Raw genomic sequence first — 144,179 nt, 5'->3', positions numbered from 1 at the left:
CGGACCTTTGTTGGCAAAGTAATGTCTTTGCTTTTGAAAATGCTATCTAGGTTGGTCATAACTTTCCTTCCAAGGAGTAAGCATCTTTTAATTTCATGGCTGCAATCACCATTTGCAGTGATTTTGGAGCCCCCAGAAATAAAGTCTGACACTGTTTCCACTGTTTCCCCATTTATTTGCCATGAAGTGATGGGACCAGATGCCATGATCTTCGTTTTCTGAATGTTGAGCTTTAAGCCAACTTTTTCACTCTCCTCTTTCACTTTCATCAAGAGGCTTTTTAGTTCCTCTTCACTTTCTGCCATAAGGGTGGTGTCATCTGCATATCTGAGGTTATTGATATTTCTCCCGGCAATCTTGATTCCAGCTTGTGCTTCTTCCAGCCCAGCGTTTCTCATGATGTACTCTGCATAGAAGTTAAATAAGCAGGGTGACAGTATACAGCCTTGACGTACTCCTTTTCCTATTTGGAACCAGTCTGTTGTTTCATGTCCAGTTATAACTGTTGCTTCCCTGACCTGCATATAGGTTTCTCAAGAGGCAGGTCAGGTGGTCTCATATTCCCATCTCTTTCAGAATTTTCCACAGTTTATTGTGATCCACACAGTCAAAGGCTTTGGCATAGTCAATAAAGCAGAAATAGATGTTTTTTCTGGAACTCTCTTGCTTTTTCCATGATCCAGAGGATGTTGGCAATTTGATCTCTGGTTCCTCTGCCTTTTCTAAAACCAGCTTGAACATCAGGAAGTTCACAGTTTATGTATTGCTGAAGCCTGGCTTGGAGAATTTTTAGCATTGCTTTACTAGCGTGTGAGATGAGTGTAATTGTGCGGTAGTTTGAGCATTCTTTGGCATTGCCTTTGCTTGGGATTGGAATGAAAACTGACCTTTTCCAGTCCTGTGGTCACTGCTGAGTTTTCCAAATTTGCTGGCATATTGAGTGCAGCACTTTCACAGCATCATCTTTCAGGATTTGAAATAACTCAGCTGGAATACCATCACCTCCACTAGCTTTGTTCATGGTGATGCTTTCTAAAGCCCACTTGACTTCACATTCCAGGATGTCTGGCTCTAGGTCAGTGATCACACCATCGTGATTATCTGGGTCATGAAGATCTTTTTTGTATAGTTCTTCTGTGTATTCTTGCCACCTCTTCTTAATATCTTCTGCTTCTGTTAGGTCCATATCTTTTCTGTCCTTTATTGAGCCCATCTTTGCATGAAATGTTCCCTTGGTATCTCTAATTTTCTTGAAGAGATCTCTAGTCTTTCCCATTCTGTTATTTTCCTCTATTTCTTTGCATTGATCACTGAGGAAGGCTTTCTTAGCTCTCCTTGCTATTCTTTGGAACTCTGCATTCAGATGCCTGTATCTTTCCTTTTCTCCATTGCTTTTTGTTTCTCTTCTTTTCACAGCTATTTGTAAGGCCTCCCCAGACAGCCATTTTGCTTTTTTGCATTTATTTTCCATGGGGATGGTCTTGATCCCTGTCTCCTGTACAATGTCATGAACCTCCGTCCATGGTTCTTCAGGCACTCTATCTATCAGATCAGATCTAGTCCCTTAAATCTATTTCTCACTTCCACTGTATAATCATAAGGGATTTGATTTAGGTCATACCTGAATGGTCTAGTGGTTTTCCCTACTTTCTTCAATCTAAGACCCAACATAGTCAAAAATAAATTAAAAAAAAAAAACAATTATGCTGAATTTTTTAAGATGAGGATGCTGTTGTTGTTAAGTCATGTTTGACTCTTGTGACCCCATGGATTGTAGCCTACCAGGTTCCTTTCTGTCCATGAGATTTCCTAGAGAAGAATATTGGAGTGGGTTGCTATTTCCTTTCCGGGGGATCTTCCCAACCCAGGGTTCAAACTTGCATCTCCTGCATCGGCAGGTGGATTCTTTACCACCAAGCCACCAGGGAAGCAAAAATGAGTATGTCAGAGCACTAGAATCTGCCTCTAGATGTAGGATGTGGTTAGACTAGGGCCTGGATGCCTTGAATAGGCAGTCCCACCATGCAGTGGATACTACTCAGTGACTGAAGGATATGAGCTATGGAAAATAACTGCTGGATGAATCTCAAAGCAATATGCTGTTCTCAACCTGGAGCAACCAAGGCAAGGACTAAGGACTGTTCTGGAGGCAGGCACATGGGTACTGGAGATGCAAAATTTCTTAGCAACTGAATGGACACATTGTTTCCTTTTTATTTTAAATAGGAACTTGTTTTCTAAAACTAACATATTTGAATTAGTAATATACTTAGAGAAGCTGACAAAAAAGTCCGTAGTATATGAATCCATTTACATAAAGTCTAGAAAAGGTCACCACATTGAAAGTGAAAGAAAGCTGATAATGGAGTCTGGGCAGGTGTGTTTAGGGAGAGATGGGATGGTGGATTAAAGAGGTATGAGGAGACTTTGGAGGTGATGGACATCTTGATTGTGGTGATGGTTTCACAGGTGTGTGCATTTGCCATAACTTATCAAGGAGCACAATTTTTATCAGGTACAGTCGATTACAATCTTTCATGTGTACAGCAACGTGATTCAGTTATATATATAATGCATATATTGTTTTTCAGATTCATTTCCATTATAGGTTATTACAAGATATTGAATATAGTTCCCTGTACTGTATAGTAGGTCCTTGTTGATTGTCTCTTTTATATATAGTAGTGTAATGGCACCCCACTCCAGCACTCTTGCCTGGAAAATCCCATGGATGGAGGAGCCTGGTAGGCTGCAGTCCATGGGGTCGCTAGGAGTCGGACATGACTGATCGACTTCATTTTCACTTTTCACTTTCATGCATTGGAGAAGGCAATGGCAACCCACTCCAGTGTTCTTGCCTGGAGAATCCCAGGGATGGGGGAGCCTGGTGGGCTGCCGTGTAGGGGTCGCACAGAGTCGGACACGATTGAAGCGACTTAGCAGCAGCAGCAGCAGTGTATCTTTTAATCTCAAATTCCAAATTTATCCATTCCCCTCTTTCCCCTTTGATAGCCATAGTTTTTTTGTTTTGTTTTGTTTTCTGTCAGTGAGTCTGTTTCTGTTTGTAAATAAGTTCATTTGTATCATTTTTTTTCAATTCCACATATAAGTGATACTACGCAATATTTGTCTTTCTCTGTCTGACGTACTTCGCTTAGTATCTCTAGGTCCATCCAAGTTGCTGCAAATGGCATTATTTTATTCTTTTTTATGGCTGAGTAGTATTCCCCTGTGTGTCTGTGTGTGTGTGTGATATACATCTTTCAAGGAGTACATTTGAAACGTGTGATTTATTCTATGTCAATTACATCTCAGTATAACCACTCCAGTATTCTTGCCTGGAGAATCCCCATGGACAGAGGAGCCTGGTGAGCTACAGTCCATGGGGTCACAAAGAGTCAGACCCAACTGAGCGACTAAGCACAGCACAGCATGTAGCTGTTGAAAAGGAGTGGCTGGAGAAAGATTAACCAATTTATATACCAAGTTATATATGTTTATAACTTAAACCCTGCAGAGAGAAATACCAAGAAAATGAGACAATTTGCCTGTAGATTCCTGAGAGGTTCCAGAAATCCAGAAAGCAAGGTTAAGAGGGGAGGTGGATCAAAGTCCGTACACAGACTGCCTGGATCCCCAGGTCCCTACCCCATTCCATCCACAGTAGTACCTGCTCCTCCAAGACTGAACTCAGGACAAGATGACCCGCACTGAGGTCCCCTAGGGAGTCCAGATTCAGGTATCCTAATTTAAGAAGAAATGAGAATGATCTTTTAAAGCTGACAAAATTAGATTGTCCATCTGTGTAGCCCATCAGAATTTCTTCACCTTTAAGAAGTTTGACAAAAGGAGGCCAATGAAGGACCCCAGTGAAGCCTAATTGAGGGGCCCCATTTTGTGAATAGAGCATCTCTCACTGCCTTTACAGAGGGTGGGGCTCCTCCCTGCCTAGGATTCTGACCTCCTCTTGCCCTCCCCTCTAACATCCACTGTCATTTCCTCTGCCTAGTTGTCAACCTGCTGTTCTAGGTACAGAAGAGAGGGCAGGAGCATGGCTCTAAGTCAGCCTTAGTTCAAGTGCAGGTTCCAGCCTTGACCAAGAGTAAGTGTCTTGGCCTGTGTGCTCTGGAGCCCCGTCTAAAGCAGGGATAACAGTGGGGAGCCACAGGGCAGGGCCGGTGGTGACTGCTTAGAGCCCTGGCTGCTCCTCGAAGGATCCACACTGTCAGCACTTCCGTCTTATTCCAGGGAGGTTTACATGAGATGTCTTTATGCTTCTTTCCCTCTTCACTCTGGTTTAACTGCATGTTCTCTTTTAGGCTTTTAGACAGTGTCTGTCCCCCAGGTGGCCTCTGGCTTCTGAGTTTAAATCTATGCTCACAGCCTCCTGAACTCCATCGAAACAGCTTCCCAAGGAGCTGGCACAGGTCTTCCAGGAAACTCGACTTTCTCACCCCCGCCACCTCGCTCCCCTTCCCCTAATCCCAGGCCAAGGTGTGGGCACCTCTCTGTTCCCACCCACACCTCCCACCACTATGTCCTGGGGTCCTGGGTCCCGAGGCTCCTGTGGGGAAGGAGGACATCCCTGCTGGACATACTTCTCAGCTTCAACCCTTCATCCCATACCCCATCATTAGCATATTCAATAATCGAATTCTATTTTGATTGCTTCCATTTGTCATTTCTGATAGTTGGTTATGATGTTTTCACACACAGGATGTGGTGGTGAGGGGGGTGAATCTTTGTTTTCATGAAACCCAGTATCATCATTAGACACTGTTTGCGTTTTTTTTTATTGAAGTATAGTTGATTTATAACGCACCAATCCCTGCAGTACAGCAAAGTGACTCAGTTATGCACATATAGACATTCTTTTTTCGCAATTTTTTCCATATGGCTTATCACAGGATATGGAATGCAGTTCCCTATGCTATACAGTAAGACCTTGTTGTTTATTCATTCTAAATGTAATAATCTGATGTTAAGGGCAAAATGCTTTGGGGTTTGTTACGTGTAAGAAAAATAAAGCAAATCTTTCCTTGTTAAAAAAAAAAAAAAGGAAAGAAAATGAAACCGGTGCTAACAAAGATCTGACTTTGTGCAAGATTTTACCTGATACGTGAAAGAGGGGCCGGGCCATGGAGCTGGTTAAAAGGCCTGGGACCGCCTTTCATGAAACTGTAAACACCATACATCCATCAAACTACCCAACTCCAGCCAACTCCAACTTCCCTGGGGCGGGAAGGGAGGAGGAGGGGAGACACCTGACAGACTCTAAGCAAACTTTCCCTCAGCGCTCACCCACGGTGATTTCCTCCTTGTTGCGACAACACACATTTATTTGTTTTTTGAATGTGAGAGGGAGTGAAGGTGAGGAGTGAGGTGAGTAGGTGAGGGAGTGAGAAGGTGAAGGGAGTGAGGTGATAGGTGGACGCTGGCAGAATATGGCCTGGGTTTGCATCCTGGTTCTGCTCCTAAACTGCCACCTACTTCAAGCAAGGCGCTTCCCTGGACCTCAGTTTTCTCATCTGTAAAATGGTACCATTAATAGTGCCCTTTTCATAAAATTGTTACAAAAAATGCACCACTTAATTCTAACTCTGTTATATTGGGTGTTATATCTAGTTCAACTATTTCAAATTTACAGACTGAGAGAGAGGAAGATTCAGAGAGGAACTGAAAGAGAGAGATCACTCACCCACAGGTTGAAGGGCTGTCTGTCTATTGTACCCTGGAGACCTAATTCAAACCTCCAGACTCCTAGTTCACAAACTTCCAAGCCCAGCCCTAAACATTCAAATGCAAATGTCCCCCCAAGAGATCTCAATCCAAGTTGTTAGCACCTTAATACTAGGGATGTGAATTGGTCTGGCATCTTTAATTGCACTCTGGTTGGTCAGGGGTACAGGAGGGGGCAGGGGAGGGGCAAACTTTGTGATTTTGGCAGCCCCCCCTCCTACTATAGTTTGCCTCAGGAAAAAACAACAACAACAACAAAAAAAAACAAAAAGGCATCTGTTTCCTCTCCTGCCATCATGGAACAAAGTTGAGACTCAAATCCTAGGGCCTGACAGCCCAGTGAGAGTGCTGCTCCTACACAGCCTGCATCTGGGGGTCTGACCACCTTGGCGAATTGGCGAAGGGCTTCTCCGGTGGTTCAGAGGTAAAGAATCCACCTGCAGTGCAGGAGACAGAATAGACACAGGTGGGATCCCTGGGTCGAGAGGATCCCCTGGAGGAGGAACTGGCAAACCACTCCAGTATTCTTGCCTGGAGAATCCCACGGACAGAGGAGCCTGGCGGGCTACAGTCCACAATGTCAAAAACAGCTGGACATGACTGAGCAACTGAGCACACACTCATTTGGGAGAAGGAAATTCAGAACAACCCCTGATCCCAAACTAGACTCTGACACGGGCCTGGGTGACAATTTGGGCAGGAGAAAGAAGAGGGGACCACTTGGAAAACTCTAGCAGCCTCCCAGGCAAGACAAGGCATGGGCTGACCATTCAGTCCTTCATTCATTTGTTCATCCATCAGCCCGGGTACGAGCGTCTACTCTGAGCTGGAGGTGAGTGACAGTCCCAGACCTCAGGTCAGGGGCGCTCAGGTTGTCACTTATCACTGGCAGCCTCATGGGCTCCTGATGGTGGTGCATGTGTGCGTGTCAAGTCCCTTCAGTCGTGTCCGACTCTTTGTGACCCCATAGCCAACAAGGCTGCTCTGTCCTTGGGATTTTCCAGACAAGAGTACTGAAGTGGGTCGCCATGTCCTCCTCCAGGGGATCTTCCCCTCCCAGGGATCCAACCCACTTCTCCGGCGGCTCCTGCTTTGCAGGTGGATTTGTTATTGCTGAGCCACCAGGAAAGCTCCCCTGATGGTAGGGAGGATGTTTAATCCAGGCCTTGAACCCCTACAACCAGCATTGTTGACCAGACGACTGAGATGCAGCCAGAAAACCCACTGAAAATTGTGCAGCTCCTTCCTTCAAGGAAACAAGGGCTAAATAATGTACTTCCTCCCCTTCCTTGCTTCTTAGAGAGAAAATAAACACCGTAGGTTGTTTTTCTTCTTAATTAAACTCTCTAAGTTTAGAGCTGCTGCTTTGAGCTCCTAATCTAGGGAACAGAGAACTAGAGAAAATATAAGAGAAGTATTCTGTCAAAGAGAGAATGCCATCTTTTTGTTATTCAACTCACACTTTCAAGGCTTTAGTATGTTTTTAAAATAGTCTTCCATTTGATCCTTATAAATTCTATGAAGGCTGAAGATTACAGCATATGTTTGTTTACTCTGCTAAGTCACTTCAGTCGTATCCGACTCTGTGCGACCCCATAGACGGCAGCCCACCAGGCTCCCCCGTCCCTGGGATTCTCCAGGCAAGAACACTGGAGTGGGTTGCCATTTCCTTCTCCAATGCATGAAAGTGAAAAGTGAAAATGAAGTCGCTAAGTCGTGTCCGACTCCTAGCGACCCCATGGACTGCAGCCTACCAGGCTCCTCCATCCATGGGATTTTCCAGGCAAGAGTACTGGAGTGGGTTACCCAAGGCCAATATGAGGGTGGGGGAGGGGCAGAATTGGGATTTGAAGCCAGTCCTGGTTGAGCCTCTGGGCTCAGACTTTTCCCAGGGTGTGACTGCATAAGTCTGTTATCTATCACCCAGCCTCCACCCTCACCCCTCATCCAGACCCTGGGTCCTTAGCTCCTCTCTCTTTAGGTGCATCTTCTCTCTCTCTTTTTATAATTTTATTTATTTATGGATGTGCTGGGTCTTCACTGCTCCTTGGGCTTTTCTCTAGTTGCAGAGAGTGGGGTCTACTCTCTACTTGCTGTGCACTGCTTCTCCTGCTGCTGAGCACAGATTTTAGGGCTCGAAACCAGCAGTAGTTGCAATATGTGGGCTCAGTAACTGCCGCTTCTGGGCTCTGGAGCACAGGCTTAATAGTTGTGACTCATGGACTTAGTTGCTCCACAGCATGTGGGATCTTCCCAGAACAGGGACTGAACCCATGTCTCCTGCTTTGGCAGGTGGATTCTTTACCACTGAGCGCCCAGGGAAGCCCCAGATGCATCTTCTCTTATCTCCATGAGGACACCTGCAACAGTGGTCCCCATCCACCCTTTTTGTTTGTCTTTTCCCAGCCATCCTTTAGAGTTACCAAATCTTCCATTATCCCCACCAAATAGGCTCTCTCTTACTTAAGAGCATTCATCAAACCAAAAGCCACCATGAGTTCCATGATGCTTTTAAATGAATCTATATTTTAATCATCACAACAGTAGCTACGCACTTTGGAAAAACAGTTTTACAGGGAAACATTATTTATTCACACTGACTAAAATATTCCCTGTGCCTCTGAATTAGAAAACCCCTTGAAATAATTTACCTTGAAGTCCTCAGGGGTTTGGACTAGCTAAGGACCCTGATCTCCATCCCATAATCTCTCTTAACCTGCTGAACCAGCAGAGCAATCGGCACTTGCAAGGTATATTTTGCTTTTCTTCTTTTCTTGTTTACTACAAGCTAGAATTGCACCCCCAGCATAGTCAGCACTGCCCAACCTTCTCCTGGTCCTCACACCCAAAGTTATTCTCACCATCTCTTCTTTACTTAGTAAAAAATGATACAACACTAAAAAACAACATTTTTCTAGTATCTGACAGTCTATACAGCATATATATCTGTATTGACTCATTTCATCCTCAGATCTACCCACTGAATATTATTACTGTCATTTTTTTCTCAAAAAACTGAGGCTCAGAGAGATTTAAGCAACTTGCTCAGGTTTCCTTAGCTCTGTGTGTATATGCATGTTCAATCATGTCCGACTCTTTTTGACCCCTTATCTCCAGACTGTAGCCTGCCAGGCTCCTCTGTCCCTGGGATCTCCAGAGAAGAATAGTGGAGTGGGTTGCCATTTCCTCCTCCAGGGGGAAATGGATTGAACCCAGGTCTCTTGCATCTCCTGCATTGACTGGCGAATTCTTTACCACTGCACACCAGGTGGGAAAGAAAGACGCAAAACCCTAGATGTGCCTCATTAGCTCCCCAGAGTGCACCCCCACCCGTGTCCATCACCTCCCTTACAGCCATGGCAATGGGGAATTCCTGGACAGCTCAAAGCAGGTGCCCAGGTTTGGTGGCACAGACTCTCTCCAGCCCTCTGGTTTCTAAGGCCCCATGCCAGCATGAAAGGACAACCCTCTTGGTGGTAGGGACAGTTCTGTCCCAAGAGCCTTCAGGAGACAGAGGATCAGCCTCTGTGCAGAAAAAATAATGGCTTTAGGCAGCAAAACATCACAGCAGCAATCTTGGAGGAAAATGACTGTCAAGGGCTTTCTAACCAACTAAGCCCAAAGTTCAACTCCCAGCACCTCCAGGGCTTTAATCTCAGCCCTAAACTAAGGCTCACAACTTATTTTGGGCTTCCGTGGTGGCTCAGACAGTAGAAAATCTGCCTGCAATACAGGACACCTTTGTTCCTTCCCTTGGTTGGGAAAATCCCCTGGAGAAGGGAATGGCAACCCACTCCAGTATTGTTGCCTGGAGAATTCCATACACAGAAGAGCCTGGTGGGCTACAGTCCATGGGGTCTCAAAAAGTTGAACATGACTGAGCAACTAACAAGCCCAAGAAATTTCTCTTGGACCATTTGCTTTGGAGGAATAGCTCCCCTGAAACCTTGAGCCAGAACAGAGTCTGGAAAAGTGCTTCCTCATTCTCCCTGAGCACTGTCTTCCTCCCCAAAGCATCCCCTCCAAATGGCCCTCCCACCTGCAACAGAAATCTCACTGGGCGGTGTCCAGGCACCCAGCATGGGCCAGCCAGCTTGTAAGGACTCTTCTTTACCCCTACCTCACCCCACTAAGATCTGAACGACAGAGCTAGCTGCTACACTCTGGTGTTAATCCTGAGTGCTCTCCAAACCCCCAGGTTAATTGCCAAACAAACAGCTGCCTAACAATGAGGTGTTTGCCCTTCCCTCCTCAATAGGATGGAGATTGGGATAGAGTTTGCACCTTGAGGCCCAAAGCCTTTGGCCCATCTGGTCCTGCTCCCTCCTCCTTCTACACTAAACAGTTTCAGGCAGGAGATAGCCAGCTGGCCAGAGGCCTCTGGAGACCCCTCCCCCTAGACTCACCAGAGTGAGAACCAGCCCCCATTCAAGGGCTGACAGCAGCCATCTGTGCCTGAGTGCTAGGAATTGAGCAGGCAGTGCCCCCAGTCCCAGGGGCCTCCAAGCTGTGAGGAAATTCTGCCAGGCCCCCGGGTCCCCCCTCCCTAAATCCCCTGACACTGAATATAACCAGCAATTCTCTGCCTTCCCCCACCTGCCTGAACCAGAGAGCCAGTGTCAAGCCAATCTGATTTCCTGCACCTCACCCCAGGGAAATGCATCTGCACTAGGATAAGAAAGGCATCTTTGGCTCCTGATTCTACAGCTCCTGGGGGATTCAGACAGTTCAGGCTGCTGATGCTAAGTCACTTCAGTCATGCCTGACTCTGTGCAACCTCATGGACTGTAGCCTACCAGGCTCCTCTGTCCGTGGGCTTCTCCAGGCAAGAATACTGGAGTGGGTTGCTGTGCCCTCCTCCACGGTATCATTCGGGCCAAGGGATGGGACCCGCTTTGTTTACCACTAACACCACCCGGGAAGCCCCCAGGCTGCTGATAAGAGAGCTGGCAAAAAGGACAAGGAACAGAAACCAAGAGGAAGCCTCCAGTCCCCAACTTGAATGAAAGTGTTACCAGCCCATAGTGAGAGCATAAAGCAAAGAGGAATCCTGCAATTTCATCCACACAGCTTCACCAGCCTTAAAATTCTAGAGCAAAAAATAATAATAGTAATAAGTCACATGCTCCATTGGTCCAAACCTTTTATTTTAAAGGTAAAAAAACCGAACCTCATCAACTCACAGCAGATCCAGAACAAGCAACCATCCTGATTCCCAGGCCTGTGCTTTCCTTCCTCATTTTTTTTTTCTTTTTTTTTTAAACAAATATTTATTTATTTGGCTACACTGGGTCTTAATTGCAGCATGCAGGATCTTTAGTTGCAGGATGAGAGACATGTGGGATCTAGTTCCCTGATCAGGAATTGAACCTGGGTCCCCTACTTTGGGAGTGCAGAGTCTTGGCCACTGGACCACCAGGGAAGTTCCCCTCTCTCATTTTCTGCTGACATTCACTGCCAAACTTGTTCACCCTGAGTTCATTACCCCTGTAGTTCCCGGCCCCAGGTTCTGGGAGCATGAAACATTCTGCTGCAAAGAGGAGAAAGGCAGCTAAGAGGATCAGGGAAGTGTGGGAGGTGGTCCAGAGATGACTGTCTGTGGACTCACCATTTGGGGGAGAGAGAGCAACCATAAAGGTCTGCTCACCTTACTTTGCAACAAGTCAGAGGCCTTGGGTATTTAAGGCAGTGAGGTGCTGTAGGAAGAACACATCAGCAGAGTCCTGGGTTCAAACCTCAGTTCTGCCATTCACCAGCTCTGCAGGCTGGATGTATACCTTTGTCTCCTGATGCCACCTGTAAAATACACATATACAGAAAAATCAACTTCAGCGTCACTGTGAAAGAGTATTACAGATGTCAACTTTAAAAGACTGCCCCGACAGCTATGAGTTGAATTTATTCTTCAGACTATGTTTATAATCTGAGGATGTTAAAAGGTCTCTGTGAGAATCCAAACTTCTGGTCTACCCCAAACTAAGAGGACAGCCTGGAGAGGAATGTAAATGATGTATATGCCTATAGTTTGGCACCATCCTTGGAAGGTAAAATTGCTTTCCTGGTTCTCTTCATGAATAAATATATGTTCATTCTTGACTTAGTGTGTGCTCTACCCCTGAAATGATCTCTCTTCTATCTGTTCAAATGTCTCGATCCTCATCCCTGATGTTTCCATGTTGGCCATGAGGATCCTCTCCCAGATGACTCTAATCCTCATAGATATTCATCTCTAAGTCTCCCTGTGATTCAATAGCTAATTTTCTTTCATCTTATCCTTTAATAAGACTGTAAGTTCTTAGAGGGCAGAAATCCTATCTGTTTGTTTTCATTTTTTATAATTTTATTTATTTATGGCCGTGCTAGATTATTGTTGCTGCACAGGCTTTTCTCTAGTTGCAGCAAGCAGTGGCTACTCTTCATTGCAGCGTGTGGGCTTTTCATTGCTGTGGCTTCTCTTGTTTTGGAGCACAGGCTCTAGAGCATGTGGGCTCAATATTTGTGGTTTCCAGGCTCTAGAGCACAGGCTCAGCAGTTGCGACATATGAGCTTAGTTGCTCCATGGCGTGTGAGATCTTCCCAGCAGGGATCGAACCCATGTCTCCTGCATTGGCAGGTGATTCTTTACCACTTCACCACCAGGGATGCCCCTGGTTTGTTTTTAAATCTTCTCTATGGTGGCCTAGTCCAATGCCAAGTATAAAAACTGAAGGGTCTCATTTTGCACAAGACCACTTTCCTGAACTCTCCCTCACCCTGATTCTCCTGTTAAAGGCAAAATGAACCTGTAGCTCCAAGGAGAACTTATCCATTTGCTTGGAGATCTGAGGCTTTCCATGTTCTTTATCTTTTTGTTCATTAAGGAGAGCTGAGTACTTGTATCTGTGAGCATAGTTCCTGATGGGGGAGCTCTGGCCAGAGATGAGCACAACCCTGGTCCCCCCAGACCTTGAGATGGAACCAACAAGTGCTGTGGAGTGATTTATATCAGTAAAAGAAGGCTCAGTGCTAATAAATTGATGCTTTCAAATTATGGTGCTGGAGAAGACTCCTGAGAGTCCCTTGGACAGCAAGGACATCAAACCAGTCAATCCTAAAGGAAATTAACCTTGAATATTCATTGGAAGGACTGATGCTGAAGCTCCAATACTTTGGCCACCTGATGGGAAGAGCCGACTCATTGGAAAAGACCCTTTTGATGCTGGAAGATAGAGGATAAGAGGATAACATAGTTGGATGGCATCACTGACTCAATGGACATGAGTTTGAGCAAACTGGAGATAGTGAAGGACAGGCAAGCCTGACATATTGCAGTTCATGGAGTCACAAAGAGTCAGACATGACTTGGCGACTGAGCAACAATGAACAACAACAATAATAAGTACTGGATTCTTTCCATGTGTCAGTGATTCTGAGTTTTGCCTGTATTTACCAACATGAACTGTCTTTTGAAGCAGGGGCTGTCATTATGCCCACTTTGTAGATAATAAAACTGAGGCATAGAGGTAAGTCGTTCCCCAAGGTCTCAGGTTAGTAAGCTACAGAGTCAGAAGCCAGGCCATCTGTGTGTTTAAGCATTCTACTCTCTGTACTGCATCTCAGGTCAGAGTCACAGGGTACCTGAGGGTGGAAGGACTGAGGAAAGGGCATGACGTCACTGAGAGACTGCAGAGCCCAGGTGAGGGGGAGTGGTTGAAGAGTGCCAGGCACTTCAATCAGAGCCACCACTCCCACTTCTGGGATCCCTCTCCTTATAAGGACATCCCGACCCCCTCCTTCGAGCTCTCAGAGTCAGCTGATATTGAACTTCTGAGAGGCAGTCTGGTTTTCCTGCCTACCTGAGATTAGCCAGGCTCCCAAAACAGAAAACCCTAACAGCTCCAACCCCGACTCTCCCCACTTTAAGTTTCTGTGCAATTCCACCCTGCTCTGTTGCTATTAAATTCCCAAAGCCACCTCCCTCCTAACCTTCAAATCACCTGGTGACAACCACACAATCTGTCTCCTCTGTCCTGTGAGTAAGTGGTGGAAAAGAAAAGGGGGGAGTCTAGTGAGGATAGGGGAGATCTTCAGAAGGTGCTAGGAAAGGGTGGACCCTCTTAGCATTAATTGTTGAGGAGACTGGGGTTGCAGGAAAAGAACCACCACCCCTCGTAGGGAACCAAGACCCTGGTGGGTCCCCTTCAAGAGGGGGAGGAGGGACTTCCCTGGTGGTCCAGTGGTTAGGAAAGAAAGTCAAAGTGTTAGTTGCTCATTCGTGTCCAACTCTTTGCAACCCCTTGGACTGACCCACCCACCAGCCTCCTCTGTCCATGGAATTTTCCAGGCAAGAATATTAGAATGGGGTGCCATTTCTTTCTCCAGGGGATCTTCCCTACCAAGGGATTGAACCTGGGTATCCTCCATTGCAAGCAGATTCTTTACCATCTGAGCCACCAGGGAAGCCTCCAGGGAAGTGGTTAGGAATCTGCCTTCCAATGCAGGGGATGCAAGTTTGATCCCTGGTTGGGGAACTAAGATTTCACATGCCCTGGAGCAACTAAACCCATGCAACCTTAACTACTGAGTGCCCGTGCTCTGGAGCCTGCGTGCCACAGCTAGACAGTCTACAGGCTGCAGTGAAAAATCCCACATGATGGAATGAAGATCCTGTGTGCTGCAACTAAGACTCAGTGCAGTCAAATAAAAACAAGTATGTTAGAAAGAGAGCGGGAGGTGGAGAGAAACTCAGAGGTCTGTCGAAAGTGCAGCTGGGGTTGTGCCCTGATGCAGAGTGAAGTCACTGCTATCGGTTATGGCTGAGCAGTGAAGCATGAAGTGGACCAAATATGGGGCCCCAGCCAGGTAGAGACTGCTGACACTGCCTAAATGGATTCCCAAAGCATAACTCCTGAGGAAACCTTCACCAGTTGTTGGTTCTGTAGTTACCTGCAGAAAATCAGCTCCCATCTCCTGTTGTCAAAGACAAGGAGAGGCCCAGAGATAGCATAAGCTCAGGTCAGCTTCCTGCCTGATGGTTTGAGATTTGCTGATGGTGTGAAAGAGCAAAAGAAGTGGGACGTTCTGAGGAAGACCTCACACAATGATGGGAATCACCAAAATGCAGATAGGGTCACCCTGGTGCATCGCCTGGGCTATTTTCCTCAAGTGTGCTTTCCTACGGTCCATTAGGATCAACCCCTCCCCCCACCAACCACCACCCCACTACTTCTCTGCCTTTCTCCCGGCACTCAGCCCTGGCTCATTTTGCTTCAGCCCCACCAGCCTCCTACCTGTTCCTTGAACACACAAGCATTCTCCTGCCTCAGGGCCTTTGCACCTGTTTCCACTGTCTAGAATAGACAAGTTATCCAAATAATCCATATACAAGTCACCTTCTTCTCACAGTGGCACTCAGTATACCCTTAGAATGGCTTTAATTTCTTCAGACACTCATGGCTTCCTAGTATGTGTGTGTATGTGAGAGAGAAATCTATCTGATCCTGATAGAACACAAGCTCCCCCAAAATAGACTCATTTTGTTTGTGGCTGTACCCCTGTGCTTGGAACAGTATCTGACCCATAGTAGGGTCAGTATAAGCAAAATACTTATAGAATTGAAGTAAATTCTCCTCCTTAGTCTCTGAATAACTTTCTTCTGAACTAGGTCTAGTGATTTCTTTTTTGTTGTTGATGTTTTTATTTATTTGCTTTCTGAACCCATAAATAAAATGTGCTCCATGAAAAGGTACTCAACATTGCTAATTATTAGAGAAATGCAAATCAGAGCCAAAATGAAGTATCACCTCACACTGGTCAGAATGACCATCATTAAAATCTATAAATAATAAATGCTGGAGAGAATGTGGAGAAAAGGAATCAGTTAGTCAGTTCAGTTTAGTCGCTCAGTTGTGTTTGATCCTTTGTGACCCCATGGAAGGCAACACGCCAGGCTTCCCTGTCCATCACCAACTCCCAGAGCTTACTCAAACTCTTGTCTATTGAGTTGGTGATGCCATCCAACCATCTCTTCCTCTGTCGCCCCATTCTCCTTCTGCCTTCAATCTTTCCCAACAGCATGGTCTTTTCCAATGAGTCAGTTCTTCGCATCAGGTGGCCAAAGTAGAGGGAATACTCCTCACTATTGGTGGGAATCTCAACTGGTGCAGCCACTATGTAAAACAGTATGAAGTTTCCTTAAAAAACTAAAAATTGAATTACCATATAACCCAGCAATCCAGTATGTGAGCATGTACCTAGGAAAGCTGAAAACTCAAATTTGAAAAGAAACCTGTACCCCAGTGTTCATAGCAGCACTATTTGGAATAACTAAGACACGGAAGCAACCTAAGTGTCCATCAATAGATGAATGGACAAACAAGGTGTGATATATATCTGTGTGTATGTATATATATGTACATACACATACACAATTTTTTAAGCCTTAAAAAAAATGACGTATTGCCATTTTCAGTGCCATTTTCATGGATGGACCGAGAGATTATCACGCTGTGTGAAGTCAGATGGAGAAAGACAAATATTATATGCTATCACTTATATGTGGAATCCTAAAAATAATACAGATGAACTTATTTACAAAACAGAAATAGACCCACAGATATAGAAAATAAACTTATGGTTAACAAAGCAGAAAGAGAGAGGGGATAAATTAGGAGTATGAGATTAACAGACACATCAAGACATATAAAATAAACTACAAGGATTTACTGTAAAACATGGGGAACAATATTCAATATTTTGAAATAACCTATAATGGAAAATATCTGAAATACAGATGTATATGTATAACTGAATCAGTTTGCTGTACACCTGAAACTAACATAATATTGTAAGTCAACTATACTTCAATTTAAAAAGAAAGGGGGGAGGGAAAGAGGGAGGGAGGAAAAAAAGAAAGAAAAAGAGAGAAAGAAGGAGAATAAAGGAAGGAAGGAAGGAAAATATGTAAACTGTGTTTTTTCCCCCAAATCATTGCGCGATCAAGGCACTTGAAAGCGCAGTACAGCATTCAGTTGTGTCTGACTGTTTGTGTCCCCATGGACTGTAGCAAACCAGGCTCCTCCATCCATGGAATTTCCCAAGCAAGAATACCGGAGACTTCACCTCTATCCCTGCCACCTTGCATTGTGAACCCTCTGCCCCACAATTATGCAAACTGCATAGTTTTCTGACTCATTCTTGCCTCTGGGGGTCACCCACCCCAGCTGGTGCTGCACTCCTCACCAAACACAATCTCCATTCTGCTGATCTAAATACTACTCAAACTTTCACATTCTCTACTCTGACCTTTCCTCCCTGCCTCTATCCATTCACTGATTTCTCCACTCTGAGTCTTTATGTCTCTTTCACATTGTCCAGCACCAAAAGTTTAAAATGTGCTAGTTTCATCTCCCTAATGGGCTTCCCGGGTGGCTCAGCAGTGAAGAATCCACCTGTGAAGCAGGGGACATGGATTCAATCCCTGAGTAGAGAAGAGACCCTGGAGGAGGGTATGGCAACTCACTCCAGTATTCTTGCCTGGAGAATCCCATGGACAAAGGAGCCTGGTGGGCTACAGTCCGCAGGGTAAGAAAGGGTCAGACATGACTGATTGAGCATGCACACATCTCTCTAATTATTAGCTCTTTGGGGACAGACCACATGTCTCCCACCTCTTCTGCATCCTCCTGGGATGAGCACCATGCAAGGAGACAGTGTTTCTGTGTTGACTGATTTGCCAAAAAAAAAGAAAAAATTTTTTTAATATTACAGGGCTTTGCGGTTCAGCATTTCTCTTTCTTGCTGATGTGACTCCTGCTGCCTGCATGTGGGTATCATTTAGATCACTGAGTGAGATAGTGAAAGCATGAGGAAGGGAAAGTCGATGGCTGAGATCCTGTGCCCATTTGGTCCCTTGTTCAATACGCATTCACTAAGGGTCCAGCACTACATCTGCTGGACTGAAGACAAATTCTAGCATCACAGAACACTGAGCTGGAAGGAACCTTGGAGAGAACTTGATCCAAACCCAGGTGATCTAAGGTTCTACATGCTTTACAGCCAAAACAAAACAAACCATAAAACAGAAGCAATATTGTAACAGATTCAATAAAGACTTTAAAAATGGTCCACATCAAAAAAAGAAAAAAATCCTTTGAAAAAAGGACAATACGGAGACAGTCTGTCTAAGTAATATGTATCTCCCAGGTCTGCACTCAGTTTTTGAGACAGACTGCATTCTGCCTATGGAATGTGTATCTCTCTCAATAAACCAGCTTTCACTTTACTATGGCTTGCTCTTGAATTTTTTCCTGCTCCAAGCCAAGGACCTTTCACTTGGTGGCTCATCTCAGGAACTCGCCCAAGACCTGGAACATCAACATCTTCTGTACGGATGTGAGAATTGTACTCTAAAGAAAGTTGAGTGCTGAAGAATTGATGCTTTTGAACTGTGGTGTTGGAGAAGACTCTTGAGAATACCCTGGACTGCAAGGAGATCAAACCAGTCAGTCCTAAAGAAAATCAGTCCTGAATATTCTTTGGAAGGACTGATCCTGAAGCTGAAACTCCAATACTTTGGCCACCTGATGCAAAGAACTGACTCACTGGAAAAGACCCTGATGCTGGAAGGGACTGGGGGCAGGAGGAGAGTGGGATGACAGAGGATGAGATGATTGGATGGCATCACCGACTCAATGGACATGAGTTTGAGCAATTTCCTGGAGCTGGTGATGGACAGGGAAGCCTGGCATACTACAGTCTATAGGGTTGCAAAGAGTCGGACACGACTGAGAGACTGAACTGACTGATTTTTTTGCAACCTCTTTGAGAAGGATAGTAATAAATCTACTTCTTACCTATCAAAAAATGGGTAGAAACTTCCCTAATGGTTCAGTGGCTAAGACTCTGAGCTCCCAATGCAAAGGCCCATGGTTCAATCCCAGGTCAGAGAACTAGATCCCACAGGCTGCGACTAACCCTATGGACTGTAGTCCACCAGGCTCCCGTGTCTATGGGATTTTTCCAGGCAAGAATACTGGAGTGGGTTGCCGTACCCTCCTCCAGGGGATCTTCCTGACCCAGGGATTGAACCCACGTTCTCTCTCATCTCCTGCACTGGCAGGCAATTTCTTTACCACTAGCGCCACCTGGGAAGACCCAAAGACCCTGCACACTGCAACTAAAAGACCCTGAGTGCTGCAGCTAAGACCTGGTACAGCCTAATAAATAAATACTAAAAACAAGACAAAAAAGACAGAGACTGGGAGAGCTGGAGACCCAGGCCTGGAGCAAAGCCCAACATCCGGATCGGATGAGAAAACCTCGACCACTCCCTGGGCCCAGAACTTCTCAGCTTTCACTGTGGCCGCTGCTGCCAGGTGAAGCAGTCCTGTTTGCGAAACTACTGCTGCCAGGAGGATCCTCCTCTGTCCTCTATTCCTTTGGATCAGACTCTGACCAGTGCACATCTGACCAGGAGAGCCTGGGTCACCAGTCTCCACCCTGGCTGCAGAGGAGGACAGGAAACAAGTACATTTTTACTGTCTTTAGTGAGATGTGGGCTTCCATTCTGACCAAGAGTCTTTGGGTGGGGGATTTCCCAACCAAGGAAGAAATTCAGTGGCAACATCCATCAACCCCCCTGCCCCCCACCCCCCAGCCCCGTTTCACAGCAGAGGCAACTGTGATGCAGACAGATGGAGCACATGCCCAGGTCACACCATCACTTACTAGTAGCTGAGAATTCCATGTCTCATATTCTTCCTGCTTACCTATGTGTGAAAGAAGCAACTAGTAAAACAGAAGCAGAGTAGAGCCAGTCTCCAGGAGCTAATGGTCAATGATCTGTGTCCCTGGCAGCTTTATTAGGTAATAACTGTCTCTTACATTTGATCACCGCTCTATTTTTCAACACTTACTCCTCACAATAGGCTAAGCTCAGACATCTTCTCTGCTATGGAACCTCTCCCGAATCACTGAGCTCTCAGTTCTCTGACTTAACCCTCTGAAACCTCACTATGTTTCAGTATTAACGTATGTGTCTGCCTCCTCAGGTTGGAAGCAACTTGAGGTGCAGTGTTTTTTTTAGTATTTATTTTTATTTATAATACTAAGACTGCCACACTCAGTCTAAGTTGTGGCATGAGCAATCTCCCATCTTTGTTGCGACAAGCAGGTTCTTTTAGTTGCAGCACGTGAACTCTTAGTTGTGGCTTGTGGGATCTATTCCCTGACCAGGGATCGAATCTGGACCCCCTGCAGCAGGAGCTCAGAGTCTTAGCCTGCAATGCATGAGACCCCAGCTCAATTCCTCGGTCGGGAAGATCCCCTGGAGAAGGGATAGGCTACCCACTCCAGTATTCTTGGGCTTCCCTGGTGGCTCAGCTGGTAAAGAATCCGCCTGAAATGCAGGAGACCTGGATTCGATTCCTGGGTTGGGAAGATCCCCTGGAGAAGGGACACGCTACCTACTCCAGTATTCTGGCCTGGAGAATTCCATGGACTGTATAGTCCATGGGGTCACAAAGAGTCAGAGACAACTTAGCAATTTTCACTTTTCATTGTAGATTTATTACAATCCCACCACCACTACAACCAATAGAGGGCTTCCCAGGTAGCTCAGTGGTAAAGAATCCACCTGCCAATGCAGGAGAAACAAGAGATGCGAGTTCGATCCCTGAATTGGGAAGATACCCTGGAATAGGAAATGGCATCCCACTCCAGTATTCTTGCCTGGAAAATTCCATGGACAGAGGAGCCTGGCAGGCTACAGTCCATAGGGTCACAAAGAGTTGGACACAACAGAGCGACTGAGCACACAGGTCCACTAATACTTCTGTGGTCAATACTACACTTATCATTCATCTCTTATTTCCAATGGGGCATAAAATCACCTTCTTCAAGCATCTTGTCAAGGATCCCAGTGACACAGCATAAAGCACAAACCCCAGATGCTGGCACTTGAAGCAGCCTCACAAAGTCTTGGCCTGGTCTCTTCCTGGTGGATGGTAGAAAACCAGAGTTGGCAGAGTTGGCAAAGCAGGTGCATGAGGCCAGGAGCCATAGGCCAAAGCTGGGCCATCCCTGGGGAGACAGAAAGAGCGGGCAGGTGCCTGATGGCAGGTGTTAGCTCTTGGCATCCAAGCCCCTTGGAAACAACAGGAAAAGACCTGCAGAGATGCTGAGTCAGCAAGACAGATGTCCCAGGAATGCAGTCAGGGCTCCCTGGAGCACAAACTGGCCTTCCCATCACCTTGGAATGAAAATATTCTAATATGCATTTGAAAACTTTTTCAAGTCCCTCATAGCACCCATTACTCTTCAAATTCACCCAACTCCCATGCAGACTCATATGTGGCATTTCCATTGACATCTCCAGTCTTCCTCGGGGCTGCTTGAAGTCTTCCTAGGACTTCCCTGGTGGTCCAGTGACTAAGAGTCTGAGCTACCGATGCAAGGAGCCCCGGTTCTATCCCTGGTCGGGGAACTAGATCCCACATGCCGCACCTAAGATTCACATGCCTCAACACAGATCAAAGATCCTGCCTGCCACAACCAAGATCTGGTGCTAAGTCAAATAAATAAAAACATTTATTAAAATATACCTGCTTAATCCCTAGAAGTCAGGTCATAGTTTTTTTAAAAAAGGACTGCTTCTTTATACCCACATTTCTGAATTCTCACATGCTTTAAAACCCAGCTCAGGTGGTCTCTCCTCCAGTGGTCATACCTAACATTTTTTTGCTGACAATTCAGGTTCAGGTACTTGCTTTTACCATCAGCTTGACACATTTTTTTCTGTTATATCTATACTAGATTATTTTCTGAGTGTAGGACATATCTCCTAGGCTAGATTATAAGTCTTCAATTTCCCACTGTGTCCTTTTCCTTCACACCATTTTGCACAATGCTGTGTATATAACAAATGTTATAAACAAAACAACTCATTCAAAGATATCACATTCTGTATTCTACATTATTTATTCGTCTCCATTTAAAATGACCATTTGATTTTTAGTATACTCTTTAAAAGTTAATCTCTTTATCAAAGTAATACATACTAACAGACTTACATATCACATGAAAAATAGTACAAACACCAGAAGTTGGCTTAACCAGACATTCTTGAACAATTGCCTCTTGTCTGTAGTTATGAGGTTGGAGAAGCTAAAACACTCAATTTGCCAGCATCCCTTGATGCTGAGTGCTACCCTGGTAGCTCAGACAGTAAAGAAACTGCCTGCAATTGGAATCTGCCTACAGATTCCTACAGTGCAGGAGACCTGGGTTTGATCCCTGGGTTGGGAAGATCTCCTGGAGAAGGGAACGGCTACCCACTCCAGTATTCTGGCCTAAAGAATTCCATGCACAGAGGAGCCTGGCGGGCTACAATCCATGGGGTGGCAAAGAGTCAGACACAACTGAGCAACTTTCACTTTAAAGCAGAGCTGAGGAGGAGCAGAGGACACACGTTCAAATTCTGGCCAATTAATCTGAAGTGATGATCTATTGTGTAGTCACGTTCCCCTTTTTCTTTCTTTCTAGCTGGAATGCAGGAGTGACCACTGGAGCTTCAGCAGCCATTTTGTGGTTCAGGTGGCAAATGTGAAGAAAAGGTCACAAGAATCTCAAAGATTGTCCTCTCCAGCTGTCAAGAACCTGGACGGGCAGCCATCCATTTCAGCCTTCTAATAAAAGAAAGGAGAATCTACTTAAGTAGGCCATTAAAGTCAGGTGTCTATAATTTATAGGAATCCAAGAATATTCCTAACTGATATACATACATGTACATTGTCAAAGACAGAGAAAAGCACAAAGGTGAAAAATCATCTGTTACCCAACTACTATGATGTTTTGTTGCACATGACAATTTTTTTCTGAATAAAGATAAACTACATTCTTCAATTAAAGAGTGAGATGTTTTATTGTTTTCCATGGTTATTTAATAATATGTTCTATGATCATTTTAAAACCTTGCCATCAAGAAGTACTCCATAGCATAATTTTAGATGATGCCTATCATAACTTATTTTATTAACCTTTTCCACTTGGTTTCCACTATTTTTCACATCAGTTTCTTTCTTTTTAGACTTTTTTTGGGGTTGTGCTGGGTCTTCGTTTGGGACACATGGGCCCTTCTTGTGGCAGAGCACAAGCTCTGGAGCCCATGAGCTCAGTAGTTGCTGCACAAGGGCTTAGTTTTGCACTGAGGTATGTGAGATCTTATTTCCCCAACTAGAGGTGGAACGCAGATTCTTAACCACTGGACTACCAGGGAAGTCCCAGGGTTTTTTCTAATACATTACTTTTTATAAACATTATTATAGAAATATTCTTGTAGATATTTTACTTGCACAACTTCATAATGATTTCATTAAGTTTTTTTCTTAGAAAAGCATATTCTTAAGGTTTGGGATACACTATGCTAATTTTTATCTACAAATTTTATTTCTTTCTAATAGCACAAAGGATAAAACTTCCAACAAAGTATTTCTGAAAGTTTAAGAATAAAAAGGGAAAATAAATGCCTAAAATAACACTGAACTAAGTAACCAAGCTTTACAAGTATGTCAATTAAAAATGTTTGTGTGGGAATTCAAAAATTTATCCCACTATCAGCATCAATACCACCGGCTTCATCTTTTCCTCTATTTTAAGAGCAAGACATGGACAAAATCCAAAGAATTTTCATTCCAAAAATAAAAAGTAGTCAAAAAGAAGATGAAACACACTCCCTAGGGAGTTTTACATAGCAGGATAGAGGGATCAAGTATTTGAAGCACATATTTCTGTAGAACTTGGACAGATCAAGAAAGATGGTTGAAGAAAGCAATATTGTAAAGACAAGAAAGCCTGGAGAGTAAGATTATTTTCTAGGATAGGTGAATTAGAGGCTTCCCAGAATTTCTAAATGCTAGAGAATAGGTGAGGACAGAGGATGTTACATAATAGGAGACTCTACAGACTGTGGGCTTCCCTGGTGGCTCAGCGGTAAAGAATCTACCTGTAATGCAGGAGATGCAGGTTCTATCCCTAGGTCAGGAAGACCCCCTGGAGAAGGAAATGGCAACCCACTCCAGTATTCTTGCCTGGAGAATCCCATGGACAGAGGAGTCTGGCAGAGGCTACAGTCCATGGGGTAACAAAGAGTCAGACACAACTTAGTGACTAAGCGAAACAGACTGTACTTACACTCCTCTGAACAACTGTGGGAGATACCAGTAAGAAGCTGATGTCCTCCTTGTTACTCTTTAAATGTAACATAGCTCCATGACTAGACTAAGTTAAGATTTCTGCAAGGGTTATCCAAAATATAGCTAACGCTTTCTCACTGTTGTCCCCTCTTTCTCCTCTCAATCTGCTTCTTCATGAGGGCAGATATTGTCTTGCCCACACATCAAAGAAATATGCCCGTACTGTCAGTGTCTGTAGGGACGTATTCTTTTTTGCTCCTGATATTAACTGATGTCTTCTTTTTATTTGAGATAAGTCTAAATAGAGATTAATACATTTTATTTGTCTTTTTAAAGAATAAGCTTTTGTTCTGTGCTTTTTAAAAAATCTCCCTTATTTTTGCTGATTACGTATTTCACTTCTTTCTGTTCTTTGTTTTCCCTTCTAGGTACTTAGTTTAGGTTTGATTTGCTCATTTCCCACCCCCCCATATTTTTTAAGTAGAAGTCCAGCTTATTTGACTAAGTTGCTATTGTCATATCTTCAGGTTCACTGATCTTTTCTTTTGCAATCTCTGTTTGGTTGGTGTTCAGTTGCCACGTCATGTCTGACTCTTGGTGACGCCATGGACTGCAACATGCCAGACTTCCCTGTCCCTGAGAATCTAAACTTCTGTCCATTCCATTGAGTGGATCTTTACAGTCGTGTTTTTGTTTTTTATTCCTAGAAATTCCTTTTGTTTCCTTTCTGATAGATTTCTTTCTTTTACTTATGTACTCCTTTGAATTCCTGAACATATTTGTGTTAGTTGTTTGAAAAGTCCTTGTCAGCTAACCCCAATTTTTCCATCATTCCTGTGTCTATTTCTATTGGTTGATTCTTTTCCTGATTATGGGTTACATATTTCTGCGTCTTCACATATCTAGTAATCTCTAACTGGATGCTAGAAATCATGTTTTATATTTTATGTGTTGGATTTTTAAAGGTATTGGGAGTATTGGACTTTATTCTGGCAGTTCACTGTGGGTCAGTTTGATTCTTTCAAAGCTTGTTTTTAAACTTTATTAGAGCAGGTTTAGAAAAACCCTTACATTATCATTAGTTTAGCCTCACTATTAAGGCAGGACATCTCTGGAGTTTCCACAGGAAGCCCTGAGTGCTCAGTGAGGACTCTCCTCTCCACATGGTCAAACTCTAACACCTCCAGACTGTGTTAAGGTCAGCGATTTCCTGAATTATCCTTTGACTAGCCTGTCTTTGTTTCAACCTATGCATGTGTAGTCTAATACTAAGATATAGATTTAAGGGGACTAGTATACAGACTTCTGGGTCTCTTTTGCCAAGCAGCTTACTCATTTCTGGCACATAGTTCCAGAAATTCTGACTTACTTAGCTTTCCCAAATTGTGTTCTCTATTTGCTCCACTCAGAAAGGCTACTGTGTTCCATTTGGAATGATTTCCCTGTGATGACATCCAGAAAGTGCCTTTAGTCAGGAAGCTAGAACAATCTTAGAGCTCACCATTTTTTTTTTTTTTCTTTCTCTTGGACCGCAGTCCTGTACTATCTATTGTGCAATGTAAAAAAACTATGGTCTCAGATTCTTTTTTTCTAGTTTTCTAATTGTCTATAGCCACCAAAACTTCCTTGGTTTGAGCAACAGAGAGCTCCAGAACAGTATCCAAACACCCAGTGTGGCTCTGCCAACAGGGCTACATGTGGGAGACCTCCAAGAAGATTAAATACAGGAGGAACATTCAGAGCTATTTTTATTGTCACCCTATTTCACCTGGAGAGCTTTTCTTGGCTATAACTTCAGAATTCTTTGTACATTGGTTTTCATAGGTCTGAGAAACACTGGATTGCAATCGCCTAAGAGCAAATAAAAGAAGTGAATTGAGGCCTCACTAGTGAGTTCACCCCTAGAGAAGGAAATAGCAACCCACTCCAGTATTCTTGCCTGCAGAATCCCGTGGACTGAGGAGACTGACAGGCTACAGGGCATGGGGTCGAAAAGCATCGGCCACAACTGCAACAACTGAGCTCACACACACCCTGTGAGTTCTAACTTTTATTTTTCTAGATATAAAAATATATATATGCATATTTAAATATGTAGTTAAAGTTATAATAAATGAGTTCCAAATTGGTATTTTTTTCTTGTTTAACACAAGTCCTTTTGACTGTCAGCTGACTTCAGGTTAATGCAAGAAGCCTGTTGGAGGCAAGTCCCTTCTCTAAGAATCTCGTAGATTGGAGGCCATATGACTGATCTTCATTTCTGAAGCATCAAAGAGAATCAACACTGTGCATGGTCCCTTTGGTCTAGTGACACCAGGCAAAGTCTCAAGAGTCTATCTTAGAGCTGTGGCCTTAGCTCTTTCCTATCGTCATGCTCCTGGACTATTGCCATGGGTCATCTCCACTCCAATTCAACCTCCTCATGCTTTCTGGTACTATTTCCTATAAAGTAAGTCCCCATATATGAATCTTCAAGTTGTGAACTTTCAAAATGCAAACATGTGTTCCATCAGTGTCAGGTGTGAGTGAAATTGCAGCTTGCCCTCCATCCCCTATTGCTGACGATCCTTCGCACCACCACCGCCCACGTCCTCTCCCTCCTCCCGTCAGTAACTCTTCCCTGTTCACCTGAGGCCAGCCCCTACATGCTAGCTGTTGTACCGCACTACTGTACTTTTCAACGTACTGTAGTGTAAAATTAAAAATGTTTTATCTTTTGCGTTTGTTTCACATGTATTATTTGTGTGGAAAGTATTATAAACCTATTACAGTAGAGTACTCCATAGCTGATAATGTTAGTTGGGCCAGTTAGTTAGGCTAACTTTGTTGGACTTAACTTGGACTTACAAATTAATGTACTCTCAGAAAGAAATTTGCTGTATGTAGGGAACTTACTGTAATTCAACTTTAATTACAGCATGCTGTCATTGAAAAACCTTTATAATTCCTCATTGCTACAAAGTTCTCCATGATTTGGCTACAATCTTCTCTTATGATGTTTTGCACCATGATTTTCCTTTCCTGTGTTCTATCCAAGACATTTATTTCTGGCTCTTGGGTACAAACTATAATTTCACAGTTTTCTTCTTTCTCTCCCAGCTCATACTTTCTTTCCTGTCTCTGGAATACTTTTCTTATCCAAAATATTTAAATGTAAAATTATTACCTGGGCTTCCCTAGTGGCTCAGATGATAAAGAATCTGCTTGGAATGCAGGAGACCCGGGTATGATCCCTGTGTTGGGAAGATCCTCTGGAGAAGAGAATAGCAACCCACTCCAGTATTCTTGCCTGGAGAATCCCAGGCAAGCCTGGTGGCGGGCTGCAGTCTGTGGGGTCACAAAAAATCAGACACAACTGAGCAACTAACACTTTCACTTTCAGAAGTATTACCTATCTTTAAAAGCCCAATTCTGACACAATCACATTCATGAAAACTTCAGTATTCTTCAAAAAATCCTCCTCTCCTCTCTCAAGTACTTAATCTAAACCTCACTTATCATATACATCACTGTCTACCTTCTATAAACCTTTAGAGCGTAGAGTCCATATATCATTCCTTTTTGTGATCCTTAAGCTTCTAATGGACTGAACTGCATAGAAGGATGCTCAGTGAATGTTTATTGAGAGGATGAATGACTGGGTGCTTTCATACATCCCGTGTTATTCTTTCCAGTTAATTTAAGATATATTAGTTGTAACTATCTGGAATTGCTAGAGATTCAAAAATAGTCACATATCAGCAATTTAATATGATTCAGTCCAATACACTTTCTCCTCCATTTATTTGTGAACTGCTATTTAGCAAAGTGTGTTACACTAGTAAAAATCGTAGATTATCTAAATCAGGGGGAAAAGATTTCATTAATTAAATTAAAATGTCAGAAATAATTGTTTGGGAGAACAGTACTGAGTATAAAACAGACATATATTTGTTAAAGAGCTTGTACTTGCAAGTGAACAGATGTCCACTCAAATCAAACTAGCTTAAGAACAAAAGGGAAGTATTGATAGGATATTGGAGAATCTCATTGTCTGAACACTGTGGCATTGGTAAGGGTAGGAGCCAGGGCAAATATGAAAACCTCAGCTGCAGAAGTCCTTCTAGACTCCTAGTCTGTCTTGGGTTAAATTCTAAATTCCCCAATAGACTGAATCTGAATACCCTGGCCTGGACAAGGGGTCTGCCAATGCATTAGTTAAGTGAAAAATTTGCTTAGAGGCTTCCCTGATGGCTCAGTAGGTAAAGAATCTGCCTGCAGTGCAGGAGACCCCGATTTGATTCCTGGGTTGGCAAGATTTGCTTGCAAAGGGATAGGCTACGCACTCCAGTATTCTTGAGCTTCCCTTGAGGTTCAGCTGGTAAAGAATCCGCCTGCAATGCGAGAGACCTGGGTTCATCTTCTCTGGGTTGGGAAGATCTCCTGGAGAAGGGAAAGGCTGCCCACTCCGGCATTCTGGCCTGGAGAATTCGATAGACTGTATAGTCTATGGGGACTCAAAAGAGTCAGACATGACTAAGTGACTTTCTCTCACTTTGCTTGGAGGCAGGCCTTATAGCCCAGAGGGTGCAGAAAGTCAGCAGGCATAGATACATGATTTTTAAAATAAAAAGCACATCAATTCAAAGAAATGTATATGTACCATTCTTGGGGAGATGTTTATTCTGCTTTGGCTTCAGAAGAAAAATAATGAGAAGCTTCTAGCTAGTTCATCCCTGTGGTGTCTTCATACCTTTAACATCTTATCAGTTATTAAATCTCCATATGCAGTCAAGAACTTTCTTTTTTCTCCTCCAACCTAGCTCATGGTTTCTAAAATTGATCTGTAAGTGGCCAGTCTACTGTCTGCAATGTTTGAAGAGGTGAGAGATTAAGCAAGCAGAAGCACTGGCACAAATTGATAGTGGACCCAGGAGAGCTCATCCCAGCTCTGTTTATACTCCCATTTAATTCATGTTTGTTCAGCATCCACTCTACAACACACTCTGCATGTGTGCTCAGTCACTCAGACTCTGCAACACTATGGACTGTAGTTTGCCAGGCTCCTCTGAGCCTGGGATTCTCCATGTAGTTCTCCAGGCAAGAATGCTGGAATGGGTTGCCATGCCCTCCTCCAAGGGATCTTCCCGGCCCAGGGATCAAACCCACATCTCTTACGTCTCCTGCATTGGCAGGTGGGTTTCTTACCACTCACTTATGCCACCTGGGAAGCCTGCAACATACTCTAGCACTTAACAATATGATGATCATAACATTCAGCATTGCTAGATATTGTGAAATTACAAAGGAACGTAAGGAATAGTCCTCACTGTTAAGAAAGTTATGATCTAATCAGGAAATATCATCTATAGGTGATATTAACCATACCAGGTCAGTGACTAACTACAAACATATCTCTCATCAGATGCAAGTGTTCACGTATATGTTATTTCACTGTAAGACTACATAGACATGGGCCAAGAGAATCGCTTATTGCATGGGATTATTTGTTATAGAAACTTGGCAGTAGCCAGCTCGACAGAACCCTGCATTTCTGAGCCATTTGCCACAATCTGTGTTCTTCAAAACTGACCTTGGCAGGAGATTTAAACTCTTCTCTTTTCTGTTCATCCACCCCCTTAAACCCAGTTAGTTGAGTCTAAGGTTTGAAGGAGAGGCCAGCAAGCATTCCAAGTCTCTGCTCACAGTCTTTGAAGGCGAAATAAGGCACAGACTTCTGGAGCAACCAGCTTGATAAGTTGAAAAGAGTCATGAACTGGGAACCAGAAAATTTTGGTTCTGGTCTTACTACTGACACTAATTTATTGTAATTCTCTGTTGGCACTAGTGGTTTAAAAAAAAAAAAAAAAAAACTTGCCTGCAAGTGCAGGAGATGTAAGAGACGTGGGTTCATCCCTGGGTTAGGAAGATGCCCCGGAGAAGGAAATGGCAACCCACTCCAGTATTCTTGCCTGGAAAATCCCATGGACAGAGGAGCCTGGCAGGCTATGGTCCATAGTGTCACAAAGAGTTGGGCATGATGGAAGCAACTTAGCACTTCATCACATCACAACTTATTGTAGTGTTTTGAGCAAGTCACTTAAATGCTTCTAACTCTAGCTGACAGGCATCTGTAAACCAAAAAGTGTAAGAAAAGGTTTCAATTCAAGAAAAGCTTTCAGTTCAACATTTATTACAAGTCCCCAAGGAAATGGCCCTAAAATGCCTCCATTAAATGCCTGTGGACAAAACTGAAAGCCTAACTTTGAATCATGAACCCCCAGACAATGAGGAACAATTAATGGTGAAGCATCTGTTCCCCTTTCCCAGGTCCTGGCCACATACCTGACTAGACAGAGTGCATAACTCCCTCTCTAATGCAGTGAAATTCTTTGAAAATAAGGTAAAGGAGAAAGTCATCTGAAGGACTTGATCATAGGTCCTGGGCTTCCCAGGTGGTGCTAGTGTTAAAGAACTTGCCAGGCATCACAGGAGATGAAAGAGACATAGGTTCGATCCCTGGGTCATGAAGATCCCCTGGAGAAGAACCCACTCCAGTATTTTTGCATGGAGAATCCCATGGACATAGGAGCCTGGCAGGCTACAGTCCATAGGGTCACAAAGAGTCAGACAAAGCTGAAGCAACTTAGCACAAAACACAATCATGGCTCTGACTGAATTACTGTCAAAAACTGCCCCTTGCAAAGGCATTATGAAGATTTCATGGGATGCTGTGTTCAAAAGCTCACTGGCCAACTGGTCTGGCCTAAAAAGCATTTCTCCTAGAAGTTTATTGTTGAAAGCTGTGGGTTTTGATAGAGCGTTACCCAGGGATGAATCCCCCTGTTCTGAAACCCTCCTCCTCTTCTGCCTCTGTTTATGCTCTCAGTTCTGGTGACTCAGTAGATGAAAAAGAAGGGTCAGCTCTGACTCACAGCAGCACTGTGAATATCCTGACCCCAGTGGGCTGCAGGGCCTGAGATGTTTATTTCATTTCCCTTTCATTCCATACTCAGCTGGGCTCTCAGAGGAGGAAAGGGGAGGAAAGGGAAGGAAAGTAGCCCACGCTAACTAATCAGTCCAGAAATATTTACTGAGCACAGCCCAAGGACTGTGTAGTAGGAGGAAACAAGAAGGAATATCTCAAGTCCAGGGCTTCAGAGCTGCTTGGGGACTTTGCAAGGACCCCATTAGCCCTGGGAAAGAACACTTTTGGCCAAATTGGAGGGTGTGGGGCTGGAGAGAGGCTTGGGATGGGAAGTTGCTTGAAAGTGCCTAGGACCAAAGGGTCTCAGTGCATAAATGCATTTTCTGAAAATATTTATTTATTTGATTGTGCCGGGTCTTAGTTGCCACACTCAGGATCTCCAATCTTCACTGCAGCACGCAAGATCTTTAGTTGTGGCGTGCAAAGTCTTAGTTGTGGAATGGGATCTAGTTCCCTGACCAAGGATTGAACTCAGGCCCCCTCCTTTGGGAGCATAGTCTTAGCCCTGGGCCACCAGAGAAGTCCCTGCATATGCAAACATGTCCTAAGAACAGCTGGCTTTTCTCCAACTTTGAATGATTTGAAGGGTATAGATGAGTGTCCTGAGGCAGGGCAGTGGAAATATGGGGTGACAGCTGTGAGCCCTTTCTGCTCTGTTCCAGCTCTCACCCCAGGAATAACCTAGAAATGCCAAACTTGGGAAAGCATTGTTTTGTATGTGGGGGTTGGGCAAACTGCCTCTCCTTCTCAAAGCACTTGGGGGGTGCTAATTCATAAAGAAAGGGAAGGAAGGGATTTCCCTGGTGGTCCAGTGGTTAAGATTCCAGACTCCCAACACAGGAGGTCTGGGTTTGATCCCTGGTCAGGGACCAAGATCCCACATGCCACAACTAAGAATTCGCATGCTGCAACTAAAGATCCTGTATGCCTCAGCCAAATAAATAAGTATTAAAAGAAAAAGAGAGGGAAGGAAGATCCTCCAAGCCCAGTCCCCTGGGAACAACACAGACAAAGAGGTTCGTGGGGCTGAGCACCCTAGGGTGCCTCCACACCCACTGTCTGGAGTGAGTTTCCGGCCCAAGTCCAAGGCACAAATAATAACAGCTGCTACCAATTTTGGACCGCCTCCCAGGGGCCAGACACTATGCTAAATGCCTTAGTTACATGATCTTACTTAATCATCGCACCATCATCACTCAGTCCCCCTACCCCAGGAAGTTGTAATTATCACTACTTAAGAATAATTAAAATAAAGGCTCAGAGTGGTTAAGTAACTTCACTGAGTTTACACAGATAACAGGAGGAGGGTAGGTGCTGATTAGGGTTTCTCTGACTTCAAATTCTGTGAAGTCATACCTGATTCCACTTGGCAAAAAAGAAGCTGGAAACTCTAGGAAGAGGGTGGAGAAGGGAAGATGATGATGGTGGAAGCAGCCAGAAGAAGGAACTGATGCTCTGGGTTCAACATGGTAAGAGCCTCGGGCTTGGTTTTCTGGAGGTGGTATTAGGGTCAGTGCTCAGTACAAGGAGATAGGGGAATGTCTGTGGATGAGTCTGAGGGCAGAGGTTCTCCAGGAATGGAGGGTCACCAGCAGACCCTGTGAGAGCTCACGCTTCAGGGCTGCATGGAGGGTCCCTCACTTGTCTAGACAGAATTGAGGCACTGATCATGCACCCCAGTACTGTGAATGATAGTGACCAACAGGGTCAGGGCTAGGTCCAATTCAACTGCAATGGACTGTGCAAGAGCCATGGCACACACAGGAGGGGGCCGGCCTTCCAGTGCTTGTTCCTGGTATTTCTGGACCCAGCCTCCCTCAAACTCCTTAATGAAACTCCTAAGAGGAGATTTCCCTGGTGGTCCAGTAGTTAGGACTTCGCCTTCCAATTCTGGAGGATGCAGGTTCGATCCCTGGCCTAGAAGCTAAGATTCCAAATGACTTGGGATCAAAAATCCAGAACAGAAACAACAGAAGCAATATTGTAACAAATTCAATAGACTTTAAAAATGATCCACATCAAAAAAAATATTTATTAAAAAATCTGCAAAAGAAAGATGAGGCTGGGTAGGGAACTCCACTTCGATAAGCAGTCTTCAGAACTGTCATTAAGAAATGAAACCTTTTGGGGGACTTCTCTGGCAGTCCAGTGGTTAAGACTCCCTGCTTCAAGTGCAGGGAACATGGGTTTGATCCCTGGTCAGGGAACTAATATCCTATATGCTGAATGGTAAGGCAGAATATTGCAGGTGTATTACCTGCAATGCAGGAGATGCAGAAGACTGGAGCTCAATCCCTGGGTTTGGAAGATCCCCTGGAGGAGGAAATGACAACCCACTCCAGTATTCTTCCCTGGAAAATCCCATGGACAGAGGAGCCAGGCAGGCTTCAGTCCATGGGGTCACAAAGGGTCAGACATGACTGAAGCAATTGAGCAAGGCCAAGCAAAAAAAAGAAAAAAGAAATGGAATCTTTTCACTGTTTTCAACGCTATCAAGCCTTGTCAGGTGGGAGTGCAACCAAAAGCAAAATCAAGGACGCCCACTCCTTCGTTCATACTCACTGTACAAAGAAGCATGAGCCTCTGCTTTCTTGAAGCACACAAGTTTGCACTTTAACAGCTTTATTGAGATTCACTCCCAGGTGGCTCAATGGGTAAACAATTGGCCTGCAATGTAGGAGACATATGAAATCATATTTCCCTAACCAGGGATCAAACTCTTCTGCAGTGAAGCACAGAGTCTTAACTACTGGACTGCCGGGGAAGTCCCTTGACTGGTTTTCTTAATTGGAGATATAAGCAGAGACATTACTTTGCCAACAAAGGTCTGTCTAGTCAAGGCTATGGTTTTTCCTGTGGTCATGTATGGATGTGAGAGTTGAACTGTGAAGAAGGCTGAGTGCCAAAGAATTGATGCTTTTGAACTGTGGTGTTGGAGAAGACTCTTGAGAGTCCCTTGGACTGCAAGGAGATCCAACCAGTCCATTCTGAAGGAGATCAGCCCTGGGATTTCTTTGGAAGGAATGATGCTGAGGCTGAAACTCCAGTTCTTTGGCCACCTCATGCGAAGAGTTGACTCATTGGAAAAGACTCTGATACTGCGAGGGATTGGGGGCAAGAGGAGAAGGGGACGACAGAGGATGAGATTGCTGGATGGCATCACTGACTCAATGGATGTGAGTCTCAGTGAACTCTGGGAGTTGGTGATGGACAGGGAGGCCTGGCATGCTGTGATTCATGGGGTCGCAAAGAGTCGGACATGACTGAGCGACTGATCTGATCTGATCTGATCTGAAAGACAAAAATATTCAGATTGGTTGTTAAAGAATGGTAAGACAGACTTTGTTTGGAGGAACTTTCACAATAGGTTATAGGAATTACTGCAGTAAGGGAGAGACCGGGCTCAACTCTGAATACAAGAAGAAAAAGTGGTAATTTATAGCCAAAGAGCAGGACTAGGGATAGAGGGTCAGGGTGTCAGTGAATGGAAAATTACTAAAAGGAAACGTCAGGAGGAAGGGGAGATTTTCATTAAATTATTCTAAGAGGATTCTTGCTGAAGGCTGGCTAGGGTGATCATATATTAAGGATGGGGGATTCCGGCTAAACTGACTCAGAAAGATTCATGCTAAAATTGGGCTCTTGAGAACATGGCCAAGGACAGGATTAGTTGAGAAAGAGCTCAGAGGAAACTGATTAAAGTCTGGTCAAGAAGTGAATCTTTGAGGATTTCCCTGGTGGTCCAATGGTTAAGAATCTGTCTTGTGATGTAGGGAACGCTGGTTTGATCCCTGGTTAGGGAACAAACATCCCACATGCCTCATAGCATCTAAGCCTGCATGCAGTAACTGCTGAAACCTATTGGTGATGACACAACAAAGGTCCCACGTGCCACAGCTAAGACCCGAGGCAGTCAAATAAGTAAACAATCAAAAAAAAAAAAAAAAAAAAACAGGAGACAACCTTTGTCAGTGGTGTGGGATACATGGAGCTTCCACTGTGACAACCTATGTGCTTTATTAAGCAAACAAGCTTTTTAAAAGTGAGATTGTTGTGGCTTGGCATTGGATTAATAAAACTCCTGAGGCTCTGAAGGAAATCCACCATCCAGGGAGAGTCCAGGGTGCAGCCGCTGAAGGAATCCTCATTTACACAACCATCCTCTGGCTGAGTCTAGGCAGAGCAAGAGCTAGAAGAGGATGAGTCTAATTTCTGTGAACTGTAACTTATAAAAGCAAGAGAATTTGATTATGGAGATCAGCTTCTTTGAACTTTGACTTGGCGAGGAAATTTAGTTTTTGAACTTTAAATTCTCCCTGGGAATTCGATAAAGAAGGACATTTATATTCAAATCTGAGGCATTCCTAAATTGTTGACATTTTGTTATTGAATTGTCTTTACATAACTTATAATTGGAAGGTCTTAGTGGGTCATGTAATTTTATTAAAGAACCTCTGATATGCTTTGTTAGAAAATATGGTCAGACATAATTTGGGATGGGAAAGGGAGTTGTCTGTCAACCAGAGGTACAGAGGAGTCTTGTGCTTATACAACAAGGGGATTGTTCTGATCCATTTCAGAGCTTTTGAGGATAAATTTTAAACTGCCCAGAAGTTCCAGCAAGGTTCTCAAAGAAGCCATAGCTGGTCCCTGGGAAGTAGAGACTGAAGCGAGGAAGCACCACTGACCTAATTTAGTGCTGATTCCCAGCCTTGGTGGGTAGGACCATATTCTTGGTTGACTCTTGGTTTAATGGTTAAGCACCATGGTTAAATATCTAGGGTTACTGGAGGGAAATACTTTTCCCGATTCTTTTTATTGCAATATAGGGTTCTTCATTTTATTTTCTTTTTACTGGAGTAGATGAACTCCTTATGGCCAAATTCAGACTTAAATTGAAGAAAGTAGGGAAAACCACTAGACCATTCAGGTATGACCTAAATCAAATCCCTTACAATTATACAGTGGAAGTGACAAATAGATTCAAGGGATTAGATCTGACAGACAGAGTGCCTGAAGAACTATGGATGGAGGTTCATGACCTGTACAAGAGACAGGGATCAAGACCATCCCCAAGGAAAAAAAAAAGGCAAAAAGGCAAAATGGTTGTCTGAGGAGGCCTTACAAATAGCTGGGACAAGAAGAGAAGTTAAAGGCAAAGGGGAAAAGGAAAGACATACCTATTTGAATGCAGAGTTCCAAAGAATAGCAAGGAGAGATAAGAAAGCCTTCCTCAGTGATCAGTGCAAAGAAATAGAGGAAAACAATAGAATAGGAAAGACTAAAGAACTCTTCAAGAAAATTAGAGATACCCAGGGAACATTTCATGCAAAGATGGGCTCGATAAAGGACAGAAATGGTGTGAACCTAATAGAAGCAGAAGATATTAAGAAGAGGTAGTAAGAATACACAGAAGAAGTATACAAAAAAGATCTTCATGACCCAGATAACCATGATGGTGTGATCACTCACCTAGACCCAGACATCCTGGAGTGCAAAGTCAAGTGGGCCTTAGGAAGATTCACCATGAACAAAGCTAGTGGAGGTGATGGAATTCCAGTTGAGTTATTTCAAATCCCAAAAGATGATGCTGTGAAAGTGATACACCCAATATGCCAGCAAATTTGGAAAACTCAGCAGTGGCCACAGGACTCAAAAAGGTCAGTTCTCATTTCAATCCCTAAGAAAAGCAATGCCAAAGAATGCTCAAACTACCACACAATTGCACTCATCTTACACGCTAGTAAAGTAATGCTCAAAATTCTCCAAGCCAGGATTCAACAGTATGTGAATTGTGAACTTCCAGATGTTCAAGCTGGATTTAGAAAAGGCAGAGGAACCAGAGATCAAATTGCCAACATCTGCTGGATCATTGAAAAAGCAAGAAAGTTCCAGAAAAACATCTGCTTTATTGACTATGCCAAAGCCTTTGACTGTGTGGACCACAACAAACTGTGGAAAATTCTTAAAGAGATGAGAATACCAGACCACCTGATCTGCCTCTTGAGAAATCTGTATGCAGGTCAGGAAGCAACAGTTAGAAGTGGACATGGAACAACAGACCGGTTCCAAATAGGGAAAGGAGGCTGTATATTGTCACCTTGCTTATTTAACTTACATGCAGAGTACATCATGAGAAACACAGGGTTGGATGAAGCACAAGCTGGAATCAAGATTGCCGGGAGAAATATCAATAACCTTAGATATGCAGATGACACCACCCTTATGGCAGAAAGTGAAGAAGAACTAAAAAGCCTCTGATGAAAGTGAAAGAGGATAGTGAAAAAGTTGGCTTAAAGCTCAACATTCAGAAAACTAAGATCATAGCATCCGGTCCCATCACTTCGTGGCAAATAGATGGAGAAACAGTGGAAACAGTGACAGACTTTATTTTGGGGGCCTCCAAAATCACTGCAGATGGTGACTGCAGCCATGAAATTAAAAGACACTTGCTCCTTGGAAGAAAAGGTATGACCAACCTAGATAGCATATTCAAAAGCAGAGACATTGCCAACAAAGGTCTGTCCAATCAAAGTTATGATTTTTCCAGTACTCATGTATGGATATGAGAGTTGGACTATAAAGAAAGCTGAACACTGAAGAATTGATGCTTTTGAACTGTAGTGTTGGAGAAGACTCTTGAGAGTCCCTTGGACTGCAAGGAGATCCAACCAGTCCATCCTAAAGGAAATCAGTCCTGAATAGTCATTGGAAGGACTGATGCTGAAGCTAAAACTCCAATGTCTGGCCACCTGATGCAAAGAAGTGACTCATTGGAAAAGACCCTGAAGCTGGGAAAGACTGAAGGCAGGAGGAGAATGCGATGACAGAGGATGGTTAGATGGCATAACCAACTTGATGGACATGAGTTTGATTCCAACTCAGGGAGTTGGAGATGGACATGGAGGCCTGGCGTGCTATAGTCCAGGGGTCGAAAAGAGTCAGACATGATAGAGCAACTGAACTGAACTGAACTGATAATTGGCTCAGTGGTTAAGAATTCACCTGCCAATGCAGGAGGCACAGATTTGATCCCTGGGTGGGGAATATCCCGTAGAGAAGGAAATGGCAACCCACTCCAGGATTCTCGCCTAGAGAATTCCATGGACAGAAGAGTCTGGCAAGCTACAGTCAATGCAGTTGCAAAGAGACAGAGTGACTAAACAATAAACAAACAACAAATTGTTTATTTACAATGTTTTGTTAGTTTCTGCTATATAGCAAAGTGAATAAGTTGTTATGTGTATGTATACACACACACACACACACACACACACACACCTACTCTTTTTTAGATTATTTTCCCATATGGGTTATTACAGAGTATTGAATAGAGTTTCCTGTGCTATACAGAAGGTCCTTCAAATCAGATCAGATCAGATCAGTCGCTCAGTCATGTTCGACTCTTTGCAACCCCATGAATCACAGCATGCCAGGCCTCCCTGTCCATCACCAACTCCCAGAGTTCACTGAGACTCACGTCCGAGTCGTTGATGCCATCCAGCCATCTCATCCTCTGTCATCCCCTTCTCCTCCTGCCCCCAATCCCTCGCAGTATCAGAGTCTTTTCCAATGAGTCAACTCTTCGCATGAGGTGGCCAAAGTACTGGAGTTTCAGCTTTAGCATCATTCCTTCCAAAGAAATCCCAGGGCTGATCTCATTCAGAATGGGCTGGTTGGATCTCCTTGCAGTCCAAGAGACTCTCAAGAGTCTTCTCCAACACCACAGTTCAAAAGCATCAATTCTTCGGCGCTCAGCCTTCTTCACAGTCCAACTCTCACATCCATACATGACCACAGGAAAAACCATAGCCTTGACTAGACGAACCTCTGTTGGCAAAGTAATGTCTCTGCTTTTGAATATGCTACTTAGGTTGGTCATAACTTTCCTTCCAAGGAGTAAGCGTCTTTTAATTTCATGGTTGCAGTCACCATCTGCAGTGATTTTGGAGCCCAGAAAAATAAAATCTGACACTGTTTCCACTGTTTCCCCATCTATTTCCCATGAAGTGATGTCACCAGATGCCATGATCTTCATTTTCTGAATGTTGAACTTTAAGCCAACTTTTTCACTCTCCACTTTCACTTTCATCAAGAGGCTTTTTAGTTCCTCTTCACTTTCTGCCATAAGGTTGGTGTCATCTGCATATCTGAGGTTATTGATATTTCTCCCGGCAATCTTGATTCCAGCTTGTGCTTCTTCCAGCCCAGCGTTTCTCATGATGTACTCTGCATAGAAGTTAAATAAACACTGTGACAATATACAGCCTTGACGTACTCCTTTTCCTATTTGGAACCAGTCTGTTGTTCCATGTCCAGTTCGAACTGTTGCTTCCTGACCTGCATACAAGTTTCTCAAGAGGCAGATCAGGTGGTTGGTATTCCCATCTCTTTCAGAATTTTCCACAGTTTATTGTGATCCACACAGTCAAAGGCTTTGCCATAGTCAATAAAGCAGAAATAGATGTTTTTCTGGAACTCTCTTGCTTTTTCCATGATCCAGCAGATGTTGGCAATTTGATCTCTGGTTCCTCTGCCTTTTCTAAAACCAGCTTGAACATCAGGAAGTTCACGGTTCACATACTGCTGAAGCCTGGCTTGGAGAATTTTGAGCATTATTTTATTAGCGTGTGAGATGACTGCAATTGTGCGGTAGTTTGAGCATTCTTTGGCATTGCCTTTCTTTGGGATTGGAATGCAAACTGACCTTTTCCAGTCCTGTGGCCACTGCTGAGTTTTCCAAATATGCTGGCATATTGAGTGAAGCACTTTCACAGCATCATCTTTCAGGATTTGGAATAGCTCAACTGGAATTCCATCACCTCCACTAGCTTTGTTCATAGTGATGCTTTCTAAGGCCCACTTGACTTCACATTCCAGGATGTCTGGCTCCAGGTCAGTGAACACACCATTGTGATTATCTGGGTGGTGAAGATCTTTTTTGTACAGTTCTTCTGTGTATTCTTGCCATCTCTTCTTAATATCTTCTGCTTCTGTTAGGTCCCTACCATTTCTGTCCTTTATCGAGCCCATCTTTGCATGAAATGTTCCCTTGGTATCTCTGATTTTCTTGAAGAGATCTCTAGTCTTTCCCATTCTGTTGTTTTCCTCTATTTCTTTGCATCGATCACTGAAGAAGGCTTTCTTATCTCTTCTTGCTGTTCCTTGGAACTCTGCATTCAGATGTTTATATCTTTCCTTTTCTCCTTTGCTTTTCGCTTCTCTTCTTTTCACAGCTATTTGTAAGGCCTCCCCAGACAGCCATTTTGCTTTTTTGCATTTCCTTTCCATGGGGATGGTCTTGATCCCTGTCTCCTGTACAATGTCACAAACCTCATTCCATAGTTCATCAGGCACTCTATCTATCATATCTAGGCCCTTAAATCTATTTCTCACTTCTACTGTATAATCATAAGGGATTTGATTTAGGTCATACCTGAATCGTCGAGTGGTTTTCCCTACTTTCTTCAATTTACATCTGAATTTGGCAATAAGGAGTTCATGGTCTGAGCCACAGTCAGCTCCTGGTCTTGTTTTTGCTGACTGTATAGAGCTTCTCCATCTTTGGCTGCAAAGAATATAATCAATCTGATTTCGGTGTTGACCATCTGGTGACGTCCATGTAGAGAGTCTTCTCTTGTGTTGTTGGAAGAGGGTGTTTGTTATGACCAATGCATTTTCTTGGCAAAACTCTATTAGTCTTTGCCCTGCTTCATTCCGTATTCCAAGGCCAAATTTGCCTGTTACTCCAGGTGTTTCTTGACTTCCTACTTTTGCATTCCAGTCCCCTATAATGAAAAGGACATCTTTTTTGGGTGTTAGTTCTAAAAGGTCTTGTAGGTCTTCATAGAACCATTCAACTTCAGCTTCTTCAGCATTACTGGTTGGGACATAGACTTGGATTACTGTGATATTGAATGGTTTGCCTTGGAAACGAACAGAGATCGTTCTGTCGTTTTTAAGACTGCATCCAAGTACTGCATTTCGGACTCTTTTGTTGACCATGATGGCTACTCCATTTCTTCTGAGGGATTCCTGCCCACAGTAGTAGATATAATGGTCATCTGAGTTAAAGTCACCCATTCCAGTCCATTTCAGTTCGCTGATTCCTAGGTCCTTATTAGTTCTCTATTGTATATATAGTAGTGCAGGGGTTAATAGTCAGCCACTTGCTCTGGCTAAGCCATGAGAAAATCACCATGAGAAAAGAATAAAAACAAAATATAGCAATACAGCATAACCCAAATAAAAGTACATCAGGTTTCTCAGTTGGGGTTGTCATGCCCTGCTAAGCTAAGGAAAAACATAGTGTGGACACCAGGTAAGTGCCAGTGCAGAACACTGCTTGTGCACACACTAAGATGTTTTCCCAAAGCATATGCAGGTCTATGATCTCCAGCTAGGTGATAGCCCTTGTGCAAGAAAATAAGAAAGATAGTTTAAAGTAATCAATAAAATGGGAGATGTGACCAGGGACACAGGAGGCTGACTTCATCATAACACAACAGATACTTTCTGCTTGCCAAAACACTAAATAAAATGATGGGACTCCGAGGAACAAGGTTCTTGACCCAAGAGGTCTTGAGTCCCCTGGTCCCATCTTTAAAACTTTAATTCTGTCTCTAGTTTCTTTTTCCCAAACTGTGTGTCGACCACTTTCGATCCCTACCTGCTGTGCTGGCCGCAGCCTAGTAGTATGCATATGTAATCCCAGTCTCAACAGTTGATCCTTCCCTATTTGTCCCCATTCTTGATACTTCCTTAAACGTGAAGTGTTCTATCTCTACATAGGAATGTTTCCTGGTATATTAAGAGGTTCTTTGCCCACTGACTCAATCATCATTTTCCAATCTATTATTTGTTAGGCATAAAGGTAGTACGTCGATTTCTCAACCACATTCACTTTCTTTTTGTCCCATTAACTGGTTGTAAGTGTGAAGTAAAAAAGAATGATGCTTTTCAAATCCCCAAAAGAACATCATCTTCAAATTGCATAGCAGTTTACAAGGCTTATTTCATATTTGTATTCACACACACACATGTGTGTACTATACAATATGAATTTTATAAATATTATCAATAAAATATATTTTATATTTTTCCATATGGTTCCATACATTATGCAAAATAATTTCATAAAATGTGAAAGTAAATATTGGCATACAGGAAACATACATAAGAAATACATATGATGTACTCAGCTGCTAAGTCGTGCTCGATTCTTTGGGACCCCATGGAGTGCAGCTCGCTAGGCTGTCCATGAGATTTCCCATGCAAGAATACTGGCGTAGATTGACATTTCCTTCTCCAACATATGATACATATAAATATAATATGTAACATATTTTAAATATATATATACACTATAATATACACACACACACATACAGCTTCATTATTCACCATTATAAATGTTTAGAATGTCCATCTATTTTGATTCTTACCTTGGTTAGTATTATTTGCAAAAGTAAAAATGACTCCAGTTCTCAGACTGAAAGCAGTGGTTCTCATACTTGAATGTGAATCAAAACCACTTGTTAAACACAAATTAGTGGCCTCCACCCCCAGAGTTTCTGATCCAATAGAAGAGGGTGGTGCCTAATAATCTGCATCTTGAATGAGGTCCCACACTTAGAAAATGACAGGACAAAAGATGAGCATATTGATCCCACAGATACATCTATCCTTGGATAACACTTTGATTTCATACTTTAAGGACCTCTCTCACCTTATCAATCTTTAACATATATTATAAAGTCTTATTGGAGAAGGCAATGGCAACCCACTCCAGTACTCTTGCCTGGAAAATCCCAGGGATGGGGGAGCCTGGTGGGCTGCCGTCTATGGGGTCGCACAGAGTTGGACACGACTGAAGCGACTTAGCAGCAGCAGCAGCAGCCGCCACTGGTATACTTCACCTTCATTCAACTGAAGGAGGAATCATATCCCATGTTTGAGGTAGGCAACAGCCAATGAATACTTGGCCAGGTATCATTTTGAATGGCAGCTTCAAGTTCTACAGACAGTGTTAGGCCACAGATGCATTCATCCCTTCAGAAAATCAGCCTCTGAGTCTCATTTCCCTGTTGGCCTTCAAAGGCTGGATGTAATGACAAGAAGAGAAATGGAATGGCTGCCAATTCCACCGCAGATTTGGATAATATCTTTGTTGATGCCAATGGCACCCCACTCCAGTACTCTTGCCTGGAGAATCCCATGGACGGAGGAGCCTGGTGGGCTGCAGTCCTTGGGGTCGCTGGAAGTCGGACACGACTGAGCGACTTCCCTTTCACTTTTCACTTTCATGCACTGGAGAAGGAAATGGCAACCCATTCCAGTGTTCTTGCCTGGAGAATCCCAGGGACGGGGGAGCCTGGTGGGCTGCCATTTATGGGGTCGCACAGAGTCAGACACGACTGAAGTGACTTAGCTTAGCATAGCATATTTTACTATGACTATTTTTCATGAATATTTGAACATAACTGAGATAAGCATTTGGAGAAAGCAGTGGCACCCCACTCCAGTACTCTTGCCTGGAGAATCACATGGACGGGGGAGCCTGGTGGGCTGCGGTCCACGTGGTCACGGAGGGTCAGACACGACTGAGGGACTTCACTTTCACTTCAAGACATTTCTGTTATAACAGGCATCATTTAGAAGAAAAAAAAAAATCTCTTGTTCAATTGACAAATGGTTGGGATATATTTTATTTGTATTTTTTTATTTGGCTATGCCAGATCTTAGTTGCCACACACAGGATCTTTGATCATAGCTGCAGCACGTGAACTCTTAGTTGCAGCATGTGGGATCTAGTTCCCTGACCAAGGATTGAACCCAGGCCCCTTGCAATGCAAACTCAGAATCTTAGCCACTAGACCACCAGGGAAGTCCCTGAAAGTATTCATTTTGTAAAGAGGTACCAGGTCTGAAACTGAGACACGAGTTGATGAAGCTCAAAAAACAGGAATCCTTATGCAGGTGAGGAGACAATTATGAAGCACTCAGTCACTTTTAGGGTCTTTAAGAATCTGTGCTCTGGAGCTGGAGCATCCACACACCTCTTCTGAGATATTCCTTATGTGCAGGCAAGTGTACTTGCTCCCACAGAAGGCCACAGTCCTGCCCATAGCTGATTAGATCAGGAGGACTGCCTGATCCAAATAGCCAGGCCCATGTGGGCACTTGATTCTGGAGAGATGGGGCTGATTTATCTTCTGGATGTTCAAAGGCAGCCAGTGCAGCTGACAGAACAGTGTAGAAGTAGAAAGGCACAGAGAAAAGGCAACAAGAAAAAAACAAACAAGAATGAAAAGAAACTACAGGCAGATATAGGAAAAGAATAGGAAGTAGAGAAGGAAGAAGAGGTGGAGGAGTGAGGATGCATAAGTGGCCGGCGGGCCCCAGGGTTGTTCACCTTATGCAGCTGCTGTGGCCCCTCCCTCTCCTCCTCCGAGAACCCTGACTGAGGTCTGGAGAAGCTTTTCTTGTCTTTACAGTAAGCTCCCATAAGTTGACATAACCTGAGCAGGTTTCTAGTTTTTTCAAAGATATCTTTGTTAACAGAAACAGAGTCAAGAAGAAATTGTTACAGACTAGAATCTTGGGCCCAAACCAAAAATATGTGGGAAAACTGTAAATGGTTTAATTTCCATTTAAAAATTAATCAAGTCTGGGGACTTCCCTGTTGGTCCAGTGGCTAAGACTCTGTGCTCCCAACGCAAGGGGCCAGGGTTTGATCCTTGGTCAAGGACCTGATCCCACATGCTGCAACTGAAAAAATAGGTAAATAAAATAAAAAATAAAAATATATCAGTTCTGATAAGTGGTTAATATCTATCACATACAAACAGCTCATATAATTCAACAATCAAAAAAAGACCCAATTTAAAAATGGGCAGGAAAACTGAATGGACATTTTTTCAAAGAGAGAATGCAGATAGCTAATAAGTACATGAAAAGATGCTCAACATCACTAATCATCAGGAAAATGCAAATCAAAACCACAGTAAGGTATCATTTCACACCTGTCAGAATGGCTATCATCAAAAAAAAACATAAGTAAGAAGTGTTGGCAAGGATGTGGAGAAAAGGGAACACTTGTACACTGTTGGTGGAAATGTAAATTGGTACAACCACTGTGGAAAACAGTATGGAGGTTTCTCAAAAAACTAAAACTCGAACTACCATAAAACCCAGCAATTTCATTCCTGGGTATATATCTGAAAAAATAAAACAAAATACAAAAACACTAATATGCACCAGAATGTTCACAGCAGCATTACTTACAATTACCAAAATATGGAAGCAACCTAAGTGTCCATCAACAGATGAATGGATAAAGAAGATGTGCTACATATACAAAATGGATTATTACTCGGTGATTAAAAGGAGCAATATTGGGTCATTTGTAGAGACATGAATGGACCTAGAGTCTGTCACAGTAGAGTATTTACACAGTAAAGTAATTCAGAAAGAGTAAAACAAATACCGTATATTAACACATATATGTGTAACGTAGAAAAATGGCACCAATGAACCTATTTGCAGGGCAGGAATAGAGTCACAGACATATAGAACAGATATGTGGTCACGGAGATGGGGGGGAAATTGGAAAATTGGGATTGATGTATGTGTCCTGCCATATGTATGAGAACCTACTGTATAGCACAGGGAGCTCAGCTCAGGGCTCTGCAATGACCTAGATGGGTGGGATGGGAAGAGGGTGGGAGGGAGATCCAAGAGGGAGGGCATATATGTGTGCATACAGCTGATTCACTTCGTTGTATAGCAGAAACTAGCACAACATTGTAGAGCAATTATACTCCAATAAAAAAATATTTGAATTAATGTGACCTCTTCAGGGCCTCACACTTCATGGTGACCCTAATTAGATAGGTGTGACACACAGATATAAGGAAGATTAGTGATGGCATAGATTAGGCAGCCTCCTCAACATAGTTCCTGGATTCCCTGTACCTCCTACAGCATCACATTTACTGCACCCTCTTTTACTTACTCAATGACCATATTCCCTACCAAAACTGTAAGTTTCATGAAGACAAGGACGTATCTGTCTTGTTCACTGCCCTGTTCCCAGCACAGTGAAAAGCATGACTGGTTCTCTTGAAATATTTGTTGAATAAATAAGAAAATCATATTACATGAGTAAAATGGTGGGGGAAAAAATGGGAACGTTAAATTTGGAAATGAGTAGTTCAAAATGGACCAGATTCTGATTTTTAAAAATCTGCAAGATTTTCAAGTGGAAAAGGGAATTTGTTTACCTGGGTTGCTCAATGAGCAGAATGAGCATGGTAGGGACTAGAGTACTGGACTAGTAGTCAGAACCCTGAGTTCTGAACACTGGGATTGAAAAAATAAATAAAAGGATAGAGAATGGTAGAAGCTACATTTCTCATAGTTGGAGTAGGAGGTTACAGATAAGGGGCAAAGACTAAAATGAACCATGTAGTTCTGAACTACAGTCTGTGACATCAGTGGAAATTCTTATTTAGCTTAACTTAGGAACTGGTGAGTAATAGTAGCAATAACATAGACTTGTATGGATACACAGTTTAACATATTAATACATACCTTTACTCTCTAGCTCAGACAGTAAAGAATCTGCCTGCAATGTAGGAGACCTGGATCCGATCCCTGGGTAGAGAAGATCACCTAGAGAAGGGAATGGTTACCCACTCCTGTTTTCTTGCCTGGAGAATTCCATGGACAGAGGAGCCTGGTGGGCTACAGTCCATGGGGTGGCAAAGAGCTGGACACAACTGAATGACTTAATTTTTTTTTTTCTTTTTTACTTTCTAGCACTGACAGGGCCTAAAGGCAATGACATTCCAATTTCAAAACAATGAGCAGATTAGAGCAAATGCTGGTTTACCACTCTCCAATAAAAGGATTCAGGGATCCTTGTTGAAATGACTGACTTGACATAAAAAACAATGAAATAATGCCATGTGAAGCAACATGGATGGATGCAGAGATTATCATACTAAGTGAAGTAAGTCAGAAAGAGAAAGACAAATATTATATGATATTACTTATATGTGGGATCTAAAATACAACAGAAATGAACATACTAGGAAACAGAAACAGATTCACACACATAGAGAACAGACTTATGGTTGCCAAGGAGGGTGGAGGTGGGAGAGGGATGGACTGAGAGTTGAGATTAGCATATACAAACTCATATATATAAGATGGATAAACAACAAAGTTTTACTATATAGCACAGGAAACTATATTTGATATCCTGTGATAAACCATAATGGAAAATAATATGAACGGAAGAGAATATGAAAAGAATATATATATATGTATATATATATATATGTATATATGTACAAATGAATTACTATGCTGTATAGCAGAAGGAGTGATGCTGAAGTTGAAACGCCAGTATTTTGGTCACCTGATGCGAATAACTGACTCATTGGAAAAAGTCCCTGCTGCTGGGAAAAGTCCCTGATTGAGGGCGGAAGGAGAAAGGGGCATCAAGAGGATGAGATGGTTGGGTAGCATCACCAATACAACAGACATGAACTTGGGCAAACTTTGGGTGATGGTGAGGGAAAAGGGAAGCCTGGCGTGCTGCAGCCCATAGGGTCAAAAAGAGTTGGACACAACTGGGTGACTGAGCAACAACAGCAGCAGCAGAAATTAACATGAGACTGTAAGTCAACTCCACCTCAATATGTTTTTAAAAAATAATACCTACCCTTCCTACATTACAAGGTTGGCAAAGATCAAACAAGAGAATGTTTGAAGTTCAAAAGTATGAAGTGCTCTACAAATAGATTAAGTCTCTGCTCTGTTGAGAAAAAGGAAATCTTAAAGTCCCACATCTGACGCCTGGGCCAAGATTCTGTCAATCTAAAACAAGGGTGTTTTTCCTCAAATCCCCCTAGACATCTCAGAGATAGTTTGCACTTCTCTCTGTCTCCCTGCCTGGTGATAACAGGGCTGTTAATTTGTTTTTTTAGTTGTGGTGATTTCACTTGCTACATAAATGTCAAGTTCCACTTGGGTAGAAGTTAATACATAATGTCTTCCCTTCCCTCATGAGCACAATCCTGTTAAATTATCCCTTTATGCACACATTGATTTTTTCTTTTTTTTGCTTTTCAGTTTTAAGTGCTAAAAATAGCATATTCTACCCCACCGCTTTACTGCTTTCAAGGCAATGAGAATAGTGCCTGCCATGGTGGGAATTTAACAGATTGTAGTGAAGTTGACTGTTCTTCAAGATAGCAACAGCACCGCCAAATGGGCATTTATCAAGGGCAGCCTGACAATCCCAAATAACCATACATTTGCAGCCTTTCATTCACAATTCCCTGTAATCTTCATGCACAAGATAGGTTTTATTATTCCTATTAAATTGAGAGGGAAAACTAAGGTACAAAACAATTAAATGCCTTTGTAAAGTGCCTTGGGCTTCCCTGGTGGCTCAGTGGTAAAGAATCCACCTGTAATGAAGGAGACCCAGGTTTGGTCCCTGGACCGAGAAGATCCCCTGGAGAAGGAAATGGCAACCCACTCCAGTCTTTTGGCCTGGAGAATACCATGGACAGAGGAGCCTGGTGGGCTACGGCCCATGGAGTTGCAAAAGAGTTGAACCTGACTTAGAGACTAAACAATAATACAGTACCTTGATCCTAGCAAGGCTGGACCTAAACCTACAAATCTGGCTTCCTATTGGCCCAGTACTCTTATTCCTATATCTTCAGACACATTTCGATGACTCTGCCTTTCCCATCGGTTGACTGTACTTCCAATCCACTCTTAGGATCATGGCATGCAGACTTTTCAATCCTGACCAGTCTTGCTAGGAAAGGCTCTGACCTTTTTCATGGCACCTTCTCAGACAACCCAAGAGAGGCCCAAGCAAAGAAAGTGTCTCAGAACAAGAGAAAGTAACCAGGAGAGCAGACTTGTCTCTTCTGTGAAATTTCAGTGTTGGTTCTTATAGCTGATCAGAATACTGGGCAACAAGCACCAGCGAGGGGCTTAAAGTCTGCCTGAGACAGGAGGAAACTCTGAGTTAAAAAGATGCGCCCTTCAAGTGTAGACAGTGACTTTCAACTCAAAAGCACTTTCACACTGTCACCTGATTTGGTCTTGGTAATAACTCAGTGAGATGTGTGTCAGATGGGGGTGAGGGGCAGGGCTGACCAGGAGGAGGGGGAATCTCTCCACTTTACAGCTAATCATCTGAGGTTAAATGATATTAGTGGTCATGCAGCTAGATAGAGATACTCATGAACTCTGGCCTTTGGAAAACAACACTAGAAGATGCTGTTTTGTTCACAAATAAATCTCAAGGATTGACTCACATTTACAGGGATTTATTTGGAAAGGCTCTTTTTGGTCTCCCAGGAATAATACCACAGAGGGAAACACTGTCCGTTATTCTCTCTCTCTGCAAAAGGCTGACTCTGCACTATTTTTTTTTTTTTTAACTTTATGTTTTATATTGGAGGATAGCTGATTAACAGTGTTGTGACTGGGCAGGAGCAACATATGTTCTATGTATTAGTATTAGTCCTATTATGTATTAGTCATACATATACATGTATCTGGGGCTTCCCTGGTGGCTCAGATAGTAAAGCACGTACTTGCAGTATAGGAGATCTGGGTTTGATCCCTGGGTTGGGAAGATCCCCTGAAGAAGGGAATGGCTACTCACTCCAGTATTCTTGCCTGGAGAATTCCGTGGACAGAGGAGCCTGGTGGACTATAGTCCATGGGGTCTTAAAGAGTCAGACAGACTGAGTGACTGAGCACAGGACAGCATACCTGTATCTATTCTCCCCCAAATTCCCCTCCCATCCAGGCTGCCACTGATCCTGCATTATAAACGGTAGGTTCACTCACACTTTTCCTTTCAAGGCCAGGGAGGGCCCCTTTCCCTAGACCTGGCTTTTCCATGAGAATCTCGAAGAGACAAGCTGGGAATGTTTGTTCTTAGCTTTTAAACCAGTGAGAGACTTCCCCATGCCAGAGGGAGCGGGACTTTCCCAGAAATCCCTCTTGTACAAGAGCCCCCACTTTTTATCCCTCCCTCTGCACCTCAGTGCAGGGTTCCTTACCTTCTCCAGCACCCCTTCACCCCTTCATCACCAGCAGGGCAGCCTGCCAGTCCACACCTCCCGCCTTCTTAGCAAGCAGCTGCTCCTTCCACACAGATTAGGTCCAGGGGCAGGCCAATAAATGCAGGTCTCGGGGGAGGGGAAGCTGGAGACGCTCTTCTGAGAGGCTGTGAGAGCCGGCAGGGTGGCCCCATTGAACCCCTTTCCCCTCCCACTGCGGGGCGGTGGTGCGGGGGTGGCGGGGAACCTCAGCACTGCTAGTTGAAACAGGATTCCCCCCTCCCCTCTCAGCAGCCAGGCTTTAAATAGGATTAATGAGAGAGAACATTCTAAACACTGCTCTGCGAGGTTCCAGAACCAGCAGCCGGCTACTTCCTCTCAAGCTGCCATTTTGGACTCATTCCCCAGGCTGCCCTCCTGACTTCCAGCTACTTCTTTCCCACTGGGCGTTACAGCTCTCTGCTCAGAACCTCGCTAGGAGCTCAAGGACAGATGAGTGTCGTCCACCCACTGCCAGGAAGTGCCCTCTGCTGTATTCACTGAGACTGATTATCTTCTGTGATAAAATTCAGACCTTAGGGCAGTGGGTGGGCACGAAGTGGAACAGAAAAGGAGCAGCCCTAATCTGTGGAGGACGAATCATATTCACTCTGGTGTGAAGGGCTCTTTCATATCATGGGGGACTTCCCTGGTGGTCCAGTGGTTGAGAATCCACCTTGCAATGCAGGGGATAGGGGTTTCATCCCTGGTTGGGGAGCTAAGATCCCACATGAAGCAGAAGTGAGCCTGCAGGCTCTGGAGCTCAGATTTGGCAACTAGAAAGGCCATGTGCCACAAGGAAAGATTCTACATGACATGGGGAAGATCTTGTGTGCTGTGTGCTCAGTCACTTCAGTCTTGTCCAAGTCTTTATGACCCACATGGACTGTAGCCCGCCAGTCTCCTCTGTCCATGGGATTCTCCAGGCAGGAATACTGGAGTGTGTTGCTATGCTCTCCTCCAGAGGATCTTCCTGACACAGGGACCAAACCCTCCCCTCTTACATTTTCTGCATTGGCAGATGGGTTCTTTACCACTAGTGCCAAGCTGGGAAGCCCCTTGTGTGCTGCAACTAAGACCAAAAAAATAAAAATTAAAAAAAAAATAACAATCACAGTACCCACAGAATTGTAGCTGTTTGTTTTGGCCGCACCTTGAGGTGTGTGGAACTTCCCTGACCAAGCATCGAATCCACCCCACCCCAAAGCAGATCTTAATCACTGGCCCACCAGGGAAGTTCTGTAGATATTATTTTAATCACCTGTAATTTTTTCTTGCATCCCTCTCTGTGAGATTATAGTGTTAAAATCACTCAAAAGTGCCAGAAGCAGAGGATATGGGAGCAAGAGATTTGGCTGAGATCACATAGGGACTGAGGGCAGAGTCTGATTCAAACTCAAGGCTGCAGCTGCAATCGATAGACTCAAAATGCTGTTCTCAGAACTTCCCTGATGGTGCAGTGGATAAGAAAGCACCGGCCAATGAAGGGGACACAGGTTCAATCCCTCAACCAGGAAGATCCCAAATGCCTCAGAGCAGCTAAGCCTGTGCACCAGAACTACTGAAGCCCGCTTACCCTGGAGCCTGTGCTCTGCAACAAGAGAAACCACTGCAATGAGAAGCCCACGTCCACCATGAAGAATAGCCCTGGGTCTCTACAATTAGAGAAAGCCAGCATGCAGCAACAAAGATCCAGCACAGCCAAAAACAATAAATAAATAATGAATTTTTAAAAATGTTCTCTTTTCCACTTCACCATGCTGAATGGGTTTTGGGCCAAATCGTGAGGATTTTTTAATTGGAAGAAATAGGGCAGAAAAGGCCCTGGGTTTCTGATGGGGGGAGGAGAGGTTGCACAGAGAACAAGAGCAGCTGAAGGGTTTTCCTATAGGTTGGATGCTGGGCTCAGGTTGTCACAAGTGTTGATGCATTAAACACTCAAGGCGACTCTGCAAGGCAGGTGTAATAGGGAACTTCAAGCAAACTGAGGCTCTCTCACAGGAAAAGTTAGTTCAAGATCACCAAGAGCCTCTTCTTGCCAAAGTGCTCAAGTGGCACCTGCAGCTGTCCTTTTTTGCTGCTCCCAGTGACTGAAGCGACTTAGCAGCAGCAGCAGCCACCTTAGGTAAAAGAGTCAGAAAATGCCAGGAGCAACCTCAGAGATCACCTGGTACAGCCACCCACCACCTTCCCTTCTCTGCCCCTTTTCTGCCCTCTATTTTTGGAGCTGGTGAGATGGAGGCCTTCTCAATCATTCTGGGAATGAAAGCAAAAGAAATGGTCAGCATGGAGCAAATACAGTGAGTCAGGGAATAAAGGCAAAATACAGGGTGAACACCTAGAGAATTCGATACACAAAGTAAAGTCAGTGAAGTTAGTCCCAGAAGATGGGAGGGAAGAATGGCAATGCTACTTGAGGAGTGGAGTGACCTGGAGGATTCAGTTAGAAACCCAGGCAGGGGGCTTCCCTGGTGGTCCAGTGGCTAAAACTCCATCTTCCAATGCAGGGGCCTGGGTTTGATCCCTGGTTGAGGAACTAAGATCCCACATGCCACAGGGCAGCTAAGTGCCACAACTAGAGAAGCCCACATGCCACAATGAAAAACCCACACACAACAGTAAATGAAGATCCAGTACATACATCCCCCCCTCTGAAAAAAAAAAGAAAGCCAGGCAGGCCAGCGGGAGCTCAAGTCCAGGGCAGGTCCCAGGCGACCAGTCTTGATGTCACCAACTCTTAGGGGACAGCATCAGCCTTTCAGTCTAGGGCTCCCTGAACTGCTTCTTCAGAAAGAGCTGAGTAAATGTGTAAATTCTGTTTCAGCACAAAGGGTCTCAAAAGCCTCTCTGCTATTTTTTTTTTTCCTCCCCCCTGGGCACGGGAAATGAGCCTGCCAACATGCTCCATAGGGGAACTAAATGATTACCCAGAAGTCACGGTCTCATATGCTCTATTTGCTTAAATGAGTTGAGGGCTACAAGCAAATGTGGGCTTGATGGGGCCCATTTACCCAAGGCCTCTCTCAGTACTGACAAAGGTCATGCCAGCTTCTTTGTCTGCCTGTCGTTCCTCAGCCCTGGGGAGGAATCAGCCCAAAGCCAATTAGTCCATTAGTCACCATCCATGGGCAGCAGCAGACTGAGGGTTACGAGAGAGATAGAGAAGTAAGAGGTGGTCGCTGACCTCGGTTAGTCATTAACTATTTGTGGAAGGCCCTCTCATGGACCAAGCATGGAGCTGGCCACTGAAAAATCTAGTAGGAAAATAAGGTGCATTCACCTAAAACAAGAAAGCGCAAGTCACAAAGTGTGCAAGAAGGAAAGAAGAGCAGGACACGGACATGACACATTTGCTAGGACTTCCAATCATGGAGTGGGAGTAGGGGATACAGGAGGGCGGGGTCAGGGCTTGGGGAGGGCCTTGAAAGATACTTCCTTCCATTCTGCCCTGAAGGAAGGCAAGGGCATGGTGGTGGCCTTGATGGAGGTGGGGAAGTTGTGTGGAAGTAAAAAGACATATCGGGAGGAGGGAGGAAAAGGAATGCATAGGTGAGAAAGAGGCATACGGCAGAGATGCTAAGAAAGAAGTTTAATCCTGATGGTGGAGGGCTTCCTTGGTGGCTCTGTGGTACATAATCCACCTGCAATGCAGGAGACCCAGATTCAATCCCTGGGTTGGGAAGATCCCCTGGAGAAGGAAATGGCTACCCACTCCAGGACTCTTGCTTGGAAGATCCCATGGACAGAGGAGCCTGGCAGGCTACAGTCCAAGAGGTGGCAAAGAGTTGGACACTACTGAGTGACTAACACCTTCACTTTCACTTACACTTTGGGGCAAATTACTTAGCTGCAGTTTCTTCACTTGGAAAATAGAAATAATAATGATTTCTATAACTAAGTAAGATAATGTAGATAAAATGCCCAGCAAAGTAGAGGGATGAAATAGACAAGCAATGATTGTCAATTCTCGCCACAGGTTCCCCCTTCTCACTTGAAGACAAGAGATACAGGTATGTCCCAATATCTATTCCACTTCCAATCCCTTGGTAAAAGCCAATCAAAATAATCTCACTGGATTTGCCAATGCCTGCTTGCTGATGTGGCTAAGCTTGTTCAGTGTCAGCAGGAAAGATTTTTCTCACCTTTCAGGAAAGGTTTTCTTGATCCTAGGAAAGAGATTCAGAAACAAAAGTACTTTAATCCTCAGACCATTGCTGGATTTTGGGTGTACCAATGGGACAGAAAGATCCAGCCTATAGTCCTAAACAATCATTGTGAGGGCAAAGCACTTACTCTGAAGATACCAAACCAGGAAATGGAGACCTGTTCTCTGATGATATTGTGAATCCACAGTATGCACTAACCTGGGAGCTGATCTCTTCACTTATTCATTCATGAGTGGTTTTCTTCCTTTTGTTTAACCCAGTTTGATTCAAGCTTTCCTAATACTATAAATAGAAACAAAATGGAAACATCTGCCTGCTTCAGACTTTTAGATAAACTAGTCCAAACCCTGGAAGAGACAGATTCCCTAACAAGTGATATAGCCCAGAACCTTTCAAAGCAAGGATGCTGAATGAGAAATAACCAACCACCTCCTATTGAAAATGGTGTTGGGATACGAGGAATCAAGTCAGAATATTTTCTTCTCAGTTTTTCCATAATCTAGTTTAACCTTGCATTTACATTGAAGCTTTTGCTAAACAGTTATCTTGTGAGTTTTGGTGGCTGGTGGCTGGAAAAAACCTCTTCACACTAAAGCTAGTTAGTGCCATTTGAGCAAGCTTTGCCGGTGGCTCCGCGGTAAAGAATCCTGCAATGTTAGAGCTGTGGATTTGAACCCTGGGTCAGTAAGATCCCCTGTAGGAGGGCATGGCAACCCACTCCAGTATTCTTTCTTGGAGAATCCTGTGGACAGAGGAGACTTGCAGGCTACAGTCATAGGGTAACAAAAAGTTGGACACAACTGAAGCAACTTAAAATGCATGATCACCATTTGAACCCTTTGCTTTAGCTAAGGTGACTGCTTTACTATTCTCTGCTCAGGGGAAGGCTGCCTACCTGTGGTCTCCACTGCCCAAACCAAAGCACATCAGGCACTGGATCAGTCACACGGTTGCTGAGGTAGGCACAGGAGCCATGCCTTAGACCCTGGCGTCCCAGTGAAACTGGGCCAATTTCTTATCTTGCTCTTTGACTCAGTTTTCCTTTAGATGAAAGAATGGGGTGGACATATTTCCTAAGGTGACTTGAACATCTTACTGGAGATGAGTCATCCCAGGATAGGAATTCTGAGGTCAGCACGTTCTCCCCAGGGCCTGGAGGTGTGTTTGTTCCCTCCACAACTTCCCTGGTCTCCTGAATGGGAATATAGGTTAAGAATTCAGAGTAATAATATAATAATGTCAGATAATAATGTCACCGATGATAATGGTGGTGATAACAATAATGCTAAACAACTTCTGGAAGTTGTGTAGTACTTTCTAGGAGAGGAGAAAGACTATTTGCATTTTATCTAACTTGTTTTCTTAACAGGTAGAGAAGTCAAGGGAAGAGATGGCCCTCTCAAAGCACAGGAGTTTAGTGATATCCAGAGATAAGAGATGTAAGGTGCCCAGAGATGTACAAGAAATGTAAATTCTGGTTCTAAGAGCTTCACATCCTGGAGGGAGACAGGACATTGGTTGGGCATCTTCTAAGATCAGGAGGCATTGGCTTTGCCTGAAGGAAAATCAACCTACCCCCACTTCCCTAGGCTAGCTGGAAGATAGATGGAGTAGTGGAAGCCTGTTGATCCGTTAAAGCTTTTCTCAATGCTCTGCTGCATGCTAACTCACTTCAGTCTTATCCAACTCTTTGCAACCTCATGGACTGTAGCCTGCCAGGCTCCTCTGTCCATGGAATTCTCCAGGCAAGAATACTGGAGTGGGTTGCTATGCCCTTCTCTAGGGGATCTTCCCAACCCAGAGATCGAACCCATGTCTCTTATGTCTCCTGCACTGACAGGTGAGTTCTTTACCACTAGCGCCACATGCTCTAGCATAATAATATTTTCTCACCTGCTTTCAGAGATTACCCAGCCTCAGTTAAATACAGTCATCCTTTCTTACCTCCCAACACAAAGCCCTGAATTTTTAGACTCAAAATAACGTTAAACTGTTATTTAACATTTTTTACTTTTCTTACCACTTTGATTTCATATTTTCATATTTTGGTTTTCATATTTGCATCAGTGCCACAGACAGGGCAAATATTACTAGGCCCATTTTACTGATGAGCAAACTGAGTCTCAATACGGTGACTACAAGGTTACAAGTTTGAAAAAGTGGGAATAGATGTGAATCTTTTGTATACGAGTTCATTCCTCTCTCTGCAACATCATCCTGCCTTCCACCATATAATTTATTTAAGTACTCTTTGAGTGCTTGCTACATACTAACAATATGCTGGGGATTCAATGTCAAATAAGAAAGATGTTGGGCTTTGAATAAGAAACTCACAGGAGAGTTGAAGACAAACAAGAAGTCAGGCGGTTATTTAAATTGTGATAGGAGAAAGTACATTGAAAAAAGCAGAGGTGCTTCTAGCTCAGACCAGCTGTCGGGTTACTGGGCCATGGGCTTGGTCCTCCGTGGCCAGTCTGAGGTCCTAGAGCTGAGTAACAGAATAAGTAACAGAATAAGCTAGAACAGTAAGCCATTTGAGCCTCAGATAATGAGTTGATGAGGATGGCAGGGAATATTTTATAAGAGCATAGTTCGTGACCCAGTTTTCTAGACTCACCTCAAGCAAGGGAGAGCCTGAGAGAGGCAGGGGGATAGCCAGGACCTAGAAGGATGACACGCCGTCACTAGACAACAGGAGAGGAGCCACAGTGAGACTCCCACCAGAGGTCTCGGAGGCAGACACACCCAGGCATTGCATTTCCATACCCAACAGCTGAATCAGGAAGCTAATTATGGCCTCGAACTTCAGGAGACCACATTCCTGAGGCTTTTTTGACCACACACATGCACACACACTGTACCATCATGGCTCTCCTCTCTCATCCTTCATCCTTACTCTGCCCCCTTTCTCCATACACCCCACTTTATCTCTGAAGCTTCCCTGCACAGGGTGTTTCTATTCTTCCATACTGTTTCTGGCTTTCACCTCTCACACACATCACTGCTCTGCCCAGACCCTTTGCCTAACTCAGTCCTTCTAAGTGGGCTGTACATCAAACCCTAGAATGCATTTTAGGTCTTAAATTTTGACAAATAGAGAATGACTTTTCCAATGAGGGATGAGTACATACAAAGGTGGGTAGGAAGTATTGTCTGAGAAAGCTGAGTAACCCGTCTTGGGGTTGACACAAAGAAATTGCAGTATTACTTATAATAGCTGTTCTGTATATGTACTTTCATGGCAGCTATTATAAACAATGCTACAATTTCTCTGTGTCAACCCCAAGATTTATAATTGCTGCCATGTATATGCACTTTCAGGGCTTCCCAGATGGCGCTAGTGGTAAAGAACCCCCTTGCCAATGCAGGAGACATAAGAGATGTGGGTTCAATCCCTGAGTCAGGAAGATCCCCTGAAGAAGAGAATGGCAACCTGTTCAAGTATTCTTGCCTGGAGAATTCCATGGACAGAGGAGCCTGGTAGGCTACAGTCCATAGGGTTGCAAAGAGTCAGACACGACTGAAGCGACTTAGCATGCACACATATGTGCTTTCCACGCGTTTGCATGTGTGCTAAGTGACTCTCATCAGGAAGTTTCCATGAGCCTTTTATCCTTATCAGAGGGCAGACAGAATGAAAACCACAATCACGAAAACTAATCAAACTGAGCACATGGACCACAGCCTTGTCTAACTCAATGAAACTATGAGCCATGCTGTGTAGGGCCACCCAAGACGGACGGATCAAAATGGAGAGTTCTGACAAAATGTGGTCCACTGGAGAAGACAATGGCAAACCACTTCAGTATTCTTGCCTTGAGAACCTCATGACAGTATGAAAAGAATACTGGGGCGGGTTGCCATTTCCTCCTCAGGGGATCTTCTGAACCCAGGGATCAAACCCACGTTTCTTATGTCTCCTGCATTGGCAGGTGTATTCTTTACCACTAGTACCACCTGGGAAGCCCATACCTACCACATACTGGGATTTTTATTAAATCCTCACAACAAATCCATAAAGAAGTCATTCATTCATTCAACAATTATTTACTGAGTGCCTACTATGTATCAAGTTCTGAGTGTTGGGGATATATGTGAACAAAAGGAATCAAGTTGTTCATTCATGAATAAAAAAGAAAGTCCCTGCTCTCAGGGAGTTTACATTCTGGGAATTGTTATCCCAATTTTATAAAGGAAGGAACTGGGATATAAAGAATTTAAGGCAGTGACTCAGGGTCATAGAGTTGATAAGTAGCAGAGCTTGTCTGACTGACCCCTTAAACCTCATGCCTCGCTGTCTCCCAGGAAGCCAAGGATTGAAAGATGGAGTCTTTAGGATCAAGAACTGGAGACAGTGAGGATCCTCTACAGGGTTTCAGGTGGAGAAATGGCAGAAACAATATGGTGTGGTTCCCTTCAGGCCATCTTCCCTCATCATTCTACTTATAATCAGAAGCCAGGCACTTCAATCTCCCCACCCCCACCCCCGCTCCCGCCCTCGACACTCCCTGGGCAGGGTCATGCCTGGTTTTAATGAATTAGATTCCACGCATCTTCAGGACCCCAGCCTCATCCAACCCTTGGAAACCCAATAAACTGGCCCTTTGTCCAACCAAATCTTGTAAACTTGGGTCCTCTCCTACCTCAAATGCTAGAAGTTGGAAGTGGGTGGTGGAGAAAATGATAGTGTTAGAAAGGTACTGGGTAAGATTACTAGCTATAAACAGTCCTCAACTTTCACCTGAAACTTTTCGGAGTGGGAGTGCCAGTGGTCTAGGCTCCAACCTGCAATCCTGGCGAGCCAATGCCTCTTACCAGGCTGCTGGTGCCTTCTTTGAACCTAGAAATCCAGGGGACTGAAGTGGGGAGATGGTGCTGGGGAAAATGAAACATTGTAAGAAGAAGGCTGTGAAAAGAAGGGGGAAATAAGAAAAAGACAAAAAAGGAATGGGGGAAGAAAAAGAGGGGGGAGAAAAAGATCGAGCAGACGGGGCTACCCGGAGGGATCTGCTGAAAGTGAGATCGAAGAGTTGGGGGAGTCGGGACCCCGCGCGGTAGGCGGATGCAGGCGAGCGGGAGGTGGAGGGCAACCCCAGCTGTCAGTTGGGAACAAAGGCCGCCGAGCCGCTGGGAAGAGCCGCCGGCAGCCCTAGCCAACGAGCGGCGCCGGCGCCGGCCCCGCCCCGCCCCGCCCCGCCCCGCCCCGGCCAATGAGCGGCCCCAACCCCGCCCCGGTCCGCCCGCCCCGCCCTGCCCTCCCGCCTGCCCGAGGCTCCCGGACCCGCGCTGGGGCCGGCGCTCAGGGAGCCAGCGAGCGGGCAGGCGGCCGGGCGGCGCCGGGCGGGAGGCGAGGTAGAAAGTTTCTCTGCTCGCCTCATCTAGCGAGCCGGAGCCGAGAGCAATCTCGGGACCCGCCCGGCCAGCGCGAGAAGAGAGACGGGAGCACATCGCCAAACACACTGGAAAAGAAAAGAAAAGAAAAAAACCTGAAGTCAGCCCCAGGAGCAGGGACAGATAAGGTGAGGTGGACAGGGGTCTCGCTCAGTTCCCAAGGAGGGAGCCGGGCTCCCGGGAAACTGCGCTCCCCGCGGCGTGCCAGCGCGTCAGTGGGTCTTTGTCTGTCTGTGCCGGCGTCTGTCCAGGTGTCTTTGTCTCCGCATGTAACTGTCAGGGTCTCCCCTCTGCCCGGGCTCGTGCGGCGAGTCTGGTCCCCGCCTGGAAGAAAGGAGGGTGCGCCCGTCCTTCCGGCTTTGTCTCCTACAGACCGGGTTTATCTACTCCCCGTCCCGAGTCTGATCTACGAGGGCAGAGTTGTTGGGTGACACTGAAGTCCAGAAATGAGGAAGCGGGAGATGTGCAGGCAGGGTCTGACAGCCGCGGCCGGGCCACTGAACTTTGCTGTCTGGAACTTTGGAGACGGGCTGTGTGTGTCTGCACTGGTGGCGGGGACACGGGTGCAGCTGGAGGTTTAGAATGTTCCACTGAAGGAATAGGTCACAGGGGCTGAGATCGATAGAGAAGGTGGGTGATGAACCTGGGTATTTAAGTGGCCCCCTGCCTGCTTGGGGCTACCCAGGTGGCGCTGGTGGTAAAGAACCTCCCTGCCAATGCAGGTTAGAGGTAAGAGACACCGGTTCGGTCCCTGGCTTAGGAAGATCCTCTGGAGGAAGGCATGGCAACCCACTCCAGTATCCTTGCCTGGAGAATCCTATGGACAGAGGAGCCTGGAGGACTACAGTCCACAAGGTCTCACAGAGTCGGACACGAGTGAAGCAAATTAGCACTGCCTGGACTCATTCAGCCAAAGCAACACACACACACAGTCTCCCACCTACACACATATCACATTCATTTCTTTCCCTCACCCACCACAGGCAGCCAGCCCCTCACTCTCTCCCCACTCCCCTACACACACACACTCACCCTTCCACACGCTTAACTCCAGCCTTTAGAGCACAGAACTCAGCAGCAACAGGCACCAACCACTACAGGCTTTCCGGTTGATGCTCCACGTGGAAAGGACTAAACTGGGAGGACCTGAGCGGTCTGCTTGCTCACGATTGTGTCGTGCCTAGGAAAGTGCTCCTGATTCGTTGATTTCGGGGCCCTAATTTCCCAGGAATGAGCAGTACTTAGGGCGCTGAGCATCTAAAGTGTCTGGGTCCTTGCTCTGGCCTTCCAGCCACATCCTCTCGCTGCCATCAGCTGCTCTGTTCTGGTCTTGGGTACTGGCAAACTAGTAAGGAGTTACCTCGTCCTGGAAAGCCCTTGGCAGGAGCTGTGCCAGGTAAGGATCTCCTGAAGCCACATGGTGGGAGCTGAAATGCCCTGCTTGAGAGATAAGCTGTCTGCTTGGCACTTCTTCCTGCGTCCTGAAAAAGAGCCTGTGTGTAGGGGCAAGGGAGCGTTTGTAAACTGAGCTTCCTCTGAGTTAAAAAAAAAAAATTTTCCCTGGGCATGTTGGGGGAAATATAGGTGCTGAAAGTCTGTGGGTATATGTACGCACGTGAAGATGTGTAGCAGAGACAGTGATTACAGGCAGGAAGGGTGTTTATGTTCAGGGATGGAGGAGAGAGGAATCTATGGTTGAAGTCTGTGGACAGAGGCATACACGCTAATCAGGTGTGGCGTTTACACCTTGTATTTATCCAGAGCCTTTCTTCTTGAGGTGTTTTCTGTGCATCATAGACGTTATCTCATTTGTTATCTCCCTTACCCTTGAGACATAACTACCAGGTGAGCATGGAGCATCGCTGACTCTCTGTGTTCTGACAGTGAAAAAAGTGAGGCCACAGAGCGGCAGGACTTTCCTGAGGTCCACAGTTCATGGGAGCAAAGTCAGGCATAACAAATAGGAGTCCAAGCAGAAGGGATCAGGGCTGGGTGGATGTGAGCCGGGGACACTCATCTGTTGGTGATGAGAAGAAACTCAGGTTGGAAAAGAAGGGTGTCTCTTTGAAGGTTCCAGCATGTGAGCAAGAGGGAGGATGGGACATTTGAGATGGTGGGGTTTTTGAATGTTGATGGCAGCCTCTGTGCTTCACAAGGTAGAACCTGTTTTAATAGTTCGGCTTCTGCTCCTGTCTGTCTATAGGAAGAGCCCCTTGTCTGCCCATGTGTCCCTGTGGATATGTGTCAGGATAGTTGCCGTTGAAGGGGGGCGGCTAGGTAGTGTGGCTTGGGGAGAGCCAGTGCATTGGGACCATGTGAGGGGAAAATTTGCTGAGCTATTTCGAGAAACCATGCATCTGCCTATATGGCCACAGAGATAGATGGGCTCTAGCTATGGAAAAATGGCTTTTTGATCCCCAAAACATAGATATACTCCTTTGCACTTTTTCAACATTCATTTTAAAAATATTCATTCGGTGTCTACAAAAGGCAAGGCCCTGGGCCTGAAAGTGAGTCTACAAGGATGAATAAACCTGTGATGGCAAGCCAGTGGTTACACAGCTTACAGACTAGTGTAGTGGGAAATATTTAGCAACATTTAATACCCTTCACTAAGTACCCTGTGTGCCCAGTACTTTTGGCTCATTATCTCCTTTAATTCTCAGCACAGCCCCACAGGGTATGTATGATTATTAGAGGAGGCGACGTCAATCCCATTGCTAGGATAGGAAATGGAGAAGCAAGGGTCTCAGCTCAGCTTAGCGCTGACCCTGGCTCTTTGCACATTCTTCTGTTACTTTTGAACATGTTTCTTCTGTGCAAAATATTCTTGCCCTCTTCCTCTACCTCCACCCAACTAGCCCCCGTTTGTACTTCAGGTTTTAACCATACAGGAGCAACTCCTCCAACAATTTGTCCCTTCTCTCTTTAAGTCTGGGTCACCTGCCTTCCCGTCATTCCTTGCTCTCCTGGCATTTACCCACAGGCTCCTGAAGAGCCTCCAAAGTTCCTACAGGCAGAGATTGTGTCATCAATTCCCAGTTCAGAGTAGTGTTTGGCTTCTAGGAGGAAGTCCTTAGGAAATGCGTGTTTAATAAAATAACTGGACATAAAAGAGGTATCAGAGACTTGGTGGGAGCACTTTTCCCAGCATCAGGTTTCTGCTGAAGGACACTTGACTGGCATGACCTCTGATTTTCCTGTCTGTATTACTGGGCCAGCTGTTTCAGGGCTTCTGTCTAACTGGAGCTCCTCCATCCTGATTCCTGCCTCCAGTAGTTTGGGAGCCTAAAGAAAACCCAGCCTCCACCCACCCTGCCAGCCTACGCACTATATCTCCAGGTCCTTCGACCGAGAAGTATAATTATACAAGTAGGAGGTGATAGGTGTGATCTAGATTTGAGGTTTCAAAATCCTGCAGTTGGAACCCCCAGGGGGCAGTGGTTCCAGGGCAGTGATGAGGTGTTTCTGGGGTCTGGCCAACAAACCTGGGAAATCTTTCCAACTGCCTGGGACATCTTTAGACGATTTACATGGTGGGTCACTGATCTGGCTTTTGAATAGATTTTTGTGCTGCTGCAGTTTAAAAAACACTGTTCTGGAATGGACACTCTCACAGTTCTGCTGGGAGTATGAGTTGCTCCCATGCTTGGGGAGGTCATCAGGCTGTGATTTGCCCAAGGTCACACGGTTCAGAGTCTGGTGACTCCTTTCCCATGCTCTTTGCACCACCCCGTTATTCCTCATGTCAGTATTTCACATGATTTCTCAGGGATCCTTGATGATTTTCATTTTCCTTTCAAAGATCATCACCCAAGTTTGAAAATCTCATGTGTCGCGTTCTTTCATTCTTGTGCTCAGTCATGTCTGCCTATTTTATGACCCCATGGATTATAACCCACCAGGCTCCTCTGTCCATGGAATTTTCCAGGCAAGAATACTGTAATAGATTGCCATTTTCTTTTCCAGGGGATCTTCCCAACTCAGGAATCAAACTCGCATCTCCTGTATTACCAGGCAGATTGTTTACCACTGTGCCAACAGGGAAGCCCAGTTTATCCCTCATCTCCCTGGCACCTTATATGGAGGTGCATGCGTCCTAAGTTGCTTCATTATTAAAAGTCTTATCCATGCAAGGTGCCAAGGTGATGGGGGATAAACAAAATGACTAAATAATGGTCTTGCTAAATAAAACTTGTGATGAGGATTGAGGAGGAGCCAGCCCCCATGAGTCAGTGACAAGTACGTTGAAAACTAGATCGGGACAACTTTGAATATGGCAGCTGTTCCCCAGGAGGGAGGTAAGCTAGAAAACTCTAGGGTGGAGGTGGCTGTGAATGAGACCTTGAAGTTGAACCTAAGGAAGGAATTTATACCTTTCCTATAGAGAGGAAGCATAGCAGCAACAAGGTCATAGCTCCCAGATGCAAGTTCACAGTCCAGGAGATGAGTCTCTCTCTCCAAGGGGAGCCCCTGGAGGGAGCCTGTTACCTCCTTTTAACTGGCTTGACCAGCCATGCAGACCAGACAAAACTGGGCAATGCCGGGTGGGAGGTAACTCTGCTCTTTACAACTGCCTCCAGCAGAGTGAGTGTATAGCTTAGCCACGGATGGGCTCTTCCAGGGGTGCGGAAAAGTCGGCCTGCTGACTGTCATCCAGAGTCAGGTGGGGTGAGTTGGGCTTCTAGCTGCTGCTGCTTTGCATAGTTGCCTGTGTACCTGCAATCTTCATCCTACTTCTCTTTCTTACTTCCTGCCAGATGATAGGCTCCCACCAGACAGCCTGACCATCCCTGGGTTTCCTATTGTAATGATTTTAATAGCACTTTTTAACTTCAAAAGGATTATTATTATTATTTACAACTCTGAGATTTCTTCTGCAATTTGACAGATGAGAAAATTAGATGAGAAGTAAAGGAGTTTTACCCAAGACTTTAAGTGGAATGCTCAGGGTTGAACTGCTCTATCTTGACTCCCAATCCGAGCAGTAACCACGCAGCCGAATTAAGTAAATAGATTTAGGTTCAGTGAATTGTTGTCAAGTGTTTAACGTACGGAAAGAAGAAAGATTTTTAAAATTATAAGAACTTGTTTACTTCCATATTTATTATAATTCAAGCTTGATGAAAGTCTTAGACTTTTCTCCCCTTTTTCTGTTCGCCCCCTTCTTATCCCCAAGCACTTGTTATGCATATAGCTTAAGCTCAATAAACAAGAAACAAGTATCTGGCATAATGGCATCTCTACTTGAGATGCACTTTAAGGAATGAAATGTATTTTATGTCGGTTCTTTCTCTTTATAGCTAGTCAACTCATAAGGTTTAGTACATGCCGTGTTGAAATTATGCAGATTTTGTCTTCACAGAGTCTGAATTAATGACATTTCATTGGAATACCGAGTTTTCATCTATAATCTAATTCAGTGTTCCCACCTTATCCATATGCAACAAAGTCCTAAACTAAAATGGGATTAGCGGTCTCTTCGTTGGTAGTGTGAGCAGCGTGTGGAAACCAGACTTCAGGGGTGGTCACATACGGAGGCTGCCTCCCAGATGACAGAATTGGATGGAGGGTTGGTGGCAAGAGAGTGCAGTGGGGCTCCAAGTAGGGGAGGCAAGGGAGTCGGGGGGGGGGGGGGGGGGGGGGGGGGCGGGGCGGGGCAGGGAATGGGGAGAGGGTGAAAGAGACAGAGGAGAGAGTGAGTGTGTATGTTTATGTGCGGGTGCATACGTACCCTAACAGCTAAAACTAATTGTCCTAATCAGTCCAGCAGAGAGGTGATTTTTCTTCATAAGTGACAGGCCAAATTGGTGTCTGAACAGATGTGATGTGGGTTTCGTCCAGCGTCTGGAACAAAGGCAGGAAAGAGCCGCCCTCCCCAGATCACCCACAGATTTGCTTCCATGTCAGCTAATCACTGTGGAAGAAGAGAACTGCCTTTAAGATGACTGTGGGCAGACATGTGCACACATGCACGCGCGCGCGCACACGCACACAGACACACACACATCCCATGCATTCTCATCATCTCTTCATCTCAGGTAAGCTCTCCTCTGATACCCACCACACTTGCAGTCATATCCCATAATACCAGTCCTCAAGACTCCCAGCTGGCCTGCCCTGCAAGCCCCACACCAGTGTCCACCTGGGTTGGCCTCTCTCTGGGGCATGGTCCACAGCATGCTGGGGGCAGCCCCCTCCCCCAAAACCACAGGACCTCTGTTTCTTCCATGCCCAGAGCAGTCTTTCCAGTTCCCATCAGCCCCTCAGGGCTGTAGATCCTCTGAGGCCCCAGCATCCATTAGAAGAAGGACCTAACTAGTGAAACTGCCAGCCCCAGGGGTGTACAGGAACGTGGACCCCTCAAAGACGTCCAAAATAGAGCTGAGATCGGGGGTGGGCATGACTCTGAAAATGAATTGGCATTTCAGGACAAGTCCTGCCCCTCACATGACCTAACCTCCCTGCACAGGCTGCCAGGCAGCTGAGGCAGTCCCTGCCCTAGGCACCTGGGCAGGGCTGTGCACCTGGCTCACTGGTCTGTTGGCTTTGGGGGCATCTTCACTCTCCTTGCTGTTTGCAAAGCTATTTGCTGCTAAATCACCCTCCTCCTGGCACCCCGGACTGCTAAATTGGTCTCAACTTGCTGTACTTCCACCCACCACCTTAGTCATTATTCGCTGGCAGCATTCAGAGAGTGGGTGGAAAGCAGCCGAACATTATATTCCTGCTGAAGAGAGAGAGAATTGAGCATAGGCATGCAAGGAAAGGGGAGAGGGAAGGAGGTAAGAGAAAGCAAGGGAGGCAGGAGAACAAAGCTCAGGCTTGCCAGCACCTGTCCCTGTGACCCCAGCCACCCTGGGTGGTGGGGCAATGGGCCATAGGTGAGTGGGTGCTGGACTATTAGGAGACCCAGGCCTTCCAGGGTAAGAGGGGTATGCTCACTACTGGGGCTGCCCTGCCCAGTCTGGTCCTTTATTTCTCCCTTGAACATCTGTTCCCATGAATTAAAATGTAACTTATATATCCTTCCTCCCTGCCTAGTTGATAAACTTTTAAAATTTTATTTTTAGCAATATTGCAAGGGTGGGATCTTAGTTCCCCACCCAGGGATTGAACCCAGACCCTCAGCAGTGAAAGCCTGGAGTCCTAACCACTGAACTGCCCAGGAATTCTCAGAGATAAACTTCTTGAAAAGGAAAGTGTGTCATGCCCCCTGTGCCTAGCACCAGGCCCTGGACATACTCGGGGCTGAGCCCCACATAGTCGAGATTGAGGGTAGTGAGGGCTATGGTGGTCCTTCCTAGCCAGCCATTTCAGGTCTCCCTCCCTGGTGGCTCAGACAGTAAAGAATCCACCTGCAATTCAGGAGATCCAGATTTGATCCCTTGGTGGAGAAGATCCCCTGGAGAAGGGAATGACTACCCACTCAGGTATTCTTACCTGAAGAATTCCATGAACAGAGGAGTATGGGGGGCTACTGAGAGACTAACACTTCCTTACCTGCTGCCCTAGGACCATAGGGTCTGGGATCTCAGGCACATGAGAAGAGGAGGAATCCCAAGGGAGCTTTCAGGGCTTGGTCTCCTATCTGGGTGAGGAAGTTTCAGGGAGGGAAAGGGTTAATACCACAAAAGAACAGAACAGCGAAGGAAGCAGAAACCTGGAGGCCCTCTGCCCTGGCATGGAAGGCCCCGTGATCTCCAGCCAGGGGTCAAGACTGTCATGGAGAGAGGTCACCCAGTGCCTGGGCAGTGCACTGGAGCTGGTGGGAGGTGGACAGCAGAGTCAGTTCTCGTCAAACAGCAGAGACAGCATCAGGCAGAACAGAGTGACCTTGACAGGAGGCTCTCTGAGTCACTGATAACATTTGTTTGGTCTCTTGGGAGAGGTTGGAAGAACTCAGTGCCAACCCCAGCTGGCTTAAAACCTGGTGGGCCCATGACCCGGCCTCCTTTCCCTCCCACCCTTTTCTCAAGAAAGATAATGGGGAAACCCTGTGAACAGAAGCCTCTGCACAGCTAGGGAGGTAGGGACACCAGGGAACCATGCTGAGAATATCAAAGGGCATAAGTCTGGGTGAAGGAGCCCTGAACCTGCCCTTGACCTTCCACCAATCGCTCAGAGACAGCGCCTGGAGGATGCCTGGGCCACATCTGCCTCAGCACCTTAGCAGTCAAGAGGTCAGGGCAGCACAGGTTCAGAAGGACAGTTAGGCAACCAGGGCACCTCTTGACCCATGGTAACCTTCAGCTAATTCAGCCTCAGCTCCTGTCTGCTCCCCTGCCTGCCCAGCATCTCAGCAGCAAGCCTGCCTGCCCTGGAGGAGGGAGGGAGGGATTAGACTGTGCTCATATCTCAGGGAGACAACCTCCCCCTCCTTGCTGATCAAATTCCCCCAGCCCCTACGCCTTGTCGGCGCCGGCAGGCAAACCGCACTGCAGGCAGGTGGGGAAAACAAGAGCCAGTGGGCAGAGTCCCCAGCCCTCCACCTGCACAGAGAAGGGAGGGCCCCAGCCTAGGGACCCAGGAAGGCACCCCAGCTGCCGGCGCCCCTCCCCTCAGAGGGCCTGCAGCTGCCCTGCTCAAAGGCTCCGGGCCAGCTGCAGTCAGGCAAGGACAGGGTGCTTGGCTTTTCCCGAGCCGATGTCTCATCTACAAGGATAACCAGGAGTGCAGGGCTGTCAGTGTCCCCAGGCCTCCTAGCCTTGCCTCAGCCATCTGCTGACTTAGAACCTTCTCTAGATGATAGACTCACTTCTAGGTAGAGCTGTCACAGGACCATCAAGGCCAGCATTCCAAGATTTATTAGGAAATTAAAGAGCCTTCTTTGAAGAAGTGCAACCTACTCTGCATAAAACACAAAGTCTCTGGGTGGAAAGGACCCTTAAATATCTTTTTTTTTTTTTTACCACACCACAGGGCTTACAGGGATCTTAGTTCCCTGACCAGGGATCAAACCTGTGCCCTTGGCAGTGAAAGCACAGAGTTCTAACCAATGGACCGCTAGGGAATCTCCTTAAATCCCAATCTATCTGCAACAAAACCTTCCTCAAGTCTTTTTTCTACTTACCCCTAAGAGCTGCTGTATCAGAATCCAGGAACACAATTCATTCTCTTTTAGTTTCATTCTTTTAAAGTCACAGAATGCTAGGTTCGTGTCAAATACTCTGCTGAATCCTGGAGCATCCTGTATTGGGACAGGAGACAGACACATTTTACAAAACCACAGTACAAAGCCCAGCTGGTCTAAAATCATCTTGGAAGATTTGAGAAGGACCCTGTGGGTTGGGTGTGATTCAAAGAGATGGGGGAGTGGGTGGCACAGATAGGGACCCGCAATAGCAGGGAGACAAAAGCAAGTTGAGTTAGATCAAGAATGGTCTTGTGTGCCTGGCTCAGAGTTCGGCAGGCAGCGTGGAGCCACTGAAGTCCTAGGGAGAAGAGTGACATTGAACAGACCTTGGTTTTGAGAAGTTCATCTAGCAATGGAGTGTAGGATGGATTTGAGGTAGAGAGGCTTCTTTCTAGAAATAACATTTATTAGAATGCTTTTCTAGTCTCCTCCCATGTCCCAGTTGATGGAACACATTCCCAGAGATCCCACGCAGTCTGGAAACATAGTGTGGCCGAGGCTTCAAGGAAAGAGGAGTTCCTAGTCCAGGTTCAAAGGTCAGAGGTCAGTGTGCAGGGTCTAGGCCTTATTTATGACAGAAGATACAGGCAACACCTCATAGCTTTGGACCTGGAAGAAATCAAGGAGGATGAGGGAGTGGGTGGGGGAGGGGGAGGGATCTTTTGGCTGTGATGGGTCTTCATTGCTACATGAGGGCTTTCTCTCGTTGCACGAGTAGGGACTGCTCTTTGCAGTGTGCGAACTTCTCATTGCAGTGGCTTCTCTTCTTTCAGTGCACAGGCTCTGTGCATAGGCTTCAGTAGTTGCGACCCTTAGGCTTGGTTGCTCCGCAGTATGTGGTATCTTCCCAGACCAGGAATCGAACCGGTGTCCCTTGCATTGCAAGATGAATTCTTAACCATAGGACCACCAGGGAAGCCCAGGGCTTTTTGTTGTTGTTGTTTTTTAATGGATGGAGACAGAGACTTAGGCAGGAAAGGGACTTACTTGCTCAGGGTCCCACAGCTAGTTTGTGTAGAACCAGGACTGGTGCTCCCACTTCAGACTCCTTTCATTCACCCACTGCTAATTGTAGACAAGGACTGGGGGCTAGTAGGATGCATCAGGTCCTCCAACCTGGGGCGTCAGGAAGGTTTGCCCAAGGGCACGTCTGAGAGCTTATCAGTAGTGGGATGCTCTCAGTCTTTGAGGCTTTCTCCTTGTATGCCAGAGACAGCTGATACCCACAGTCTCCATTTTTCTCTCTTGTCTTGTTTCTCTGAGTGCTTCAGATGCTTTATTTCCTTCTCTTCCTCTGATGGTTCCTTTGTCTTAAAAGTTCTGAGGGGCTCCTGGCTAACATGAGAGTAAGGTTTACGAGGCCATTGGCTGTAGTTACCAGTTGCCGTCTTTCAAAAATGAGAAATGAGGTCTCTGCCTCTGTCTCACATGTGCTCAGTTTAAATGAGAAGATTTGTTGTTGCTATTCAGTTGCTAAGTCGTGTCTGACTCTGCAACCCATGGACTGCAGCACGCCAGGCTCCTCTGTCCTTTACTATCTCCCAGAGTTTCCTCAGATTCATGTGCATTGAGTTGGTGATGCCATCCAACCATCTCATTCTCTGTTGCCTCCTTCTCCTTTTGCCTTCAGTCTTTCCCAGCATCAGGGTCTTTTCCAATGAGTCAGCTCTTCGAATTAGGTGTCCAAAGGATTGGAGCTCAGTTTCAGCTTGGGACATTTAAATGGGAAGATTGCAGGTGCCACCAGTCACTGTAGCCACCCAGCATGTTTGATGCCACATCAGGAGAGACTCCTGGACAGGAGGCAGGTGTGCATTCCAGGGCCTGGAGAGGCCGGTCTCATCAATCAGGGACCTCCTTCAGTTTCAGAAGGACAGGATGCCAGGGGTCCCCTGCCCTTATCTCTGAAGCTCTTGGAACACCATTCCCCATCTTCCTCTGGAAGGTTCCTCAAGCAAGATATCTACCCAAGAGCTAGCTACCTCTTACCTGCTAAAACCTGGCTAGCCAAGGGAGGGGCAAGGCTGTGGCAGTGTCCTGTGACGTCTCCAGTGAGGTGTCACCTGGACACAGATTCTTTCTCCCAAAACACTCCAGCCTATGCCACCTGCTCTTAGGCTCCCAAAGCAGTTCTTTCTCACCTGGATGGCAACCTTCAGCTCTAGTAGAGAGAGTAGGTAAATCCTAATAGAGGTAAAGCATAGATTTTTTTCATGCTTGCCAGTACTATGGATGAGTCTGGGAGGGGACAGCAGAAAGAATGTATATTTGGGAATCAGACCAGCGTTCACATCTCACCTCTGCTACATAAGAGTTGTGTGTGATACTGGGCAAGTCACTTAGCCTCTCTGAGCCTCAGTTGTCTCATCTGTAAGATTTTTTGTGTCCCACATAGAATTTTTATGAAAATTACAAGAGTGAGTATAAGTCAAAGCATGTGAAACATAGTAGGAGCTCAATTTATGTCAGTCTCGTCCCCTTTCCATCAGCTCCAAGGGCAGAAACCCAGCAGGAGGCTGAGTTGTCCATGCAGAAGGGTCATGAACCGTTGGCCCAGGTACATGGCCAAGGGGTCAGGCAATGATGCCTATGACAGCTTCCCTCTTGTCTGCTCACTCTGGTGAAAGGGGGTAATTGTAACCGAAAACAGATGGGAGGGAATCCCTACCACCTCTGTCACTCTGGATCTCCACCGCCATTGTCAAATTGACTACATTAAAATTGACTTATAAAATTATGTAGAACAGATGAACAGGACATCTTTGACTGCTCCGACATCAAGGCTCAGCACTGAAAGTAAATCTCTTGTTCACATTGTGCTAAATCGCTTTAATAGTGTCTGGCTCTTTGAGACCCCATGGACTATAGCCCTCAGGCACCTCTGTCCATGGAATTTCCCAAGCAAGAATACTAGAGTGAGTTGCCATGCCCTTCTCCAGGGGATCTTCCCCACCCAGGGATCAAACCCAGTTCTTCTGCATTGCAAGAAGATTCTTCTCCTTGTGAGCCACCAGGTAAGCCCTGATGCTCACATTGGCGTGTACCAAATGTGTGTGCAGAGGAGGATGAGCGGCGAGGGGGGTACTCAGAAACCTTGGGATTTTCTGCTGCCTCAGGAAGACCCCACAAAGCCATCTTGTGCACGTGTGTGGGGCAGAGTTTAGGAGAGGAAGATTTCTCCCCAGGGTGAATGGCTGGAGAGAAGCAGTTTAGGTTGCATCCCTTTCTTTCTCCTGCCTCTGGCTTCAAAGGCAATGTTTTTACGATCTGGATGTTTTCTGGATTAGATAGCACGTATGGTCAGGAAAGGGGGAAGAAAGAAAAACAAATAAAATGAAACTTCTGTCTCTGCACTCTGTCCGTGGGAGATGCACAGCTGCAAGATGGTCCAGGTCTGGCAGAGACTCCCATAAGAGGATGCAAAAGGCTGAGGGGGTTGAATTCCACATTGGAGAATCTGAGGGACATTTATTGAAATGGCAACCCACTCCAGTGTTCTTGCCTGGAGAATCCCGGGGACGGCGGAACCTGGTGGGCTGCTGTCTCTGGGGTCCCACAGAGTCGGACACGACTGAAGCGACTTAGCAGCAGCAGCAGCAGCAGTGGCACTTAGGTCTTCCCAGGTGGCTCAGAGGTTAAAGAAACTGCCTGCCAGTGCAGGAAATGCAGTTTCAATCCCTGGGTCGAGAAGATCCCCTGGAGAAGGGCATGGCAACCCACTTCAATATTCTTACCTGGAGAATTCATGGATAGAGAAGCCTGGTGGGCTACAGTCCATGCAGTTGCAAAGAGTCGGACATGACTAAAGTGACTGAACATGCACGCACGCAAATGGCACTTAAGATGGGAGCAGGCAGCCTGGGGGGACCCAGGAAAAATGGCTCCTTTTTGGGACAGAGTCAGTTTCAGGATCCCATACCTGAGTCCTCTCTAGTGAAACAAGCAAACTGGTGTTTCATGCTCCTTCCAGGAGAGCTCAATATTGCCTTCTTTCTCCTCCTCCTCTGTGGTTGTGTGTGTGTGTTTGTGTGTAAATATTCATTTTTTTAGCTGCATTAGGTCTTAGTTTTGTCATGAAGATTTTTCTGTGTCCTGTGGATCTTTCCTTGTAGTGCCTGGGCTCTCTAGTTATGGTGCAGGCTTAGTAGCTCTGAGGCTTGTAGGATCTTAGTTCCCCAACCAGGGATCAAACCCTGGTCCCCTGCATTGAAAGGCAGATTCTTAACCACTGGACCACCAGGAAAGTCCCTGTGTGTGTGTTTAGTGAAGAAAGCTTTCCCGTGGTAATGGCATGACCCAGAAAATTGAGGTGACTTCCTGTACCTGGTCTGACATTAGGTCTTATCTTCAGAGTCCAGCAATTTCTCTATTCTAGCATGTTGGGATCTGTTGAGGACAGAGCACCTGGTTTTTAGGAGCTTTTGGGAGAGGGGATGCTAACTCAGCTGAGGGGCCAGCAAGTGCTAAGACTTAGAGAACGTGAAGAGACCTCAGTGAGCTGCCTAGAACAAAGGAAACCATGGGACTTGCCTCCAGGCTATCTCTGTCTCCTCCTTTAAATTAAGGGATGGTGGGAACCTCCCTTGAACCTTGGAGACGTAGTTCAAAGGACTGCCCTCTGCACCATCCCGGCCGGCAGCTATTAAACTCCCACTTGACCTTGCTTCTTGGATTCAGAAGCTGAGATGTAGAGCTTGTGAAAGCCACATGAGGCAACCCAAAATTAGGTCTTGTCTCATTGGCATGATGTGATTTTAGGGAAGTCTGCCAAGAGTTGGATATAGTGGTGTATGTTAAGATTCTCCACCCAGCAGGGCCGCAGGGAAATGTGTCCTAAGACAGGAAGTTAAGATGAAGAGATGACAACACTAGCCCAGAACCCTTCTTCCCTCACTTTCTTCCCTGCCATCCTTTCCACCAGCAACAAGGACCGTGCTCTATTGCCTGGCCCAGGAATGGCTGAATGATAGGGACAAGGAGGCCATGGCGGTTTCTGGGAGCAACAGCACTGTCTCCCTGCCTTGCACAGGCCTGTCCAGGCTGCTCAGCGTTTTTGAGGCCACAGGAGCAAAGGGACTCCAGTGATCAGCCGCTTCTGAGGACCAGAAAGGCCTTTTAAGATCTCAATCTTTGCGACAAATATGTTGCCACCATGAGGGAGAGTCTGGTTTCTAAGAGTGGTAACTGTAAAGGTTTCTTTGGCCAGAAAATCTCATCTCAGGGTGTTCCGCATGTACCAGATCCCTTGGGAAACTGAGCATTGCTGCTGATTGCATACCAGCCTTGGCAATGCTCCATGTCACTCTCCGTGCCCTCAGCTGCTAAGTGGGGGTGGTACCCTGGATTCCTCAGCTCTGTCCTCCCCTCTCCCCTCCCTGGACTCAGGTGAAAAGGAAACCCACAAGGGTTCTTGTTAGCAAGGAGATCAAACCAGTCAATCCTAAAGGAAATCAACCCTGAATATTTATTGGAAGGACTGATGCTGAAACTGAAGCTCCAATACTTTGGCTACCTGATGCCAAGAGCCAACTCATTAGAAAAGACCCTGATGCTGGGAAACATTGAGGGCAAAAGGAGAAGGGGAGATAAAGGATGAGATAGTTGGATGGTATCACTGACTCAATGGACATGAGTTTGAGCAAGCTGCAGGAGGTGGTGAAGGACAGGGAAGCCTGCTGTGCTGCAGTCCATGGGGTTGCAAAGAGTCAGACACAACTTCGTGCTAAACAACAAGGAGGTGGTGATGAAAACAACCTGAGCTGAACATGGAGGCAAAAGATAAGGGGTGGCCCAAAGGAACATCAAAGCCAGAGACCCCAGAAATGCCTCCAGGGGAGGCAGAGAAGTCTCATCTCATCCATCCCTGGGCCTGAGCAGGTGTTCCTGGCTGGGGCTCAGGGGGCTTACAGGGGGCACAAGGAGGTGGCTCCAGCTGCACCCTAACCTCTGGCCTTCTGTATCACCCTAACAAGATGCTGGACATACTGAACCATGTTTTGACTCTCCTCCTCTCCTTGAATATGCTGAGTTCTTCCTGACTGGCAGACTCTAAGTCCCCAGGGATATCAGTGTCCTCGGGAGTTTACTATCTATTGGTCAGATCCTCGATTTCTAAGCACTTTAAGAACAATATTGACTAACAATGGATACTGATTACTCACCTTAAAAAAAAAAAAAAAAAACTAATGGCTCAGAGGTAAAGTATCTGCCTGCAATGCAGAAGACACAGGATTTGTGGGTTGGATTGCTAGGTCAGGAATATCCCCTGGAGGAGGAAACGGCAACTCACTCCAGTACTCTTACTAAAGAATCCCATGGACAAAGGAGTCTGGTGGGCCACAGTCTACAGGGTTGCAAAGAGTCAGACACAACTGAACACAGCACACACAGTCTCCAAAGGTCCAAAATGAAAGTGTCTCCAGTTCCTTAGATAATGAAGGAAAAGAAATAGAGCCCAGGGAAAGTTGGAGAAAAATATATCAAGAGTTTGAGCCTAGGGTTAGACCCCCCAAAGTATCTTGATTTACCAAATCCTGAATGTTGAATAAACAAAAACAAAAACTAGCTGCCATTTACTAAGCTTTTAATTATATCCTGACTAATTTGCAAATAAAACATCACAAGAGAGAGAAAGAGACATATTACGTTAATTAGGTTTATCTGGTACTTTATATTACCTGGAAAAAGTCTTAGGTTATATTGTATGGATGAACGTTATTAATGTAAGTATTTTAGAAATTACATGAAATTTAAGAACATATGATATGTCCTGGTATAATGTTACTGTAATTCTTATTATCCTATAATGTTGTGTGACACAGAAGTAACTAAATTTTCTTGTCAATTGCATTGTAACAAACTCTCATTTGATCTTTAAAAAAAAAAGTCAGTCAGTACATACAGAAACCTTATGGAGTAGGTACTAAGGTCAGCCTCAGTTTACAAGCAAGGAAGAAGCTTAGAGCAAGGTCCCAAGACTAGGGATGAAAGGGGTTAAAGGAGATTATAGACCAACCCGGGGTACAGGGGTTGGTGAAAGAGCAAACATAGTTAAGGTGAGGTCTAGAGGAGCCTGCAAGCCTGGGTGGGAGCTGGCTTCCCTGACTGGTGGTGAGGTCTGCCCTGAGCCAGGCCCTGCATGCTCGACCCTGACGCCGTTGGAGGTAAAGAACTAGTGCTCTGTTGGCCTCAGCCAGGTTTAAAGTCAGGCATGGCCACTTGCTAGGTTTCAAACCCAAGGCCTCATTTTCTGTCTCTGTCAGATGGGGATAATAATGGTGCCCTCTCAGGGCACCTTGGGGTGCAGCTTGCAGCCCATCATGTATGTATAGTGCTTAGTCCAAGACCTGAGGAGACAGCAGTGGGAGCTTGGGAGGAAACCAGTCCTCCTGCTGGACATCCTCAGACTCTGCATGTCAGCTGAGCGCTCTCCTCTGGCCAGAGGAAATGGAAGGAGAAGCCGGCTGTCCCCCACCCCCAGCCTTTCCTGGCAGCGACTCCCTTCCTAAGCTGTGGGAGGCTGGTGATCAGCCTGTTCAGAGGAGGCTCCTGACTATATCCAGGTCCTGATTCTTCAGCGAGGCAGAAACTCAAACACCCCCAAACTGTGCAGGGGAGGGAGGGAGCTGGAGGGAAGGAATCCCTGCTCTGGTAATCTGCCATCACAGACAGCAGCTTCACTCCCTCTTCTCTGTGGGCAGAAGAGAAAAGCTGACTTGGAGGTGGAAGAGGCAGGGCCACGCGCTGGAGGCCCAGAGAGGGGAGCTGAGCAGGTCAGTCCAGCCCCTCCCCTCACCCTGAGGACCTCGCCCGGAGCAGCTGAGTGGAAAAGACCCTATCCTGCCTGGTGGTGGGAGGTGCAGGTGGCCTGAGGGAGAGGCAGGCAGCCAGGACAGCATTCTTCCTCCCCCTTCTCCTCCACCACTCCAACTGTGGAGCTCTGCTGAGGTCACCCTGCCTCCCATGTCCTAAAGATGACATCGCTCTGCCAAGTAGGGAGGCCAAGTCAAGAACCAGGCAAGCTTGGGAGCACTTTGGGGAACCAGGAAGTAAAGGAGAGTAGAAGGGAGGGAGAGAAAAAGAGTAGGTGGCCAGGTTTATAGATTTAGCTTCTGGCCTTCCTCTCTTTCTCACTGGGTGCCTCAGTCAGCTGGGGCTGCTATAACAAAATACCATAGTGTAGATGGCTTAAAAATTGACCATTCATTTCTCGTAGTTCTGGGGGCCAGGAAGTCAAAGATCAAGTTGCCTATAGATCTGGTGTCTGGTGAGGGCTCACTTCCTGCTTTGCCGATGGTTACCTTCTTGCTGTGTCCTTGAGTGGTAGAAGGAGAAGCTCTAATATCTTTCTATTCTTTATTTAGGGCACTAATCCCATCATGGGGGCCCCACCCTCATGAGCTCATCTAAATCTGATCACCTCCGAAGGCCCACCTCCAAATACCATCGCATGTGAGGTTATGGCTTTGATGCATGAATTTAGGGGACAGAAATATTCAGTCCATAGCACTGAGCGTATGTTGGGCTGTAGTGTCCAGCCTTTGGAGCACAAGACCAGTAGAAATGAGGGTTCCTGCCTCTGAGGGGACAAAGCCCCAGTGAGGAACACTTGGAAGAGAACAGCACTGCATGTAAAATCAGGAATGCACACAGGGTGGATTTGAATCCTCATCTGCCTCTCATCCCCATGTGACACTGGACCAGTTCTTTGTTTTCTCCAAGTTTCATTTCCTCATTGGTGAGTTAGAAAGAAAGAACCATCTTGGAGAAGTTATTATGAGAATAATTTTAAGTGAAAATTTTATTGAAGTATAATTTATATACAGAAGTGTACACAAATCATGAATGAACAACTAGGTGAACTTCAAAAACTTCATACAAATATAACTCAAGTTAAAATATAGAGCATTAGAAGTATTCTAGAAACACCTCTGGTCCCCCTACCAGTTACTCACCATGGCACCATAATTGGTTCCTCTTTTTAAACTTCTTATTAATAGAATCAAATAGTATGCACTCATTTCTGAGGGACAGGTCCATATAGCAGTAATTCCATCATTCTTATTGCTCCATAACATTCTACTGTAAGAATAGGTCATGGCTCATTTATTCTACTTTGGATAGAATGTAGGTTTCCAGGTATTTCCAGTTTGGGACTCTTACAGTGCTGCTAGGACTTTTTAGGAAACACATGTGATTGCGTCTACTGGGTGTGCATCTAGAAGTGAGATTTCTGGGTCATTAGGTGTGCATATGTCCAACTTAAATAGACCTTGCCAAGTATTTTTCAAGTGTGGCTAAACGTATCTGCACTTTTACCAATGGTATAGGAGATGTCACTTGCTTTACATCATCACTAATGCTTGATGTTGTCGGGAGGACTTTTTCATTTGCCTTTATAGGCTCCCCTGGTGGCTCAGATGGTAAAGCGTCTGCCTGCAATGTGGGAGACCCAGGTTCGATCCCTGGGTCAGGAAGATCCCCTGGAGAAGGAAATGGCAACCCACTCCAGTACCCTTGCCTGGAAAATTCCATGAATGGAGGAGCCTGGTGGGCTATAGTCCATGGGGTTGCAAAGAGTCAGACACAACTGAGCGACTTCACTTCACTTATAGTGCATGGGTAAAGAATCCATCTGCAATGCAGAAGACACCAGGAGAGGTGTCATTCCCTGGATTGGGAAGTTCCCCTGGAGGAGGAAATGGCAACCCATTCCAGTATTCTTGCCTGGAGATTTCCACGGACAGAAAAGCCTTGTGGGCTACAGTCTTAAGGGTCACAAAGAGTCAGACACAACTGAGTGACTAAACACACGCAATTACGGTTTTAATTTGCATTTTCCTGAACCAGTCATGGTGGGCACCTGTGTATACATTTTGGCCATTTCCATATCTTATTTTATCAAGTGCCTAATTCAAATCTGGTGTTAATTTTTAATTTGGTTGCTGTTTTTTTATTTTTCTGGCTGGGCTGGGTCTTCACTGCAGTGTGGGCTCCTGGTTTGCGGCACCAGGCTTCTCTCCAGTTGTGGTGTGCGGGCTCTATCGTGCGTGGGCTCAGTAGTTGCAGTGCGTGGGCTTTGTTTCTCCACACCATGTGGGTTCTTACTCCCTGACCAGGGATTGAACCTGTGTCCCCTGCATTGGAAGGCATAGTCTTAACCACTGGACCACCAGGGAAGCCCCTGGCTTCTGTCTTTTTATTAGAGGTTTGTACGAGTTCTTTTCTGTGTTTTGATAGCAGTTCTTTGTCAGTTAAGTGTATTATAAATACCTTCTTCCACTCTCTGGTTGGCCATTTCACTGTCAGTGGAGACCTTGGATGAAGATGGATTCTTCATTTTTCAGTAATTTTTCTTTATGGTTACTGTTTTTTCTGTCCTGGTAAAGAAATGTTTGCCTATCCAAAGCCAAGAAGTTATTCTTCTGCTTCCTTCTAGATGCTTTAGTGTGTGATGTTTTGCGTTTATATCTACAGTTCATCTGAAATTATTTGTGTGCAGTATGAGGTAGGAATCAAGATTCACTTTTTAAATAGATGGATACAAGCTGATCCAGCAGCAATTTTAAAAATGATCTTTATTTTTCAATTGCTCTGCATTGTCCTGTTTGTCATAAATCACGCAATTGTACATGTGCAAGAATATTTCCACTCTATTCTATTTGTTGATTTACCTGCCTTTATGTCAATTACATTGTCTTAATTACTGTTATTTTGTAAATCTTGAAATCTGGCTGCATGCACCCTCCAGCTTTGTTCTTTTTCAGGGTAGTCTTGGTTATTTTTGGTCTTTTGCATTCTGATATATATAACTGCTGAGTTTAGACTGGGATCGTATCAGTCAGTTTTGAAAGAATTCGGATCTTTGCGATACTGACTCTTCTAATCCATGAATTTGACATATGTCTGCATTCATTCAGACTTTCTTTAATTTATCACAATAATACTTTACAGTTTGTGGTGTGGAGGTCATGTATACCTTCTGTTGTTTCCAGGCATACACATTTTTTAAAATGTTTAAAATTTTTCTTTCTTTATTTATTGTTAGTATACAGAAGTCAATGGTTTTTTACATACTGGCTTTGTATCCAGAGACTTTTCTAAATTTATTGCAAGGGTTAAATGAGATAATGGGTAAACCGCCAGCACATTGTCGGAGCTAGCCAACTCCTATCTGTGTGCCAAAGATGAGGCGGGTGAGGGACTCGCTACTAAGGGTACGTTTAGTAAGGGGATGAGGCCATCAGGTTGGGAAAGTCAGTGAGCTCTCGAGGGCAGGATTTGCTGGGCCAACTGAAGGAAGGTGAATCCATATGGAGAGAAATAACACAAGAACCATAAGAAAACTACCTTCTAATTTTATTTATTTATTTATTGGCTATGCTGGGTCTTCGTTACTGCAGGCAAGCTTTTCTCTAGTTGTGGTGAACTGAGGCTGTTCTCTAGTAGAGGTGCTCAGGCCTCTCATTTGACGGCTTCTCTTGTTGCAGAGTACAGGTTTTAAGGCGTTCGGGCTTCAGTAGTTGTGGCATGTGGGTTCAGTAGCTGAGGCTCCCAGTCTCTAGAGGTAGTTGTGGTGCATGGGCTTAGTTGCTCTGCAGCATGTGGGATCTTCCCGGATCAGGGATCAAAACTGAGTCCCCTGCATTGTTAGGTGGATTCACTGCCACTGGGACACAAGAAGAGTCCAGAACACCACCTTGAATCAACCTTGAGAAAGGTCCCAGAGGCCTGAACAGGATGTAATGTTGGTACTGCACTTTACAGTTTTTATCCACTGAGTAACTGATCCTCACTGCATAGCTATGTCGTTGTTGTTCAGTTGCTAAGTTGTGTCCAACTCTTTGTGACCCCACAGACTGCAACATGCTAGACTTCCTGGTCCTTCACAGTCTCCTGGAGTTTCCTCAAACTCATGTCCATTGAGTCAGTGATGCCATCCAACCATTTCATCCTTTGTCACCCCCTTCTCCTCCTGCCTTCACTCTTTCCCAGCATCAGGGTCTTTTCCAATGAGACAGCTCTTCTGATCAGATAGCCAAAGTATTGGAGCTTCAGCTTCAGCACCAGTCCTTCCAATGAATATTCAAGATTGATTTCCTTTAGGATTGACTGGCTTGATCTGCTTGCAGTCCAAGGGACTCTCAAGAGTCTTCTTCAACACCACAGCTCCAAAGCATCAATTCTATGATGCTCAAACTTCTTTATGGTCCAACTGTCACATCCATATGTGACTACGGGAAAAACTAGAGATTTGATTATGTGGACCTCTGTCGGCAAACTGATGTCTCTGCTTTTTAATATGCTGTCGAGGTTTGTCAAAGCTTTTCTTCCAAGGAGCAAGTGTCTTTTAATTTCATGGATGTAAGATCTTTTTAATTTCATGGATGTAAGATCTGATAGAGTGCCTGATGAACTATGGACGGAGGTTCGTGACATTGTACAGGAGACAGGGATCAAGACCATCCCCATGGAAAAGAAATGCAAAAAAGCAAAATGGCTGTCTGGGGAGGCCTTACAAATAGCTGTGAAAAGAAGAGAAGTGAAAAGCAAAAGAGAAAAGGAAAGATATAAACATCTGAATGCAGAGTTCCAAAGAATAGCAAGGAGAGATAAGAAAGCCTTCCTCAGCGACCAATGCAAAGAAATAGAGGAAAATAACAGAATGGGAAAGACTAGAGATCTCTTCAAGAAAAGTACAGATACCAAGGGAACATTTCATGCAAAGATGAGCTCGATAAAGGACAGAAATGGTATGGACCTAACAGAAGCAGAAGATATTAAGAAGAGATGGCAAGAATACACAGAAGAATTGTACAAAAAAGATCTTCACAACCCGGATAATCATGACGGTGTGATCACTGACCTAGAGCCAGACATCCTGGAATGTGAAGTCAAGTGGGCCTTAGAAAGCATCACTACGAACAAAGCTAGTGGAGGTGATGGAATTCCAGTTGAGCTCTTTCAAATCCTGAAAGATGATGCTGTGAAAGTGCTGCACTCAATATGCCAGCAAATTTGGAAAACTCAGCAGTGGCCGCAGGACTGGAAAAGTTCAGTTTTCATTCCAATCCCAAAGAAAGGCAATGCCAAAGAATGCTCAAACTACCACACAATTGCACTCATCTCACACGCTAGTAAAATTCTCCAAGCCAGGCTTCAGCAATATGTGAACCGTGAACTTCCAGATGTTCAAGCTGGATTTAGAAAAAGCAGAGGAACCAGAGATCAAATTGCCAACATCCGCTGGATCATCGAAAAAGCAAGAGAGTTTCAGAAAAACATCTATTTCTGCTTTGTTGACTATGCCAAAGCCTTTGACTGTGTGGATCACAATAAACTGTGGAAAATTCTGAAAGAGATGGGAATACCAGACCACCTGACCTACCTCTTGAGAAACCTACATGCAGGTCAGGAAGCAACAGTTAGAACTGGACATGGAACAACAGACTGGTTCCAAATAGGAAAAGGAGTACGTCAAGGCTGTATACTGTCACCCTGCTTATTTAACTTCTATGCAGAGTACATCATGAGAAACGCTGGGCTGGAAGAAGCACAAGCTGGAATCAAGATTGCCGGGAGAAATATCAATAACCTCAGATATGCAGATGACACCACCCTATGGCAGAAAGTGAAAAGGAACTAAAAAGCCTCTTGATGAAAGTGAAAGAGGAGAGTGAAAAAGTTGGCTTAAAGCTCAACATTCAGAAAACGAAGATCATGGCATCTGGTCCCATCACTTCATGGCAAATAGATGGGGAAACAGTGGAAACAGTGTCAGACTTTGTTTTTGGGGGCTCCAAAATCACTGCAGATGGTGACTGCAACCATGAAATTAAAAGATGCTTACTCCTTGGAAGGAAAGTTATGACCAACCTAGATAGCATATTGAAAAGCAGAGACATTACTTTGCCAACAAAGATCCATTTAGTCAAGGCTATGGTTTTTCCAGTGGTCATATATGGATGTGAGAGTTGGACTATGAAGAAATCTGAGCCCTGAAGAATTGATGGTTTTGAACTGTGGTGTTGGAGAAGACTCTTGAGAGTCCCTTGGACTGCAAGGAGATCCAACCAGTTCATTCTAAAGGAGACAGGTCCTGGGTGTTCTTTGGAAGGAATGATGCTAAAGCTGAAACTCCAGTACTTTGGCCACCTCATGCAAAGAGTTGACTCATTGGAAAAGACTCTGCTGCTGGGAGGGATTGGGGGCAGGAGGAGAAGGGGACGACAGAGGATGAGATGGCTGGATCCATCGCTGACTCGATGGACATGAGTTTGGGTAAACTCTGGGAGTTGGTGATGGACAGAGGCCTGGCGTGCTGTGATTCATGGGGCCACAAAGAGTCGGACATGACTGAGGGACTGAACTAGACTGACTAAGATCTTTCTGTCCTTCTCAAAGATAAGAAAGGGGCTCAGAGAGTTAAGACTCTTGGCCAAGCTCTGTCCATGAGGAAGTCAGTGGGAAGATAGGCATCAAGCACAAGTCTTGATTTCCCCTCTTAAGGCAGAAGTTTGCTGATACTATCAGATGGTGCTGTGGGTCTTGATGAGATAAGCCTTTGGAGTAGGAAAAGGTTATCAGGAAGATAAGATGTGAGTGTTGAAATCTGTGTTTAGAAGACCTTTGTTCAGATGGGTTAATTGAAAGAGACACAGGTCCTCTTTCTCCCCTCCCCCCACCCCCAACCACACCACATGGCATACAGAACATGCCCAACCAGGAGTTGAACCAAAACCTTCTGCAGTGGAAGTGTGGAGTCTTAACTACTGTGCCACCAGGGAAGTCCTTTTAACAATTGTTATTATTATTATTTTTCGGCCTTTCCATGTGGCATGTGGAATCTTAGTTCCCCAACCAGAGATCAAACCTGAGCCCGTTGACTAGAAGCATGAGATCTTAACTGCTGGACCCCCAGGAAAGTCCCTGAGCAGGCCCTCTTAAAGGTCATGCCACGTGCCAGGGAGAGACGATGCAGATGCTCAAGGAGGGCAGAGTGGGTACAGAGTGAGGATGCGTCAGTTACCCACCCAGTCAGATCCACAGCTCCCTCTGCGTAGGACAGATCCACTTGTAGAAAGTACCTTTGGGGCTTCTGAAGCTCAGTGTCCCATTTTAAAAAAAACCTGTGAAATGTCCCTTTCTTTTACCCTTTCTCTTGTTGTTGCTGTGTTTTGTGCTGTCATGTCTGACTCTTTGTGGCCTCATGGACTGTAGCCCACCAGAATCCTCTGTCCATGGGATTCTCCAGGCAAGAATACTGCAGTGGGTTCTCATTTTCTCCTCCAAGGGATCTTCCTGACCCAGGGATCAAACCCACATCTCATGTATCTCCTGCACTGGCAGACAGATTTTTTACCACTGCACCACCTGGAAAGCCCTTCTCATGATTAAAGCCAATCCAAACACAATAAATTCTCCCCACCTTGCCCATTGCTCTGCTGGACCCCTTTCCCAGCAGAAGGCTGTGGGCTCCCACCTCTGAGCACACTGACCTCGTTAATCTTCCAAGGACAGTCTGCTCTGGTCTCTCAGAGATGGCCAGCTGTGGTCTGTGCTCACTCTTTTAACTTGGTTCTTTCATCCCAGGACTCTCTTTAAATGGCTCTGCTGCAGGCTGTTGCTCTCAGCATGAGGCTGAACTTGGCAGTGGGTATACACCAACAGTCCTGTCTTTCCACTGAAAGCCTCTTTGGTTTCTGATCTCATCAGATTCTCTTAAAGTGTCTGTATCAGAGAGACTATTGACCTCGATGCCCAAGAGCAGAGGATGGAGAGGAGCCTCGGAGAGAATTACTCACTCAGAACCACGCAAGACCTCACCAGTCAACAGCCCAGGGGAGCAAGTTTAAGCCTCTAGGCCATTGTCATTACTTGCTGTTGTTGTCGTCCAGTTGCTAAGTCCTGTCTGACTCTTTGCAACCCCATGGACTGTAGCACGCCAGGCTTCCCTGACTTCACCATCTCCAGGAATTTGCTCAAACTCATCTCCATTGAGTCAGTGATGCCATCCAACCATCTTATCCTGTGTCACCCCTTGTTCCTCCTGCCCTCAATCTTTCCCAGCATCAGGGTCTTTTTCAGTGAGTCACTCTTTGCATCAAATAGCCAAAGTATTGGAGCTTCAGCTTCACTCCTTCTGATGAATATTTACTACTCCACCATTAAACAACAACATCAACAAAAGATCCAAAAAACTCTCACAGGAGTTGGGGGGAGGCGGGTGGTAGGGGTATGTATAATGAGCAACTCTGAAATTCCCTATATTGGGTCAGTGTTGCCTGCCATGGGAACCCAACTGTGAACTTGAAAGATTTCCATGGATTCTGGCCCAGAAGGAAGTGAAGCCTCTAGAGAGTTCTCTCCTTCCTCTGTCTTCCTGCCTCCATGGAAAGGCCTGGAGCTGGGCAGGCAGGACTTGGTAGCTGCACTGGCCAGATGTGCTGAGGCCAAGGCGGGCTGGCAGTCTGTCCTCTGGGGTCTGCAGTACAGCCAGGAGGCTCCGAGTCCTGCCTTCCTGTGCCCCACCCAATGTAGCATCTCAGCAGTACTTCCACAGTCCTTCCTGCTATGAACTGCTTCTCTTTGTGTGCTGTGGTCCTTTGTCTAGAATTGACCATGTGTCTCCCCAGAACAACCAGGTGGGGAGGAGAAATTGAAGCCGAAACAGGCTGTCTCCTTGGAAAAGTCTTCTAGAGAAAACTGTTGAACCCACATCCATCTCTGGACCTCCGGGTCTACCGCCCCTTTCCCATCAGATACTTCCAGACACACCTGAGCATGCATGAAAGGTCTCCTCTGAGACCTAGGAAGCTTCTGGGGGAGGTCCCTGGGCTCAAACATCCTCCACCTAGCTGAGCCATCCCCACTCCACCCACTTCTGAAGCCCCAAAGGATGGAAGGGAAATGCCAAATTCTACTTACAATGGCAAATGGAACTAAAGTTTTTTGAGCACCTATTCTATGCAGATACTTTATTTTACATTCACTATCACACCATCTAATCTTCAGAACCAGGAAGATGCCCTAGGGAAGGGAGTGACAGCCCACTTCAGTATTCTTGCCTGGAGAATCCCACTGAGAGAGCAGCCTGGTGGGCTACAGTCCATAGGGTCGAAAAGAGCTGGGCACAACTGAGCAGTTAAGCACAAACTTCAGAACAACCCTAGGCTGTATATATCAGTGCTTTTCTACTGGGATCCATTTTCCTCCCATGGGAAATATTTAGCACTATCTAAGCCTTTTTTTTTCCTCCTGTGCTAGGGTCTTTGTTGTGGCACACAGTCTTCTCTAGCTGCAGCATGCAGGTTTAGTTACCCCCAAGCTTGTGGAATCTTAGTTCCCCAATCAGGGGTCGAACCCTACTCCCCTGTATTGGAAGGTGGATTCTCAACCACTGGATCATCAGGAAAGTCCCTAAGACATTTTTCATTGTCATGCCTGGGCAGGGGAGGTGGGGCAGAGAGCCAGTACAACTGGCATCTAGTAAATAGAGGCCAGGGATGTTGCTAAACTTCCTGCAATACATGGGACTGCAGCTTATAATAAAGAATTCTTTAGCCCAAGAAATTCAACTGCAATTTTCAAAAACAGAAAGACTGGGGGTTCAAAGCAGTTAAGTAGCTTCCCCAAGGCCTTACAGCTAGTAGTCCATGGCCAGGGACAGTACAGTCCACATCAGTGTGATCTGAAAGCCTGTGATCTTTTGACTACAAAATGCCCCTATGCAAAAGCAGTGACCCACCAGGTCCTATCTCCAGCAGAACAAACGTCATCATTTCTCTAGGCAAGCAAACATGGATCTGCGCCGCCAGCCAGGGAGGCTGGGAGCAGCTGCTGTGGTGCAGACTTTTCCCACAGGGTGCTCTAGGGAATCACAGAGCTATGAGCCCCTGCTTCTTCCCTCCAGACATCAGGGCTGTCATCTGAATAGCTATGTGTGCACATGTGTTAACACAAGTTCATGTACCCGACACACAGAGAAGCCAAACAACCTGAAATGTTGAGTCTGGAGCAGAGAAAGGTTTATTGCAAGGCCATGCAAGGAGACAGGCTTCCCTGGTGGCTCAGTATTAAAGAATCTGAGTGCAATGCAGGAGATACGGGTTTGATTCCTGAATTGGGAAGATCCCCTGTAGAAGGAAATGGCAACCCACTCCAGTAATCTTGCCTGGAGAAACCCATGGACCTCTGGGCTTGGTGGGCTACAGTCCATGGGGAGGCAAGGAGTTGGACACGACTGAAGCATTTGGATATACTCTCATGCATGCATGCAAGGAGACGAATGGCTCATGCCCTAAAAAGCCTTGAGCTTCCAAAAGGTTTCAGCAAAGCATTTTTAAAAGCCAGGTGGAGGTGGGGTGGGGAGTCACAGGCTGCTTGATCAGCTTGTGCACAGTTTTCTGATTGGCTGATGGCGAGGGTGATGTCATGGGGCTTAGCATTTTCTGTCCTTGGGCTCCAGGACGCCTGGGGCTATGTGCTCATGGTCATCAAGCAGTTCCTCCATTTGGGGGGAGGGGAGCAGGTCACATCTGTAAAGTGAAGTCGCTCAGTCGTGTCTGACTCCTAGTGACCCCATGGACTGCAGCCCACCAGGCTCCTCCGTCCATAGGATTTTCCAGGCAAGAGTACTGGAGTGGGGGGCCATTGCCTTCTCCAACTAATTCACAAGTTTATTATGCAGTAAAATAACAGAGGCTTCGAATAAGTAAAACAACTCAGGAAATGTGCATCAAATACTATTATCTAGGTATTTCCCAGACGAGCTAAAGCCGAGGATAAGCGGGAAGGTCTGTCTGGGGCAGGCCCCATAGGGTCCTACTCAGTTAGCACAAGCAGGACCCTTCTGAGTGCTGCGTGAGGGCACTGCCATGAAGCCCACAGTCACCAGAAGGACTGCAGGCCCTGGTGGGGAACAGAACAGTGTGTTCTTTCATGAAACGGCAGGCCTAGAGTAGGTCCTGGAAGGCCTGGTGGTGGGATTTCAGTACTCAGGGGAGTATTGCTGTCCTAATTAGGGAGAAACAAGCCTGATTCCGGGTTCAGGTCAGGAGGGGCTGGGCCTATAGTTTGCTGGGGAGGTGACAGAGTTAGGTCATAATGAAAGCCCTTCCGGTCCACTGATTATTTTCTCTTTTATTTCCTATATAAGAGACTTACTTTTGCTCTGCTTCCTCTAATGACTTTCTCCACAGTCCTAATAACCATCTTGTTACCCATTACCTTAAAAACTGTTGAAAGACTGTTTTTGCTGAGTTACTGAGATAGAACAGCCATTCTGCCATCACAACCACCCGGTCCCTAAGCAGTGATTGGAGAGAATGCATAAGCCAAGTATGAGCCACAGATCCTAGAAGCAGACTTGACTGGGTTGGAATGGAATTCAGTGTAGGGAAGAAACAGAGGAAAAGCCTGGAAGGCACTTGAGAGCTGTCTTCTGGAGCCTTGAATGCCAGGCTGACAGCCAAGAGGGAGGTGAAGATTGAGTCTCTGGAACTGTTGCAGGAAGGGGGACTCCTTCCAAGGCCCAAGAGTGGGCTCTTGTCTAACACTAAGAAATGAATTATCCAGGGAGACACGTGCTGACAAAGCAAGAGATTTTATTGGGAAAGGGGGCCTGGGCAGAGAGCAGCAGAGTAAGTGAACCCAGAACTGCTCTGCCACATGGCTCACAGTCTCAGGTTTTATAGTGATGGGGTTAGTTTCCAGGTCATCTTTGGTCAACCACTCTGACTCAGGGTCCTTCCTGGTGGTGTGTGCATCTCTCAGGCAAGATAGACTCCAGCGAGGAGGATTCTGGGAGTTTGGTAGGACATAGGGACTGGCATCTCCTCTCTTTTTTGCCGAATTCTTCTAGTTGGTGGTAGCTTTTAGTTCCGTGTTCTTTACCTGAACCTCCTGTTGTAAGATAACTCGGGCGAGAAGTTACTATGGTGCCTGGCCAGGGTGGACAGTTTCAATGTTTCCCCTAACAGAACTAGCTGGTTCTGGGAGGAATGGGAGGGTAAAGCTATCTGTCTAGACTGATGTAGCTGACAGTGTTTGAGATTAGGAGCCCCCCTGCCCCTTCCTCCCAGCCTGCTCTGCAGAGGATACCAATCCTCCCGATACTTCTTGAAATCACACAAGCACAGAGGACTCCTCAGCTATTAGAGGGGGAGGGCCGTTCCCCATTCAGGCAGCACTGTCCTTTGCTTCAAGTGTCCCTGCTGCTAATGGGACCAGGGATCTGAACACATGTGCACGTGCCGCCCTGCCTGTGGCAGCAGGGAGAAGGAATTATCCTGAAGAATGTCAATGAATGGATGTGGACAATGAGGTACAGTAAATGAGCGAGCTGCAAGGGGCCTTTCATGAGGCCCAAGTGACAATGGAGCTCCCAAGGAAGAGTGCCAGCGGGAACAGTGTCCACGACCAGAAAATTAGAGAGGACTTTTACGCCTGACAAAACAAGACTGGAGAAAGAGCCCAAGTCCTGCCAATTAGTGCTATTACTGGCTAGATTAAAGCAAGAAGAAGGGCACAGGCCAGCTGTAGGATGCTCTAAGAAGATCACAGCCAATTCTTCCAAAGAAAGAACTGAGAAAAGGAGGGAAATCCACCCTCATCTTTTCTCTGATGAAACTCAGAATGGAGGTGGGGTGCCTAAGGCAATGAGAGCATCTTCACTCTTGCCCTGATAGGAGGGTGGTCCATGCCTCCTCCGGCTCCCCTCAGTAGTAATTGTACCTCTTGGGATGGAAGTTGTGTCAGGAGAAGGAAGTTCAGTGCCGATGACAGCAATTTCTGCGGCAAAAAGCTAGGGAGTTAGTCATTTTTTAAATATTTAATATATTTTAGAGGTGAATAAGTACCTGAGGTTTATTTTTGTTTTATTTTTTTGCAGCATGCAGGATCTTTAGGTGTGGCATGTCAACTCTTAGTTGCTGCATGTGGTATCTAGTTCCCTAGCCAGGGATCAAAATCCAGCCCCCTGCATTGGAAAGGCAGAGTCTTAGCTACTGGACCACCTGGGAAAGTCCCTAAAACAAAATATTTATTTCCTTATTTGGCTGCACGAGGTCTTGGTGGCATGTGGCATCTTTGATCTTTGTTATGGCATGCGGAATCTTTAGTTGCGGCATGTGGGATCTAGTTGCCTGACCAAGGATCAAACCCGGGGCCCTGCATTGGGAATGCAGAGTCTTATTGTTCTCTGGACTATCAGAGAAGTCTGGGAAATCTGCCATTTTATACACCAACCCATTAACATTTCTTCTTCCAACCTCTTTGAGCCTCTTTGGCTCCCTCCCTCCTTCCCTGTTGGCTCAGATGGTAAAGAATCTGCCTACAATGCAGGAGACCCAGGTTTGATCCCTGGGTCTGGAAGATTCCTTGGAGAAGGGAATGGCAACTCAACTCCAGTATTCTTGCTGGGAGAATTCCATGGACAGAGAAGCCTGGTGGGCTACAGTCTATGGGGTAACAAATAGTCAGACATGGCTGAGCGACTGACACTTTCTCTTTCCCTCCTTTCTTAAGAGTCATATAGCTGAGTCTATGGAGACAAAGACAACAGTGTTAGTCTTCAAGAAGCCCAAAGATTAGGGCAGAATGTAAGTAAAGAATAAAGGACTTAAAGAGAAAGAAGGAAACCAGTGCAGGGCTTCATCTTCCTCCAGGCACCCCCATTGTGAAATGACAGACAAAGTAGCAAGGGAGACACAGGAGCACTTCCTGAGGAGGTGATATTTGAGTGGGACCTTGAAGAGGCGGTTCTCACAGGCTGAAGGCTGGGGAGACAGGGGCAAGTGGTGAAAGAGATTCTAGGTTGAGCCAACAGCCTGAGCAAAGCCCTGGGTGTAGGATGTACTGAGAGGTGTCTGGAGGAAATGGTGAGCAGTCAGTGGAGGGTGAAGTGCAAAACAGAGCTGGAAAGCGGGGCTGGGAGTAGGTCGTGTGGAATCATGAGTGCCCTGGGAGTGCAAGTCTCCGAGGAAGGAAATTAGGACAGTTGTTGCCAAGGGGGAGAGGCTGTAAAGAATCTCAACCTGAAGCAATCAGGTCTGTGTTTTAGAAATGAAACTTAAGCTGCTAGAATGGGGAAGATCCATTTGCACTAGGAGAGTTCTAAGGTAGGAAGTTCATTCATTCATTGAACTTTTTGAAAACATGTTATTTTAAACTTATTTTTTAATTTATTGAAGTATATTTGATTTATAAGCTTGTGTCAGTTTCAGGTATACAGTAAAGTGATTCAGTCATGTCATATGTATATATATTCTTTTTTCAGACTCTTTTCCCTTATAGGTTATTACAAAACACTGAGTATAGTTCCCTGTGCTATACAGTAGGTATTTGTTGGTTATCTGTTTTATGTATATATTCATTGAACATTTATTGAGCTCCAACTGTGTGCCAGGGACTATGCTCAATGACACAGTGGTGACACATTCCAAGGGACTCACAGTCAGTGGGGCTATTCCTACCCTTCTTTGCTAAGGCACCAGAACCCGCCTGGTTTACGGAGGGGCTCTCACACATAACCTCTTACTGCTCTCTTCCCTCCAGCCCCAGCATCCCCAAACTCTGTGCTAAACCAGGATTAGCAGTAGACACAGATGGCCCTGACACATCCTGTGGCTTGGGAGCTTGCGTGAGATTCTTGGCTCTTCAGTGGGGAGAAGTGAAGTGAAGTGAAGTCTCTCAGTCGTGTCCAACTCTTTGCGACCCCATGGACTGTAGCCTACCAGGCTTCACAGACCATGGGATTTTCCAGGCAAGAGTACTGGAGTGGGTTGCCATTGCCTTCTCCAGGGGATCTTCCCAGCCCAGGGATCGAACCCAGGTCTCCTGCATTGTAGGCAGATTCTTTATCCTCTGAGCCACCAGGGAAGCCCAAGAGGAAAATGGTGCTTTTAGTAGTTTGCCATTCCAAGGCTCCTGGGGTTTTTCTAGTGCTCTTCCCTCTTCTCTTTGACCCAACGACTTTCAAGAATGAAAACCCCCAGGTAAAAGCCTTGTTCTTAAACCATTCTTTTCTTGGTTTTGTCCTGTTAAAACACCACTTTTGTATACTTACCTTCATTTCTGATGTCCAGTATTGGAAATACCTTTAATAGTTATCTACTTATCAGGTCATTGTATTTTTTTTTTTTCTTTTTGGTCACACCACTTGAGGCATGTGGGATCTTGCTTCCCTGACCAAGGATCAAACCTGCACCCCCTGCATTGGAAGCATGAAGTCTTAACCACTGGACTACCAAGGAAGTCTAAGTCATTTTGTGGTTTAAACCAAATAAAACAAGTATCTTCAAGGATTCTATAATTTATTTTATCTTTTAATTTAAAAATTGTTTTAATTTAGGGGATTTTGAAGATTCATTTTGACTTTATTCTTTATTTTTTACTCTTAAATGTTTTGGGTTTTGGCAGTGGGGGAGAGAGTAGTAGCTACTAGCTTTTCAGAAGTCTCTTGCTATTAAAATGTGCCTCTGTCCCCGAAAGCTTCGTTTCTGCAGGCCACATGATTTCTCCTGCCATACTAAGATACACTCAACCACACACCTCCTTTCTGCTAAGCCCTGACTTCTTTTAGTTAATAACAGCTCAACCGGCCTGTGACAGCTGCACAAAAGAAATTAGATCTCCATAAGCAGCAGCTCTGATATAATCTCTGCATTCATCTCCACTGCTGTTTCTGCAGTGGACCCTCCCCCTTCCTTCCGCAGCTGCCTCCCCCTCCCCATCGCTGCATTTACATCACAATGAGGCCCCACCCTCACCCAGCAGCTTTGTCTGGTCCTTCCTTCTGCTGCTGCACAGTGGACCAACTGGCACTCCCCGTCTTACTCCCGCCCTCTCTGTCGTCTCCTTTCCATGCTCTTTCCCCTTCTGAGAGTCCCCCTCAGCCTTTTGGACCCTCCCCATCTCAGATCCTCTTGGACCTCCTCCTCATCACCCTTTCTTCCTCTCTCAGGTCCTTCCTCCACTTGCCGCTTCCCTGTCTCTCTGAGGTCTGTTGGAATGTTGGGCATGAGGGTTAACCCATATGCTCAATTCTCCCCTTTCTTTCTCCCTCCAACGTAACGAATCACCCATCCCATCCACATACATTCTTCTTTGCCAATCCCCACCCCAACTCATGACTCAGCCCTCCCTATAGACACTTCCCTCCAGGAGCCCAAGATCGCAGCCCTGAGAGGTACTGAGGCAGCTGTCCTTCCTTGGTTTCCTGTCACATCACCCCAGACAGCAGCCACTCAGTGAGAGGCCAAGCGGCAACTCAGGGTGTCGCCAGGACTAATTCAGGCTTCTCTTGTACTAATCCCACCCTCCAGACTAGATGAGACCACCAACTTATCTCAGTTTTACTGGGACTTTCCGGGTTTTAGTGCTGCAGTCTCACCTCCCAGGGAAGTTCCAAGCACAACAGGATGGGTGGTCACTCTGTGAATCCCACAGTCTTCACAAATGGAGTTCAGAGTGCAGATGACTTAGAAAAACCTGATGCCAATAGGGGCACTGAATATGGTGCACACACTTAGGCCTAGCAGGTCAAGACACTCCGATGTACCCACCAGACACTCAAGACGTGGTGCCTCTGAGACACTAGTGCCATCCAAAGGAGCCTTCTCTGGAGTGTGGCCAAGCGGGGATGGTCACAGCTGTGTTCCAGACTGCTCTAGTGTGTTCCAGGGAGCCCCCCAGGGTCGGGCTTAGGATGAAAATGTTTATAAACATCACTGTGAAATGTTCTGTGGTGTTGCAGCTCACAGAATCCATGCACTGAAATTGAATATGGTTTTTATTTTATTTGTGTATTTGTCTGCACCACGTCTTAGTGTGGCGTGAAGGCTCCTAGCTGAGGCATGCAGGATCCAGTTCCACGACCAGGGACTGTACCCTGGCCCCCTGCTTTGGGAGCACAGAGTCTTAGCCATTGGACCACCAGAGAAGTCCCTAGAATTTGATTTTCAAACATGTGCTTCTCCATTCAGAAAATGTTTATAAAGCTCTGGATCAGGCACAATGCTAGGAGTTAAGAATACAGCATTGAATGAAACATAGTCTTAAAAGTCTGTTGAGAAAGAGACATGAATGAAGAGGACCTGCATTGTGGGGTGATTGAAGCCGTGATAGGAATATGGACACATTGAGGATATGCAGGAAGGCCTCAGACTGGAAGTCCTAGCTCAGCAAAGTCCTGGGTACTTGGGTAGAGGGATCAGTGTGGGAAAACTTGGATGAAGGTCATTGGATAATACTATACGTTTCCAAAACAAATCCATAGAAAGTGGATGGAGGTGAGGGAAGGAAGGGCATGGTGCTATATAATATGAAGATACAAGATAGATAGTTCTGATCACAAAGGGCTTCTCTGCTACTTTGGACTTTATTTAAACTTTGGGCAATAGGGAATCCTTGGGAAAGCTTGGAAAAGCGCAAAATACAGGCCTACCACTATCCCAAGGGAAATATAATGGAAACAGACTAAGACAATGCTGTGGATTTGGAGGGAAATGATGGTTTTGAGGAAAATCAATAATAAAAATGGGATTGGGACTTCCCTGGTGGTCCAATGGCTAAGACCCTGAGCTCCCAATGCAGGGGGCCCAGGTTCAATCCCTGGTCAGGGAGCTAGATCCAACATGCCACAACTAAAGATCCCACCTGGATGTGCAATGAATTTTTTTAAGTTTTAAAAAAATTAAATAAGACATAGTGACTGCTCAGATATAAGATGAAAGGAGAAGAAGGGATCAAGGGTTCCCGTCTTGGTCAGATTTCTCAGAATTAGAGGTCTGGGTGGGTTGTACCATTCTTCAAGCCTAGCAACTCACAAGGAGCGACCTATTTGTTGTGGGGAGGTGGGTAGCAGCAGGGAGGAGAGAGTGGCGAGTTCCACTGTGGACACGTTAGTTTCAGATGCATTGGCCCATCCCAGTGAAGGTGAGCAGTTGGATGTTCCAAGTCAGAAGCTTGGGAGAGATGTTTGGGCTGCAGACCTGAATCCAAAAATCATGGTGTGGGGGCAGCTGAAACCATGTAAAAGACAGGCCAACCAGGAGCAGAGAACAGGGTCCACTGTGGACCCCTTAAGAGCCACCAGCTTTTCAGGATGAAAGAAATAAAAGTGACAGAGGGAGTAGCCGAAGGTGATAGGAGACAAGTCAAGGGATACAATATCATGTGAGTGACTGAGCACAGCAAGTAAAGGAAAGTGTTCCCAAAAGGATGGAGTTAAAAAATAATATGGAGTGACTGGGAGGTCAAGTTTGATAACTATTGAAAAGTATCAGCTGGATGAGCAACATCTCTGGAGAGAAATTCTAGTGGATTGGGAGGGACAGAAGCCAAGCTTTTGTGGACTAAAGCCAAGTGGGAAGGAACAAGTGGAAAAAGAGAGAATAACCTTCTTTCTCAAGAAGCTTGGCTGGGGACCTCTTTGGTGGTCCAGTGGCTAAGACTCAGCACTCCCAATGCAAGGGGCCTGGGTTCAATCCCTGGTCAGGGAACTAGATCCCGCGTGCTGCAGCTAAAGAATCCACATGCCACAGCTAAAAGATCTTACATGTTGCATCGAAGATGGAAGATGCTCTGTGCTACAAATAAGACCTGGTGCTACCAAAGAAATAAATGTTTTCACAAAGGAAGTAGCAGAAGCTGGCTGTGCACAGGAGGAAAGATGATGATTTGGGGAGGGAAAATGGAGTTCAGATGTTGCTTTGGAGTTGGCAGACTTCTGCATATTTGAGTGCTCTTTGTTAAGAATAACAGAAAGCAAGAATGTGAAGAAATAGAAGAAAAGGACATGATTCTTAGAGGCGGACCTCTGAGATGGTTGGAGTTGGTGGAATCATAGTAGGGCTGGAAAGATTAGCCTGATGTAAGTTCACTGTGACAGACACAGACAGGCAAGAATCATGTCAATCGCATGTAAGTTTAGGAGTTGAAGAACTTGATGGAGTTTCCTCCCAGTGCTTGTAGAGATGAAGCTGCCTGCAGGTAGTAAGATGCAGAAGTGCGTACAGGGCTTGGAGTAGAGAAGCTTTAATAGATGTAACTTGAGAAGCTCAAAAGGCAGTAGTCACAGTCCAGGCTTGCTAGGAGATCTTGATTCTTTGGTGTGTCTCTGAGAATCTGGGCTCAAAAGGCATTTACTATCTGGTTGACAAAAGTACTGCCCAAAAGTACAAAGTCTACTGAACAGGAGAAACCAGGGAGGACTGGACCCAAGAGAGAGAGAGTGTGTGTGTGTGTGTGTATCTGAACCTCAGATAGGAAGAAGCCCCATGAGCAAAGGCATGGAGACAGGAAAATTTCTAGGGCATCAGGGATGCTGGCGAGGAGGTCACTCTCAATGTCAGATGCACCCCTGAGTGTCAACGACCCTGTGCCCTGACCAGTTGGGAAGTGCTATAACGGGAGGTAAAGAGAGAAGGGAGATGGTATAGGGCCGTGAAGGACAGATGAGATCAGGACCCAATTCAAAGCAGCTTGAAGTATCAGGGGCCATAGCTCCCTACAGACCACTGTATGCAAAGCACCTGGTAAGTGGTCCATTTAGCTGGGACTCTGCTTCCTAGCTGCTTCCCTTTCCTTGTCCCTTATGTAGTCAACAAAATTTCAAGTGACTAAGGCAAGGGGACAGGAGGTCAAGAGATGTCAGACTTCCTGCTTGACATCCTTACCCCTGGTCTGGCCCTCATGAGAAATATGGTTGATAGGTAAACACATCCTAGTTACATTGTTGTAGTCTATTTAATTCTAGTGATCCCGTTAACTTTTTTTGTCATTGTTATCTGTTTTATTTGTTTATTTATTTTTTTATTTTTAATTGAAGGATGATTGCTTTAGAATGTTGTGTTGGTTTCTGATGTACAACAATGAATCAGTTATAAGTATAGATATAGCCCCTCCCTCTAGAGCCTCCCTCCCAACCACTAACTATGAAAGTGTCCAGATTATATGGCTACCCTCTCTAGAGCCTGTGCTCTGTTCAAAGTTTGCGTGTCCCTGGGAAAGCTTATGTTTGCAGGTCAGTGGCTTTAGTTGGATACAGAGAGAACCAAGTCTGGTTGGCATGTTTGCTGCATACAAGTCTCCTCGGGTGTAGTCACCCTGGTCTCTCAGTGACACTGCCCACAGGCCCCAGGGAAGGAGCCCCAAAGCCCCAGTGGGGACTGGGAAGTCCGGATACCCTCTGCTTTCTTCCACCTGGGTACAGTGCAGTGGGTTACAATACACAGGCTGCTCAGGGATACCCTGGAAAGAATCTGTGGGCTGCGGAAATGGGACTCAGAACCCTGTGCCCCAGTTTTGCATTTTGAGAGGACAGCTCAGCCTGAGAAGTCTTCATGACAGTCCTGGGGCAGGGGCAATAATCTTAAACTCCTGATCTAAATCCCTTCCCCAGCCCAGATCTCAGCATCTGCTAGGACATCCCCAGCAGCAATCAGGTACCCAGCCCTCCTCCTTCCCAGAGTGCAGGGGGTGGGTATTTGTGTCCTTGAATGTGATTTCCTAGCAGGGTACAGAACTGGCCTTGCTTCCTTCAGACAATTTGAGGAAGGCAGTGGGGAAGGAAGGGTGCTTGTCCATCTTTCCCCTCGAAGCAGCCAAGGTTGGGGGGGGGGGTCCTCCTGGCAGAGGGAGGAGCATGCTAGAAAGCCCTAAGGGGCAAGTTGGACAACCAGGAGCTCTGCAACATCTCTGGGGCACAAAGGGCAAAGAGGGTCGTAAGCGCAGTGGAAGAGACCCCCAAGGCTCAGCATCGCCACGTGGTACTTTGGAGCCTCTCTGCACACCTGTGGCTGTCAGGTGGTAACGTCTACCAGGTACAGTGTCACAGTGGTGGGGGGAACAGTAATGAAGACTTAGGGGGCAGCCATGGGCCAGCCCTGTGGGATCCCTGGGCTTTGAAGAGAGATTACCTATCTCAATGTCAGGGCCAGTGTGGGCCAGGGGCTCCAAGAAGGTATGGGGGCGCTTCATGCTCACCAGAGGCTCCTATTCTGGCTCCTAGTTCACTGCCAGGAATGTGCCCTGGAGGAGGAAGAAGCAGAAGGTTGAGAGATCAGGGCAGAACTGACGCAGAAGTCAAAACTCCCCAGCCAGACACATCAGATGCTCTGAAGAAAGGATTAACTCAGGACCTGTAGAGACTCGTCAGAAATGATCAGGGTTTGGGGAGGTTCCCCTGCTATGCACAGAGATCTCAACAGACAGGCCATTCCTTTGAGCCCACAAAGAACAGTCAGATGCCCACAGACAACTCCAAATACTGAGGGGCACATTCCCTAAGGGACCAGGTTAAATTATTCAAGCTCCTCTAGGTCATTTCCAGCATCCAGAACAAGGGCTTCCTCAATTCCAATTCCTTCCTGAGTTCTGAAACTTATCAGATGCCCACCCCAACTCCCACCCCATGCATAAACTCACACATACTGAATACACTCATTGCTGTGTATGCTAAGTCACTTCAGTCACGTCCAACTATTTGCAACCCGATGGATTGTAACCCACCAGGCTCCTCTGTCCATGGGATTCTCCAGGCAAGAATGCTAGAGTGGGTGGCCATGCCTCCTCTAGGGGATTTTCCCAACCCAGGGATTGAACCTGCGTCTCTTACATCTCCTTCATTGGCAAGCGGGTTCTTTAACACTAGGGGCACCTGGGGAAGCCCATGTACTGAATTCACTCAATGGGTATAAAAGGCAGTCAGTGGTGGGGATGAGGGGAGAGGTGAGGAGGGAAGGGGAGCTTATTTAGATCAAGCAGTCTCCTCCTGCACTGACCCTCCATCCTTCTCTCACACCTACCAACCTTCTAGAAGACTCAGAGCCTTTTGTTGTAAGATCTCCCTCTTTTATTCCTGAGGCAGAGCTCTCCCTAGGGTGTTGTAGGTGGTCAAGATCTTTCTACTCTGTATGTGTGTGATCAGTTGTGTCTGACTTTTTTGCAGTTCCATGGACTGTAGCCCACCAGGCTCCTCTGTCTATGGATTTTCCCAGCAGGAATACTAGAGTGGATGGCCTTTTCCTCCTCCAGGGGATCTCCCCAACCCAGGGATTGAACTCACATCTCCTGTGTTTCCTGCATTGGCAGGGCAGACTCTTTACCACTGAGCCCCCCAGGGAAGTCCTTGTCACAGCCCTGCACCAGCCAAACTTACAAGTTCCAGTTTGCCATTGATTTTTCATGGAGAAATACCACTTATTACCTGCCCTCAGCCCCTGTTTATGGCTGATGGTGACGCATCGCCGGTTGCTGGGATGTGGGGTGGGGAACTTCATCTCATCTTTAGTTGGATCCTTTGATCTGAGTTTGTTGTTTTTTGTTTTGTGCTGGGTCTTCATTGTGACACCACAGGCTTTCTCTAGTTGTGGGAGGTGGGCTTAGTTGCCCTGCAGCACGTGGGATTCTAGTTCCCTGACCAGGGATTGAACCTGCATCCCTTGCATTGGAAGGTGGCTTCTTAACCACTGGACCACCAGGGAAGTCCCTAATCTGAGTATTTTTAAATCAGTACCTCTCAGTACAGAATGATATTTTCACTCCTGCCCTTCCTTCTCTCTTGATAGAGAAAGCCGGAAGTGGGAAGTAAGCCATCTGGGGAGTTAGGAGGCCAGGCTTTGAGCCCCAGCTCTGTACTTGCCTTGCTGTGTTTCCTTGGACAAGTCACCCCACCTCTCTGGCCTCTTACTGGGGAGCATTGAAGCAGCACCTCTAGTCTCTAAAAGCTTTTCTTCATTCTGTGGTCTGGTACCAACTTGTTTCTTGTCCTACCAATTTCCCTGGGGGCTCCCACTGTCTTAGGATAGACCTCATGCACAGGTGGAGTGATTATGTAGGTATATCTATGATGCCCCGGAAGCCCTTTTCCTGCTCAAATGGCACCTCTAGTGAGAGGCTCCCTGCATTTCCCTCTCCCTGGCTCCTGGGATGAAATGGAATGTGAGGTCACTCCCTTGCTGATTTCCTCAGAACCCAGGAACCTGGTCTGGAGAGTGAAGGAGGACCACAGTGTGGAGCCGGGCCAGGGGAAGGAAGGGTCATGATTCTGGAGAGGTGGAGCCACAAAGGCATTCCACAGTGTCAGAGATCCTGAGAGAACTCGAGACATCTCCCACTCAAGATGCTGGGTCACCTGATTTGCCAAAGACTAACCAGGTTCCAGGGCTTCCCAGGTGGCTCAGTGGTAAAGAATCCACCTGTAATGCAGGAGACTACCTGCAATGAAGAAGACTCAGTTTTGATCCCTGTGTTGGGAAGATTCCCAGGAGAGGGAAATGGCAACCTACTCCAGTATTCTTGCCTGGGAAGCCCCACGGAAAAAGGAGCCTGGCAAGCTACAATCCATGGGGTTGCAAAAGCACTGAACAGAAGTCAGCAAGTAAAGAACAACAGCAGCAACCAGGTACCAACTTTGGCACATGTACCGGGGGTGTCACGTAGCTAACAGCGTGTCCCCACGGCCCTTTTCCAAGCCTGTGACCCACGTGGCTGATTTAACACAGATCTGTCCATACTGAACCTGAATCTGACTCAGTATCCTTTAGACAGCCACCAAGATGGGAGGTAGGGCTTCCCTGGTGGCTCAGATGGTAAAGAATCTACCTGCAATGCAGGAGACGTAAGAGACTCAGGTTCGATCCCTGAGTCGGGAACATCCTCTGGAGGAGGGCATGGCAACTCACTCCAATATTCATGCCTGGAGAATCCCATGGACAGAGGAGCCTGGCAGGCTACAGTCCATGGGGTTCCAAAGAGTCGGACACAACTGACTAACACTTCGGAGATGATAAATAGGTCAAACCTAAGTTTGAATGCCTGTCCAAGACCCAGTTGGTTCTGACACAGACCTAGTACCTTCAAATTTACTCTTCTAGGAGGTACCCACTTAGTCTGTACTCTAGGCTGGCAAGGGTTTGGCAGACAGGGGGACCCATCTGTCCCTTGCGTTCAGGCCTCCAAAGCCCAACTGGTCCTGGATTTTTAATCTCTGACCAGAGAGGACGGGAAGGAGTCTAGCCAGATTCCCAGCCCTCCTGGATGTCTCATGTCTCCTCTACTTAAGATCTGGTTCTTTACATGCCACCCCCTTGACCAAGAGGAAAAGCGGCTCCCCTCACCCCTGCACTGCCCAGCTCACAGGGCCCTGGGGCTCGGTGGTACCCGAGTCATGAATGTGCATGAGGCTCGCCTTCTGCTCCCTCACGTGGGAGCAGCCACTGCTCTAGCAGCTGTGGGGTTAAATTTGCATGAGCTTTGCATGTAACTGTGGCTTTATTTTTGGAAGGGAGAAGGGCAGGTTGGGATTGGTGGGTAATCTGGTTCCTGGGGAGAACCGTCAATCAGCACTGCTAAGACACAAGCTGCCCACCGAGGACGGAGGAAGGCTCAGCTGCAGTGCCCCAGCCTGCACACAAAAGGCGGCGGGGCAAAATGGCTTTTGATTCCTCCCCGGCAGTGGGAAGGAGAATTGCTTCCGATTGTTCACCCCGATGGTGTGACTCAGCCTGCCAGCGATTTTTCTTTCACTCTCTGCCTTTCCACGGAACCCAAGTACACTTAATTGAGAGCTGCGTGGGCCCCTGCTCCCCCTCAACCTCTCGTCTCGCTGCCCACACTCGCCACCCCCTCCCTCCTTCATCCTCACCTCTCTTTCATTCATCCATTCACTCAAAAAAAAAAAAAAAAAGATGTACTGTGCTTTGCACATGGAGCCCTCCAGGCAAGAAGAAACCAAGAGAGTGCTGGGAGGTTTACAGATTGGGCTGAGATGATTAACCAGCACCCTGGCTCACCCCTGCCCCAGCGCTGGCCCCAGCCCCTGCCCAACCTTCCTTTAGGAGTGACAAATGGGAGGAGAGGTCAAGGACAGGAATACTAGCACTGGAATTCCAGATAAGGAAAGCTGAATCAGGCAACATGCTGTGGGGAGGGGCAGAGGGGCCAGGGGGAGAGGCATCTTAAAAGGGGAGTCAATTAATCCTGGGCACGTGCCCCATTTAGCCCCGAGAGACCTCTGCTGGGGAGCTGGCTGGGAGCCCTCCCACCAGCCTGGTGCAGCCTGCAACCGCGCCCCCCACCCCGCTGCCCCCTCCCCCCGCCACCTCCCAGCCCCAGCTGGCAGATGCCACGAGACTGCTCTCACATCCTTGCAAGCCCCAGCTGCCCTTCTGGAGGCTGAGAGGCAGGTCTGGCGGCTGCCAGGTCCCCAGGACACCAGCCTGTCGCCACAGGGAGATAGCAGGAGGTGGGGGTGGGGGTGGGAGGTGGAAGGTGGGGGTGCTGTAGTCCTTCCCTAAAGATTTGCCCTTTTAACTTAAAGATTCAGAGAATCTAGTTCTAGCACCTTTCCATACTGCTTTATATTTCCACAAGCACTTGGTTTAAATTCATCCTGTGTGTACTGTTTTTACTGTGGTCAAGCATTTTCATAAATGTGGTTTCATTTAATCCTGACGGTTGCTCTGTGAGGTGTGGGAATCAGCTGTGCTTATCTAACAGAAGGAAGTAGAGATGCTGAAAGGTTCACTCTTCTGCCAGATGACAAAACAGACCCATCACTCTGTGATTCTCTGTTGAGGGCCTAACACAATAATGCAAGTAGAACAGGCTCCATGGATGGGATCTGATAAATGTGTATTTATCATATATTATCATATATGAGGTTCTCTCCTGTGGACCCACAACCTGAAGGGGCAGGCAAGTCATAGCAGATGGGGCCAGACAGTAACCTGGTTGCTGGAGTCCGAGAGCTGGGGATGGGGTGGAGGGGTGTGGAGTGCAGAACCAGGATTAGAGTACCTGAACTTCTCAGCAAGTGTCTGTCCATTATGGAGCTCCCCACAGAGCATGGCATGTCTGCAGGCTGTGAGGCTGCCAGCACCATGTGAACCGCGAAGCAGGAGGGAAGAATATAAGGAAAGGACAATGCCAGAAATGGGGTGACCTGACAGCCCAGACAGCACCTTCTGCCAGGGTGTCTGGAGGGTAGGGAGAGGGACAGTAGCTTAGCTTGTGCATGGATGCTAAGTCATTTCAGTTATGTCTGACTCTTTGTGACACTATAGACTATAGTCCTCCAGGCTCCTCTGTCTATGGGATTTTCTAGGCAAAACTACTGGAGTGGACTGCCTTGTCCTCTTCCAGGGGATCTTTGCCACAAAGGGATTGAACCCACATCTCTTATGTCTCCCGCATTGGCAAGTGGGTTGTTTACCACTAGTGCCACCTGGGAAGCCCATCTTAGCTTAGACTGCTAGAATGAAGTAGCCAAAGCCTGGGGGAGTTAAACAATAGACATCTACTTCTCATAGTTCTGGAGGCCGGAAAGTCCCAGATCAAGGCATTGGCAGATTCTGTCTCTGGTGAGACCTCTCTGCTTAGCTTATAGATGGCTTTTTTTTTTTTTTTTTTCTTTAGATGGCTGACTTTTTACTGTATCCTCACGTTGGTTGTGGTGGGGGACAAGGGAATGGGAAAGAGACAAAAACAGGTACTCTCTCTTTTCTTATAAGGGTACTAATCCCATCTTAAAGACCCCACCCACATGTTCATCTAAAACTAATTACCTCCCAACACCATCACTTTTGGCTTCAACATGAATTTTAGTGGGACACAGACATTCATAAGGGCTTCCCAGGTGGCTTTAGTGGTAAAGAACCCACCTGCCAATGCAAGAGATGTAAGAGACCCAGGTTTGATCCCTGGGTCAGGAAGATCCCCTGGAGAAGGAAATGGCAACCCACTCCTGTATTCTTGCCTGGAAAATCCCATGGACAGAGGAGCCTGGTGGGCTGCAGTCCATGGGGTCACAGAGAATTGGACATGACTGAAGCGACTTAGCACGCATGCACACAAGCATTCACAGCAGACAATTATCTCACTCCTATATAAGAGAAAACATTTAAAATTTATCATATGCCGGAGTCAGAGAGCTGGCTTTAATCCAGCAAACTCCTGCTGGTTTGTCTTGCATCTTTAGTTAAACTGGTGCTACCTTTTAAATTCTCTTTAAGTGTCTCTGTCTTATCTTTCAACTCAACAATTGAAACCAGATAACTCTGCTTTTTCTTGGGTTGGCCAAAAAGTTCATATTGCAGAAGAGCCTGAATGAACTTTTTGGGCAACCCAGTATTTCTTTGTTTTGGCCCTAGGTTTGAACAGGACTGGGAGGTCAATGAGAGGGTAAATTTCCTTCTTCCCAAGGTGACCAGTTGGCTCCAATGAAGTCCAAGAGATGGAAGTTTGGGTTGAAAACAGACTTGGATTCTAGTTTTATAGACTTGGCTTCCAGTCTGCAGGTATGGGACCCCAGCTGAAGCCACCTATCCTCCCCACTGAGCTTGGCCAGTAAAGCCTGAGCCCTCTGGGAGCTGATTTCATTAAAAATATGTATTGTGTTCTCAGCACTGTTCACCATACCATGTGAGATACAAGGAAGCTTTGGGGTGCCATCCCAGCCTTTAAGGAAGTTTAAAGACCCTAAGATTCTGAAAAACTCAGTAATGCAAGAGCTGTCTGCAGGCTCTACAGGCTGAGTGCCAAGTGAGCTGAGTAGCAGCTCTGGGCCCAGAGTGGGGGGCTTCCGGTGGTCAGTGGGGCTTCTCACAGTAGAGAGAAAAGAGCCAGGTCTGGAAACCAAGTCTTCCTTTCAAAGGAAGCTGAGGTTGGGACTTCCCAGTGGTGAAGACTCCATGCTCCTAATGCAGAGTGCATGGGTTCGATCCCTGGTTAGGGAACTAAGATCCCGCATGCTGCATGTTGCAGCCTTTAAAAAAAAAAGGAAAAAAGAAAAGGAAGCTGACGTTTCACAACCACATTCAAGTTCTTTGTGAGAGGACTTGTCCCCTCCTTCTCAGCACTCAATGCTTGCACGTGGTGTACCCTGAGGACCATGTGGATGAATAATAGTGAGTGTGAAGTTTGCTAAGTCCCACAGATGGAACTGAACATAAGAACGCAAAGGTGTGGTTCCCAAGATTAGCAATTGTCCTGGGCTGGTGATGCAGGCAGAGCTCCAGTCCCAGCCCAGCAGCTACCAGCTATTCCAGCTATTCCTGGAGGCCAGCCAGCCCTGCCACCCACGGCTGAGGCTCTGCCTTCTCCGGCACTGAACCCACGGGCTGGGCATCTCTGAATGGAGCATGCCGCCTGCCCACAGGACAGAATCTCATTTGTATCAGGCAGCCTTACACACACACACACACACACACACTCACTCCATACCTCCTCCTTACACACGTGGCCCACATAAAGCAGGAACTGCCCACCCTTCATCTGGAAAATGGATTCCAACTGGTCCTGCGCTCTGGATAGAATGGAAAGGATATTAGTTTCAGGTCCGGAAGTTGTGACGTGACCCTTCCCTGCTCTGGGACTTCCATGTCACTTTTGGGCGGTGAAGGAATTGGGGTAAATGTCCCATGTGGCTCCAGAGTCTGGGATTTGATCAGGGAAGATGCTACCCTTGGCATCCAGGCTGCCTCTGAGCGAGGAAGAGCAGCTTCATCACCTGCAGCGGAGGACCTGTCTGTTTGGCCAAGGCTCCTCCAGGTCCCTCTCCCCCGCCTCAGCTGCGCTGGTGACACTCTCTTGTTAATAACAGCGGGTGTGCCCCTCCCCCACCCCAGGGTAACACTCCAAGTGTGATTTGGAGGCGCTCCTCCCACTCTTGGCGCCCTCCTCTGATATTTTGGCCCATAAGGGTCTCAGATGCTTCCTCTCCTCCAGGATTTCAACTTAAGGGGGTGGGGAGTGGCTTTAAAAACTAAATAGCTTCCAAGACTCAGAGAAAAATGAACCTTAGAAAAATTCCCACACATGTGGAGAAGTAATCACCTAACAGGGTTCTTGTAATGAAATGCGAACATCTAAGCAGAGACTGGTGAAGGACATGTGAGGATCACTGCCCCCACAGGCAAGGTTAGAGCAGGTTGCCATGCCCTTCTCCAGGGGATCTTCCTGACCCAGAGATCGAACCCGGGTCTTCTGCACTGCAGGCAGATTCTTTACCATCTGAGCCACCTAGAAACCCAAAGGAAAGATACAAATGGATCCCGAGTATAAAGCACTGAATAAAGCAACCACGGTTTCAGAGTGACACACACAACAGGAGATGATTTCTTTTGGCTTCACTAAGGAAATGGCAACCCACTCCAGTATTCTTGCCTGGAGAATCCCAGGGACAGGGGAGCCTGGTGGGCTGCCGTCTACGGGGTCACACAGAGTCGGACACAACTGAAGTGACTTAGCAGCAACAGCAGCAAGCACTTGGGCTTCAGTAGTCGTGGCGCACGGGTTTAATCGCTCCGTGACATGTGGGATCTTAGTTCTGCCACCGGGGATTGAATTCTCACTCCCTGCATTGGAAGGCAGATTCTTAACCACTGGACCACCGGCTAGGTCCCAGGATAACATTTCTATAAAGCAAAAATCAAAGCAGTACATAGACATATTCTCTTTTGTGAAGAATGCATTTAACGATAAACAAATGTACCCACAGAAGTCACGATAAGGATTCCCCCTGGGGAGAGAGAGATGGGGCAGGAAAAAGAGCAGGGAAAGGGGATTTCCACTTGCAGATATTTTATTTCTGAAACAGATATGACAACATTTTCAAAGTTGTTAGTTCTGCATGAGTTACTTAGGTGATTTTTATAGGATTTCAGTACTGTAAAAATCAATTAAAATTAGAATTGAATAGAAGAAAGTTTTAATAATGGCCCATCAGGAACTAGGGTAAGCTTTGGTGAAAATCTTACCTGGGGGAGCATTGTTCATCCCCTGGTAGGTAGGTAGGTAGCTGCCCACTACAACTAGCCTTTTACCTTATGACTCCCTTTGTAGTAGGTCTGAGATATGTCCAAGTCATGGGTCCTGAGTGTAGGAGGTGGGGGGCTGCCCTGAGGTGACACACAATCCTTTTAGTTCACTTCCTCCCCTGCTTCTACAGAGAAGCAGGGAGTCATTAGTTAAGTCAATGATCCAAGGCAAAGTATTCATTCTGGCTTCCCTGGTGGCTCAGATGGTAAAGAATCTGCCTGCAATGCCGGAGACCTGAGTTCAATCCCTGGGTCAGGAAGATCCCCTGGAGAAGGGCATGGCAACCCACTCCACTATTTTTGCCTGGAGAATTCCATGGACAGAGAGCCTGGAGAGCTATAGTCCACGGGGTCACAAAGAGTTGGCCATGACTTAGCGATTGCCCCTTTACCTGGAACTCCAAAGCTCATGTTTGATCCCCCAGAGCAGGATGTATTCATCTGTTTCTAAACTAGGTCCATCGAGAGGTGTTTGGGGTCAAGGAATTTTAAGACATGATAGTCAAAATGTTGGAGTGCGGGGGAGTCGGGGTGGGAGGTGACATTTTTGTGAGGAGGGTGTGGATAGCTCTCAGGAGATTTTAGGAGATTAAATTCTCAGATCTCAGAGAAGAGCTGAACTGAATCCAGCCCCTCCTGTTCTGGTTGGAAACTGAGCCCAGCTTTGCACCAACTGAGGGGAGGATTGTTACATCTTGCAGCCCAGTCTCTGTCTACACCCCAGTTCATGGGTGCTGTGCAAGACGAGCCATCATGATGAGACTTCTGTGTCCAGGCCAGGGTCTGTACTGGGGGTGCAGCTCCATGGTGCTTCTCAAATAAACCGTATTGTATAATAGAATATCTCAGAGAACTGTCCCGGATGACAGTGAGAAATCATACAATAACCAGCGTTGGTGATTTTTCTGGTATATTCTAAGCTCTCACTTCCTTTCATGATAAAGCCCTGTGGCAGGGCAAATGTGGCCACTTCCATTTTACAAGTGAGAAAACAGAGGCACGGAGCTTAAACCACTTACTCAAAGTCACACCGCAAGAGTGGCAGACCTGAGGCTCTAAATCTCATATTTTCTTTCCTTTCCTCTAAATCCAGGTTTCTCAACCTTGGTACTATTGAGGGTTCAGGTGAGATAATTCTTTGTCCTGAGAGTTGTTCTGTGCTCTGGCCACCAGATGCCCGTGGCACCCCTGGTCATGACAGTCAAAGAAGTCTTTTCTTCACATATTGCCAGGTCACCACCCTGGAGACCCCTCTGCTCTAAACCCCTATGCCCATTCCTGCATCAGAGCCGAGGGGCCATTCTACCAAAACCTTCATCAGCCTGGCTCTTCCTAAATACCATCTTCTCCAAGATCTTCCCTGGATGCTGCAACTAAAGTGGAGAACACACACACACACATGCACACACACACATGAACACAGACGCACACGACTGACACTTATCCCTGGCTTTTCTTTTTTTCCTTCTATGCATTTTCTCCTCTCCTTCCTTCCTCACCCTCTTCCACCTGCACTTTGCATAGTACTTGGCCCTTGTCAGATGAGGAAGAAATATTTGTTGAATTAGTGACCCAATGAACCCCTACACAGCAACCCCGTCAGCTCAGGCCACAGGTGAGATTACTTGGTGCTCACTGAGGAAACACCCCATGGAGTGTGTTCTGGTGTGGGCGCCCTCCCCCTCTCCATGGGTGCTGGAGCAGAATTCCTCAGGGTTCAGCAAGGGCTTCCCCTGCTCCATCAGCAGCAGCACAGCCCAGTGGATGCCCCAGATGGATGCACCTGGTGGGAGAGTGCTGAGAACATAGAGATGCCCGATAGCTTGGCCTGGGTGGTGATGGGGAGAGGATAAAGGAAGGAAAGAAGTCAGGGAATGACCTGGACTGAGAAAGAGCGAGGCATGAGAAGGAGCAGGGTGGCTGGAGGCTAGCATCCTGATCTTGTAGGTGATCTCTCCAGACAAAGAGGGCAAACAAGAGGGCAGCTGTGTATCCTCACTTTCCCCAGGCAGGAAGTCTGGGTTTGGTGTGGACAAAGATCCGTATAGTCAAGGCTGTGGTTTTTCCTGAGTCATTTATGGATGTGAGAGTTGGAGCATAAAGAAGGTTGATAGCGGAAGAATCGATGCTTCTAAACTATGGTCCTGGAGAAGACTTGAGAGTTCTTTGGATAGCAAGATCAAACTAGTCAATCCTAAAGGAAATCAATCCTGAATATTTATTGGAAGGACTGAAGCTCCAATAATTTGGCCACCTGATGTGAGGAATAGACTCTTTGGAAAAGACCCTGATGCTGAGAAAGATTGAAGGCCGGAGGAGAAGGGGTGACAGAGAATGAGATGGTTGGGTGGCATCACTGGCTCAGTGGACATGAGTTTGAGCAGGCTCTGGGACACAGTGAAAGACAGGGAAGTCTGGTGTGCTGTTGTCCATGGGATTGCAAGGAGTCCACACGACATGGTAACTGAACAACAAAAGGCCATATCTGCTTCTCCCTTTGGTGTGAGATGAGGGGGGATGCAGTAATACTCACCTTCCTGAGTCCTGACAGACCCCTTTTCATGTTTGTGTCTCTAGCTCCATATTCCAGAAAGGGAGGAATGTGTCACCCTGGTGTGAGCCCTGGTTAAAAGAGTACAAGATGGATGGGGAGGGAGCAGCTGCCGTGGGAGTAGCAGCAGCTCAAAGTCCAGGGCTTCCAGGTCCTTGCATTCCTGGTGGGGAAGCCATCCTCGGTGGGGAAGGTCACGTGGCAGGGTGGGGAGGCGCTGGCACTCCTAGAGGCAAGTCCCCTCAGTTCCCTGGGGCCAGATTCTGAGACGTGTATCCTAGGGGCTCCTTTACCACCACCTATTCTTGGCTGTCCTTCTCTTTCCTCTCATAAAGTCTAATGTTTGCTGGATTTCTTTTGTAACATCCATGGAGATCATGGAGCTCACGTAATTGAGCCCAGCCTGAGGAGCTGTAGCTTCTTTACCTTTTCCTCTCCAGTCCTTCTTGCCTCTTTCTTTCCCCTCCTGCAGTCTCCAAGATCTGTGTGGTTGCTCACTTTCATCCCGTATCCCACACTCTGGGCCAGTGAGGATTTCTTTCCCAGGAAGAAAATGTGCCCTTCCCCTTGCCTGCCTGAGGGCAGAGACAATGAGTCTTGTAGGGGGTGGGTGGGAAGACCCAAGATTTGGGAACTAGGGTGGATCATGGCCAGGTTTTCTGTGATGCTCTCTCCAAGTTGAAAACCAAACAAGTCTAGACATTTAAAGGTAATTAGGTTAGCTTCAAATATATCTGGGGGAGAATCTCAAACTTCAAAGCTCTTCTGTGTGTTAAGACCTGGGGAATGGAGAGCAGAGGCTCCAGGGCTAAGGGACAGAAATGCTCTCAGGATCAGAGCCAGCATCCTTCACCCACTCCATGCCTTTGCTCCCTGGCATCATTTGTCTTCTCCCTCTCGGTCCCCTGGGACCCAGCACAGTGCTTGCCCTTCGCACATCTTCCAGGCTGCCGTTCAGGTCAGTGAAGGAGCTCACCCATACCTAGAACCTTGTTTCCTGCCCAGTTGGGAAATGAAGCTATGGCTGGAGGCCATGAGCTTAATTTCCCCTCCTGACTTTCTTTCTGTCAACCCTTGAAACTGACCTGCCTTCCAGGATAGGATCCCTAACATCTCTGGGGGCTTCCCAGGTGGCACAGTGGTAAAGAATCCACCTGCAATGCAGGAGCTGCTGGAGATGCAGGTTCGATCCCTTGGTTGGGAAGATCTCTGGAACAGGAAATGGCAACCCACTCCAGTATTCTTGCCTAGAAAATCCCATGTACAGAGGAGCCAGGCAGTTTACAGTCCATGGGATCACAAAGAGTCAGCGACTGGGTAACTAGGCACCCTATCTCTGAGCCTCTACCTATAGTCCTCAGCAATCTGCTCACATGTGGATATCATGGAATTTGGGTCTGGGTTCAAATCCCACCTTGGTCACTGGCCAGTTGAATGACAAAGGCCAAGTCATCTAACCCCTCTGTGTTTTGCTTCATTTTCACCCTAGGAGTCTAGAGACAAAGTCTCTGCTCTCACAGAGCTGAAATTCTGGTGGTTATTATTATAAGTTAGCAGCAGATTATTATAGGTTAGCAGCAATGACTTACTGTATGACACGGGGAACTCTACTTAATATTATATAACAACCTAATTGGGCCAAGAATTTGAAAAAGAATAAATACATGTATATGTATAACTGAATCACTTTGCTATACACCTGAAAACTAACACAACATTATTAATCAATTATACTCCAATATATAATAAAAAGTTTTGTTTTAAAAGATTTTGTTGTTGCTCAGTGTCCAATTCTTTGAGACCCCACAGATTTCGGCATGCCAGGCTCCTCTGTGTTTCACCATCTCCCAGAGTTTACTCAAACCCATGTCCATTGATTCAGTGATGCCATCCAACCATCTCATCCTCTGCCACCTCCTTCTCTTCCTGCCATCAATCTTTCCAAGCATCAGGGTCTTTTCCAATGATTCAGTTCTTTGCATCAGGTGGCAAAAATACTGGAGCTTCAGCTTCAGCATCAGTCCTTCCAATGAATACTCAAGGTTGATTTTTCTTTAGAATCGACTGATTAAATCAAGTGTTGTGAAGGAAATAAACAGACTGGTTCTAACAGAGAGGAAGGGGAGAAATGGATTTTTCTATGAGTAACTAGGAAAGCCATGGAGGTGATATTCAAATTCAAAACTAAAGCGTGAGAAAGGGAAATTTGTGTGAAGAGGAAGAGCTAAGGGAAGAGAGTTGTCAGCAGAGGCAACAGCAGGCATGAAAGCTCCTTGATGAGAAGAGGTTTGGTGTGTTCCACCAGCAGAAAAGCAACAGTGTGGCCGTCACTGAGGTGAGGAGTCTGGAGTGGTGGGCAAATCAGCCAAACCCAATGACCTCATGAGGAGCCTGCTTCACTCTACGAGTAATGGGAAGCCTTGAAAGGTTTTCACCTGTGAGCGGAAGAACTTTGACACTTCAGATGCTTAGGATGAGCAGATGGGGAAAAGATAAATTTGGAGGCTGTCTCAGGGTCCAAGTGAAAGGAGATGGCGGTGCAGCAGGACAGCTGCAAACAGATTCTTTTTTTTTTTAACTTTATTGAAGTATAGTTGATTTACAATGTTAATTTCTGCTGTAGAGCAAAATGATTCAGTTATCTGTATTTATTTTCTTTTCATTTTCTTTTCTATTATGGTTTATAGGATATTGAATATAGTTCCCTGTGCTATACAGTAGGAACTTGTTGTTTATCCATCCTATACATACTAAGTTTGAATCTGCTAATCCCAAACTCCCAATCTATCCTTCCCTCACCCTCCCTTGGCAACCACAAGTCTGTTCTGTATGTCTGAGAGTCTGTTTCTGTTTGTAGATACGTTCATTTGTGTCATGTTTTAGATTCCACACATAAGTGTTATTCATATGTCATTTGTCTTTCTCTGTCTGGCTTACTTCATTTAGGATGATAATCTCTAGGTTCATCCATGTTACTGCAAATGACGTTATTCCATTCCTTTTCATGGCTGAGTAATATTCTATCGTATATATGTACCACCTCTTTTTTAACCATTCCTGTCTGTTGATGGACGTCTAGGTGGCTTCCATGCCCTGGCTATTGTAAATAGTGCCACAGTGAACACCAGGGTGCGTGTATCTTTTTAAATTATGGTTTTCTTCAGATAGACATCCTGTAACAGGATTGCTGGATCATATGGCAACTCTATTTTTCATTTTTTGAGGAACGTCCATGCTGTTTTCCATAGAGGCTGCACCAGTTTACATTCCCATCAGCAGTATAAGATTCCCTTTGCTCCATATCCACTACAGCATTTGTTATTTGTAGACTTTTTAATAATGGTCCTTTTGAGCAGTGTGAGGTGGTACCTCATTATAGTTTTGATTTGCATTTCTCTGATTATTAGCAACGATGAGCATCATTTTGTGTGCCTGTTGGTCATCTGTATGTCTTCTTTGGAAAAATGTCTATTTAGATCTTCTGCCCATTCTTCAATTAAGTTTGTTCATTTTTTATTATTGAATTATATGAGCTGCAAACAGATTCATTTCACATGTCTTCCTGGTATTATAGTTCTGTTCCAGCTATTATACTTCTAGAAGGCACCCTAATCCTGTCTTTCAGTTGATCATGGACTCCCTGGACAGCACCTACCATGTGTGAGGCATTGCACTTGACTTCTGTGAGTTTGCTTCATCCTCATACTGAGCCTGTGAAATTCTGATTATTTCCATTTTGTGGCAAAGAAATCTCAGAGAGGTTAATTTTCAAATCCAAGTCTCTCTGATGCCATAGCCTATGGTATTATCTCTACAACACTGTCCATGCAGATGTTCATAAATGTGTGACTGGATGAGCAAAAAGTAAGTCACCAGTTGTCCAACTGGTAGAGCATGCAGAGTGCGCAAGAGTCTTTTGGCCAAAAATAGCTTCCCAATATATGGACAGCAGTAAAATATTGCCTCATAGGCCCCTGGGGCCTCAACTAAGCAAGAGATGGATGACCTGGGGCATGAGAAACACATTTTGTCATTGTCAGCTGTTAAATTAGCAGAGGAACTTCATGCACCTAAGTAGTGCTGTCAGGGAATGGGATGCAGGAAACTTGCATTTGGAGAGGAGAGAACTAGTTCTGGAAAATGAGATGTGGCCATTGAAGATAACACAGGGCTGATGTATGCCTGGAGAGAACAATAATGATAATATAAATCATAGATGCCAGTGAAAATACCTCCTATTCACTGAGTGCCTACTATATACTAGGCTTCAAATAAATGTATCAGACCTATTAGCTTCCAGTAAGATCCAATAAACTGCTTGTAATGGCCCCATGAGGTATCATCATGTTTCCCTGATTCTAAGAGACCATCAATATAATAAAAGCTTTTCATAGAAAAGCATATATTACACTTATGGAACGCTGTTTTGTTGTGTGGTTGCTCTTATGATTGGAATATAAGATGTATTTATTCATGTCATAGCTACTTTATTCTTCAAGATGACAATGCATGTTTGAATCTGAGCCTTCATCTTCAGAGTCTGAAGAGTCTTCTGGCTCCCTCAGTCATAATACCCCCTTATCACCCACCTGGGATGTCTTCTGCCCCTTTCAGTTGACAGGGTAATTTAGAGCAGAATAAAGAATGCAGGGTTCCTTCTGCATTTCCTATTTTATTAAACTTGCCGTGTGCCTCCCCTCCCCCCGCTTCTTAATTGAATCATCTGTCTTTTGACTGACTAAGAAATACTCCTTCTCAATGCATGACAATCACACAGCATTTCCAAGCTCTGACAATCAGGTGACCCAGGCTTGAGCGATTTGCCTACATCCACGAGGGTGCCCACATTGCCTTCTATCGCATTCCTCTGTCTGGTGACCGGCAAGGCCATTGTTATTGTTTTCAGCATTGATTATAAGATGCAGTCCCATTACTTTAAAAAAAAAAAAAAAAAAACTTTAAGTGTATTTTAGAATTGGTTTGTGACACAGAAGGTAAAGACGTAAGAGAGTTTACCTCCCACATCATAGCTGGCAGGGAGCATAACTAGGAATCCAAACCAAGTCAGCCAAGTTACTATTTATTGTTCAGGGGTACAGTTGTTTCTCTCTTCTTCCTGTGAGCCCTCTCCAGTCAGGCCTTTGTTCGCACCATTCCACCAAAACCACTCTTGTCAAGGTCACTGGTGCCTCCACATAGCCACATCCATTGACCAATTCTTAGTCGCCATCTTAGTTCAGCATCACTTGACACCATCTTCATCCTTACCTTTCACGCATCTCCTGCATGTCTGTCAAAGACCCCTTAGTGTCTCTTCCTCATTTCCACTCATCTTCCCGGCCTCAGTGAACCAGTCCTCACATTTCTCTTGCCTTCTTGCCCTTGCTTTTTCATCTAGTCTCAGACCTAGCTCCGAGACTATGCACAAACAGCTCACACAGGGAAATCTGCAGCTTGCCCTGCTCCACACCCATCCTACTCCACATCACTGCTTGGATCTCTAATGGGCTTTGCAATCTTAATGTCTTAAGCCAAAGTCCTATTTCCACCCCCTCTTCATCCTAAACTGGTTCCTTCTGTGGTCTTTTGCATCTCAATAAATGGCAACTTACTTCTTCTGGATACTTGGATAAAAAACATTGAAGTCATCCTAGATTCCACTCTTTCCCTCCCTACATTCAGTCTTTTAACTAGTACCATCAGCTCAACCTTAAAATTACATCTAAAATTTAATTCTTCCCTGCTCGCTCAGCGGTGCAGGAGACATGGGTTCAATTCCTGGACCCATGTGGGTCTGGAAAGAACCCACATGCGGCAGAGCAACTAAGTCCACGTGCCACAAATATTGAGCCTGTGCTCTAGAGCCCAGGAGCCCAACTACTGAGCCCATGTGCTACAGCTACTGAAGCCTGTGCAACCCAGAGCCCATGCTCTACAACAAGAGAAGCCACTGCACTGAGAAGCCCATGCACCACAACTAGAGAATAGCCTCCTCTCTCCACAACTAGAGAAAAGTAGTGAAGACCCAGCACAGTCAAGAATAAATAAATACAATTGAAAAAAAAATGGAATCCACAGCTACCACACTAGCCTAGCCATGTTAGTCACTCACCTGCTATAACAGGCCCAGCACTTCCACCCAAGCTCTCCAGTGGCTCTTTTCCATACAGCAGCCAGAACGACCCTCCACAACCCAAGTCAGATCAAGCTGTCAGCTGCTTAAAGCCATCTGGGGGTTTCTTATCTCAGACTAAAGCCAAAACCTTTATGGCCAGTTAGGCTCTCTGTTGCCTGGCACCTACTATCTCTCTGACGTCTGCATCCTCCAAACCCCCACTGCTAACTACCCTCCAGCCAGACTGGCCTCCTTACTGATCTCACAAATGCCCAACACATTGCACTCAGGGACTCAGGGCTTTGCATTTGGGTCTACCCCTGAGCTTCCTATTTCTCCCCACAGGTCTCCACATGCTTTCTTCTTCATTTTCTTGGTGTCATTTCTCTTCAAATAACACCAAACAGAGAGAGGCTTCATTTGTATTTCCTGCGTAAAACAACCACCTCCTCTTCCTGGTGGCTCAGACTCTAAAGAGTCTGCCTGCAGTGTGGGAGACCTGGGTTCGATTCCTGGGTTGGGAAGATCCCCTGGAGAAGAGAATGGCTACCCATTCCAGTATTCTTGCCTGGAAAAGTCTATGGACAGAGAAGCCTTACGGGCTATAGTCTGTGGGGTCACAAGAAGTCTGACTGAGCAACTAGTACAACAACAGAATTCCATCCCATTCACTTGGCTTTATTTCCCCTGTAGCACACAGATCGCTTGAGGTCACATACATTGATCTGTTTATGGCCAGTCCACACTACACCACACACAAGCCCCATGAGTGCAGGGACTGTAACTGTTCACCCCTGCATCCCAGTGCTGAGAAGTGAGCCATCTCAAAGAAGATGTGGTACATAGATACAATGGAATATTACTCAGCCATTAAAAAGAATGAAATAAGGCCATTTGCAGCAACATGGATAAACCTAGAGAGTATCATACTGAGTGAAGTAAATCAGACAGAGAAGGAGAAATATCATGACATCCCTTTTATGTGGAATCCAAAAAGAAACGATACAAACGAGCTGACTTACAAAACAGAAAAAAGCTAACAGATTTAGAAAACAAACTCACAGTTGCTGGGGGGAAGGGATAGTTACGGACTTTTGGAAGGTCATGTACACACTGCTATATTTAAAGTGAATAACCAACAAAAACCTTTGCATACCACATGGAACTCTACTCAGTGTTATGTGCCAGCCTGGATGGGAGGCAGTTTGAGGGGAGAAGGGATACATGCATATGTATGGCTGAGTCCCTTTTTATTCACCTGAAACTACCACAACATTGTTAATCAGCTGTACCCCAATACAAAATGTTTTGGGTGTTAAAAAAAGAATAAAAATTAAAAAAAAAAAAGAAGAGAGCCATCCCATAGTAGGCTTCTAGCAGATGTTTGCTGAATTAGAGAACAAAGGAAGAATGAGAGGGGGGCTCATTGAGACAGAGACAGGGCTGAGCCTCTGTTAAGGGAAACATGCATTTTTCTGCTGCCCAGATCTCGAGGTTGGTCACCAGTGGGGACGTGTCATGACTACCCCATCCAGGCTGACTTCTGCTTATGTCTTCTTCCAGGTCTCAGCTCTCCCAGGCTCTGTGAGGCTTCTGCTATGACTGCAGTCTCTTCTCGGAGCCAGGACTGCCCCTCGCCGCCCCTGCCACGCCAGATCCCCACTCTGCCCCACCTGTCCTCGGCCCCCGTGTCGCCATGGGCAGCGTCAGCAGCCTCATCTCTGGCCACGGCTTCCACAGCAAGCACTGCCGGGCCTCGCAGTACAAGCTGCGCAAGTCTTCCCACCTCAAGAAGCTCAACCGCTATTCAGACGGGCTGCTGAGGTTCGGCTTCTCCCAAGACTCGGGACATGGCAAGTCCAGCTCCAAAATGGGCAAGAGCGAAGACTTCTTCTACATCAAGGTCAGCCAGAAGGCCCGGGGCTCCCACCGCCCTGATTACACGGCACTGTCCAGTGGGGACCTAGGGGGCCAGGCAGGAGTGGACTTTGACCCATCCACCCCACCGAAGCTCATGCCCTTCTCCAATCAGCTAGAGATGGTAAGTGGAGGGGTCTCTGGTGTGGGTGGCTGGATTGGAAAGGCAGGGAAGAGGCCTGGGGCTGAGAGCGGTGGTGGGGAAGGTCTTAAGTGCTTACATCACTGAGAACGCTTACATTACTGAATGATGCAGAGAGGGCAGGAGTACTTAGCCACACCAGAGAGCAAGATTGGACAAAGGAATGAACACATTGATCAGTCTCATAATGCAAAAGTCCTGGGTGAGCTTTTTAGCACAGAGCAATAAGAGAATGCAAGCCTTTCTGAACTCTGCTGGGCTATAACTCAGGATTGCCAAGGCAGGACCCATAGCCATGTTTTCAAGTGCATGGGAAGCAGGAAGGGCTCCCTTACCATCTGGAAAAGCAGGGGGAGAGCCCACCTGAAGAGATCTGATAGGCTCTCTTGTTAGAGGACTCACAGAGGTGGGCTTTCTCCTCCTTTGCTTCTCTGGTGGGACAGCAGCTCTCACTCAAACCAGCCCTAAAGCATCTTTGTTGGGATAAGAGCTGTGAGTTTGGTAGTTAGTTTTTTGCCATGCTGCGTGACTTGTGGGACCCTAGTTCCCTGACCAGGAATGGAACTCGCACCCCCTGAAGTAGATGCATGGAGTCTTAAACACTGGACCACCAGGGAAGTCCCTCGGGTTTGTTATCATCACCAATCTAGCAAGGATGAGGGCAGAGAGTCCCAGGTGCTCAGAAATCCAGCCCACGTCCCAGTTTAAGTTCTCATGGGTCCTGCCAGTCGGTGCTAGAAGTATTGTTCCTATTCAGCACCCTGGCCTCACCTGGGAGGATGAATCTATGCATTGATATGCTAGGAAACAGCCCACATGTTGGATAGAGTTTCAACTTTTCAAAGTAAAGAGCTTGTAAACTTTGAAGTCCTCTAATAATGAAAATGATGGCTTTAGGGAAAAGACTGTTATTTCAAGCGGTTCTCCCAACCATTGGGGGAGGCCACGGCCAGAGTTCCAGCTGCTGGCCAACTGGAAGTAATGGGGAAGAAGCAGGGATGAACTTCCCCGAGGAAAGTGTGTCCAGCATCCTTACCTGCAGCACAAAGAGCCCCAGAACCCTGGCACAGGGGTCTCAGCCAGTGAACCTAAAAGGGCTGTCATCTCGGAGAAACTGGTGACAAACTGGTTGGCAGTTTGCAGAACAAAGGGCCTAATGATATTTAAGGACAGGCATGGAGGAATTCCTCCTCCTTGAGGGAGATTCACCACTTCTGGTCCCTTCAGAGTAACAGGTGAGGTCACCTGCAGCCCCTGACCAGGAAGGTGCCATGTAGCTGGCCTGCATACCTGACTCAGGGCTCATCGCAGGGAGACACAGGGTCAGTATGGCTGTTTTCCTCCCCAGGGTTCTGAGAAGGGTGCTGTGAGACCCACGGCCTTCAAGCCGGTGCTGCCACGGTCAGGCGCCATCCTCCACTCATCCCCTGAGAGCGCCGGCCACCAGCTGCATCCTGCGCCTCTGGACAAGCCCAAGGAGCAGGAGCTGAAGCCCAGCCTGTGCTCCGGGGCACTGTCCGACTCCGGCCGGAACTCCATGTCCAGCCTGCCCACCCACAGTACCAGCAGCAGCTACCAGCTGGACCCGCTGGTCACTCCTGTGGGGCCCGCCAGCCGGTTTGGGGGCTCAGCCCACAACATCACACAGGGCATTGTCCTCCAAGACAGCAACATGATGAGCCTAAAGGCCCTGTCTTTCTCTGACGGGGGCAGCAAGCTGGCCCACGCAAGCAAAGACAAGGGCTCTGTGCGCTCCCCCATCTCCACGGACCAGTGCACCATCCAGGAGCTGGAGAAGCAGCTGCTGGAGAGGGAGGGCGAGCTGCAGAGGCTGCACCGCAGCTTCGAGGAGAAGGAGCTGGCCGCCAGCCAACCTTACGAGGAGCGGCCGCGGCGCTGCAAGGACGAGCTGGAGGGGCTGGAGGCCAAGGGCAAGATGAAGGTGGCCGCACAGAAGAGCCAGCGCGCTCAGCAGGTCCTGCATCTCCAGGTGCTCCAGCTTCAGCAGGAGAAACGGCAGCTCCGGCAGGAACTCGAGAGCCTCATGAAGGAGCAGGACCTGCTGGAGACCAAACTCAGGTCTTACGAGAAAGAGAAGACCAGCTTTGCCCCTGCACTGGAGGAGACGCAGTGGGAGGTGAGGATGAGGGCGTGGGCAGGGGACGGGCAGGGGTTCAGTGCCTGCATTCCCCACCACTTTCTCCAGGTCTCCTCCAGGCTCTAAGCAACAGGGAGAAGTGTGAAGTCACTCAGTCATGTCCGACTCTTTGCAGTCCCATGGACTGTAGCCTGCCAGGCTTCTCCAGGCAAGAATACTGGAGCAGACTGCCATGCTCTCCTCCAGGGGATCTTCCAACCCAGGGATCGAACCCAGGTCTCCTGCACTGCAGGCAGATTCTTTACCATCTGAGCCATCAGGGAAACCCAAGAATACTGGAGTGGGTAGCCTATCCTTTCTCCAGGGAATCTTCCCAACCCAAGAATCAAACCGGGGTCTCCTGCATTATAGGCAGATTCTTCACCAGCTGAGCTACCGGAGCAACAGGGGTGGGAACACAATTGCCCCGGAAAACTGGGCTGGAGTGATGGCTCCCTGACCCAAAGAAAGGGCTTCCCAGTAAACCATGTTGAAGATTTTCTTAGCCTGGGCTTCTTCATCTCCCCAACCCCATGCCTCATGGCCAGAATTGAATTTACTAATTGAGTCATTGGCTGAGAAACTAGAACAAGAGAACCAAGTCCCAGCCAGGCTGTCTGAGGGCCACCTCTGTGCATCGCAGAGGCTCTGCAGGACCGCAAACCATCCCTGGTTCCTGATGGTCCCAAAGCCACAAGAGACCATAGCACTATTTGCGATGTTTTTTCTTCATCTTTTTGTTGTTGTTTTCTTTATGGAAGGTTCTGTGTGCACTCTGAAAACATCACAGTTCCAAAGCTGTGGGATTTTTTATTTTTTTTTAACTTTTTGGCTACAACACGGCATGTGGGGTCTTAGTTCCCTGACCAAGGATCGAACCCAAGCTTCCTGCATTGGGAGCATGGAGTCTCAACCAGTGGACCACCAGGGAAGTCCCTCATCTGTGACATTTGAGGAAGGGGACTTCACCCACTAGTGGGAGTGGTCACATCTGTGCAGGTCTCAGGGACAGAGTTGGCCAGTCCTCATAGAAGTGCAAGTGGAGCTTCTGTTTGGTGGACTGAGATGGAAGCATAGAACAGGAAGAAAGAGGACTCATGTACACATGCACATCCTCAGGCACACCTGGAAATTAGGTGGCTGCACCTGGTCTCACTGGAGAACAGCCTAACCCCCATATCCTGCTCACTTTTCTCACCTGATGGGCCTCTAAAGATGGTGCAAGGACCAGAAGAGGCGTGTACATGGCAGTCACCTCAAAGACTGGGAAGGGGCTGCCCTGGGAAGGGGCTGAGGACTCACTGGGTCTGGTTAGACCAGCATCACCCCTAGGTAGGGGTGACACACCATCAGCCATGCAGCCATCTGTCTGAACTGATCTCCTGTACTTATTCTGGAAATTAGAGTGACAGGTGTTATCAAGGGTAGAGAAAAAAGATCCTTTCTGAGGAAGTGATGGATAGAGGCGCTAGACAGGTGGGCAGGGAGTGTCACTTTCTGTTTGCCAGGTTTCCCAAAGAGGAAAGGACCTCATCCATGGGACCAGTGCCTTTCTTCTCATCAGTGTTGGTTCAGGAGACCCTTTCCCAGCCATGGTTTCTCAGCCAGGACTTGGGAACACTTTGGCCCATCTCAGAACATAAGCCAACGCTAGCATTATGCATCCATTCTTGCTTGTCTAATCCAGAACTAAGCTGGACATGGCTGTGACCTCATTCCCAGGTTGTCCAGTCAGACTATTAGTAAAACAATAAATGAAGTAAATTTTCACAAAAACATAGAAATATATTACAAACATAACAACAATAATTCATAGAGTGTTTATTAATGCCAGGCCTCAGGTTCTTTCATTTAACCTTTACAACAGCCCTGTGAAACTCAATTTAGAGTTAAAGACACTGAAGCACGGAGAACAATTATAATAGCAAAGAGCTTGTTAGATGACTTGCCAAAGTCACCACATAACAGATATCAGAGGCAGGATCTGATCCTGAATTAGGTCCCAGAGTTCAGAGTTTTATGTTCATAATGCTACTGTGCTAATGGATGCAGAATTGGCCGGGTCACTCTGGTAGAGCCAGGATTCAAAGCGAGGCCCCATCCTCAGCCACGGCTCTGCTGCCCCCTGCATGACGCAAATCCAGGCTCACCCTCGGAAGGCTGTTTCAGTCCCAGCCAAGCATGGTGGTAGGGCTGTGCACACTTCAGAGGTGGTGCATGAGAAAAAGGGGTGGTTCTGCCTCAAGAAGAAAAGAGGAAATATTAATACTTCCAGTCTTGCTCAAAGAATCTATTCTGTGGAGGCCCAGACCCTGGCCTTCATTCTGGCCATCTTTCCTGCAGGCTGGCAGAAAATGCTCTTGTGACACAGCCAGCCAGACTGGCCCTGGACACGTGACCCCCAGTGGCCAGGACTCCATAGACACACGGGTCTGAGTCAGTCTCATTAGTGTCATTAGTTTTGTTTGCTGCTCTTAGCCAACTTTTGATGGAGACTGAAGCAGAAATGGTGGAGGGCACTGGGGAGAACAGCGGCTCATCATTTGGCAGATGCCAGCTGGGCACTGTCTCTGAGCCCAATAGGTTGCTGGGGTGCAGCCATGATTGTGTGAATATTGTCTTTATCCCAAGAGGAAAGAGAAGAGAATATGTGCAGGGGTGAGGCCAGAGGGTGTGAGCATATACACAGATGATAGAAGTTAGACCCAAAATTGACATCATCGATGTTAATGTAGATAGTGGAGCTACCAGCTGTGAGCAGATTAAACCACTGGCCCTTAATATATACATAGCTATAAGTTTGGGTGGACTTCCCCAGTGGTAAAAAAAAAAAAAAAAATCTACCTGCCAAAGTAGTAGACATAAGAGACACAGATTCAATCCCTGGGTCAGGAAGATCCCCTGGAAAAGGAAATGGCACTCCAGTATTCTTGCCTGGAGAATCCCATGGACAGAGGAGCCTGGCGGGCTACAGTCCATGAGGTCTCAAAACCAGGAGTTAGCGACCAAACAACAGGGACACGAGTTTGGGTATGGACTGAGATTTAGACTGAATGGGGGGTGAGGCAGGCTTGTGGACAGACACAGCCAGATTCAGAATGAAAGGAGCCTCACAGCAGGGCTTGGCCTTCGTGGGTCGCCCAGACCACCATGCTGGGGGCTCTTTCCAGGCACTGTGTGAGGACTAGTTTAGTTCTTTTTATTTTTGGCGGGGCTGGGTGGCTTTCAGGAGCTTAGTTTCCCGATCAGGGATGGAACCCGCGTCCTCGGCAGTGAAAACCACGAGTCCCAATCACTGGATCACATAGGATTAAGTGCTTTTAAGCAATCAGGTGCCCCGTACGTGCGGACTCTCACCCTTTGGCTCTCTCTTGTCCCTGCCCTGCCCTGCCTCGTGGCAGGTGTGCCAGAAGTCCGGAGAGATCTCCCTCCTGAAGCAGCAGCTGAAGGAGTCCCAAACAGAGATCAACGCCAAGGCCAGCGAGATCCTCAACCTGAAGGCTCAGCTGAAGGACACGCGGGGCCGGCTGGAGAGTTTGGAGCTGAAGACGCAGGACTTGGAGAACGCGCTGCGCACCAAGGGCCTGGAGCTGGAGGTGTGCGAAAACGAGCTGCAGCGCAAGAAGAACGAGGCGGAGCTCCTGCGGGAGAAGGTGAACCTGCTGGAGCAGGAGCTGCTGGAGCTGCGGGCCCAGGCCGCCCTGCAGCGGAGCAGGGACGCGGCTGCCCTGGGTCCCGCCTCCGCGGACGACGTGCCCGCCCTTCAGCGCGAGCTGGAGAGGCTGCGCGCAGAGCTCAAGGAGGAGCGGCAGGGGCATGACCAGATGTCCTCTGGCTTCCAGCACGAGCGGCTGGTGTGGAAGGAGGAGAAGGAGAAAGTGATCCAGTACCAGAAGCAGCTGCAGCAGAGCTACCTGGCCATGTACCAACGGAACCAGCGCCTGGAGAAGGCACTGCAGCAGCTGGCCCGGGGGGACGGCGCAGGGGAGCCTTTTGAGATCGACCTTGAAGGGGCTGACATCCCCTACGAGGACATCATCGCCACCGAGATCTGAGGGGCCTCCTGGGAGAGGGCCGGGGACCTGGCATTGGGAGGCAGGGGTGCTGAGTCTGTCAATGGGGGCTCCCTTGCCCTGCTTCCCTGCTCAGGCCTCAGAGAGAAGTACAGACTTCAAGGCGAGGAGATTGGTTGCGGGGTGGGGGTGGGGAACGGTTGCTGCTACAGGGCCTCTCCTGGCCTTTCCCAAGATCCAGCGCTTAGCAACCCTGCAGCCGGCCAGACCTCCAGCTTTGCCAAGAGAGGAGTCCTGGGATCATCAAGATTTGGTTACTGGCTTCCTAAAACTTGGTCTTTGTTCAAAATGCTTAGAGATTTTGAACCCTCTAAGCATTTAGAGGGTTCCCTAAATGCTCTCCCAGAGAGGGTGGTGACTGACAGAAGCTCCCTTCCACCTCTTTTCCTACAACTTTTCTTGACTCCCACCCCCGCTCCCAACACACTGGGTTTGCCCCTTGGGAACAGAACACAAGCATTTATGACCAGAAGCTTTGGAATCTGACCTGGTCATACCTCATCTATTCCCCCCAGCCATGGAGAGACAGGGGTTGGAGTGGGATGTGGAGAACTTGGCTGAACAGCAATCAGAGCTTCCCAACACTGTAGGTCTCAGAAAGCAGGGGAGAGCTGGGGCTACCCGGCGGATGTCGAGACTCAGCCAGACCAGAGGGTGTCTGAAGGAGAAGCTAGGTGGTGACAGCCAGACCCTCTAGCCCTGCTGACTGGACGTGAGCAGCCTCGGGATGACTGGTGGCCTTTGATCTCTTCTTAAAGCCATAGCCCCAAGGCCCTGGGATGGGTGCTGAGGAAGAAAGATGATGCAGGGAGTGTGTGACTCCAAGCTGTCCCCAGGGGAGCCCCCAGATCTTTTCATCATGAGACCAGAGATAGGGATTTCCCCTCCTGTTCAAGTTGCTCAGCATTGGTTTTGATTCCTAAGAACCAAGTCTTTGCTTGAACTCAGAATAACCTTTGTCCACTGAGATGGCACAGGGTCATCTGGGCTAGGCCTTCCCCCTTCACCTTCAGCTCCATCCTGCTGCCGGTCATGTCCCTTGTCACCTCCAGGGCTAAGTACAGACAGAGCCTTTACAGGTCAGGGAGGGGCCCCAAAGTGCCAGTGTCCAAAGACAGTAAGAGGCTCAAACACAGCCTCTGAACAGCCCTGGGGCCCCCGGCTGCACCCCCCTCTGCTTGCATTAGCCCCACCTGAGCCCCATAATCAAGGACTCCTGGCCTGCAGAAGGCTGGTTTTCCTTTTCAAAGATGTGCGGAGAAAAGATTGTTTCTCAGTTGCTTGGTTCAGGGAATTTTCTTCTTCTTTTTCCTTTCTTGTCTTTTCAGACACAAGCCAGATCTTGCAGGCAGCCAGGCTGTTCCATGTTCTATTTTTGCCTCGAGCTGCAGCTGCTGTTCCTGGGACAGCCAGCCCCGGCTGGATTCCTGGGCTCACGCCCGCATGCTGAGGGGGGTTAACTGAATGTCTGAGTATGCAGCAGCCCCAGGCCATTGCTCCCCAGTTCTGTCCCCGACTGTGGACCCCTCCAGGCCCCAGGTAGTAGTGGGGAGCTGCTTCTCCTCCAGCCTCCCATCCTGCCAGGGTCCCCCCACAGTCCCTCCTTGAGCCTGGACTGAGAGCAGGGCCGCCTTCCCGGATGCTGGCTCTGCCTTCCATTCCCCAAGCTAGGCTGTGCCTGTCCTGCCTTCACGTGACAGAGGAGCCTCTCTGGAATTTCAAGCCATTACTCTTAGTCATAGGCTAGACTTAAACCCGGAATCCACAGGCCCAGAGCTCCCTCTCTGCCTGGAGGCCAGTCCCCTCCACAGGACACAGGCAGATCACCCCCACTCCCCAAGTCAAAGACTTCCCACCCCTTGTCTCCTGGTTGCTTCATCTCTACCAGCCTGTGCCTTGTCTGAGTCCTTTCCTCCCAGAGGCTGTCCTAATGGATAGAAAGAGGCTGCTGCCCCCTCCTCGGGCTGGAGACCACCCCCCCAAAGGGCAGCCAAAAGCCCATTGCTCTGCCCTCAAGACCTCGCTGCAAAGAGGTGGGTGCTAAGCCCCAGGGGAGGGCGCTCAGGGGCACAGCAGCTCCACCTCAGTGTGATAGTGCCCTGCACCCCTGTCCCCATCTCTGCCCCAGGCCAACCCATGGAGCCCTCCCTGGGTTGCCACCAGCCCAAGGCTCCAGGGTGGCCCAGTTGCACCAGAATGAGAGTGTCCTATAACATAGCGACCTCGCCGCGGTGTGGTTTCCCTTCCCTTCGCTGTGCTAAAACCTCCATGCTATTCCTGGACCTTGCCAGACCCAGCCTCTCTCCGGAAGGAGCCTCTGAGCAGCAGAGGCTGAGCAGGACTGGAGAAGTCGGCCACGCAGGCCTCGGAACAGGCGGCCTGGCCCAGGGCCAGCGGGAACTCGCCGCCTCTTCCCCCCGAGAGTGGCTGCTAAGACGCATGCTCGCTGGATCAGAGCTGCGGCTCTGCTAGCCAAAGGATGGTGAAGCTCTCTGCTGTGAGCAAGGAGGCAGCCACACCGAGGGGGGCTCTGCCTCTGGGCTTTAGAGTGACCAGACTCTCATGTGGCGCCCACCCTGGATTTATCCTCTGGTCTCTGCATTTGGATTAACCCCTGCTGGGCACAGTCGGTCCCCATGAATACCGAGTTCCATGGGGACTGCGTTGGGGGGTACCTCTCCCCTGAGAAGCACCCACCGAGCCTCTGCCCCTGCTCGACTCCCGGCCTAGCCTGGGCCACTTCTTGGGAGAGAGATCCTAGGGGTCAGGCAGGCTGGGTGGTCAGAGCTGCAGCTGTCCCTGCCAGGAGGACACGCACCTGTGTATGCACCTGTGTGCTTTCATGCTCCACCTTCCTCATTTATCTGTGCTCCCCCTTGCGCTTCCTCTGCAGGCTAAGCGGGAACTCCGGCCCAGGCTGGCTATGGATGGACTAGCATTTGGAAGACTATGTACAGAGTTATTTTTCTCTTGGTTGTGTCTTGTTTGGTTTGCTCTGCTTTTGACAGCTTTGATTTATTTTTGATGCCCCCTTTTGGCCATGTAAACTATTTCTGGTAATTTTATGTTTTTATTTATGAATAAAGAATGCCATTTCTCATGCCCTCCCAAGCTACCCTCCTTCCCCTGGCTGTGGCATGGCAGCTCCCTGGAGCTCCTGCATTTGGAGTAAGAAAGGTGATGTCCCTTCCCACCAGTGGTGGGGATGGTTTGCAGCGGGTTGGGGGAGGGGTTTTGGGGTGGGGTGGAGGGGTAGGGACAGCTTTGATAGTGGCTGTATTGGCTGGTAGGAAAGCAGGGGCCTTGGCATCAGATAGACCTTCAGCTGGTCCCTGCCCCTCACCAACCCTGTGACCTTATCTGTGTGACCAGGTCTTGGGGAGAACCTGAGGAGGTGGAAAGGAAACCAAGGGCTGTGGTCCCCTGCAAAGGCAGAGGGTTCTCCGAAAGAGAGCCCCCTTCCCCCAGCCCCAACTTCAGACCTCCCTGCCTCTTCCCTCCAGCCTCTCACCTCGCCAGCCAGCTCCTTGGCCTATTACATATGGCCTCATTGGCTGGAGACCAGGGTGGCTATTGTCACCACCCCCGGGCCTCCCAGCTAGGAAGGTGCAGTCACCACAATGGCCATCTGTCCAGCCTTCTCCGTGCCAGCCTGCCTTGTTCACTGACAAGCAATCCCTACCGCTCTGGGCCCAGATTTGAAACTCAAAGGGCTTTTCTACTCAGGTGGCAGGAGACAGAAGGGACTTGTAAAGAGGGAATTAAAAATACGAGGCAGCCTGTGGAACATGTGTTGGGTAGATGTAAGTGCCTCTGGGTGGGAAAGATCAGGGTCTCCGGGAAGGTGATGGGTGGAGGGGGCTTTGGTGGCATGAGTGGAACATTAGAGAAGTGGAGAGGAGAGGGAAGACAAGAAATGCACCCCAGGGCGGCCTTCCCATAGCTGTGGTCTCCCTGCCTGTCTGCATAGGTGACAGGCCAGCAAGGAGCACATGAGGCCAACGAGGCCGATGGGGATGTGCAGGGGGTCGGCGCGGGGGAGGCAGTCACACCCTCCCAAGCAAGCTACCCTCCTTCCCCTGGCTGTGTCCTGGAAGCTCCCTGGAGCTCCTGCATTTGAAGTAAGAAAGGTGATGTCCTGTCCCACCAGTGGGCAGGGGGTCGGTGTGGGGGGGGGGGTTGTAGGGGGTGAGCTATCAAAGTGCAAAGAAGGTCAGGCAGCTGGCCAAGCCTGGACAGGAGCCCACATCTAAATCCAGAACCCCAGTATTGGGGCATGTCATGTCAGGCCTGGGTGACCCCTCCCCTTCTCCTGGACCTGGCCCAAGGCTGGCAGGCCGCTGCATTGGTGACACCCATGGGAATATGCCCGCACTGATGACCCTGTGTAGCCCTCTCCCCTCTAGTCCAGGCAAACCCTGGGACTCACTTAAATTAATCCAAGTCAGCAGAAGTGATGCTCCACCAGTTTCGGCCTAGCTTGGCAGCTTCCACTTTTACATATACTCGGGGCCCCCAAGCTGCCATGTGAGAAACCTTCAAGTCTGCTGGGAGACCCCCTGGAGCAAGAGAGGCCCTATTGTCCTGCGAGTGACCAGGACCCAGCTAACCCTCATGAAGCAGAGGTTCACTTCCCCCATTCAGCCCTTCTAGAGTCTTTACCAGAGCACATGGAATGGCACTGTTTTTAAGCCTCTTAGTAAACCGGGGGTGATTTACCATGTGGCACAGAAAAGGGTGGGCTTCCCTAGTGGTTCAGATGGTAAAGAATTCACCTGCAATACAGGAGATGTAGGTTCGATCCTTGGGTTGGGAAGATCCCCTGGAGGAGGGCATGGCTACCCACTCCAGTATTCTTGCCTGGGAAATCCCATGGACAGAGGAGCCTGGTGGGCTACAGTCCATGGGGTCACAAAGAGTCGGACCCAACTGAGAAAATTACACTTTCACTTCACAGAAACATCTCGTGGCAACCCCCTCTCCGTTCACAGGGCTTGTGCGCGTGCTCAGTCGTGTCTGACTCTGCCACCCTTTGGACTGTAGCCTGCCAGACTCCTCTGTCCATGGGATTTTCCAGGCAAGAATACTGGAGTGAGTTGCCATACCCTCCTATAGGAGATCTTCCCAACCCAGGGATTGAACCTGTATCTCCTGCATCTCCTATATATATTGCAGGTGGATTCTTTACCACTGAGCCATCTGGGAAGCCCCAAAGGGCTAACAGAAAAGCCAGGTGTCTGGAAAGGGACAGGGCCATGGGAAACCGCTTCAGCTACAGCTGGGGCAGCCAAGTGAGGGGTGGGGGGCAAAGACTTTCCCCACCCCACTTCCTCTGGAGTGCTGTCAAGGCTGTAAGCCTTCCTTGAGCACCCACACACACACCTCACCTCCTTATTATTTTAGGAAAAAATAGAACAAAAGGGGAACTATATATATAGCTTCTCAGAGTTTCTCACAGAGCCATAGACAGACTGTGTGTGCTGTGCCCATCAGGAGGGAGGCAGACCAGCGAAAGTCCCCAGCAGCCCCCGCAGCAGGTGCCTTCTGAGTTATATGAGGAAGGTCATGCTGCCCTAAATTTCTTCCCAGCCCAGGCTTCTCAAGGCCTGAAATATCACCATTGCGTTTATTCACGTGTGCGTGCGTGTATCTGCTGTGCTGTGCTGTGCTCAGTTGCTTCAGTTGTGTCCAGCTCTTTGTGATCCCATGGACCGTAGCCCGCAAGGTTCCTATGTCCTCAGGATTCCCCGGGCAAGAACTAGAGTGGGTTGCCATGCCCTCCTCCAGGGGATCTTCCAGACCCAGGGACTGAACCCGCAACCTTATGTCTCCTACATTGACAGGTGGGTTCTTTACCACCAGCGCAACCTGGAAAGCCTGCATGCATGTATCTATTCAACACATGTTGACCAAACTCCAACTCTATGCCCAGCCCTGTTCTAAAGGCCAAGAATTATACAGCCGCAAACAAATATAGTCAAGGTTCTTTCTCCTGATGGAGTTCACACTCTGGAACTAAACTAATAATAAAAAACTAAACTAATAAAATCAAGTGATTTTTCTGAGAAATGAGATGAAGGAAGTAAATAGGGTGATTGAGCCAGTGGGACCCAGGTGGTACTGTGTCTGGAAGGGTGGGGGGAATTGGTTCAGGAAAAGAAGATCAGAAAACCAAATTATCCCCTCATTTCAACATTTGGGGAGACTGTGCCAACCACTGTCCTTTCCTAACAAGGACTCCTCTTCACCCCAATTTCTCTCCCTTGGGAACTTCACCTTCTCGCAGGGTCTCAGCAGACCTTTTCCTGGTAGGTGGCTCACCATGCTCCCATAACCTTAGCATCCACTTGTTAACTGGCCCCAAACATCCCCAGTCCTGAGGAACCTTGAACCTCCCTTTCCTTTCACTCAAAAACAACTCCGCCCAGCACGTCCCATGAAGACCCTTGAGAAGTCTGAAGCATTAAAAGCTGTTCTTCCACATGTAAAAGTTAAAAACCAAATTTTGTGAAATAGCACAATCCTTACATAAGTGCTAAAAGAGCATCTTTCCATGTAACTTGATAGAGAAATGTTCAATTTTAACTAACTTAGCCAATTAACTTAGCCATCTCTTTCTCTATGTATTTATGTATTTTTTGGTCTGTTTGTTTTGGTGGGAGAGGTCTGCCTTACTGGGTGTGAAAGCAGAAGTTTATCAGCCTATTGTATAATCCAAACTGCTTTCCCACAATGTCCCTATTCTCTCAATATATCCTTGCAGGTTGGAGCCATCACTGATCCCCACCACCGCTTTTCCATCATCCTGTCTATCCAGTTAGATCCCACATCCTCTAGAGTCCCCTCTTTAAAGCCCTCCTCCTGTCCTCTTTTCTTCCAACATCTACTGACCCAGCAGAGGTCATCCAAAGAATCACAGAATGCCCAAGACATCTTAGACGTCTTCTAGTTCCAACCACCTCACTTTTACAAATGTGCAAAAGAGAGGCTAGCCAGACAGGGGAGAGGGCTTTCTCAAGGTCACACAGCTAGTGAATGACAGAGCGTAGTCACCTTGATGACTCTCAGATGCCCACTGGTTTCTCCCTCCCAACTCTGGTCCATTAAGTCCAGGGACACACAACACTCGGGTTTATACTCCCAGTGCTGCTCCCACTAGGTTCCCCACTTGCTCAGAACCTTCAGGGGCTCCCCTCAAACCTCAGGATAAGGCTGAGCCCCCTTAGCTGGCTTTAAGTCTCTGCCTTTTATGGTTCCAACATCTATCTCAGCAAACCTGACTAACCACAGGTCAAAGTGCAGAGCCCTAAAACATCACAACTACCATCATAAGCTCAATAAACATGAAGACATTTCTTGTCAGACACAATATTTATGAAAAGTAAAAAACCCATTCGGACTTCCCTGGTGGTCCAGTGGCTGAAAATCTGCCTGCCAACGCAGGGGACATGGGTTCGATTCCTGGTCAGGGAACTAAGATCCCATGTGCCTCAGGGCAACTAAGCCTCCATGCCACAACTACTGAACCCCACATGCCCTAGAGCCCGAGTTCCACAACAAGAGAAACCACTGCAACTTGGAGCCTGTGCACCACAATTAGACAGTAGGCCCTGCTCACTGCAACTAGACAGAGTCCATGCAGCAACCAAAGACCCAGCACAGCCATAAATAAGTGTATAAATAAAACACACTTTGCTGCCCAGTCCTGTGTTCTACCCTGAGACCCCGCCAAGGAGCCTCAATGGGAGGCAGCACAGCAAGGGTCAAATGCAGACTCAGAGCTAGCTGAGTTCACCTCCAGCCTCTGCTGCTACTGAGCTGTGTGATGTTGGATAAGTGACTTAACCTCCTTGTGCTTTGGAGGGTGGTTTTGACAATTCAGTGAGATGATGTCCAATAAAAGTTAGCTCGAGCATTGCTATTATTTTTATACTGCTATCATACTTTATTGTTACCATAGTTATTGCATGCTTGTGTGTGCATGCAAAGTCGTTTCAGTCATATCTGACTCTGTGCAACCTTATAGACTGTAGCCCACCAGGCTCCTCTGTCCATGGGATTCTCCAAGCAAGAATATTGGAGTGGGTTGTCATTTCCTTCTCCAGGGGATCTACCCAACCCAACCCAACTCATCTCCTGGATTGGCAGGCAGGGTCTTTACTACTGGCACCACCTGGGAAGCCCACCATAATTATTATTATTTGTTAATATAATGTCACTGCTTCAAGCTGGGATAAACTGCAGTGGTGGCCCAGGCTCCTGCAGCCCCAGCAAAGCTCCCTGCCTTGGAGAACAGCTGACTTTACTCTGGTCAGCTGTCTCCCCACCACCCCGCAGCTTTGTCTCCCCAGCTCTAAACTCCAGAAGGCTGACTTGTGGGGAGAAGCTCCTGGGACAGAGGGCGCAGCTGAGGGAAGAAAGGAACAAAGAAGGATTTGCTGGGGTGGCACGGGGGGTTGGGGGTGATGATGGGGGAGGAGGTGATGATGGAGCAGGCCTGAGCCCCAGCCAGACTGTGACAAAGGCCAAACCCCATGCCTGGAGGGAGCCAGTTAGAAGGCAGTTCACCACCTTCCCCAGGGCAGCCCCTCTGCTCTCACAGCCCCTCCCCTCTTTCCACCCTGCACACACCGATGCGCATGTGCCCCCATGGACACACACACAGTCCCCATCGTATTCTCCCTTCCACTCTCCCCATGCTCCCAACTCCACTGCCTTAATTATGGCTAATTGAGCGGTAAGTAGGCTCACGCCAGCTTTTGTAACCAGTGACAGGTGAGGCAAATTAAATTCCTTGCACCAAAAAATAACAGGACAATTTGCCTGCCAGCATCCGTTACCCGGTGGCACCCTCCTGGGCTGTGGGGCCAAGTGCAAGGCAGTATGTAGCCGGAGGGTTCAAGGCCCAGCGTTCCCTTGGCTTAATTGGTTCTTCCAGGCTGAACGAGGAGAACAACGGAGCAAGCAGACGGTGGGGTGGGGACCAGTGGGTGCAGTCCACTCCCAAAAGGGAAGTTACCAGTTCCTGGGTGGGGGCTGGATGACTTCCCAAATCCACATGAGGTTTGCCCCTCACTGGAGGCTGCATTTTATACATGAAGAAGCTGTGTTTGGGCATCCCAGGTGGCACAGTGGTAAAGAATCTGCCTGCCAATGCAGGAGTCATAGGAGACACGGGTTCAATCCCTGGGTTGGGAAGATCCCCTGGAGAAGGAAATGACAACCCACTCCAGTATTCTTGCCTGGAGAATCCCATGGACAGAGGAGCCTGGCAGGCTACAGTCCATGGGATTGTAAAGAGTTGAGTATGACTGAGCACACACACACCAGCTGTGTTTCGGAGAAGCCAGCCCCCTACCCTCTGCCCCAATGCATCAGGCCTGACTGTGGCCACTGCCCAGTCTCTCGCTCTGGCATGAGCCTGTCTCTTCCTTTCACCCTTCTTTCTACCAGCAGGCAGATCTGGAAGCGCCATAAAAGGCTGTGTTCTGAGCTCCTCTTCCCCACCTCCCCTCAATCAGGCTCGTCCCTTACAGTCCTGAAATTCCACTGTTAGCAATGCCTGTCCTTAGGCTGGGCTTTCAGAAGTATCAATATCCCATGAGAGGGACCCCAGAGGAAGTGAACTGGTTTCTGAAGTATTTCCCAAACTGGAGATGAGTGAGGTCATGTGAGATTGCTGGGCTTCAGGGTTGGGATGGGGGGCAGATGGGACAGGGGTTCAGCAAGGGGGTCAGCTGCTCAAGGCTACCTTGCCTTTCTCCCTCACTCCCATCTGAGTGGCTCAGGCTCCCTTGGGGGCCACCTGACCCCCAGCCCCTGCAAATGCCTGTCTGAGCAGCACAGAGCACGGCCATTCCTGGCCTCTGCTTTGGTCACCATCAGATGGGAGAAGGGGCTTCCCAGGTGGCGCTAGTGCTAAAGAACCCCCCTGCCAATGCAGAAGACATAAGAGACACGAGTTCCATCCCTGGATCAGAAAGATCCCTTGGAGGAGGGCATGGCAACCCACTCCAGTACTCTTGCCTGGAGAATCCCATGGACAGAGGAGAGGTCTATATGGTCGCTGAAGTGACTTAGTAAGCATGCAGATGGGAGGAGAGGCTGCCCACCCAGAGGTCCAGCCTGGAAGGAGCCCCAGGACCATCCCTCCAAGCCCTTCTTGTACAGACAGGGGGCCCAAGGAAACCAGGCCCACCCAAGAAAACAAGAAACAGGAGGAGTCTGAGCACCTTTGCCAACCATCCAGACCCCCAGCCTCCTGTACCAGCTTCCCCTACCCAGGCCTGTGAAAGCAAATGCTTTCCAGGGAAATTCTGGCTCTACCTCCCAGCTGGCTGGGCCTCAAAGACTATACTTAGAAAGCGGGAGGGGCCACGGCGATGCCAACTGGCCAGCTCCAAACGAGAGCTGGCACTGCAAAGAGACACAGCTCCGGGAAAACTGAAGTAAACCAACCCCCACCCCCACCCCAGCCCAAAGCCTGTCTTTCTCAATCTGGTTACTCCCTCCCTCCTCCTTCTTCCTGAACCCGAGAAAAGTAGACGTTCTCAGGCTCAATTTCACACTGCCATCTTCTTTCAAATATCTTTGCTTCATAGGGAATTCTACAGATTCCCAAAGGGCATACCTCTATGAGAAAAGAAAAAGCCATAGGTATTCCTACGGCTGATTCATGTTGACGTATGGCAGAAACCAACACAATATTGTAGAGCAATTTACCTTCAATTAGAAATAAATAAATTTAATTATAACTGCCCCCCCAAAAAACAGAAAAGGAAATGCCTACTAAGCTAATTTACGTTTCTTAAACACACAAATACACACACACAGAAGGTTAAAGCAGCAAAAAAACAGTGCTACTTTTCTCTGGTTTCTAGATGTTTTTAAAGTTGATGTTGAAAATTGGGACCCCACAGGCTTCCCTGGTGGTCCAGTGGTTAAGAACCCACCCTGCAATGCAACGGACACTGGTTTGATCCCTGGTCCAGGAAGATCCCACGTGTGGCCCGTGTGCCACAGCTACAGAGTCCAAGCTACAGAGCCCAAGAGCTGCGACTACTGGAGCCTGCGTGCCTGGAGGCAACGAAAGAAGCCAACGCAATGAGAAACCGACACACCACAGTGAGAAACCACGTGAGGAGTAGCCCCAGCTCGCCACGACTAGAGAAAGCCCGAGCACAGCAACAAAGACCTACTACAGCCAATAAATAAATAAATATTTTTAAAAAGCGAGTTAAGACCCAGGACTTCCCTGGTGGTCCAGTGGTTACGACTCTGAGCTTCCAATGCAGGGAGCATAGGTTTGATCCCTGGAACTAATCTTGAGGAACTAAGATCCCCCATGCCACACAGCCACAAAAAAAAAAAAAATGAAGGAAAAGAAAATTAAGGCTCGAGAGGTGTGAGTATGTAGGTGTGTGGGGGAAAGGCTGAGATGGAGGCCACTTCTAAATGGGGAAAGGCCCTGCAGGTCTCTTCTCTCACCCTCACCTCTCATCTGGGCACAGATCAACCTCCAAAAAGTGCCTTTGACACAGACGAGTTTCCCCTAGAGGTCTCCCTGGAGGAGGAATCTCTCCCGGCTGCATGGCAGAGAAGAAAGCCAGCAGGATGGCATGGAGGGAGACTTCATTGTGAGTCTCTGCTAATCTTAGTGCATGGTGGAACAGGAGGGCTGGGCCTTTACTCCTGTTCCCACTCCTGGGCTGAACTGCAGCTGTGGACACAAGGCAAGACTCAGAGAAGGACTCGGCTGAGCCTGGCAGCCACTGCACCCTGGACAGGACAGGGGTGAGGCTCCTCCTGTGGTGGGGGGTGGGGGGAGGGGTCTGGGCTACCAGATCACCACACCCCCTCCTCTCTCTCTCCCCCCTCCCTTTCTGCATCCTCACCGCCCGCCCTCACCTCAGAACCCTGTGTTAAAGAAAGCACTGACGGAAATAGCCCGCCCTGGCCGGGCACCACGGTAACCATGTGTGTGTTACTTTACACAGGAGGTCCTGGTAAGGAACACAGAACTAACAAGCCACCACCAACCAGAAGAGTTCAGGAAAGATCAAAAGGAGAGGCCACCTTTCCTACTGCTGCTGCTGCTGCTGCTGCTAAGTCACTTCAGTCGTGTCCGACTCTGTGTGACCCCATAGGCATCCTCCCAGAATACTCACTGGAATCCACCTTGGCTGAGCAATGTGTGCACCACCAGGAAGGACCCTGGGTCACAGTGATTAGCCAGAGACAACCCCAAAACTAGTTCCCTCACCATAAAACCTGAGACTGCGGGCCACGTGGCAGAGCAGTTTTCCTGGGTTTTTACCCTCCTGCTCTCCCTCTGGGTGCCCCTTCCCAGTAAAGTCTCTTGTTTTGTCAGCATGTGTGTCTCCTCGGACAATTTATTTCCAAGTGTCAGGCAAGAGGCCACTTTTGGGTCCTAGAAGGGGTCTCCCTTTCTGCAACACCAGTACCACCAACTAAAGCTTCATGGATGGGGGCCTCCATCCCAGCTTATTCCATCACAGCCTCCAAGCCCTCATGGATGCCACCAAGATCAAGCCAACAGTCCTGAGCTGGCAAGGCTCAAGTGCAGGTTACATCCACAACTCTGCTCTTTCCACATCCAAAATACAACTCTGTAGATGCTCAGCAACACTCACTGCTGAGAACCATACATGTGTGCTAAGTCTTTTCAGTCGTGTCTGGCTCTTTGCAACCCCATGGAGTGTGGCCCACCAGGCTTCTCTGTCCATGGGATTCTTTAGGCAAGAACACTGGAATGGGTTGAGATACCCTCTTCCAGGGGATCTTCCCAACCCAGGGATAGAACCTGCATCTCTTTTTGTCTCCTATATTGGCAGATGGGTTCTTTACCACTAGCGCCACCTGGGAAGCCTGCCGAGAACCATACTTTTTTACACATTTGGGTCAATTACAGAGAAGAAAAGGAAAACTGGTTGGATATGTCTGATGTACCTGATGGTGGGCACTTTTAAGGACCCTTGGGTTGTCCCAATCAAATCTCCAGGGTTGGGACTTTCAGAATGGGGAGGAATTGGGGCTGGCAAGGGAGGGGGTTTGGGGAGTGCTGTGTTCTGTGTTTTGAGGGTTGCCCAAGAGCCAGCCCACCAGTTCAGCTGTAGGTGACTTCTGGGCAGGGGCCTTTGAAACTGGCTGGGCACTTCTCTGGCCACAGCAAGTGCTCAGAGGGAGGCTCTGGATGGGGGTCAGACTTCCCGCAGGTCTCAATTGCCTGTTCCCCTAAATGACCTTGTTGTTGTTCAGTCACTAAGCTGGTCTGACTCTTTTCAACCCTGTGGACTACAGCACACCAGTTTCCCCTCTTCTTCACTATCTCCCAGAGTTTGCTCAGATTCATGTCTGTTGGGTAGGTGATATATCTAACCATCTCATCCTCTGTTGCCCCCTTTTCCTCCTTCCCTCAATCTTTCCCAGCATCAGGGTCTTTTCCAGTGAGTTGGCTCTTTGCATCAAGTGACCAAAGGATTGGAGCTTCAGCCTCAGCATCAGTCCTTCCAATAAATATTCAGGTTTGATTTCCTTTAGGATCAACTAGTTTGATCTTCTTTCTGTCCAAGGGACTCTTAAGAGTCTTCTCCAGCACCACAATTCACAATGACCTTGATCAAACCCCTTAACCTCCAAGGGTCTGGGTCCCCCACCCCCTTGGCCCTGGTGATCTGGAGAGTACTTGGCGAAGCTCTCATCCTCAGACTGCCTGGTGAGGCTGTCCCAGACAGTAAATGACAGAGGAAGTGGCCATTTCCAGGCTATTGTGCTGTTCATAACGGAAAGGGAAAAGGCCAGGGGACAAATGGCCAGACAATGGGGAGGCCGGCCTGGGGAGGGCAGCGAATGTCCATTCAGCAGCCTAATGAGGCAGAGGTCATTAAGGCTGCTGCAGCATCCTGCAAAGAAGCTGGGACGGGGTCCTCCTGCTCTGTGTCCCTGTGAGGGCAAGCACAATAACTGGCCCTCCTTTCTCTTGGTGGGGAGAGGCCGATGACTGCAGACTCTGCTGGGCAAGTATGCTGGTGGTACAGCTGCCGGTCCATAGCTCCCAGGATGCACAGTGACCCTGCACTGTGAGGAATGCTGTCCCCACTTCATTGGTGCCCTGGATGAGGTCTAGTCACCCAGACGGCGAGTGACTGTTGGAACAACACTTCCCTTTGGTTCCTGCTTGTCTGTCGGTCCCCCTCATCTCTCCTGCACCTTCTGAGGCCAGCAGAGACACTTTGAGAAATATTAGCTCTACAGCCTCTTGCCCTACCCTGCCAAGATGCTAGCAGTGGGACTTTCCTGGTGGTCCAGTGGTTAAGAGTCCACCCTCCTATTCAGAGGATGCGGGTTCAATCCCTGGTCCAAGAACTAAGATCCCACATGCCACAGGCAAGCATGGGAACCACGATGAGAAGCCCATGTGTTGCAATGAAGATCCTACATGCTGTAACAGATGTAGCCAAATAAATACAAATAAATATATATATATATTTTAAAAATGTTAGCAACTTCTGCAGGTCTGAGTGCTGGACTAGCCCTGCCCTGGAAAGCTGATGGCCAGCATCTCCGGAAGGGGAGGACCAGGACGGGGGAGGACCAGGAGGAGGGCGGTTCTGCCATAGCCAGGGGGTTGGGGGGTGGGGGGCTGGGTTGTGGGTAGGGACACAACCCCATCTGTTAGGTTACCCACTCCCGGGAGTAGGTTGGGGTCTCACAGGACTCAGTATTACCTGAAAATGGGGTTTGCCTCTTGCTGGATGCGGAGCCCAAAGGCAACCGAGGCAAGGAGCAGGAGAAGGCAGGCCCCATTTCTAACAGCAAGTCAGGAGAACACTGGGCATGTTTCCCAAACCAGCGCCTCCCTGAACAGCAAAATTGGGGAAATTTTGCTTCCCTGGTGGCTCAGAAGGTAAAGAATCACATCTCCTGCAATGCAGAAGACCCGATTTTGATCCCTGGGTCAGGAAGATCCCCTGGAGAAGGGAATGGCTACCCACTCCAGTATTCTGGCCTGGAGAATCCCATGAACAGAGGAGCCTGGTGGGCTACAGTCCATGGGGTCACAAAGAATCAGGAACAACTGAGTGACTAACACTTAGGCTAAAGATACATGCATATTCACTAAGGGGCTTAAGCAGAAGAGAATTCAGCATAGAACTGGGGCAAAGATGAACAGAATCCAGGCTTTAGCTGATGAGAGTCTGGAGGGTCAGCATCATCATTCCATCTTCTACTTGGGTGTGGGTCTTAGTCCCTGCAGAACTCAAAAATACATATGTTCTTTGAGGAGGAACTAGGACTCTGCTTTATCACTGGACTGTTGCTCTTTGACTACTTTCCCTTTGTTCTGCCATTCCCTTACTTCCCTTAAAATCACTAATTACTGAGACCTAAGGGTTTCCGAGGTAGCACTAGTCATAAAGAACCCAGGAGATGTAAGAGATGCGGGTTCAATCCCTGGGTCGGAAAGATCTCCCGGAGAAGGAAATGGCAACCCACTCCAGATTTCTTGCCTGGGAAATCCCATGGACAGAGGAGACTGATGGGCTACAGTCCATGGGATTACAAAGAGTCAGACACGACTGAAATGGTTCAACATTCACTGTGGGAGGCTTGGATCACAAAATGACTCAGCCCCAAAATGGCCTTTCTTCTGTCGAGAGAGAGCCATGTCTGATTCTCTTTCTCTAGGGACCGCCCCCCGCCCCCACATCCTTATCTGCTTACAACAGCATTTACAGCATGCAAAGACCCTCACACCTGAGCTTGGTGTGCCTGTTATAGCCCCATTGCCCAGAGGCTAACCAGGACAGTGGCTTTTTAGCAGTGGGGGATAGAACTGGGCAAGTTCATGTCTTGTCTGTTTCTGAAATTGAGGTGTTGGCAAGACCATGCTCCCTCTGAAAGCACTAGGGGACCTGCTCTCCGCCTCTCCCAGCTTCTGCCTCCCTGGTGTCCCATGGCTGGTGGCAGCATCACTCCCATCTCTGCCTGCATCTCCCCCGGCTGTGTTCTCCCTGCGCCTCTCTGTCTTTGCCTGCCATTCCCATCTGTGTCTCGCTCCTCTTCTCGCAAGGACTCCAGACATCTTGGATTAGAGGTCTGTCCCATCTTAACTAATTATGTCTGCTGTGAGCTTATTTCCAAATAAATTCATGTTCCCAGGTACTGAGGGTTAGGACGTCAACATTGCGGGGGTGGGGTGGGGTGGGGGATAGGGGGCTGGTGATTTATCCCCTAAAGAGGGATGTTGGGAGGACTGAGATGAAAGGCCATTCAAACAGTGGGGGCTAAACGCCAGAGCCCTTTAGCCTGGAATAGACCCCACCAGAAGTAGAGCTGACAGACAGAGGGTCCCTGAGAGGGCCCAGCCGGTGGGCTGTAACTCCCTGGGTTGTTTAAACCCGCCCTCCTGTTAAAAAGAGGGTGGACCCGGGTGGGGAACTCACTCAAAGCAACTGGATTTTCCCCAGAATAGACCCAGCTCCCTAGAACGGGGCGCTGGGGCCTGACCCCCTTTGAAGTGCAAATGCGGCCCCTCCGGGGATAATGCGGGCCTGGCATCTGCTGCTGCCACTCTCCCTGCCGCCGGAAATGCGCCCCGCCAGCTGCTCCAGCGCTCCCACAGCCCCTCTGGCTGAAGTCAGGTGGCTGGAAGGATCAGGCCCCAGGCTGTCTCGTAATCACCACTTAGCGGGAAAGGGAATTAAGAAAACCGAGTGTTGCCCGGGCTCGGCGGCAGCTGCCGTCCTGTTACCCATTTGCTTTGATACCTGCTGTCCCCGCGGGGCTGTGTGTGTGTGTGACGGGGGAGGGGAGGAAGGGCACGGGGCGGCCCTTTGTTTCAAGGCAGCTGACTTCCAGGCGGCCCTGGGCAAGCTTGGTGATAAGGAGGTTCAGAGCACCGGGGTGGCAGAAGGGGGTCCCACCTGGCTGTCCAGTGACACCGTGTGACTCCACCTCAAATCCCAGGGCCACAGGGCTTCCCTGGTGGCTCAGTGGTAAAGAATCTGCCTGCCAATGCAGGAGACACCAATTTGATCCCCAATCCCGGATGATCTCACGTGCTGTGGATTGACTAAACCCATGCACCACAACTGCTGAGCCTGTGCTTTAGAGCCTGGGACCCACAGCTACTGAGTCAAAGTGCCTCAACAACTAAAGCCCAGATGCTCTAGAGCTCAGGACTAGCAACTCCTGAACCTGCTTGCTGCAACTGCTGAAGCCCAAGTGCCTAGAGCCTGTGTTCCACATCAAGAGAAGCCACTGCAATGAGAGGCCTGAGCACTGCAACTAGAGGAAGCCCGCTACAGCAATGAAAACTCAGTGCAGCTAAAAAGAAAAAGAAAACCAAGGCCACAGCCTACAGCCAACATGCGGAGAGAGAGGGTTCTGCTCCATAATCCAGGGCTTGGGAATCATAGAACAGATAGGGTGACTACTGTCAACCCAGCCTCCATGAGACTGTGGTCAAGTTAAGGAATGCAAGTCTCAGTTTTCTCATCTGTAAAATGGGAATCACAATACCCCCCTGGATCAGTCATTAGGGCCGGGCATAGAATGTGTATGTAGATCTCAGATAAATAACACTTAGCAGGGAGTTTCCTTGGTGGTCCAATGGTAAACAATCTGCCTTGCAATGCAGGGAACACGGTTTTGATCCTGGTCTGGGAAGAGTCCACATGCTGTGGGGCAACTAAGCCTGAGCACTGCAACTATTGAACCTGTATGCCTTAGAGCCCATACCCCGAAACAAGAGAAGCCACTGCAATGAGAAGCCCACGCACTGCCATGACGAGTAGCCCCCATTCTCTGCATCTAGAGAAAGTCCATGCTCAGCAACAAAGACTCAGAGCAGCCAAAAATAAATAAATAAAGTTTTAAAATAAATAAATATTCAGTTCAGTAGCTCAGTCGTATCCAACTCTTTGCGACCCCATGGACTGCAGTATGCCAGGCTTCCCTGTCCATCACTAAACTCCCAGAGCTTACTCAGACTCATGTCCATTGAATTGGTGATGCCATCCAACCATCTCATCCTCGGTCATCCCCTTCTCCTGCCTTCAGTCTTTCCCAGCATCAGGGTCTTTTCCAGTAAGTCAGTTCTTCGCATCAGGTGGCCAAAGTATTGGAGTTTCAGCTTCAGCATAAGTCTTTCCAATGAATATTCAGGGTCGATTTCCTTTAGGATTGACTGGTTGGATCTCCTTGCAGTCCAAGGGACTCTCAAGAGTCATCGCCAACACCACAGTTTAAAAGCATCAATTCTTCAGTGCTCAGCTTTCTTTATAGAAATATTAAGTGTTTTCTTTTTTTTTTTTTTAATAAATATTAAGTGTTTTTTTTTTTTTTTAAACAAGGTCTTTCCCCACTAGGACCCAAGGGACCTCAGAAAGCACTATCCCTGGGGAAGGCAGGCCAGTGTGGAACTTGGAACTGCAGACCCAGCAGCCTCAGGACCATCCTTGGTGCTGAGACCAAGTAAAATCTGATCGTTCCCTTCCTTCTTTTTTTTTCATTTTTATGGCTTTTTAAATTTTTATTTATTTTTAATTGGAAGATAATTGTTTCACAAGGTTGTGTTGGTTTCTGACCTATCAACATGAATTAACCCAGATGTCCATCAAAGGATGAATGGATAAAGAAGTTGTGGTACATATATACAATGGAATATTATTCAGCCATAAAAAGGAACATATTTGAGTCGGTTCTAATGAGGTGGATGAACCTAGAACTTATTACACAGAGAGAAGTAAGTCAGAGAGAAAAACAAGTATCATATATTCATGCATATATATGGAATCCCTTCCTTCTTCCTCCTTCTATCCCACTGATCTGCCCTTCTCAGCCCCAGCCACTTCCCAGGTCCCCTGCTTCATTCAGGTCCCCAGTTTGGATCTATCTTGGCTCAGGTTAACAGGACACTGTCCTTGCACCGTGCTCAGCCTGAAGGTAGACAGGCCCTCGGACACTTGACATCACTGGTGACCAAGCCATGAGCAGGGGCAGCTGGCCTGTGGTCTGAAAACTCAGCCAGAGCCAGGATGTGGGGTTCCCCCTCGAGGGCATGCCCAGCTGTGACCTGGGGGTGATACCAAGGCTACCAAGGCAACTCCTTGGAGGGCACCTTTCTGGGAGGGCACAGGGCTGGGCCACCAAGACTCTGGAGCCTGCAGACTAAAGGCTTCCTACAGCTGATAACTGCCCCTTCCCTTCGGGCCCCCCCGGAGGACAGTCCTGATCCACAGCAGGGGACATGCCTGCAGGCTCTGAAGAGGAAGTATTGGAATCTTGTATTCTTTTCCTAAGGATGCCATAACAAAGTACCACAAGCTGTGCATCTGAACAGATATGTACAGCCTCACATTTCTGAGGGTGAGAAATTCAACATGTTAAAGTCATGCCCCAAATCAAGATATTTGCAGGGTATGTTCTTTCTGAAGGCTGTATGGGAGCATCTGTTTTGTATCTCTCTCCCAGATCCTGGGGGCTTGATGGCCGTCTCACTATCCCTTGGCTTGTAGCTACATCATCATAATCATTACAAGACATTCTCTTTACATCACTGCTTTCACATGGCCTTCATTTTGTAAGACGGGTTTCCCAGGTAGCTCAAATGGTAAAAAAAAAAAAAAATCTGCTTGCAATGCGGGAGACCTGGGATAGATCCCTGGGTCAGGAAGAACCCCTGGAGAAGGGGATGGCAACCCACTCCAGTATTCTTGCCTGGAGAATCCTATGGACAGAGGGGCCTAGGTTGCAAAGAGTGGGACAGGACTGAGGGACTAACACGTTCACGTTCTTTTGGTAAGAACCAGTCATATCAGATTAGGGCCAGCCTCCCTGACCCCCATCCCATTCTGCTATGATCTCATCTAACTGATTACATCTGCAATGAACTCATTTCCCAAATAAGGTCACATTCTGAGGCTCTGGAGGTTAGGATTTTAATATATGAATTCTCGAGAGGCCATTGTTCATCCCATGATAGGACTTGAGGGTAGAATAGGATTTTGACCAGATAAAAATCTGAGCCTAGAGGCAGGCATCCTACTTGGGAAAAGGCAGGGAAACTAAGCACGCTTGGGACCCCAGGGCCTAGGAGGTGGGAAGGAGCTGCCTCCAGAAAATTCACTGCCTTAAGTCCACTGTCTGCCATTTGGAGAGGGATGGAAGGCCAGCTTGTGTTGGGGTTTTGTTACATGGTAACTGAGAATTCCTGGGAGGGTTTTGTTTTGTTCATTTTTATTGGAGTATAGTTGTTTTTCAGCTTCCCAGGTGGTACTGGAGGCAAGGAACCTGCCTGCCAATGCAGGAGACATAAGAAATGTGGGTTCGGTCCCTGGGTCAGGAAGATCCCCTGGAGGAGGGCATGGCAACCCACTCCAGTATCTTTGGCTGGAGAATCCCATGGTCACAGGAGTCTTGTAGGTTATGCTCCATGGGTAGCACAGAGCCGGACAAGACTGCAATGACTTAGCATGCATGCATGCACATAGTTGCGTTACAATGTTATGTTAGTCCCCTGGAAGTTTTGCTGTGAGAGAGTTAAGAGTTTGTGAAAGAAGGTGTGGATTACTCTGTGGCTGGGGCTCCACCTCTGGGGAAACAGCTTCTGGTAAAGCCTGGGTTCAGGGCATTTTTACAAAATATATATTTATTTGACTGCTCCAGGGTTTAGTTGTGGCATGAG

The 144,179-nt window shown here is 47.2% G+C and overlaps 1 protein-coding gene and 1 long non-coding RNA gene across 2 annotated transcripts; one reads left to right on the top strand and one right to left on the bottom strand.

Annotated features, from left to right (window-relative positions):
- Nucleotides 1–21,662: 21,662 nt before the first annotated feature.
- LOC139184456 (uncharacterized) lies at nt 21,663–50,404 on the bottom strand. The gene is made up of 2 exons (XR_011567954.1): nt 49,983–50,404; nt 21,663–22,403 (listed from the first exon to the last, which is right to left on the bottom strand). It is a non-coding gene; the product is annotated as an uncharacterized lncRNA (long non-coding RNA).
- Nucleotides 50,405–59,451: 9,047 nt separating this feature from the next.
- Nucleotides 59,452–126,573, top strand: LZTS1 (leucine zipper tumor suppressor 1). Its single transcript, XM_019966288.2, has 4 exons — nt 59,452–59,706; nt 116,764–117,241; nt 118,608–119,396; nt 122,798–126,573. The coding sequence occupies exons 2-4, from the start codon at nt 116,897–116,899 to the stop codon at nt 123,449–123,451; spliced, it is 1,788 nt and encodes a 595-aa protein (XP_019821847.2). The 5' UTR covers nt 59,452–59,706; nt 116,764–116,896; the 3' UTR covers nt 123,452–126,573.
- Nucleotides 126,574–144,179: the final 17,606 nt, after the last annotated feature.

This window comes from Bos indicus, chromosome 8 (genome assembly GCF_029378745.1).
Source record: "Bos indicus isolate NIAB-ARS_2022 breed Sahiwal x Tharparkar chromosome 8, NIAB-ARS_B.indTharparkar_mat_pri_1.0, whole genome shotgun sequence".
NCBI lineage: Eukaryota > Metazoa > Chordata > Mammalia > Artiodactyla > Bovidae > Bos > Bos indicus.
The sequence above is the reverse complement of the archived record's forward strand: the minus strand, read 5'-3'. Positions and strand labels throughout refer to the sequence as shown.

Coding starts and splice junctions, on each gene's coding strand:
- LZTS1 (XM_019966288.2), top strand. CDS start 116,897: ATGGGCAGCGTCAGCAGCCTCATCTCTGGCCACGGCTTCCACAGCAAG. Junction 117,242..118,607: donor TCTCCAATCAGCTAGAGATG/GTAAGTGGAGGG, acceptor TTTCCTCCCCAG/GGTTCTGAGAAGGGTGCTGT. Junction 119,397..122,797: donor TGGAGGAGACGCAGTGGGAG/GTGAGGATGAGG, acceptor GCCTCGTGGCAG/GTGTGCCAGAAGTCCGGAGA.